This window comes from Myotis daubentonii, chromosome 6 (assembly GCF_963259705.1).
Source record: "Myotis daubentonii chromosome 6, mMyoDau2.1, whole genome shotgun sequence".
NCBI lineage: Eukaryota > Metazoa > Chordata > Mammalia > Chiroptera > Vespertilionidae > Myotis > Myotis daubentonii.
The window spans coordinates 66,797,281-66,941,459 of NC_081845.1; the positions used below are offsets into that span (position 1 = coordinate 66,797,281).

A 144,179-nucleotide genomic window follows, 5' to 3' on the forward strand; every position below is an offset into this window, starting at 1 on the left:
TTCGCAAACATATTTTTTCATATGAGCAACAAAGTCAAAAATATTTCAGGAAATCTGTAAGTCCAACACTGAAGGTCGGCTGTCTCTTCAAATGTGTGAGCACAAGTCTGGGAGCAAGGGCTCTGCTACTTGTTTGCTTCGAGGCAGCTGTACAGTGAAAGTCATTTTAAATATAAAGGGGGCTCTGAGTTTTAATTTCTCACTGAAAGAAACGCTTTTTGCCTCTTGCCCTGACCTACTTAGACTTTCCCAAGGAGACATTGCTGGACCAACAAGAAGTTTCCTTGTCTGCTGCTGGGATGCCAGAAATCTATGAGAAGAGCACACCAGGTCCATTTATAAAGTAAAACTGTTTTAAGCCACAAGAGCAGCATTCCTATTCCAATTTGCCACACTGCCTTCTGTAACATTTGAAGAAACATCTTTCTAACGTGTTAAAAATTTCTTTATAAACTCTTACATTTTAGATGTTTTATCATTTGGTACTGTATTTGAGATATAAATAGAGAGGGAGTTATTTTGTGTGTGGGCATTACCAGTTTATTTGAGTATCACATTAAATAATCTTTTGAGATGTGTAAAGTTGTGGCTATAAATATGTTGTTTTGGGAGCTGGGTATGTCATTGATGGGCTCTGCACATCTTGAAATAATTTGAAACAGGATTTCCTGCAGTGATATATTTCTTCTACCTAACTTTCCTGTGCTGCCAGGTACTGAAAATAAGGAAAGAGTAGCACCATCTTAAGAAAGATAAGGTGAATACACAGTCAATTTTTTTGGTTTTGAATTTCAGTGGAATCATTCTGGGTTAAGTTTTGATGATGAACAAATTTGATTTGGCTCAATATTATTGGCTCACCCAGTACAAATCATTATAACCACACCCTGTTTAGTATTTCCTACAAGTTACAAAAATTTCTCTTGTTCAGCAAGAACTTTACTAATACTTTAGTAATAACATCTAACATGTATGTTTTGAGTGCTTCCATATGATGGGCATGTACTCAGCACTTTAATGCATTATTTCATTTAATCCTCAGAACAACTCCATGCTGTGTATTATTAACCCTATTTTGCAGATGAAATTGTTCAGATTCCACGAGGTTAGGTAACTTGACCATGGGGCTGGTAAATTGTGGAACTAGGTTATAATAATAATTTCTGAGATTATATAACATACAGTGTAACACATTTGATCTTCACATTAACCCAACAATGAGGGAAAGAAGAATAACAGAATAAGTTGCAAAGCCAGAGTTTGAACCTTCTCAGTTTGACTCCAACTCTGGAGATTAAGTATTAAAACTATGAATACTAAGTTATAAAGGCCTGCTGTCCATTATGATAGCCACAATTCAAATGTAAATTCACATTTTTAGGAAGTTCAGCTGTTTAGTTGCACTAGCTATATTCAAGCGCTCAATAGCCATATATGGCTAGTGGCTACCATATTGGACAGCAGAGATTACAGCACACTTCCATCCTATCTAATAAAAGAGAAACATGGTAATTGGCATACGACCGCTACCCTTCCCATTGGCTAATCAGGGCGATATGCAAATTAACTGCCAGCCAAGATGGCGGCTGGCAGCCAGGCAGCTTAAACTGAACATGAGGCTTGCTTGCTTCAGTGACGGAGGACTGCAACATTCCCCTGCCTGCCTTGCCGGCCTCTGAGCTTGCAGTTTAAAAAACATTGTAACAAATATAGAAGCTAAACAAAACCCCAGAAACCAGCTTTCAGAGAGCTGGGATCTCAGAGCTGGAGTTGATAAAGAGTTTCGATTATAGAACCGAAACAAACCAGATACCTGTTTTCAGCAGCTGAGGCCTCAGAGTTGGAGCCAAACCTCAGAGCTAAAGCTGGCCCAGAATAAAAAAGAAAAAAAAGAAAAAAAGGAGCAGTTGGGAGCTTCAGTCCCAGCCTGAAAACAGCCCTCAGCCCCTCACCCAGACTGGCCAGGCACCCCAGTGGGGACCCCCACCCTGAAGGGTGTGTGACCAGCTGCAAACAGCCATCATCCCCTCATCCAGGCTGGCCAGGCACCCCAGTGGGGACCCCCACCCTGATCCAGGACACCCTTCAGAGCAAACCAGCTGGCCTCCACCCATGCACCAGGCCTCTATTCTATATAGTAAAAGGGTAATATGCCTCCTGGCACCGGGATCAGCGTGACAGGGGGCAGCGCCCAAACCCCCTGATCACCCTGAGGCTCTGTGTGTGACAGGGGGCGGGGCCACAACCTCCCTATCAGCCCTGCTCTGTTCGTGACAGGGGAAGGCGCCCCAACCCCCTGATCAGCCCTGCTCTGTGCCTGATAGGGGGAGCTCCCCAACCCCCTGATCACCCTGCGGCTCTTGTGTGACAGGGTGCGGCGCCCCAACCCCCCCACCCCACGGGCCCTGCTCTGTGTGTGACGGGGTAGAGCCATAACCTCCCCATCGGCCCTGCCCTGAGTGTGACAGTGGCGGCGCCCCAACTCCCTGATCCGCCCTGCTCTGTGTGTGACAGGGGGCGGTGCTCCAACTCCCCTATCGGCCCTACTCTGTGAGTGACAGGGGGGAGCTCCCCAACCCCCTGATGGGCCCTGCTCTGTGCGTGACAGGGGGGAGCTCCCCAACCCCCTGATGGGCCCTGCTCTGTGCGTGACAGGGGTTGGCGCCACAACCTCCCCATCGACCCTGCCTTGAGTGTGACAGGGGGCGGTGCCCCAACCCCCAATCGGCCCTACCCTGAGCATGTCTGAGTGTGGCATTGCAACCTCCCGATCCGCCCTGCTCTGTGCATGACAGGGGCGGCGCCCCAACTCCCCAATCGGCCCTGCTCTGAGCCCGACCAGGGGCTGCACCTAGGGATTGGGCCTGCCCTCTGCCACCTGGGAGCAGGCCTAAGCCAGCAGGTCGTTATCTCCTGAGGGGTCCCAGACTGCGAGAGGGCACAGGCCGGGCTGAGGTACTCCCCCCCCCACCCCCCCCCTCCCCCGTGCACAACTTTTTGTGCAGCACTGGTTTATAACGTTTTCCCGATGAAATTTTAGTGAAATAGTGTGGACTCGAGGAAGAGATTTGGGAAACACTTTAAGTTTTATTGCCAACACATGAACTAATCATCATTTGGAGTGGACTAATTTTACTAATAACTCATCAAATTTTATTTTTATTATTTTCATCATAAAATCCATGGGAGAAAAATTTCTAATCTTGCCCCTAAATTCTAGAAATTTTGTATCTGTGACTCCCTTTTCATGGGCTACATAACTCCTAATAACTCCATTTGGGAATATTTTCAAGGAGACAAGAGGTGCAGGGAGTATTGAAAATACACTCCAAAATTGGAATTCTTCCAATACATAAATTTACAGATTTATTTGCTAAGAGAAATAATGATATTTAAAATAACCATTCCTCCCCCCCTCCCACACACACACACATTCTCTGTTTAGTCATTTCCTCCACATTGTATTCTGCTTAGACATATGAAACATACCTTATCTTTTCTGAATGGTGTACTTTACTCTATTTTAATGCTGTTTCAAAAGTAAAATAACTGAGAAGTAATTTTCTTACTTTGAATATCTTTGTATTTATATATATCTAAGTTGGGTTCTTCTCTTTTTGTTTATTTTAAAATAATTAAATAAAATAAGAAAATGCAGCTTACTGCCTAAATGCTGACATTCTGGGTACCTGCTGGATTCATTCCAATTTATAAAGTTATTCTGAATGATAATTTCAGAATTGATTGGATGCATTTCTGATGGAGACCTGTTTCTATGGCAACACATTGGGTTTACATACTAAAAGACTATTCCAAACATCATAAGTAAATTGCATATGCATAGGATGAGTCCCCTCATTCCCTAGAAAAATGTATTAAAAGAAAAAATTCCAGACCCAATTATCCAGTCACCTATACGTTGTCTACCCAGCCCTAGAAATAGTTAATTTTATAGCCAATATCCTCTGAGGGGAGAGGGTTCCTTATCAGGGCAGTAGTAGAGTGCCAGTACTGGCAGGTGAGGAAATTGTTACTGATAGGTTATGTGTGGGGGTATCTTGCCAGGCACATAGGTCAAAGGTGAAGCTAAGAGTGAGCAGTTCAGGTACCAAAGCAAAAACAAAACTGAAGTGAAGTACAAGACTCACTATGGAGAAACCCCTGGAGAGCAAAAAGGAGAAAATAGGGCAATTTGAGACCGGGGTAGTGAATGTAAAGTTTCTGAGGAGCATAGTGCTGTGCTGCCCTAAATAGCAACTAGAGGTCCTTAAAGAAAGAACTGTGAGCTATATTTCAGCATGAAGTTTTAGTACCTACTTCAGTGCTGAGAGATAATTCTCCATGGGTCTCTGTATATCTCATAAGCAGAGGCCATCACTATGTTTATTCCAGATTTTCTTTTCAAAGACTTTTGTATAGTGAACAGCCTTGGAAGATATAGTGTCTCTGGAACAAAGTCAAGTTTGTTTACTCACCAATATAGTAAATATGTCTCCCTAAACGGCAAGGCCTGACAGGCTTACTGCCCGTTATAAAAGATTAGGGTTTCCTACGCGCTTCTGCAAGGGGTCCCACTATGTGCACAGGGACCACCTGGCCTTCTTCACACCACCCTGTGGGCACTGGGGTTCAGGGAGCATGCACACATGCTGACTGTTCACAACTGTGAATAGTAACCTGTCCTTTGTCTCTGACCCAGAAATCTCATGTCTTTTGCCAGCATCTGTGAATCTCTGCTAGCTTATCTTGTTAGCTTGCAATTAGGGTAAATTTTTAGACCCTTCCCAGTTCTCAACAATCAGTATGGTTTGGAAATGATCTTCATCTTCCTCAGCTTGAGCCCTGAAGCAATGTAAAACATACTATTATCACCTAAGGCACCAACCAATATTGGGCTTCTGCTTCCTCATGCTCTCTTCACTGAAGGGCTGGGGTGAGTAGAGCCCTTGACCCTTTGACTAGGTTTCTGGCATTTCTTGCTGCCTGTTTCCAAAGGTCCTGAGTGTAAAGGGTAGAGAAATATACTCTGTCATCACACACATGTGTTGGCTGGCCCTGGATTTTGTATTTAGCAATAGTGCCTAGTTTTAACCTTACTTATCACATTTGAACATTTATGCAAAATCATTAAATAATCATTTTGTCCTTTTGTTTAGATTGCTTTTTTTTTTTTTTTATCATCAGTGGTCTCTACTATCTCACATGGATACTGACACCTACTTTGAATTGGGTTTTCACTCTTCCTTAGATTTGGCTGCTGGGAACCGCTGTTCAATACATATTATACGGCTTGCCTGGGTGTGGCAATGGTTTGATGAGTCCCTCCTAGGAGATTGCTATGACACAACTAATATTCAGGATATGGCAAAAATAGTTACATGATAAATGAGAAACATTAGAATTTTAACCATAAAGTCAAAACTCTCTTAGTAACAGGGAAGAAACATTATTAGATTCAAAAATTATTTCCTGTTTTGTACTCTTGCAGAGGATAAAAAAAATAAATGTAACTCACAGTTTGCTACTGGTGGATATAAGATGCTTTTGAGAAGCTTTCAACCTGGTTTTGATTTGGTGAAAATTCCAAAAACACTTGATCGAGGATTCTTCCAGATCATCCCCTCCCCTACTTCACGCCATTACAGCTTCACACAAAGTCTAAGTTTCTGGAGAGAGAGAGAAAAAAAAAGATTTGTGTAAAAGTTTCTACAAAATGGAGACTGTAAAAGCCAACTTCCCCACTCAACAACCAGTTTGAGAGTTATTTCTGTTCTCTTCACATTCAATTTCCTGTGTAACAAGGTGACCTTTTAAAAAATGCACAAATTAGTTGTTTTAATTTCATTCACACTACAGAAATTTGGGAATTCTAATGGCACTGGCAATTAACTTGTCCATTTGTGCCCAATCTTGTCACGCTAATGTATAATGATTGGTGCAGAAAAGAGCAGAGCATAGGTAAATAGGAAACATGACCTATGATTTATAATTACACATGGCTTACACTGACTTGGTATTTAGAAACAGTGCTGAGCTTTTAACACTTTGAACTGAGTTTTTGTGCAAAAGCATTAATTATTTTAGAGACTTTTATGACTCAATTTGTATTGCTATTCAGAGTGTCCATCTGGTCTTTATGAGTTCTGGGAATTAGTGAAGCTTACGTGTTTATTTTCCCCCCAGTGGTAAAGAAGCAGAATATAACCATAGAAGGAATACATCTGCATATTTATTAGCCAAATAAAAAATACAGTACAACCATTAAGATTTTCAAGAGCTTAAAGGTATTACAATGATAAAATTTGGTTTGCTTTTATTGCAGGTAATTTTTCCCCATTTTTTCCTGGTAGTACAGATGAAGCAGTTATGAGAATTAAAAAAAAAATTCTGGCAATACTATTACTGTAGATTTATACTAAATCCAGATAGTACTTAAAGTAAAAAGAACTAAACTGTTCTCTCTCACTCTTGATTCTTTTGTGTTCCTCATCAGCTGGTTGGAGAGTTCCCAGCCCTGTCTCCTCCTGCTCATGAATATGAGCTTCAGATGCTGTGAGAACCTGTTTTAGTTTGGGCTACTATTACAAATTACCATAGACAGGATGGCTTACAAACAACAGAAATTTGTTATAATCTGGATGCTGGGAAGTGCAAGATCAAGGCTCCAGCAGATTTGGTGTGCAATGAGGACCCGATTTCTGGTTCATAGGTGATCATCTCCATGTGTCCTCACATGGTGGAAGAGGAAAGAGAGCTCTCTGTGTCTATTTTATAATCCCATCCATAAAGACTCCACACTCATGACTTAGTCACCTCCCAAAGGCCCCACCTCCTAATATTATCCCATCCAATATAAGAATTTGGGGTGGAGGCACAAAAAATTCAGTCCATAGCAGAGTTCATTTAACTTAAACATAAAGTTCAAAGGAAGTCATCCTTGCTATCAGGGACTACTGCACATCTCTTAGAGAACATCTAATCCAGAGAGAGACTACATTACATCTATTACAACGTACCAAGGCCAGTTAGTAAAAGCTGCCAGAAGGTACTTGAGTCTCTAAGACATTTTATGAAACGTTTCCAGATGTCAGCAGTGTTTAGTAAATCACAACATTAGATACTTTGGAAATAATTGAGACCGTGACAACTTTAGTGCTTGCTGCTGATTCTGCCACTTGTAAATCTGTCTGATCACATTTAAGAGATTTGAACCTTTTTAAATTTGCTGAACAACGTTAGGTGGTGTGATATAAGAGCACACATTCTAAAAAATTAGTTTAAGGTCAGCACCAAAACGGCTACCCCTCTGTCATGCTATTGAGAGATTCATATTGGAGCCTGATCTCAGTTGTCACACATTGTCAAGACTCACCCTCATTAACACTGACAGATGTCAATTCTTTTTCTCCAAATGTAGCTAATAGAAGGAAATCTCCTTTGGTATGCACTTTCCCAAAGAACCAGTGCCAGGGGGCAGATGATAGGATTGACATGTAGGAAAAAATTAGAAGTATACAAGAATGTCAAGTAAAAAAACAGCAGACAAGAATTGCTTTAGGAGTATCCTTGCAATTATGTTGGTTCAAAACTATGTGCCAATTTAACTCAGATTTGTATATATGCTGAGAACAAATCCTCATAATTAATATTTAAATATAAATCAATAGTTTCTTGTCCTTTTAAGACAGTTCTTAAATAGCAGCTTTATGATTCTGTTTTTCTTTATAAGAGTGTAGGGTATGTCAAAATACAAAAATTTAAGCAAATCATATTACAGTAAACATGATTATTCACTGCAGGGAGAAATAATTAGGAACAAAATATTTACACACATGAATAGATTTTTTTTTAACCTAAGGCCATAGTATTTTATTTGAACACTTGAAAGGATGTTATAAAAAATCTTATGCATTTGACTTTGAGCAATTTGTAATTCATCAATTAGCTGCTGGTTGTCTTATTTATGTCCTAAATTTGATTGAATTTACACAGATTGTGATATTTTGTTTATTTCCACTCTTTCTCTATTTTATTACTTGATTTTACTTTGGCTTTTATAAAATCTCCTCTATGTAGGTCTTCTTAAAATGTATTATGGTTGATGGACTTCAGAATGCAAGAGGCAGAGAGTGAAAGAGACTGAGCCTGAGCTTTGAAGTCAGAAGAATGAGGCCGGAATCTCAGCTCTACCATGTATTTCTAGTGTGGTCCTGGGCAAGACACTTAATTTATCAGAGCCTAATTTCTTTACCTTATAATATTGGAACAATGACGGTCATCTTCCACAATTGTGGGGAGGATTCCAGGTAATACGTATAGTGCACCATAGTGGTTCTCACGTGGCGGCTGGTAGTATCAATCCAGCCCTCTTTGTTACTATTATCAGGAAAGATGATCTGGCCTGAAAGATGGGTCCAATAGCTCAAAGTGTACTCCTGACTGGATTCTGATTCTGGTTGTTTATGGGGTAACCAACCATCTCAATTTGCCTGGGTCTGAGGTGGAAGGGTGGCTCTCAGGACACCAGACTTCCAGCGCTAAAACTGGGACAGTCCTGGGCAAACTGGGATGAGTTGGTCATCCCAGATCTTTGGTTTATGTATTATTGAGACTAAAACATGAATTCTTTGCAAAGACAATGTGTGTGTGTGTGTGTGTGTGTGTGTGTGTGAGTGTGTGTGTGACATGAACCTAAGCCTAGAGGTTTTATACTACACTTGATCTTAGCCAAAAGGCCGAGAAGCGATCTAGAGGTTTTATAAAACAAAGAACCACTCATACTGAGTGTCATGAGAATTAGGTCTCACTGCATATTGTATATGGCAGGGAAAAAATTCTTGCACTTTGAGAAAAGGGTCTCAATCTAGTTGCCTAACCTGAAAATAAAACCAACCAGGAATGAAAGGTAACTGCAAACAAGGCCAAGCAATTGAGTAGAGACCATTGCTGCTGTTAGCCCATTATTAAAACTTTGAAGCCTGATTTATCTTAGTTGATGCCCTCTAAACTGGGGCATGATTCTTCAACTTTCACTAGTAATTGAAGGGTGAAAGGTTTTTGTTGTTCTACATGTAAACATACTGCATTTGGACCACCTGAACATTGATTTATTTTCATACTTGGAGACTAGGAATTGAAGCAAGGAATGGCTTTTCATATTCCAAAGTTCCCCCTATATCCTGGACTTCAAAGCCAGAGTTATACAATCTCTTTGATTAGATGATTGTTTTTTACAGTTCTATGTCTTGTCCTAATTACTATCAATAGTCTATGCTTCTTTGTTTTCTTGGCTCAGAGTCTTATTAGCATGTAAATATAATTTCCCCTCCCAAACAACTTTGCTGCCTCATTAGCAAGTTCAGTGAGGTCACAAACAGCTGGTATAAAGATAACGAAGTTAGATTGCTTGGTTAGTCCCTTGAGCAGTACTGGGAGTATTTTAATTTAATATTTGTATCCATGTTTGTAGGAAAAGAGGAGATAATTTGGTGAATAGATTTGATTCTATTTTAACCTTTGATACAATCTTTTTTTTGTTTTTGTTTTTTGTTAATCCTCACCCAAGGGAAAGAGAGAGAGAGATATCGATGTGGGAGAAACACATTGATTGGTTGCCTCCTGCATGAGCCCCAATGAGGACTGGGGATCATCAAACCTGCAACCCTGGCACACTCTCTTGACTGGCAATAGAACCTGCGACCCTTCAGTGCGTGGGCCAATGCTCTAACCATTGAGAACACTGGTCAGGGCACATCTTTATCGTAATTAAAAAGAAACTAGCTCTAGAATGTATTCCAAGATCCAGTGAGGATACATATACATTTAACAGTCCCTAAAGTTTTCAGGTTTCGGATTGGCTCTATATCAGTGGTTCTTAACTTGGCTACACTTTAGAATAACTGGGGATGAGGGCAGAGGTTGGGATGTTGGAGTGGGGAAAAGGTATTTAAGAAATACAGAAGTTTCCTAACTTATGATAGTTTGACTTAGGATTTTTTGACTTTAAAATGGTGCAAAATTTCTACATATTCAGTAGAAACTGTACTTTGATTTTGAATTTTGATCTTTCCCCAGGCTAGTGATATATGGAAAAACAATTAAAAGCAGGCCCTTAAAGTACTTAAGGACTGTAATGTAGAGTAGTTAGAATACAGAAAGCTAAACTTGGGGCAAAATTATCAAGATTCTGGGTTTGGTTTGGTTTAATTTTGTTTCCTGTAAACGCGCGCGCGCACGCGCGCGCGTGCACACACACACACACACACACACACACACACACACACACACACACACACACCAGATGCTAGATGATAGAGGGGACAGAGAAATATGGCACCATTCCTACTTTCTGGGAGCTAACTCTCTTGGAAAGCGTATTTTTATATAGCAGAGATAAAGAAAGATTTAAAGACAGAATATAGATCACTAAAGTGACTGCCTGCTTTTATATTTAGTTTTCTGACTCTATAGGTGATAACGCCTATTGTAAAGAAGCTAGGAGTTAAAGAAAACTGTAGAAAGAAAAATGATGATCACCCCCAATCCCTGAGCACTTCCTCTTTTGAATCCCAATAGCATCTTCCTTCAGTTTCTCTCTCTGCTCTGGCTCCCTTTTCTCAGCCCACACCCTTGGTCAGCTCTCTCAGTTCCTCCTCACCACAGTGGATCATTGTACCTACCACTTAGGGCTGCTGTGTGATGAAATGAGATAATAGAGGTAAAATTCTTAAAACAGCAGTATCTAGTAAACACCATTCAATTGTTTTAAAACTTATTTTAAAACAAACAAAGAAAAAAACCTTTTGCTAAATCCTGTCCTCCTCTAACTGCTGGCTTAGCCTTTCCCGTTCTTTGGTTCCCTGACCTCTGTCGACATATCCTCTCCCCGCTGTGATTCGGATTCTGCGTAGGCTTGCAGAATTGCTAACCTTACCATCATCAGCTCTTACTAGGGTGTTTTCCCAGCTCTGCTGAATCTCCACGGTCACCCCGCTTCTTCTCTTATCCATCTGCCTTATAGCACTGGTCAATCCAAAGCCAGATTTGGTCTTTTTTACCTTTTTCTGGAAAGAAAAACCCAGTCTTTGAAAACAGATTCTAAGCTCTGATATCTTCCGTCAAACTTATCCTTGAGAATCTAGTCCTAAGCCTTCCCACGTGTCCATCTCTGCAGACCTAACTCATTCCCAGGAAGCACTTTCTTTACTGTGTTTATCATCATCTGCTTTGTGCTGACATTGTTGTCACGGGTCTGTCCTTCGTGCTGGGTAGGTGACAGTGACCCACCATGTTTCCCTTTGTGTCTCAAAAGCCTGTCTTGCCAAAACCGGTTTGGCTCAGTGGATAGAGCGTCGGCCTGAGGACTGAGGGGTCCCGGGTTCGATTCCGGTCAAGGGCATGTACCTGGGTTGCGGGCACATCCCCAGTGGGAGATGTGCAGGAGGCAGCTGATCGATGTTTCTCTCTCATCGATGTTTCTAACTCTCTTTCTCTCTCCTTTCCTCTCTGTAAAAAATCAATAAAATATATTTAAAAAAAAAAAAAAAAGCCTGTCTTATGGATACTTGTTAAATTGAGTTGAAGTCCTGGGGGTATTGCTTAAGGAACTTACTATTTACTACCCTGTATTTTATGTACTAAGGTTTATGTCTTTCGTTTTTTACTATATTTTAGAAAGTCCTTGAGAATTGAGACTTTGCTTTCTTCAGTGTTCAAAACTGTGCCCTGCATGAAATAGGTACTTTCTAAATATTGCTGAAACGACAATTACCTTTGCAGAGGACTTTATACTTTACAAATGTTTCCCACCTATGAGTCTCTCCGTGAGCTCTCAGGAAGTCCCCGTCTGGCGGAAAAGGAAACAGGCTCAGTGCTGTTACAAGACTAGTGAATGGAAGGGCACACACGGATGGAACAAGGAAGGTCTCAAGGCCACACCTTCTGACTTAAGGTGCCCCTGCTTTCTCGACTATACTCTCCTGCCTGTGACACTTAAATGTGGCATCATTCCGTGTAAGTAGCTTTTCCTGTGAGTGACCAGAATGGAGACCATCTGGCTGGAGGCACTGGAGAGCTTTGTGGAAGAGATGGGCCTGCTTGAGAAGGGCTGGGAAGTCTGCCTGGAAAGGGCATGCAGTATGGCCAACAGAGAGAAGAGGAATGATGTTTCAGAAGATACAGTACATGAAGACAAAGGTCCTGTATTTGAATGACTTTCACTATTCCTCACTTGAGAAAATAGCAGTACTTAGTTTTTGGCAGAAAAGCATGTTTTTAAAGGAAACACATGAGTTACAACTATACAAATTACAGTTGAATTTGTCACGAGTGTAACTGGACACAGAGCAGTAGGAATGAATACGGTGGGCTCTGTAGGCAACACAGCAAAACCCTGAGGCTTTTTATAAGCTTTCAATTTCTTAAATAAGCCTTTTTATGGTTATTTATAATCCAATGAGGGTCAACTAACTTGGTGTGTGTGTTATTTTTTTTTCTTTTTAAATAACTGCTCACAATAATGCACCGAGGGTCTGTCATTTAGCCTTGGGATATAACATCAACGTTATTTATTTCTTGCCTTCTGTGTTTATAGTGCATATTTATGGACAGCTTTATTATGGTACAAATCTGTAGCCAAATGACATTTCCTGAAGAGACAGATTTCTACTGGTTACTCCTGTGATTCTTGTAATAACATTTTATACATTCTCTGGCTTTCTAACAGTGTCCTGCCAGATAGCAAAGCTTAAAAGAACATACAGCGACGAGAGCCTTGGGAGGCCACAATTTCCCTACATCTACTTCTGAAAGCAACCCTACGTAGCAAGTTATGCTTGGTGAGGCCCATAATTCTAGGTCCTTTATTCTTTGATTGCTTCTTTACTATGTTGTTCTACTTGACTGAATAGGTCTTAGGAAACACGCCACGGGCATGCTGATTTCCGTTTGAGTTGCTCCAGCGACACTCTGCATTTTCCCCTGTCTCCCTTTTGAGCTCCACGCGAGAGCTCATTTCACTGTTCAGAGCAACTTCCATTTCAAATCTTTTTTCCTGCACATAACACAGCTCCCATTCTTGGCTCTGTGCCTTCCTTCTTGCGGTCTGAAACGATTGCTTAGTATGTAAGCAGAATTCTCTTGGGCCTTTCTTTTTGGAAGTAGTGTTATCTTTGTTTATGGATCAGCTTTCCCCCAAGGACATGAAAGCATTGCTAGCTGCTTATGCCCTTGACCCTTCCTAGCACCCGACTTTAGCCAAGCATAGTAGCCTATTACTAGTATTGGTGGAAAAAATGAATTGTAGCTTAAGTGGTAGCAAATAACTTGTTTTGTCCTAGAGAAGACATCTGGTCTCTTTTACCCCTGCGGCCGCTAACAGGGCCACCTGATGTTTCCTAAGTCTTGATGGAATCCCCAAACTGAGAGTCCTTTGCAGACCACAGAAAGGTTCTGCTAGAACCTGCCCCTCTGTAGCTGAAGCTCTTATTTACATTTTCCACTCTGGCAAATGGATTGCTGATTTATTGTCCAGTGACAAAATACTAATGTGATAGGCAGCCCAATCAATGTAAGGTAGTCATAAACATCGTGGGACTATTTATTTACTAAATGTACCTTAATGATACTATTTTTCTCCATCCCTGAGTTCACAGTGACATACAAATAATATTTTCAAAAAGTTAAATCATGCCTTTAACATAATTAAGTACATTCCACACATTATCATACCTCTGAGGTTTTGTTCTCATTATCTCAACCGCCTTGTAACCCTTTCTGCCCTTTTCTGCCTGTCAAATAGGATTTATTCCTCAAGGTCAAGTTAAAATGTCACTTTCTCTGTGAAATGCTTTTGAATCCTTCTGGACAGTATCAATTACTTTTGGTTTTCCTGTCTCTAGGAAAATTTGTTTATGATTTTAAACAACTTGTTTTCTTTGGGGGTTCCTTTTAGGCCAAAGTGTGCTTCATAGTTTTAGTGCGCGTGTGTCCTTTTTCCTTGAGGGCAAATAAGGCATTATTTGGCTCTGAAAATTTTCTTAGTACCCAGTGCTGTGCTTTAAATATAGTGTTGGTTGAGCATTTGACTCCCAAAGAATATACAAAATAATGTCTGCAGTAGGTAATAAAAGGAAGTATGGGAGAGGTAATGAATAATTGATGTCCTTAACCGGTGAGAATTTAGAACCTGAGACAAATTTTGATATACACAGAACCACAGGAAAATATAGAAATGACCTTTCTTACTGCCTTTACTTACAAAAAGCACCACTAAGGTAAATCTCTGGCCACAGCTTGCTCATTGAGGGCACCAAGTTGGTGACCAGTACAACGGGCAAAACTAATCAGCTCTTGCAGGACAGCTTGGTGGTTTATGAAAAAGAGAAAATAATAGTGGAGGATTAGGTGCACAGTGAAATGGAAAATATACTTAAGCAAACTGCATTTTGGTGTGTGTGTGTGCGCGCGCATGAGTGTGTGCGCGCATGTGTGTATGTATGTGTGTACTCAGAAACAACACATTAGCAGCGGTTCTCAACCTGTGGGTCGCGACCCCTTTGGGGGTCGAACGACCCTTTCACAGGGGTCGCCTAAGACCATCGGAAAACACATACATAATTACATATTGTTTTTGTGATTCATCACTATGCTTTAATTATGTTCAATTTGTAACAATGAAATTGGGGGTCACCACAACATGAGGAACTGTGTTAAAGGGTCGCGGCATTAGGAAGGTTGAGAACCACTGCATTAGAGGAAGAACATTGGCTTTGATGTCAGATAAACTCAAGTTTAGCTTTGGCCTGTCATCTGAGGTTCCCCTAGCAAGTTATCAAACATCTTTAAACCTCACTTACCTCACCTCTAAAATGACAATGACTGTGCTAATGGTAGGGCCCTTTCAGCTTGTAAGGGCTCTAAGTTCAACCTTTAAGGACAAAGGCTCTTTATCACCTGCCCATGTGCCAGGCGCTATTGCTATTTCTGGCATTAATCATGGTTTAGGGGATATGTGAAATGCAGGAATGGCAGGAGACGGCACGCCTCTGTGGCTGCCCTGCCTCTGGAATGTCTGCTCAGACCTCTGCTGCTTTGTGGTTAGTCAGTTAGTTGGGAGTTTACAGTCCCACATGATTTTGGGTGAGAAAAAGAGAAGAATCTCCCCCAGTTACTCAAATATTTCTCTGAAGTTGTTTCTTTTTCAAGGTTACAGTAATTATAGTTAAAATCCATCATCTTAACTTCAAGACAAAGTTCTTACACCTGGCTTTGTTATTTGTGCTATTTGATTGCATTTAATTTTTGTGAAAGAAAATGTGTAAGTACTTTAAGTGATGAGCATTTATGCAAGTTGTAAAACTATGAAGAGTATGGCCACAACTTGTGCATAGAAAAAGGACTAGGAGAAAACATTCTAAAATGTTAATGGTGCGTTGTCTCGCTGAATGATCTTTTTCTTTTTTCTATGTTTACATTTTCTATAATTTCACATATTACTTCTCAAATGACGAAAAAAATTACATATATATATACATATTTATAAACAGCTGTTTCACTGTTGCTACAAAGGTTAGTAGGGTTGCCTTTTTTTTTGTATCAGTTCAAGATTCAGTCAATAGACTGGAGTACCTTCTTTGTCACCAAGTAACTATGGATTTATACTTTTCCCCCCCTCTTTCACCTAAGTTTCTTCACCAGGAAAACAGAATGGTCACAGCTATATTGTTGGATTGTTGTGAGGTACAAAGGAGATTATAATGATAAACATTCTTGAAAAACCATAGCATGTTATGAAAGAGAAAGTCTCATTGATGCTGAGGTAAACTTTAAGGATTTATGAATCACAGTTTTGCAGGAGGAAAAATCAAAAGTGAAGCAAATCACTAAAGATCTGAGTATTAAAGGGAGGAGGGGGCTTTGAATTGATTGACTTTGATATCTATAGGTGAATTTTTTCAGTAGTTTTATATTTTCTAAGAGTTTTGAGCTTCTAGCACCACCACATTCTTTCTTACTAAGAACAAACAAATTCAGCACCATTTACTGCAGCAGAGTGGGGTTGAGTGGGAGAATTAAGGAGAGAGCGTTACAGTAACAAGAACATTTGTAGCTAAAATTTATTGAGTTCCAGGCACCATTTTAAGCTCTAGTTTAATTCTTATAATATACCTATCACATGGGTACTTTTACTATTCACATTTACAGGTGCGGAAACTGGGTCACAGTGAGTTTTATTATCTCTCCAGGGTCTCCCAGCTACAAAGTGTTGGTGCTGAGATTTGAACCGAAGCAGTCTGGCTCCAGAGCCCACAACATTAACCTTGGAGATAGATGCCCTAAGGCTCAAAATTGGTGGTGGTGAGGGAGGTCAGAGAGCATGGCTCATATATATCTATGGAAAACAACCAAGAGTGGAATATTTGCATAAAAATCAAAGTTATCTACCTAAAGACTGGAAATCAAATTCTAGTCGGATTTCTTTGCCTACGTTTTAAATATCAGGATTACACTGCCACCTAGTGTAGACAAAACAGTTCGCAGAGTAGGAAAGCTAGTGAATGCATATAGAATTTCATAGGATGCAACATAAAACAACATTTATTTAAGGGTTCTTTCATAAGAGAAGGAACAATTTCAGAATCAAGGTTCTCTTTTACTGATAAAGGGTAGCATAGAATTCAGGAGCACACATATTCTTTGGTTGATAAATGATAATAGTGCAGAAGGGAATCCTTGGGTTTCTGCAGTTAATTCTGCCAAGTAAATTTCTTAAAAATATATTTTTATTTACTTTAGAGAGAGAGAGGAAGGGAGAGGAAGAGAGATATAAAACATCAATTAGCTTCCTCCTGCACATCCCCAGCCGGGATCCAGTCTGCAATGCAGACATGTACCCTAATCGGGAATGGAACCGTGACCTCCTGGTTCATAGGTCCATGCTCAACCACTGAGCCTTATGGGACGGGCTCCCAAGTAAATTTCTTAATACACATCCAATAATAAAATTAGTACAAGTTTTTTCATGAGCTCAAAAGTTACCAGCGGTTCTTATGAGTTCAATGGATAATTTTTTTAAAAATTAAACAAAAAGCAACAGATGAACAACAAAAATAAACAAACTCAGAGATACAGACCAGAGAATGAAGGTTATCAGAAGAGGAGGGTGGGGGGAGGATAAAGAAGATAAAGGGGGATACATGGTGAAGGAAGGGGGCTAGACTTTGGGTGGTGAGCTCATAATAGCGTATACAAGTGTCATATATTTAAGTTGTACACCTGAAATTTATATGTTATTAACCTATGTTACTCCAATAAATATAATAAAAAATTATCCAGCAAATACTTATTAAACACTCACAGTCAGCAAGTCAGTATCAGTTGTAACAAAGGAGAGGCAGCTTAACGGAGTTGAAAAGGTGACCATACGAGCAGCATTTCTCACTGGACCGCAGCACCAGGGAACTTGTTGGAAATGTAAATTCTCAGACCCACTTTAAATCTCCTGAATCAGAAACTCCTGGGTGGAGCCAGTGCTATGTTTTTAACAAGCCATTCAGGTGATTCTGGTGAAGCTTTGGGGAGCCCTGTTAGAAAGGAAGACTGCCTGGCCGGCGTGGCTCAGTGGCTGAGTGTTGACCTATGAACCATGCCTGGGTTGCGGGCTTGAGCCCCAGTGAGGGGTGTGCAGGAGGCAGCCAATCAATGCTTCTCTCTCATCGTTGATGTTTCTATCTCGATCTCTACCTCTCCCTTTCCTTCTGAAATCAATAAAAAAAATATTATAAAAGAAAGAAAGGCTTTCCACTGTGCAGAGAAACATTCAGATGGGCCAGCATGTGAAGTTTATTGGAAGAAACCAAAGAGGCTTAGGACATACATCAGTTGCTACAAATGGAAGATTCACAAAGCAGCAAATATATAGCAACAGCTCCTAGACGCACATGTGCCATGAAGGGAATTGATTTCTCTCTTCCTTGGGGAAAATGGAAAAGCTCATATTTTAGAGAAAGCACAAGTAATATGGGGGGTAGGGGGTGGTTTGTGTTAAATAACACATTCTAGTTTTAATGGTCCATGGCGAGAACACATTTATGTGTGAGTGATTTCAGAGAGAAATGGCTATCATCATGGGGCTCTATTTGCTCGCTATGTGTGATTAGGCTACAATTACAAGGATAGAACCAAAATAAGCAGATTAAAAATAGAGCTTTGATTGTGGTGAAATTTCTTTACAGTAAGACTGAACCCAATGCAGAACTGTGGGAGTCCTAGTTTGAGCAACTCTCTGATTGTTAATCAGCTTTGCAGCCGGAGATTTCCATGATACATTTCAGGCTCTAGCTGTGGCTGATTTGCAGCATCCTCACACAACTGATGTGTTCCACCAGGCACTTCGGGCCTTTTATTTTTAAAACCAAGCTAGACAGAAGAAAGCTTAAAACTAGGTACTCTTAGGAAGCTAGTTTTTAGTGCCTGTTTGTTTTAAGCTATAAAGTAAGTCAAAATAGTACTCATGCATCTTTAATTAATGTTATTTGTTTTTAGTAACTTCCCTTCAAGAGAATACTTGCAAAATAAAATAGTCATATTAAAGCTAAGGAACTGGTCCTCCTATTTTGTGAATTCTTTGAGGCATTTCAATGGTTGTGCACTGCAAATAAAGAACTTCAGTGGAGAGGGTCCCTTTGCAAAATGCCTTTTTTCCTGTGGATCAAGGGCTGGCTTATCTTGTGTAATTTTAGGATGTCAGGGAGGACCCTGCTGCACAATTTCTCCTCTAAAGTCCTACCCTTAGAGGTTCAGTTCTTTGGGTTAATAAACTGCTCCATTTAAATAGGCCCCAGTCAACTTACAAGAGTGAGCAAGACTATGACCACTTGTGACTTGGCCAAAAGGCTGCCCTAGGGAATTGGAATTCTGACAGGTGGAAGGAGAATTGAAGCATAGTGGTCCCTTCTTTGGAAAAACTGCTGATTGAAATTACTGTTCGAACGACTCTGTTATTCTTAGTCTCTTATTCTGTAGGTCAACTCTGTTATTTTTAGACTGTAAAATAACTTTGTTTTTAGCTTGAATAATAGAAAAGATAAACTTAACTGTCTGACCTTGCAAGCTAGCCATCTAAAGGGGCTGATACACTGATACTGATAATAATTCCCATATTCTCATGCCAAGTGTTTGTTCATCCAAGGTTACAGGTGTCCATGTAGATATGTACTCAAGGTCACAAAATTGTCTGTATAGATATGACAGGTGTTTGTTAGATATGATATGTACTCAAGGTTACAAATTGTCTGTAAAAATAACTTACACAAGGCCCTAAAAAAGATATAAAAAGAGAATGCTTCCTCCTTTGGGTGTTCAGAATTTGACAGAGGTAATCTGCTCTGAACCTGCGTGCAATAAAGATGACTCCTAACTAATTGGCTCATTAGGCGTCTTGTCCAGCTCACTGATTAGCGATATAACAGAATGACAGGGCCTCGTGGAAAGCTCCAAATGATGTGAGGAACTGGATGTCCCTATGCCATGGAGACAGGGCCCCAACAGGTAGTTCACGACTAGTAAAAGGATGCCGAACAAATGGCACAGATGGTTCCAAGCTAATCAGCGCAAATCCCCATCGAGCTGAGGGAGGCAGAGGAGGAAATAACATTTATGAAAATAAAAAAATAAAAAATAAGAAACAATGCTATTTACTCTTCAATTAATTTAAAAATAAAAATAATGTTCAAGGAAGCGAAACTACCTTATGCTAGATACCACAATTTATTAAGATAACTGGACCTTCTGAACCTAAATGTCCCTGTTATAGGACAGGACTGTCATATCCCCTAACATGGAGCCAGAAGCAGGTTATCCTGAGGGGGTGGGGTGGGGTCTCTCTCTCTCTCTCTCTCTCTCTCCTTGGTTCTGGACAGAGAATGTGTATGCGTGACATGGTCCTGACAAAATCTCTCCCTACAGGTCTGTGCTCCCTGTAACCTGCTCTCAACTTCGTGATAGAGGATAATGTACTGCTTCCGCTCGGCTCTGGTAATTACCGAGTTTAAGAAGAAATAAGAACTAGGGGCCTCATGTGACATTTATCAAGCACTAAGAAGAAGGAGCTAAAGTTACAAGTTACTTCATTTTCTGTGCCCCAGTTTTCTCATCGATAGATTAGGAAACATTTTAGTCTCACCTTATAGGGTGAGAATTAAACTCATTAAGCTTCAGGCATTTTCCACCGAGTGAAGTGTTAGCTATAATGACAGTAATATGAGGAGTAATGATTGTCCTCCTGAGGCAAGCATTCGATTCTCTGAGTTGCTATCTTGCTTAATTCTCAAAACAATTGTTTTAGGAACTACTTTCAACCTGTTTTTCAATGAAGGCAACGGGTGTGACAGGCAGATTAACTAATTTGCCGAAGGATATGTAACTAGCAAACTTCCGAACAAACGAGGATTCAAACCTAGGTTGGATGGGCGCCAAGGCTCCCAAGAGTTCCCACATCATCCTGTGAGCTCCCCATACCCCAGTCCTCTAAAAGGCTCACTGTGCTTGTATAGCAGTTCTAAAAGCGTCCACTGTGTTCCTGTAGCAGTTTGCCTGGGTTTTTCTAGTGAATTTCTTCACATCCTGATTTTTTTTTTTTTTTACTTTTCAGCAAATTTTCCCTTGCAAATCCCTCCTTCAATGTAACCTTGTTAGCTTTGGGGCCACACCCCACACCTTTCCCCACCCCTTCCTTCTCCTTTGGTTTAAAGTGTCACCAGATGGCTCTGGTTCACTCTTTTGCTTGTAGCCCTGACAGGGGCAGGAGGAACCAAGGCTGGGTCCAGAACGCCTCAGTCCTGGGGTGACAGTGAAGGGGTCTTTGGGGAGTACTGTCTCCCCTACAATCCCTTCTTCATTGGGACGATTGGCAACAACAAATTGGGAAAATGAAGACCTTCTGGTAAGACCTTGACACTGGAAAGAGTGGTGGGGAGATGGCCAGGGGTGACAAGATGAGAGGAGGTAAGGGGAGAGACGAGAGGAGAGAGACAGGAACAGAGACAGAATTAGAGGGAGGCAGATGAGAAAGTGAGACATAAAAAATTAGCAAGCATGGGAGACAGAAGAGAGAGACAGAGAAAGAGGGAAAGGCAGCCACCAAAATGGAGAGGCAGAAAAACTAAGATGAAAGAAAACAGAGTCAAGGAAATAATCAGGGAGATAGGTAGAAATGGAGACAGTGAGGTAGAAAAAACAATAAGTTAATGATTGTTTTAGAGTAGGAGCTGAAAATGTGAGAATTCATTAAATTTCTCAATAAGACTCCAAAGTCAAAATAAAAAAAATAAACTATACTGAGATTTGATCACCTACATTAATCAGGTTTTTACCATGTTTAAAAATACTAAAGTAGTCCCCAGCTGGAGGGACTTCTGTATGAATCATTTTCTTTTCTCCTTTTCAGGAAAATTTCAGTTTTCTTCTTTGTATGCGGTTTCCTGGAACCCTGTGCATCTGCAACTGCCGTCAAGCGTCGCCCAAGTAAGGGCCACAGTGTCTAGATTTTGAAATACCATTTGTTCCCAGAAGGGATCAGGCAGGGTGGTGGCTAAGTAAGGACTGAGTGAGGCACCCATGGTCCCTCATACCCTCTCTCCAATTCTGCTTTGGCCATGGATACTCTATGGTTTTCTGTGGTAAATGCTAGTTATAAAGCAGAATCGTGCTGTGATCAAAGTTGGCAGGAAAGCCAGTTTGTCCAGATGGCTAGGTGGATGGATGGATGGATGGATGGATGGATGGATGGATGTACAGAAGCCATTAAACGGAGGTCACCGGGGGATTTGTTTGATGTACTGGGGTGCCTGGGCCAAAGCTTTGCAGCTGGTAAGATGCTTTTTCGAAGTGTAGGAAGTTTCTACCATCAGGTGAGTCTCAGGGCGCAAGGGTTGTATGGTTACAAAAGGCCTTCTGTGGCGGCAAAAAACACTCCTTCGCCACAACCCCCCACTTGTGTAAGGAGCACCCCGTTTCATTCTAGGGTTCCCCATCAAATTAAGTATTTAACCCTTTTAATTTTCTTCTTATTACTCTTCCTCATTTTAGGATCCTAGCAACAGTCTAGTTGGGACCCTTATTAGATCTCTCAGAATGAGCTTCTGAAATTAAATTAAATGGAGCTGTTCTCTATATTTTATTTAGGATCAGTGAACCAGAGACTCCACCAAATCCCTCCTCTATTTGACAAAGATTCCTAAGAACTCCCCTATTCAGAACTCTCATTGAACTGGCTCAGGCCGGCTCTGGATTCTCTTGGGAATTCTAAAATTTATGGTTTTTTAAGGAATATTTTCTAGCCCAAACCACCAAAAGTTTTCCAAACAGGCCTCTGACACTGTGCCATTCAGAACGCTGTGCAGCTCCACGTCCAAAAGGAACAAATTCCTAACTTCCCCCAAAGGAGCGTTTTCCCAGCACAAATTATTAAAGCACCTTTGTGCCTTGCTTCTCTTCCAGGATGAATGAGTTATAATCGGTCATAGCGTTAAAGCCAAACACACTACTTACAAGCAAGCTGCTTGGTATACTATACTGTAGTGCTTTAAATAATTGCTCAGTTCTTATTATTATTGACACATTCTCCATGATCCCAGTAAGAGGTGAGGTAGGATGACATGTGATCTCTTTTGCAGGATTTCCTATCAATGCAGTTCCTAATGGTGAAAATGAGCTCTGTCCAAAAGTGAGAATTGGTCAAGATGATTTACCAGGTGAGTAGCAATGTTTATATTGAAAATGCATGCTTTCTGTAAACCTATATAAAATATTATTTTATTTGGGTAGGCTGTGGAAAAGAACAAAACCAATCTCAATGTGGACTTTTAATTTTTTGTTCCCTTTTTATAGGGTTTGACTTGATTTCTCAGTTCCAGGTAGATAAAGCAGCATCTAGAAGAGCTATACAAAGGATAGTGGGATCAACTGCATTACAAGTGGCTTACAAATTGGGAACTAATGTAGACTTCAGGATTCCAACCAGGTAATATTAAAAAAAAATTAATCTAATCTGCCTCAAATGCATTTTTTAAAAAATATATTTTTATTGATTTCAGAGAGGAAGGGAGAGGGAGAGAGAGATAGAAACATCAACAATGAGAGAGAATGATTGATTCTCTAATGGGGATCGAGCCTGCAACCCAGGCATGTGTCCTTGACTGGAATCGAACCCGGGACCTTTCAGTCTGCAGGCTCTATCCACCGAGCCAAACCAGCTAGGGCCCTCCAATGCATTTTTTAAAATAAAAAGCTAGCCAATGTTAGAGAACTTTCTTGCTCAATGTTTCTTGAATTATGATTTTATTTAAATATGAAGGAATTATTTACTTATCTACCTTCAGTGCCTAAATATATGAATGCCTTTCATGTTTTCAGTATGTAATTTCCCATCCCAGGGGCGAGCGTTGGGGGTGGAGGTGGATCACTGAGACTATTATTGACTCAGGACAAGTTCTTATTACTCAATGCACTGCTTTTCTATAATTTGTCTGGTTTTGACTGAAAGAAGCCTCTGTGAAAAGTGCCAGAGGTTAAGCATAAATTTAACTAGGAGCCCCTGAGTGGTTAGAGAACTCACAATGGAGCTGTTCAAACGTCCTGGTGCTGAAATGGAAACACACAGGCAGTGCAGGAACCAAAGTAGATCTAAGGCCCTGAAGGAGTAGCTCAGTTGGTTAGACGTAATTCTGATATACCAACGTTGTGGCTTCAATCCCTGGCCAGGGGAAATACAAGAATATACCAATGAATGCATAAATAAGTAGAACAACAAATCAGTGTTTTTCTCTCTCTCTGAAAATCAATTTAAAAAAAATCAAAACAAAAGCAATGATACCCAGAACAATGGTAGGGATAATAATAATAAAAAAATCCCCCACTTCATTTATCTCTTTCTCTGGAACTCTTTTATCCTTCACATCACTCATTACTGAGATGCTTTTGTGTATGTGTAAGTGTTGAGTCATCCCATTGTTATAAATGAGCTTCAGGGCTTTCAGTTTGATGTCACCTAGTACCTTATAGATGACTATTATGATTATGTCTCAGTGCACTGAAAAAAAAATAAAGATTCCTTTGGTAGATGAACAAGCAATTTAGGGCTTTGATAGAAATTATGGTGTAAAGGTAAATAATGATTAATTAGAACAGTAAAGAATATTATAGAAACTCTAAATGTTTATAATAATGAAAAATTTGGTCAAATTAGAATACTGATATAGTGCCAGATGCAGATAGAAATTTATGTTTTGAACATACTATATTTTATAAAATAACTAGAGGCCCAGTGCATGAAAATTCATGTACTGGAGGGGGGGTCCCTCAGCCCGACCTGCCCCCTCTCACAGTCCAGGAGCCCTCAGGGGCAGGAAGTGACCTCGTGATCAGGGGAAGGTGATGCCCCCATCACACCTCTGCTGCTGCCACTGCCGGCAGCTCAAGCCTCGGCTGGCCCTGGTTACCTGAGCCTTGGGCTGGCCCTGGGCAACTGGGCAGCAGTCATCTGAGGCTTGCCTGCACCTCAGGCCAGCCCTGGGGGGCTGAGGGTGGGTCCAGCTGCACCGCGTGCCTGCCACCCTTCCCCCCCCGCCCCCCCCCCCCCCCCCTTATGGGGCTGAAAGGACTGGGGGACTCTGGTGGGGCTGAGGGGACTGGGTGCTGCCGTCTTGTGGCTATGGGTGCTGCCATCTTTGTGATGGCATGACAGTCAATTTGCATATTCCCTCTTTATTAGACAGGATAACAGTGTGCTGTATACTTACTTTGATAAATTTCCCAATTAACATTAAACCTCATCCTCATCACAAACCTATGGGGAGGACATTATTATCCATATTTTATGGAGGAGGAAACTGAAGTTAGAGAGTTTAAGTTACTTGCATAAGGTCACAGGGTTGGGAGGTGCTGGGAAGACTGAAACCGCAGGCAGAATGGCTCCAGAGGCTCTGCTTCTAGCCACGATTTGATACTGACCCTGGAAAACCATTCCCATTTGGAAAGGTTAAAGGCATAATAACAGCAATTAAGCTTTTTATCTTATATTTTCTTTTTTAAAAAATATATTTTATTGATTTTTTACAGAGAGGAAGGGAGAGAGATACAGTTAGAAACATCGATGAGAGAGAAACATCGATCAGCTGCTTCCTGCATATCTCCCACTGGGGATGTGCCTGCAACCCAGGTACATGCCCTTGACCGGAATCGAACCTGGGACCTTTCAGTCCGCAGGCCGACGCTCTATCCACTGAGCCAAACCGGTTTTGGCTATCTTATATTTTCTTTTCATGCACAGACATGTTAGTTGTCTTCCTAAATAATTTTTTTAAATGTTCATATATTTTAATTTCTTTAATAAAATAGTAAAACATGACAAAACCCCAATGCTGACTTAATTTTCTCTTCTACAATTTAAGGTACAATCACTGACTTTAAATACAGAGATTGAAGGGCACACAGACCCCCTACCCCCATGTACCTTTTTTATTGTTCTTCTCTAAGTGCCTAGAATTACTCCAAATACTTTTTAACAGGTCGTAGTCAACGTCCCATATTCTCTATCTCCGTGGCTCTCTGTATCCCCACAAATACTAAAAACTCCCGCTTTACTGGCAAGGCTTACTAAGTTGAAAAAAAGAAAGGACATAGAAAAAAAAGAAAGGATGAAGAAGGAAGTAGGAGAAAGAAATACAAAGAGAAGGAGGAGAGCCAAAGGCCTAAGATAGATGGAGTCCCAAATAGGTAATAAAGTCCATTCTTGGGCAAGTTACTCAGATAAACTTAGCTTCAGTGCCCTCAGACTGAAACTAGGAATAATAATAACTGTGTCAAGAGCTCCAATGAGGAGCACATGTAAATCAATGGAGAGAGCTTGAATAGAGCCCGGTACACAGTGGTAGTTGCCATAAGTGGTGGAGAGCACCAGAAGGGGAGAGTGTCTGCAGGTGCAAGTCTTTTCTCCTTAGTGAATGCTTTCTTTGCAAGCTGCCCTCCATGTCCTAATCATTAAAAAACCAGGTGGCAAGACAGCGGCTGGAATTGCTCTCAGATCATGCAGCGGGTAGACTGCCTTGGTGTAAAGGGAATTTCTATGCTGGAGAATATAGGCTCTCAGTGAGCAAAATAGAAACTTTAGTAGTGGGAGGGAGAGGTGAATATGGCATTTGGGATGAATGAGATAGGGTCACAGATTATTCTTACTTTTCTTTTTCAATTTTTTTGAAAGAGCATGAGACAATATTTTGCTGTTTGCATTCTTTATTTTGGGCACTATAGTTTCTCATTCTCAACTCATACTTACAAACATGCCTTAACAAATACAATCTGTACCTTTTCCTTGGGTTAAGGTCATAAACAAATGTTTCAAGGCCAAAAGACTTCTTATCTTTTATTCAAACCCTTATGGTTCTCCTTTTAAGATACTCTGTGCAGATTGTAACATAATGAAATAAATGATTTATAGACCCAGTTTCTTTTAAATTATGTATGCTGTCAAGTTTACTTATCCATGTGCATAGCGTATTTGCAAGAACCGAATCTGAGGTGTTCAAAAAAAGACAGTGGGACTGACTCTTCTATAAATTAGTGAGGACTTCTAAAATGCTCTTAGGTCTATACAAATACATATATATATTAATTTGAAACAAAGAAATTTTCTTTTATCATATTGACATACTATTTTAGCCTACTTTAAAATATTTAATAACATTATAATCTTGATTATGTTTGTATATATAAGCATGCACAAATTATATATGTGTATATATGTATGTATGTAATCTTAATGGACATAAAGAAAGATAGATAAATATTTTCGGTTTAACAATATGTCTATAAATGAATTATTCTTTTAGCAAACTCACCATGACTCCATTTTTAAAAAGTTCTTGGCATTACATAACCAAGTGAGAAGTAAATGGGGACATCATGCCCTATGCTACTTTCAACATAATCCCTTTGCTCATGTAGCAGGAAAGATTGGGTGAAGCACAAATTGGGAGGATTCTTCCCTTAACCTCATGTCTTTGCAAAAGAGTTGCTCAAGCAAGTTACCATGACTTCTAAATTCAAATCAAATACATTTGTATTTTTTTTTCTGGGACTGACGAAATTCTACATCCTCGCTCAGTACATGTGTAAACACATAAATAGGTAACGTAGATTTTTTAAAAGCCTATAACAGTGGTTCTCAACCTTCCTAATGCCGCGACCCTTTAATACAGTTCCTCATGTTGTGGTGACCCCCAATTTCATTGTGACAAATTGAACATAATTAAAGCATAGTGATTCATCACAAAAACAATATGTAATTATATATGTGTTTCCCGATGGTCTTAGGCGACCCCTGTGAAAGGGTCGTTCGACCCCCAAAGGGGTCGCGACCCACAGGTTGAGAACCGCTGGCCTATAAGAAGAGTGCTTTAAGGAAGAGAAGAGGACAAAGCATTAGGATTTATCTTCCTTCTATAAAAACCTCAGACCTCAACAGTAACTGTCTTGGGCAAAAAAGAAAAACAAATTCTTTAAGCATCTAGTCTAGTTAAATCCAGATTATTAAGTGAAAATAATATTAAATAACCTATTTGTAATTTAAATGGATACTAGTCAAATTTCACCATTGAATGAATCTTTATTTATTTATTTATTTATTTTGTTAATCCTCATCCCAGGATATTTTCCCATTGATTTTAAAAGAGAGTGAAAGGGTGGGGGAGAGACATAGAAGAGACACATCAATTGATTGCCTACTGCAGGGCCCGGGGCTCCAAACTGAATCTTTTAAAAATGTACTTGTTAAAACCTCCTGCACACTTCACAGACATAAAAGATATTTAGTGAGCAGAATCGAACCTGAGACCCTTCAGTCTGTGGGCTGAGGCTTTATCCACTGAGTCAAACTGGTTAGGGCTGAATAAAACTTTTAAAACTTATCTTCCAGCTCCAAATTGAGGTCAGTTAAATGAAATGTAAAAACTTCTATGAGGTTTTATAATTATACAACAGGCAATATAGTATGCTTTCATTAATGAGTCTTAGTTTCTTTCTGAGAATTTATTCTGGAATATATATATTCTGAAAAATATAAAGTTCAAGGGAAATATGACAATATTAAAAAAATATCAAAATAGATGTGGTAGACCTTTTCATTCTGGGGGAATGTTTCTTATATACATGGTTTTTTCTTTAGATCCAAATTGAATCTTTTAAAAATATACTTGTTAAAACCTCCTGCATACTTCACAGACATAAAAGATATTTAGTGGGTTGAAAGGTTTGAAATAAGTAGAGTATACATCACCAGAAATCATTTAAGAATGTGTACTGACAAAAAAATTCACCCAATATTATAAATAAAAGCCAGTTATTTTAGAAAAGAATATCTAAAAGAAGTACTTGGATGATAAAAGAGTATTCAGATGAAAAGTTTCACATTTTTATAAAACTAACAAAGCAATGAAATTTGTTGACATAGTTGACCCATTTTATTGAAGGCTTGCAAAAATGTTTGCAATTAAGAGTTATATATTTGTTTATTGCTATTATTATAAGGGATGACAAAGTTTTATAATTAGAGTAAAAGTAAAAGTAAAGGCAGAAAATCTTAGCAAGTTGAGTTATTTTATGTATGGCTAAACATGCTTAGAACAGAGGAATTTTTTGGTTTAGAAATCCTTGACCCCAACAATATGTTTTAATGTAACTGGCAACAACACATATGCCAATACAATAAATTTATGTTATGAATTTTAGTTCACAACACATTAAATCAGCATCCATTTAGATATTTATTTTTGCCTTTCTTTTTTTACTCCTCACAAGAAGGGGGCTACTATATATACCAGGAGTTTGACTTGGAGAGAGGTTATGTGGGACTTTGGGTCTTGGTCCATAACTGTTATCAGAAATGTCAAATTTCATTGTTTAGTTAGAAAAATTAATTGGCATCTATTTTTTTTTTTTTCTTTCTTTTTTTTTTTAATTAAATCTTTATTGTTCAGATTATTACATTTGTTCCTTTTTTTTTCCCCCCCATAACTCCCCTCCTCCCAGTTCCCGCCCCACCCTCCGCCCTCACTCCCCACCCACTGTCCTCATCCATAGGTGCACGATTTTTGTCCAGTCTCTTCCCACATCTCCCACACCCCTTTCCCCCCCAAGAATAGTCAGTCCATTCCCTTTCTATGTCCCTGATTCTATTATAATCAACAGTTCATTCTGTTCATCAGATTATTTATTCACTTGATTCTTAGATTCACTTGTTGATAGATGCATATTTGTTGTTCATAATTTGTATCTTTACCTTTTTCTTCCTCTTCCTCTTCTTAAAGGATACCTTTCAGCATTTCATATAATCCTGGTTTGGTGGTGATGAACTCCTTTAGCTTTTCCTTATCTGTGAAGCTCTTTATCTGACCTTCAATTCTGAATGATAGCTTTGCTGGATAAAGTAATCTTGGTTGTAGGTTCTTGGTATTCATCACTTTGAATATTTCTTGCCACTCCCTTCTGGCCTGCAAAGTTTCTGTTGAGAAATCAGCTGACAGTCGTATGGGTATTCCCTTGTAGGTAACTGAGTTTCTTTCTCTTACTGTTTTTAAGATTCTCTCTTTATCTTTTGCTCTTGGCATTTTAATTATGATGTGTCTTGGTGTGGTCCTCTTTGGAATCCTTTTGTTTGGGGTTCTCCGCGCTTCTTGGACCTGTAAGTCCATTTCTTTCACCAGGTGGGGGAAGTTTTCTGTCATTATTTCTTCAAATAGGTTTTCAATATCTTGCTCTCTCTCATCTTCTGGCACCCCTATAATTCTGATGTTGGTACGCTTGAAGCTGTCCCAGAGGCTCCTTACACTATCCTCGCATTTTTGGATTCTTTTTTCATTTTGCTTTTCCGGTTGGATGTTTTTTGCTTCCTCGCATTTCAAATCATTGACTTGATTCTTGCGCTCCTCTGGTCTGCTGTCGGGAGTCTGTATAATATTCGTTATTTCAGTCTGTGTGTGCTTAATTTCTAGTTGGTTCCCCAATATAAGATCGAGGGTCTTATTAGTTTTCGTGTAGATCTCATTAAGTTTATCGGCAGCTTCTAAACAGTTCTTGAGAGACCTTAAAAGTGTGGTTCTGAACTCTATTTCTTCCATTGACAATTTTGTCCTGTTTCTTTGTCTCCGCATTTTGTTATGCTTCCTTGGTGCACCCCCTAGTGGTCTTTGTTCGCAGTCTTATAGATAAATCTTGATTGTTGTAGCTAATTCCAGGGAGGGTTTGACCTCCAGGCCAAGTGGCTATGAGAATCAGCTGTGTCAGCAGTGAGAGAACTTCTGCCCTCTAGGGAGGTGCTAATCTAGCCTTTGCCTGAGGCTATCCGGCAAATGCCTCTGTGTAGGGCTTGGGCGGGGCGGGTCGCACAGGATCAACAGGGTGGGCCGGAGAGAGCAGTTATGGCGGCTCTCAGTCCTGTCCCAAGGGGCTCTGCCTCTCTGAGTCCCAGCACCCACTGCAAAGCTCGGAGAGAAAGCTGCACTCGCTCTGACCGAAGCCAGACAGTCCCGCTTCTCCCGTTTGAGTCTGGGTCCCTAAAGACTCGCCCTGATCTGGTGCTCAGAGTCTGCGACTCCCTCCCGATTGAAAACAACAACCACGCCCTCCGCCGCCAGCCCGCTCCTCGCACTCCGCACCTCAGAATTTGACTTCAGCACTGCGCCTCCTCTGAGTGTCCGTATGCGTTTCTCTTTCCTCCTAGTTGTAGGATTTCCACTCAGCCAGCGTTCCTGTGGTTCTGGGTGATGTCCCTTCCGTTTTTTGGTTTCACTTTTGAAGTAGTTGTTCAAAGCAGCAAACTCCGGCGTTAACCTATGCCGCCATCTTGGTTCTCCGGCATCTATTTTTATTAGCATTTCTTCCTTACTTAGGAATATTTCTATACTTAGAAGGAAGAAGGTAGAAGGATAAAACCTTCAAGCCCTTGAAGGTGACGTTTACATTTAATATGTCTTGATTTTTTACAAATTTGGTCCTCAGGTTCTAGCAGTTTGGTTCAACCGAAGATGATCCAGGTAGTTGTTGCAGCTACAGATCACAGTTCCCACACAGACTGGAGATGCCTTAGGGCCACTGATAGTCTTAGGCTGCCATTTAAAGCAATAAAGTAGCAATGATATAGATTCAGTTGTCAGATGGAGGAACAACTAGGTTGGAGCAGAGAATCAAGAGCTGGTCATCTTTCCCTTGTCTCACATCTAGTGACAAACAACAGCTGCTAATTTTAACATCACACGTCGAACTCCCTGAAAATGAAAATCAGGCTCAGGGTGAAAGAATTATTCAAGTCTGCACAATTACTGATTTTCAAAATGCTTCTATGGGTGTAGGATATAATCATGGAGGGAAATACCCAAGCAATTATGAAAATAGCAAATAATCCTAACATGTTATATTAAAATAAAAAAATTAAAAGCTGCTTTAATTAAGTGGTCTCATAAACTAGCAGAGCTGATTTGGATTCCAAATGATCTCTTCTTTCATATGTAGGAGAAATGGTGCCAAGAACTTTGTAAGAATGTGTTTCTTGGCTGAGATGAAATTGCTGAACAGTAGCTCTTTAGGCAGCATAAATAGGAATATTGTTGGGATTGTGTGGCATTGGGAACTCTCTTTAGCTTTGAGGGAGGGTTTTTTTTTTAACGTGTGTTTTAGGATGGAGCATAAATGTACATGAATAATTGAACTTCTGTGAAGGCCTTTATGGACAGTCATGAAAGAACAAATAGCGCATCGTTTTCCACACTGTAGCTTTTCTGTAGAGCTAGAACCCAAAATAGCATAAGAGAAGATGGTAATATGCATGGGCACAGAAAACAAGATTTTTGTTTACTGTTTTAAAATTTACGCAGGCATTTATATCCCGGCGGACTGCCTGAAGAATACTCCTTTTTAACTACTTTTCGGATGACTGGAAGCACACTTGAAAAGCACTGGAGCATTTGGCAGATTCAGGACTCCTCGGGGAAGGAGCAAGTTGGCGTGAAGATTAATGGCCAAACAAAATCTGTTGCATTTTCATACAAGGGACTGGATGGAAGTCTCCAGTCTGCAGCCTTTTCAAATTTGCCCTCCTTGTTTGACTCCCAGTGGCATAAGATTATGATTGGTGTGGAAAGAAGCAGTGCTACTCTTTTTGTTGACTGCAACAGGATTGAATCCTTGCCTATAAAGCCGAGAGGCCAAATCAATGTCGATGGCTTTGCCGTGCTGGGAAAACTTGTAGATAATCCTCAAGTTTCTGTTCCGGTAAGTATAAAATCATACACTATGGTAGATTAAATCAAAGCCAGATTGCTAAAAATGAATACCTCAGAGATCTTTAGTGATCATCTGCATGTCTTAAACAATGAACAGTTACTCATCTTTTTCTATTCACTCAAGCACTTATTAGAAAAGCCCTCGGAACTATTTTGAGTATAGCATGTACCAGATAGAATGGGGATTCAGAGGAATTTAAGTAGATGGCTCCTGGTCTTAGGAGCTTAAAGTCTACTTGGAAGTTGCTACATGTCCACCTGGAGTACCCAGAATCCTTTGGAGGGGACTTAAAAGAAACCAATACTCATGTGGTATATATTGTGTATAAATAATTAATGCGAAGATTCAAAGTAAGGTTAAGATGAATGATGGATTCAGTTAGTCAAGAATTCCATGCTTCTTGAAAGCAATGAACCTTGAAATGGAAGGATTTCAATTGGCAAAAGAAGAGGAGAAAATGCATTCTAGCTTAGGGAAGAGCATTAAAGAAAAAAGAAGCAGAGAATAAGTAGACCACATTCAAAAATCTGAAGTGTAGTTGGTTTGAATGAAATGCATTTGAGAAAATGTGTGTGTGTGTGTGTGTGTGTGTGTGTGTGTGTGTGTGTGTGTACACACGGGCGCGCACGCTGTGGGGGGTGGGAGGGTGAGGGATACTAACAGCAGAATGTAGAAGATGTGGTTAGGCAGCCATATGGTGTCTGCTAAGCAAGAATAAAAATTGTATAGAGGACAAAATAATTGTTTATTCAGAAGTAGGTCTTGCATGGAGTATTCTAAAAGTAAAGAATTTTAGAGCTCTCTTCATAATTTTATTATAGAGATCCATGGACATAAAGGTAAGAAATTATATAATGACACAATTGTTCCAACAAGTACCATATAATTCTGTCATTTTGAATTGTTAAACTCTCACTGAATAATTATTTAAAAAGATATTTTATAGCATTATGACACGAATTTAAACATATATATATACACTAGGGGACAAGTGCTCTTTGGGGGAAACTAAAGAATTTATGGCTCAATAAAGAAATTATTGATGCCAATCTCTCTCTCTCTCTCTCCTATTAAATTCTAGTTACCTAACTCATGTCATGGAATGTAGCAGCGGTGATACAATGATTTTGAATTGTTTCTCTGCCCTTCTCCAAAGGGAGGAAAAAGGTTATCAGACATCTCAGTAATGGAATAGTTCAAATAACTTATTTCCAGGGGAAGAATTGTGATTAGTGTGAAGGGTAGTGTGAAATTTCTATATTCTGTGATGGACAGGAAACAATTTGTAACTGCCACATTGCTGGCCTGGCTTGTAGACACTTGAGAAAGTATTTCTTCAATGAATGAGTTATCACACCTCAAGTGTGCTGGGTCAGAAAGCCCATGGGACCACTGTTGTGCCATTTTGAAAGTTAGGCAGTCTAATCTTTGCAGAGGCACTGGAGTGCTTTTCAGACAACACTGAACTTCTGCAATACCAGGGATGAGGGGGGAAAAAAGACCTAAGGGGACTCCCTCACTGTGATGTCTATTGATCAAGTACTTGTAAAATTAATTTATTGATTCATTAGCCTTGAAAACAGTACAAGTAATTATAATTCTGAATCCTGTTGCTAGCATGCTATTAAATTACCTGATTGCCAGAACAGTAAAGTCACAATGTTATTTCATCATAGTATCGTACAGCCAATAATGTTATCGCTGTTTGTAAGTTTTCTGACAAGTCTGGTTTTACATCACCATGGAGACCAGTTAGGACCAGTTATCTTCTACTTTATTCTTTCAAGTTCAGGAAGGCAGCAAAGAACCTGGAGGCTGCTGTTACATTTTGCTGCTGGTTCACCAAGGAGTTTGTCAGTCAGTACAGTGCCAGTCGTGGGCAAACTACGGCCCGCGGGGCCTGATCTGGCCCGTTTGAAATGAATAAAACTAAAAAAAAAAAAAGACCGTACCCTTTTATGTAATGATGTTAACTTTGAATTTATATTAGTTCACACAAACACTCCATCCATGCTTTTGTTCCGGCCCTCCGGTCCAGTTTAAGAACCCATTGTGGCCCTCGAGTCAAAAAGTTTGCCCACCCCTGGTAGCCAATGGTAAAGGTATTTGAAACAGACCTGAACAATTGTTTCTTTTGTACTCACTCTGACTATCCAACAAGGAAACACAAGAGACTTAGTATATTAAGGATATAAAAATTTTCATATTTGATGATAAGGTGGTGGTGATGGTAGTGGCAAAAACTAAAATAGAACAGGGATATAGGCCAAAAAACTTTTACTTATATCTAAGGACTGACAGTGACAATGTCAAATTCAAACTCATCACCAAAATGTATTCCTCAACTATCACTCTGTTTAAGAAAAAGTAGAAATCTCTATGTAAGAAAAGCCCACTATGCTTTAAAAAAACATTTTATTACCCTTAATATACCCATGTAGTGTTTTCAAAATTCTTTCATTCCCATTAACTTATTTGATCCTTGCAATACTTTTATAAGTTAACAAGCACAGATTGGATTATCTCCATTTCTCAGTCGAAGAAGTAATCTCAAGCAGGTTTCTGAGCTTGCAAGAAACAGGGTTAGGTATAAGATTTCTAATCTACCTCATTTTCTGCTATGGCAACTAACTTTCCTCTGATAAAAAACAAAAATATGTGCAACAATATATACTTCCTTATAAAACTCATCATTTTTATTTTGGAAGACATTTGTGATTTGCATAGATTTTTTCGAATTTACTTTGCAGGACAAAATTTTTTTTTTTTAAAGAAGGAACATGTCCTCAGACATTAAACCTACTTGTTTATTTACTTAGTGAATGCGAATGTCATCATGTGCTTATATACTGGGTGTACAAAGTTAATCTCAGCCTTTATAGTCTTCAGTCTATAGAGGGTGAGGAGTTGAGATGGTAAACAATGACAATATAACACAATAAGGACCATGATAGTCAATGGAAGCACATGGGAAAAACTCCTCACAGATTAGGGCAGGGAGGCTGAGAGTGGAATTCAAGGATGTTTCCTAAAGGAGATGATGTCTAAGAGGAACCCTGGGGATGAATAAGAGTTATCCAGAAGAAGATAAGGTCTGATATTCTAGGCAAAGAGACTCTCATTTGTGAATTCTCATGTTTACCAATTCTTCCCTTTTCAAACTTTATTAGTTTTCTACACCTCTCCTCACTTTTCCAGACTAATAATCTGGGGTCCGTGAGCCACATGCAAATACAAATATTGTATTTGTTCCCATTTTGTTTTTTTTACGTCAAAATAAGATATGTGCAGTGTGCATAGGAATTTGTTCATAGTTTTTTTTTTTTTTTAAACTATAGTCTGGCCCTCCAACGGTCTGAGGGACAGTGAACTGGCCCCCTGTTTAAAAAGTTTGAGGACCCCTGCTAAGAATGGTCAAATACCCATACAAGTTCCCAGACAAAGCCCAGATGCCCACAAGTTGTCCCTTTGCCCTCTTTTATGTCCTATGATATCACCAAATTTGGCTGAAACTGAAGTTGCTGACAATTACTGAAGATTAAGTGACTACATGTCCCTTAGAAGACTTAGAGAGTGATGAGTATTGGTATCCATCTATTCTGGGAGGTAGAAGTACATTGATAGGGCACCCATTTCTCAATTTGCAGACAGCAAATAGTATCACTATGTGAGAAATTTTAAATTAAAATGAAATGTGCCAATAGCATGAAAACAACAAGGAACAGTGTATTTTTCAATTTTCTTTCATGAAATTGGATTCATTCTAATCTTTGACACTGCATTAATTGAACACTTTTTTTGGGATCAAAAAAAAGCAAATATCCCTTCTATAGGCAATTACAGATGTCAAGAGGTAGCCCTAGGAACTACTTAATAAAAAAGGCAATTGAAAACAACATTTGATGGAGCATCAATGCTAAACGACTCATTTATATTGTACTTGTTTGTGACTTTCCCCTATCTATTGTATCTTTTGTCTCTTTCCCAGTTTGAAATTGGAAAAAGAAACAATTTCAGGAGGTTTTCCTAAGGCTTGCAATGCAGCTGCTCACGTGGTCTACAACTCAAACACCTTCTCATCCTTCATGGTTATTTAGTGGCCTCAGAGCATTTTATATTTTTTCCCAATGTACTGCTGTAAGATGTTGTTAGTTTTATTTTAAAGCAATAAATCCCGTATTTCCTATTCTCCGTTGTGCCCATATTTTAGGATGGTGCCATTTATCCCACTGCAAAGCTCAGTTTCCTGGCAGCATATCATAAAAAACATGTTACTTTATGACAGGTTCTTTATTGTTCGTTGTCAGCATGATTGCCTGGGAGAGTTATTTGGTACAGCTCTATTAGAAAACAAAGTTAGCCTTTTTCCCTTTTCAGGGATGTACACTGGGGGTTTGGGCTTGTTTGAGGGAGGATAAAAGTTTATGTGACATTACAAATCCTGTGCATATTCCAAATAAAACAATGCGGAACAGGATTAATCAGACAGATAAGTGCTTTTAAAAGTATATTTCAAGTGTGTCACTCTATGTTATTTTTGTTAAATTAAGAGAAAATATGAAAGTAACTAGAAAGAATAAAATAAAAAACCCCACCCAAAAAAGTTGATGGAGGAGCTATCTGCCCTTTTCTCTACTCCATAGAATTAAATCATACTAACCTCCAAATGTAAAAACAGGGTAAGTATCATAGATGATAATATGGAAAAATCAATTATGAAGTTGTGATTAATATTGTTTCTGGTATTTAAGAAACATTGCAGGAAAGTTATTAGTGATTTAGGAAATGCATAATACCTACTATGCATAGAATCTAAACTATTAAGTTTGCTTATGAAATTGTTTTTGACAAGTACACCTTTTACAAATATGCTTTCACTCGCAAGTAATAAATAAATACAAAGAAATGGCAATGTTATTTGAACCATATTCATAGAAAATACTTTTTAAAACACTTTGATGAGACTTGATTGGAATACTTTTGAATGCTGACTGTCAGAACAATTTTTTTGGAGATAAAACCTAGCCTGCTGCATTGTAGACCATCTCAACAACATCAGCTGGGTTTTCCACCAGGTGGCAATGAAAGGGGAAGAACACACAGTAAAAGAGATGCCAACATAGGAGACGCCTGACTGGGGGAAAAGACTACAGATAACTAGAATAAAAAGAAAATAATGGTCAAACTTGTTTTTAATGGAAAATTGAAAACAGTAAATATTTTTATTGGCCGTACCTGTGCCATACTGTTGCAATTTTTAAAAAGTCAGTGCTATTAGTTTTTCTATTAAAATGTGTGTGGACTCAGGGCATAAAGAAATCTTTGTTATGTAGATTGGGTGGCTAGAAGGCAAGAAGTTAAATCAGTGGTGGTTTTCCTTCTCTTCATGTTGATTTCTGCATGGTTAGTGGTTTTGGTTACAATGTGTTGGTGTCAATAGAATCATGGGCTCTCACAGCTGGAGGAAACTGAGTGCATCTAATCCAAACCTCTCATTTTACAGGTGAGAAATTGAAACCCAGGCAGGGGAGGGGGCTTGCCCCAACTCTTCATTAAACCAGAGGAAAAATACGATTAATTCTTTTTTCACTATATTTCTTACCCACTGCTATGCATTCACTTATTAACACTAAACAACTATTTATTAAATATCTGCTAAGTTATAGGCAGAAATTAAAGCTCAGATGGAGCTTACATTCATTCTGGGGAGAAGAGATGGATACAAATGAATAAATGAGTAAATGTATAGTATGCCAGGTGGTCACAAATGCTATGGAGAAAAATGAAGCAGGAAATTGTGCCTGGAGAGAGGTCCTTATTGAGAAAAATTTTTTTAGGAGAAACCTGAAAGAGTTAAGGGAATTAGCATGTGGATATCTCAGAAAGGAGAATTCAAGGAGTAGGGAACATAGAGTGAAGAGAGACTGGTGTTCGAGCTGTCTGTTATGTTTGAGGACAGCATGGAGACCAGTGTGGCTAGAATGAGACTGAGAGAAGTAGGCAATGAGGTAACAAGATAGAGTGAGGATGGAAATATTGTGTTAGTATTTTGGATCTCCTTCTGTGTAAGATGGGAAGCTATCAGATGGTTTTGGATAGGTAATCAGAATGCTCTCATTTATAAAAAAGCATTTTTTTTTTGGTTGCTGTTTGACAATATACTGTAGAGGGAGAGAAGTACAGAACATTTAAGGGATCCTTAAGAGAAGAGGGTGGTAGTGGTGGATGTGGTGCACAGTGGGCAGATGCTGGTATATTTTGAGGGTATAGAAAACAGGATTTGAAGTAAATGAGAGAAAGCAGAATCAAGGATGACATCAATATTTTTGGCATGACTCGTTACGAATACAGAGTTGTCATTTACTGAGATGGGAAAGGCTGTGGTGACAGCAGGCATCAATGAGAATATTAGGAGTTAGTTTGGAACATCTAAGTTGATCACAATTTTAGACATCTAAGTGAGGATACTGAGCAGGCAGTTTGCTATGTTCTTCTGGAGTTCAAGAGACAGGTCCTGCTGGGACTAGAACTCTGGGACTTGTCAGCATGCATATGGTATCAAGAGCTATGGAACAAGATTAAATTACTGAGAGATGAGTGTGTAGAGAAGTCCTAGCATTGAACCCTGAAACAAACAGCCAACATTTAGAAGTTGCTGAGATGAGGAAGATTCATCTAGAGACTGAGGAAAGCAGCCTATGATATAGGAGAGAACTAGCAGATTATGGTTCTCTGAAAGTCAAGGGAAAATAGTATTTCAAGGAAGATGGAATGGCCAACCCACTCCAGTGTTGTTCATGGATAAATTAAGACGAGGACTAAGAGTGGACCATTGGATTTAGCAACCAATGAGGGTAAATTTGAGAAAAGACCGATTGGAGTAATGGGAGAAAAAGCTGAGTTGGAAAGAATTCAAGAGAGAATGGAAGGGAAAGGAATTGGAGTCAATGGATATAGACAACTCTTTTGAATTTTATATGAAGAGGAGCAGAAAACAGATGGCAGCTGAAGAGGGATGTGGCATGAGGAAGGGTGTTTTTGTTGTTGTTGTTTTAAGTGGGCAAATAACTCAGGATGCTTCAGCATAGTTCAGAGGATAACACTTCTTGATGCTATACTAGAGCAGCCTTCTTCTGCCTCAAAAGATCAGGCCCTTATTACCACATGAATCTCCTTGAAATGCCCTTTTCAATTAGGCTGCCTTTCCCCATTCCTATCTCTGTTGCAGACACATTTTAATAGACATCCAATAATCAGCTACCCAACAATGTTAAAATTCCTTAGCTTAGAATTCAAGGGGCAAAAATCTGTTTACTCTTTGCAACAGCAAATTTGATCTTTTTTTCTACATCACTTTCCACCCTGGTGCCTTGTCAGTGTCACCTCTCTTCAGAACTGTGTTACCCTCCTCTTCTTTGCTTATGAAAATCTCAATTGTTTCTGGACCCTACTCACATATGACATGTTATATGATGCCCTTGTTGATATCACATGTCAACTGCAATAGTATTTATTGTCAAAAACACTTTTTTGGCTTAGATACTGGCTTATATACTAAATATTTTTGTGTCTTCCATAGTATTGATATCAAAGTACATGAATGTATTACATAAAGATATGTTGACAAAAATGAATAAATTACTACACTCCAGGTCTGCTACCTTCAAGTCATCTGTTCTTTTTCCTTTCATCATTCTGCCTCTGCCTTCGATATGATTCAGATGATTGTCACCTATTCATATTTAACTACAATACCTAGCACTGTGTGTGAAACCACATGGCCTAGTCTACCTAGAGTTGGGGAAATTTCTCATTTCAAGGCAGCTGAGAGCTTCCAGGAAGCTTCACTTGAAGGAGGTCCCTTATGATGGTAGAAACCAACATTTTGACATAAACTGAAAAGAAGGATGAGATCTAAGAATTCAAGTATTTCTTCAAATATATGTTGCCACTGAGTAGACAGAGGCTTAATGAAACAGCTCTCTGGTTAAAAAAATATTTGAAGAGCTAGTTGTTAGGTATTTTATACTTGCAAAATTTAATCATAGTTCAGTTTGCAAACACACACACACACACACACACACACACACACACACACAAACACAAACACCCAAGCTTTGTGTCATTCTCATTAATATTGAGTGAAGTTCCATAGTCTGTCAATAGAACTCTCTCAGAAAGAAAAGATAGTTGTCTGCTATTAGTTTTTGTTTAGTTTTTATGAAGGAATTAAATACCTTATCAATTTTTCTCAACAACCTAGCAAAATAAGTAGAAATCACTCATCCTATTAAAAGAGTAGAGAGTTGGGGCCAAAATTACTTGCTTTAATGAGTTGTCAGCTGGACACTACTTTGTCTTAGGGGCTGGGATTATATCTTAGTTTCTTAAAGAAAATAATTGGATAATGCCAAACTGGGCATATATAAGGCACCTTACACTCACACAAGTCCTTGAGACATGGCAAAGTATTTTATGTTGAGAAGGATGGACTGTTTTAGGGCATTTTATGTTCTATTGAACACATTTAAAAAAATCTTTTAAAATTTCTTTGCTTGGATTTTTCAAATCTTACAAACTGTAAACTCCTTGTGGGGGTAGGGGAGAATATGTCTGGTTTCCCTGGAATGTTTCCTTTGTGCCTGGCTTATATTGGGGCTTAAAAGATGTTGTCTGAAGGACTAAATTAAAATATTTGTCAGATATATTTTGTCAGTGTGCATGCAAAGAGAAGAATGATTCCAGGTATGAAAATGAGAAACGTGTGGAAATCAGCATTTTAGATGTATAATGAAAGTGACTTTTACCAAGGAACTCTGCCAATCTTCCTTCAAAATAATTAACATGCAAATTGGAATTCATATTGCATGCCAAAAAATGGTTGTTGTAGAGATGATTATTAGTTCGTAGGTGGTGTTTATGTGGATGCACAGATGTGTTCAGAAACTTCTGATCTATGTCACACTCTGAACAACCCAGCCTGTATTCACAGATGAATTACATTTCATTCCCCCATTATCCTGTGCCACAATTGCATCTCACATATTTAAACAGGTGTGCCAATTTATCCAGAGAGAATTACATTTTTTTGAGAAAACAGCTTAATGAATCATTTTGCATTTGCAATAACTATAATTAAAGCTTCTCAAGGTGATTAAGGTATAAATTATTTTTGAGAATTAAAATGTTACACATACACTCTCCATTCCAAGTCTGAGTTACCAGTTCACAAAGGATTTAGTGAATAAAATTATGTGTGGTATCTCTTATTTTGAGAGGTAGGGAATGGAAATATATCTTTTCTTATTCTGGTAATATTTTTAAAACTGCATATAGAAATAGCTGTCAGTTTTTGGAAGAACAGTAGACATTTTGCTTCTGGATATATTTCTGTTACAAGCATGCAAATAGGAAAAGGTTTGAATTCTTATGAAAGTGTCTTAGTCTAGTTCTGAAGTTTTCTAGCAGATGTTGGAAACTAGCTTACATAGTTTTAATTTCTAGATAATTCTTTTCTATTCATCTTTAATAAATACAAATATTCAACTACCACATGCCTTGGTTACCTCCTTACAAAATTATAATAACTCATTCTGTATTATTTGGGGAGGCTGAGTAGAGAAAACTCTTATTTTAGAGTCAGGCACATTTGGAATGCTAGCTCTGCTTTTTACTAGCCATGTGACCTGTGGCAAATGATTTAACCTCTCTGCTCCACTTCACCCCAGGTGTGATCTGCTTCAAAGAGTTGTTTGAGGCACTGCCAGGTAATTAGTATTCATTAATTAAGGAAAAGGTTTGTTCCATTCTTTCTTTTATCTTCCTTTTAAAATTCCCACTGCAATTTAGAACAAAACAAAATCTCTCCCAAACAAACAAAACTATTCCAATAAAAAGAGTGTTTGATGAAAGTAATTTTCTTACCTGCAAGACATTGTGTCTTTGGAAAGCCGTTCTTTTGAAGGATGTTAGTATATTATTAAATAATTCAAACCATGAAGAAACAGATAATTATCATACAATACACAGACAAATTTCCATCTTAAGATATGTCTTGATTTAGCAGCTCACTTTCTTTTCATCCTACTTAACTCATTTTTCCAGATGTCCACATTTTCTGGAGAAAAGGCATGGTAAGGTTGAGAGAAACAAGAATAATGGGGAAAGAGGACTCTAGGACATTAGAATCATGTAAGAAGAGGGATCAATGCAAAAATGTGAAAGTTTAATGTCTTATTTTGACCTTTTATAAGGGAAAACTTCATTTTGTTGAACTTTCCATTCATTGTGGGTAGAAGGGAAAGACTTTATCCTTCATCCTCTCCAATTCTGGTCCCCCATCCAGTAACTTCAACTCTGGAAGATCCGTAACAGTGAAAAAATGTATCCAAGTTAATTCTAGACCCAGCAGCTCTAGAGTCAACTTGGCAGGTGGGGTGGAGTACAATTCATGATTGAATTAAAAAAGAGATAATGTTTAGATTTGGAACGTGGACACTTAACTAGACATCAACATAACGCCAGAGGAATCAATTGACCAAGAAATATGGGTCTGACTTGAAATGCCTAGCAAGGAACTGTCTCAGTTTAAGAGAAGCCAGCAAGGCACAGATTGGCATGCTTCTTGTGGAATACACCTGTGTGTGTGTGTGTGTGTGTGTGTGTGTGTGTGTATGTGTGTGTTTCCCTCTTGTCTCCCAAGGCTCTCAGATTCAGATCTGGCCACTCTTCCTTTGGCCTGTATCTTTTTTGTTCCACTCTGTTTTCTCCCTTAGCACCTGCTAAAATGTAAGAAGTTGGATTTCAAGTGCTTAGAATTTTATATCTCTGCAACCAATGACTAAAATTATACCAAATCTGAATGTTTTTTTTATTATGTTGCTTTCCCCCTGAGTCCTAGATTTCCCTCTCATTCCCACCATTTCTGATCCTTCCTATTTCTATTTCAACCTGTGACCACTCCATGGAGGATGTCTTCTCTAGTGTGCATATTTCTTCGAGGATCCGATTTTCTTTCCTCGGCTTTATTCCTGGGTGCCACCTCATTGGCTGCCTGTCCTTAATCTTCTCCCATATTAACTCTTAGCACATATGTTCTCTGTGGAGTTCAGTAGGCCTGGGTTCCAATTCAGCCTCTAAGTCTTACTGGCTTGTGACTAGGACATTTCTTTGTTCTCTCCAGTCTCATTTTAATAGAATGGACTTCTTGGGGGGGGGGGGAGGAGGGGTTGTGGTGAGAACAGAAATAGAAAATCAGTGCCCAGCAATCGGTTTCCTGCCTAGGCTATGCTGGAGTAATGCAGAGCTGAAGACATCTGCATCCAATGATCAGAGATATTTGGGATTCCAGCCCATTTCCAGTGGAAATTTATATTCAAGGGACAATGAAAGTCCTGGTGCACCGAGATCAACCAGTTCAAGTTGGTCCCCAGTCACTTAGCAATTGGACCACACTTACCAACTCACCTTTCTCTTAAATGACCTGTTTCTGTTCTCCAAAAGAACCTGCACTGACTGTCTGCTGTCTTTGTTCAGTTTGAACTTCAATGGATGCTGATCCATTGTGACCCACTTCGACCCAGCAGAGAAACTTGCCATGAGCTCCCAGTCAGGATAACGGTGAGTCCCTTTGACCATCTGCCCCTTCCACCCCGCTGATGCCTCTCCATCCTGCCTTCCATACTCTTTCTCCAAAAAGTCTGGGCTTAGCTGTACCCATCGGATAGATATTAAGGAAGCACAGCCTGGAGGGGAGAAACCACCCAGGGGTATCTGATTCTGCCTTTGGTCGCTTACTCCCTCCCAAAACGCTCCTGCAAGAAAGCTGAGAGTCTACTCGCCGCCCACCAAGGCGCACAGGCCACCCGAGGAGGCTCTGAGGACAGCCAGTGGCAGCAATGGGCCCGGTGGGCGGGGGCAGAGCCTGTGTGGTTGGGGAAAGGGTTAAGGGGACTGTTGTCATTTTATCCGTCCCCCGGGCCGGGCCGAAAGCTCTCCTCCAATCCCCAGGACCCTCTCCAGGGCCATTCATAAACCGGAGGAACGTACGCCTCCCCCGCCCAGGCACCTTTGCAAACGCTAATCCCGGGGGCGCTTTTTGCGGGGAAGAAGTACCACTCTGTGCGGTGGGTCCCGAACCCGAGCCGGGTGGCGGAGGCACAATCGGTCCCGGGGATTAGTAGAGGGTGGTGGGCATGGCATGGACGACGCGGGACCACGGTGCCCTAGGGCTGCGACTGCTGCTGTCAGGGCTCTGCTTGTGCGCGGCTCAAGTAAGTTGTGTGAGAGTTTGGGGCGGGGGCGGGGCGCCTTCTCACTTTCTCCCCATCTTTTTCTCCACCAGCCCAGCCAGGCTCCGGATCAGGTAAGCTGGGGGCGAAAAGTGTTTGCATTTTCCCAGCGCACACGGGGGAAGGTGGGGGCGCAGCTGTTGAGGGAGCGGTAGGGAGGGCTCGGAGCATCCCCAGGGCTGAAGGCGGCGTATTAACTCCAGCCCGGAGCACCTGCAGCAAGTACCATGGGAATCGGGGACCCCAGGTGACCCATCGGTCCGGGAAAGGACACCTTCTCCCACTTGGGACCTAACGCTGCGGGCTCAGACCCTAAAGGCCCTCGGTGTCTCCAGACTCGGCTTTAATTTTTAGCTTGGTTTCCTCTTACCTGCCCTTCTCTCCCCTCCCCTCTCCTGGACACAGCCAAAAGGGAGCCGGGGAAGATGGGGATTCAGGCCAGCGCCCCTAAACCTCCCTCTCCCGCTCCTGCATCCCGCGGGTGCAGCTCTAAGCCGTGCGTCCTGCGAGTGGTGCCCGTGGCCCGGGGTTTGGCACTGGGCAGCCTTGGCGCCCATAAACATTTCAGCAACTTCCCAAAGGCACCAGCGTGGCCTCCCTCCCGCGCCGGGGGCGGAGGAGTCCAGCCGAGGTTTGAGGTTTCACTTACAAAGACCCCATTGTAACCTGTCTGCTCATTGGAGTTTAGAAAAACAAAGTTTTCCTTGATGAAAGAAGCTCTTTTTTTTCTTTTTTTAAATTTGAAAGGGTGGAAAAGTCCCCCACATTCCCTAAGCAACATGCTCACACTATTTCAAAGGCCACCCTTCCCTCGTCCCTCCAGCGCCCTCAAAGCTTAGCTGCTTGCAAGCGATAAGCCGGGACACTCCGTAGGGTCAGTCTGAAATTTGGTGTCGTTTTGAAGCAAGGTGCAAAGACCTCATGCAAAAGGGTGTCCCTGCAGGTGAATCTGAAATGAGGCCGGGCGCTCGCTGGGTTTCAGGGACCTTCTGCCCACTCCTCCCCAATCTTTTCCTCAAGAGTATTGCCCTCAGATTTCTACGGGGCTAGAGAGATTTACAAAAACGATATTGTAATCCATCTGATATAGAGTACCTCCAGTCTTAGCTGTTCCATTTTAGTCCAAACACTGACTTGCAATTACTGATTCAATCAAGGTATCCAGTGACCACCATTTTCATGATTGAATCCTTTAAAGAAAAAAAAAAATAGACATCAGGCCCTGCCTTCCTCCAGACCCCCTTTTGGTTTAGTGCACTTTTTAGGGGTGAGGCCCTAGGACCCCTCCCCCACTTTGGCGCTTCCATGCTGCTCGGACCCCACTGTTCAGCCTCGTTCAGAAAGTGGCAGAGCCCAAGCAACCTGCGCAGCTTGAAGTCTGATACATTTTGTTATATTGGGTTTCAAAACCCGGCCTCCATGGGGGGGGGGGGGGGGGAGTTGTCCTTGCCCTGCGGAGGTGGGGGCCTCAGGACATGGCCCGGTTTCTCCTTGTTGCCTAATGTGTTCCCTGACCCGTGGTGTGTGCTGTTTTTGTCAGAGAGGTCCCCCCGGCGAGCAGGGTCCCCCGGGGCCTCCGGGCCCCCCTGGAGTTCCTGGCATCGATGGCATCGACGTAAGTTTCTATCTCCAGCCCCTCTGTCTTCCAGTCCTGCCCTTTCCTACCCTTTCTCCAGCGGCTCCCAGGTTGTGTTTTGAGGGGCAAGTTGCTCCCCAGCCAAAGGCGGGATCGGACAGTTGGGGGTTGGATCCTAGAAGATTCGGGATTTTCGGAGGGAGGAGGCAGTTGTCCCCAGTGGTCACGAGCTTCCATTGTTTACCTTGTTTCTGTCCCCATCTGTGTGGTGAACGTGGGTGGGATTCTCTCAGAGGGTCCCAGCATCTCAGTGACGGCTCTTTCCTTCTCTCCTACGCCTCCAGGGTGACCGAGGTCCAAAGGGTCCCCCAGGCCCCCCGGTAAGTTGATCAGCACGTTTGCACTCCACCTGGTCCCTTTAGATGTGGTCCAAAGGGTCTCAACGTTGCACTTTTTTCTCTCCCTGCCTCCCCCGCCCCCCGCTCCCCCTTCCCCCTACGCAGGGTCCTCCTGGAGAACCTGGAAAACCGGGAGCTTCTGGCAAGCCTGGCACGCCTGGCGCTGACGTGAGTAGGCGTGTGTGTGTGTGTGTGTGTGTGTGTGTGTGTGTGTGTGTGTGTGTGGTGTGTAGGGGAGGAAGGAGGAGGGAAGGAGGAAGGGGGAGACTTAGTGCTGGGAGGCGGTAGGCCTAGTTGGAACAGGACTGTGGCTGTGAATTTGCCTGGCCGACTTGGAGGCAGCAGCTTTCTGCAAAGAGGCCTGCGAGGGTGAAGCTCCCGCATACCTCGAGGCTCTCTGGGGACTGCACGCAGCGCTGGCATTTCCAACTTTCAGAAAACAGCAGTGGTACCGGGTTCCTGGCTCAGACAGTCCATTCTCGGCTCACCTTCTGCACTCTCGGCCCCACTTGAGGGCACAAGGGGTGCTGGGGGAGATGGACGCCTCCTGGTCTCTGCTGGGGCTTCGCAGCACGCTGTAATTGCTCTTGTCCTTTTACTGCCACTCCCTAGATTAATTCAGAAAAACAACCGCAGGCAGGGAAAGGGGCAGAGAGAAAAAAGAAACTGGGGTTGAGGGGAGGGCCGGAAGTGCGTGGGGGGTGCCTGGGGGTGGGGCAGGGGCAGGGGAATGGCCAGCACACATGGAATAGGAAATTCAAAACTAGTTATCTCTCTTTCCATGGGGTTTTCTTTGATAAAAATAAGCTGGCTAGGGTCGCTTGAAGAGAAACCAGCAACCCTTCCCCAATATACCCATCTCCATACTCCCTTCCCCCATCTGCAGGAAGCTCAGATACTGAGTTGTATGGTGAACCTAACCCTGAATAATATCTCTTCAGAGAAAGATTACTTCAGGACTGTCAGCTTCTCCCGTCTTTGGGCACTTGGCTCATGCTGACTGAGTTCCCAGTGCAGGCCAGTCCTGGGCTTTGTGATTGAGACACCAAATGGAGAAGGAGATGTCATCTCTTCTCAGAGGACAGACAGTGGTGCATCCAAGTTATCCTTCAAGTTATCACTTTAGGTCGTTTCCCCAAACTAAAGACTTTCCTGACTCACAGAAAGCACCTGAAAACCTATGATTGCAATTTCCAAGAATGTTTGATTTGATTTTAAGACAAATCCTTCATTTTGAGAAAAGCAAAATAGGAAGATTTCAAGTTAGTAAGATGTGCTTTCTTTATCCAGATTATTACAATGAGGACATTTGTCTATGGTGTTTATGCTTTAGGAGATAGACTTTGTTTTACATTTCAAAGCCTCTAGTTTGAACTTTCTATGTATGTAGGCAAAGTGATAGTGTGTGAGGCCCCCAAGGATGAATATTTGGAGAATGCAAACTGAATATCAAATTAATATTTGCATAATATACTAACACTCTGAATGACTTGAAATAGTCTCATAATAAAAAAGTCCAATACATATAAGACCACTAAAAAACTAGCAGCCCAATATAGGTTGGATTTATTTCTGCATTTCTTTGAAACTTTGATTTGACTTTTGTGTGAAAAGAAATTTTATGATTGAATTATTATTATTATTGCTGTTAGTATTATCATTATTAATTTTTTGGTAGTTGAAGCACCTGAAATCTTCTCTTGCTATTGAGTTGCAATAATCTCAGACAGAGGGCTAGACTTCTCTGTACCTTAGTTTTATGGTCTTATGTCGCATGCTCAACAAATTCTTCATTTTTTACCATAATGTCAGGAAGACAATACCTAGTTTTGCTTTATAATTTCCCTACATAAATAGACATTTTGGATAAACAAATGGAAGTGCTTTAAAATCTTCAAAAGTAAATGTAAATAGCAATTACACGTATATTTTTTCTGTGTCTATAATTGCAGTACTATAGTACAGAACAAACCGGATTTCCAGAGTTAAAAAATGTAAGAGTAAGGCTTCTTAGTACCTTTCTTCGTTCCTGGGAGGCCTTTAGGGAGAGTCTGATGAGGGCATTGAGTCAGTCTTCTGGGAGTGAGAAGGAAAGCAAGAGAAAAAGAGAAAGGAAGAAGAAAAAAAGTAAGAAATCCATCTATGCGCCAGTATTTTAGGCATTTCCTAGAACTAAGCAAAATATTAACTATACTAATTCGCATTTTTCTCAAGCACCCTTGCAAACTTTATTTCCTTTAACGTTACAACAATCTGGAAAGCAGGTTTGGCTAATATTATTCTCCATAGATAAGGACATTGAATAATTATGAGGACACTAGGTTCCTTAGAGACCTAGAGTTCTTTGGTGGCTAAGAAAGAAACCAGATTTCTTGAGTTTTAGACTTACTCTCTTTCTAGATAGTTTTGCTTTATTCAGATACAAATGAGGTTCTTAAATAGATGAATAATCAGAGAAAAAGAGTAACAGTGAATTTTTAGAATCTGAATTACTAATGAAAAGTGATATGGATAATTCAATGGATAATAAAAATAATTTATAATTGATATTTTGTAATTATTTATAAATATTTCTATGGTTCTTATTTACCACTTTTTGAAATGGAGCCACATGAGACTTATAAGATTCTTAGCCAAAAAATTTTCTTACTCCACCCTTTGTCTCATTTGACATTTTAAACAGGTCTTTTACTCTAAATTTTTTCTTTACATTGAGAATAAAGAAATATCAATAACTAGATCAGAGTTTGCTGTTTGTTTGTCCCTGGACATAGGGAAGTAGGAAAGCGTCAATAATGTTTTCGTGATAGGTGAACCTGAGTGTAGTTGTAGGACCGTAAACTTCCAATCTCTGTCTTCTGCTGTTTGGTTCATTGCAAAGTTGTATTTTTTTTTTTTTTGCATTTAGTTAACATTACCACATGTTAACATTACCAGATGATGTTTAGAAGAATTTGAAAGGAACATGGTTAAAGGTAATTATCCTAAATTAAGTGGATTTTTAAAAATATATTTTACTGATTTTTTACAGAGAGGAAGAGAGAGGGATAGAGGGTTAGAAACATTGATGAGAGGGAAACATCGATCAGCTGCCCCCTGAACACCCCCTACTGGGGATGTGCCTGCAACCAAGGAACATGCCCTGACTGGAATCGAACCTAGGACCCTTCAGTCCGCAGGCTGACGCTCTATCCACTGAGCCAAACTGGTTAGGGCTTAAGTGGATTTTTGACAGAAAAAAATAAAAAGTCATGGAAACTATTATGTCTGGAGTCTCCAGACCTGAGTCATTGGAATTCTGGAGGAAATATAATCAAGGGCTGATATTCCTTGTGCTTCCTGCCAAACAGCAGCGTGGAAGTTCAGAACATAGTCATCTTCACTGTGATCCTATATAGAACTTTATCTTTATAAACATTCATATAAAAGCAATTCTTTCTGCCACTGGTAATATTGTTTTCTCTTATTTCTTTAATAAGTAAGAATTATTGCAAATTAAAATTGTGTGTGTGTGCATGTATGTGTGTAAATGTAAATGTGGGGAAAATATATATCTAACCGTTTTTAAAAAATATATTTTTATTGATTTCAGAGAGGAAGGGAGAAAGAGAGAGAGATAGAAACATCAATGATGAGAGAGAATCATTGATCATCTGCCTCCTGCATGCCCCCCGGGATTGAGCTGGCAACATGGGCACATGCCTCTAACCAGAATCAAACCTGGGACCCTTCAGTCCATGGGCTGATACTTTCTCCACTGAGCCAAACCTGCTAGGCTTATATATAAAATTTTTTCCTTCCTGCTATGACTTTAAGTTATTTGCCCTTATAGACATGTAAAATTAGAGAAGTTGGAGCTTGGTTATAAGCTTGCACCCAAAGGACAACTTTGTTATTATCTATCTTCTATATATATAAAAGGCTAAGTGACCAGCCGACTGGCCGGTAGGTATGATGCGCACTGACCACCAGGGGGCAGACACTCAACGCAGGAACTGCCGAGCGACAGCAACTTTGCAGAGTGCAGAGTGCCCTCTCGCACTCTGGGACCCCTCTGGGGATGTCCGAGAGCTGGTTTTGGCCGATCCCTGCAGGCCAGGCCGAGGGAGCCCACCTGCCAGAGGGACCCCGCTCACTCCACAGACACCCTTCAAGCCCCAGACCACCCCAGGTGCAGCCAGTCGGGGAGGGACTGCAGGAGGTTGGCTCCAGGGCATGTCTGGCCCATCTTGCCCAGTCCCACCCCGCCTGCCACCTTCTAATTAATTTCCTTTCAATGTGCATGGATCCATGCACCAGGCCTCTAGTCATTAATAATATTGCTAGGGACATTCTTATAGGCACTATTTGCTGTGACATGCTCAGTGAACTCTGTAAAGCAGTATTTTATTTATTCTTCTAGCATACATCTATGATAGGAAGAATAATAATTAGAATTAATTATAGGAATTATAGTTAAACCATGCCCTTTCTACAGGGAAGAGGTTAGAACACACTCTGAGTGTATACAACTATTGTCCCTGGGAGATGTTATATGTTTAGCACAGTGAGTTATTAAGAAATTATTCTTAAAGGTCAGTATAAGTAGAACTAGTAAGGCATCGAAGAAATGTGAGAGGTCTGTGAAGTACAGTGCCTGTGGTTAGTATCTGTATTTGTTTGCAGAACCCTTTCCCAGAGAGCAGGAGACATGTCTTATGATTCATGTGAACCCTTCCCAGCATCTAGAACAGGGCCGATGATATAATAATGATGACAATAAGAGTAGCTAACATTTATTCAGAGCCCACTCTGCCAGGCACTGGTGTAAGCACTTTGTGTGTTATATCCCATTTAATCTTCAAAATTGCCACATGAGGTAGACATTATTATTACATCTATTTTACAGATTAGGACACCGAGGCACTATATAGTTAAGTAACTTGTGAATGGTTGCATAGCTAATAAGTGGCAGAGCTGGGATTTCAACAAAAATAAAGATGATGTGGAAGGGACAGGTGTAATATCCTCCCACCTACCAGGCTGACCTAAATTAATTGTACTCCATCGTCAGGTATTGGGTATGTATTAGATGCTCAAGGCAATGTTCTAGGATTGAATGGACACACAGCCCTTGTCCTCATGGAGTCTTTCTTTTTGCATTTCTAAAAATTTCAGTTACAGCTCATGGAGTTTTGTGCCTTTCTACATGGCTATTTCATAACAGAGTACACTGTAACATCTGACACCAGAATATATTTTCAGTTTAATTCAGAGAACTTCCTAGGGATAGACATCTTTATCAGGTCCTGTAGAGGATCCTAAGGAAGAAGTGACCAGGAGGCAACCTCCAGGTTATCCAACCCTTTACTTGGTTCTGCTTTATTATTGTGCAGCTGGAAAACTACCATAAATAGAAGCCAATGTCTTCTAATCTTATCAGTTACTCAAGTCACAGATTGAAGACGGTTAGTGGGCCGTGTGTGTGAAAATTGACCAGGATTGGACATATACACAAAGTGGGAATTAGAGGTTCCGTTAGTTAAACATGCCCTGAGGTTTAGAAAACCTATGTGCCATCTATGCTTCCAGAGAGGGTTCTGGAGGTATGGTTTATTTGCTGAAGTACAAAAGCCAACGTTCCGTTACCATAGGTGCTCAGCAACTAAGATATTGGGGCTTGTTCCCAGGTTAGAGTGTTGTAATTAGAGGAGGGCAATTGAAAATAAAAGACAGTCTGTCAAAAATTCTTTTGTGTGGGTTTAATATATAGTTTTCTTCATTGGCACACTTCCAGTAATTAATATTTTCAACTCATTTTTTTCTACTTCCTTTTATTCACTCTATGGAGTTATGAGGGAAATTAATTAATGTAGAGAAATATAAAAATGGTGACCAGTGAACAAACTTTCTCTATAAATTACATGAAAGCATTTTATTGATAATTATGTAGACTATGACAGATTAAAAATGGGATTTTGGTGATCCATTTTTAAGTAAGGTTTTTATAATTTCAAGAAATCCTGAAAAAAAAGAACAAAAAACCAAGATGCGGCATAGGTTAACGCCGGAGATTGCTGCCTCGAACAACCACTTCAAAAAACAACTAGAGACGGAACAGACATCATCCAGAACCACAGGAAGGCTGGCTGAGTGGAAATTCTACAACTAGGAGGAAAGAGAATATCATACCCAGACTCAGAGGAGGCGCAGTGCTGAAGTGAAATACTGAGGTGCGGAGTGTGCGCGGAGCGGGCTGGCGGCGGAGGGCGCAGTTGTTGTTTTCAATCGGGAGGGAGTTTCAGACTCTGAGCTCCAGATCCGGGTGAGTCTCTAGGGACCCAGACTAAAACAGGAGAAGCGGGACTGTCTGGCTTTGGTCGGAAATCGAAGGCAGCTTTCTCTCTGAGGTTTGCAGCAGTTGCTGGGACTCTGTGAGGCAGAGCCCCTAGGGACGGAACTGAGAGCAGCCATAACTGCTTGCTCCACCCGCCCTGTAGATCCCCAGGGACCCGCCCCGCCCAAGCCCTGCTCAGAGCCATTTGCCGAATAGCCTCAGGCAAAGGCTAGATTAGCACTGCCCTAGAGATCCAGCACAGAAGCTCTCCCACTGCAGACACAGCAGACTCTCATAGCCAATTAGCCTGGAGGTCAAATCACCCCCGGTATTGCTGACAACAATCAAGGCTTAACTACAACAAGACTGCGCACAAAGACCACTAGGGGGTGCACCAAGAAAGCATAAAAAATGCGGAGACAAAGAAACAGGACAAAATTGTCCATGGAGGATATTGAGTTCAGAACCACACTTTTTTTTTTAAAAAATATATTTTATTGATTTTTACAGAGAGGAAGGGAGAGGGATAGTGAGTTAGAAACATCGATGAGAGAGAAACATGGATCAGCTGCCTCCTGCACACCCCACACTGGGGATGTGCCCGCAACCAAGGTACATGCCCTTGGCTGGAATCGAACCTGGGACCTTTCAGTCCGCAGGCCGATGCTCTATCCACTGAGCCAAACCAGTCAGGGCCAGAACCACACTTTTAAGGTCTCTCAAGAACTGTTTAGAAGCTGCGGATAAACTTAATGAGATCTACACGAAAACTAATAAGACCCTTGATGTTGTGATAAAGGACCAACTAGAAATTAAGCATACACTGACTGAAATAAAGAATATTATACAGACACCCAACAGCAGACCAGAGGAGCGCAAGAATCAAGTCAAAGATTCGAAATGCGAAGAAGCAAAAAACACCCAACCGGAAAAGCAAAATGAAAAAAGAATCCGAAAATACGAAGATAGTGTAAGGAGCCTCTGGGACACCTTCAAGCCTACCAACATCAGAATTATAGGGGTGCCAGAAGATGAGAGACAGCAAGATATTGAAAACCTATTTGAAGAAATAATGACAGAAAACTTCCCCCACCTGGTGAAAGAAATAGACTTACAGGTCCAGGAAGTTCAGAGAACCCCAAACAAAAGGAATCCAAAGAGGACCACACCAAGACACATCATAATTAAAATGCCAAGAGCAAAAGACAAAGAGAGAATCTTAAAAGCAGCAAGAGAAAGAAACTCAGTTACCTACAAGGCAGTACCCATACGACTGTCAGCTGATTTCTCAACAGAAACTTTGCAGGCCAGAAGGGAATGGCAAGAAATATTCAAAGTGATGAATACCAAGAACCTACAGCCAAGATTACTTTATCCAGCAAAGCTATCATTCAGAACTGAAGGTCAGATAAAGAGCTTCACAGATAAGGAAAAGCTAAAGGAGTTCATCACCACCAAACCAGTATTATATGAAATGCTGAAAGGTATCCTTTAAGAAGAGGAAGAAGAAGAAAAAGATACAAATTATGAACAACAAACATGCATCTATCAATAAGTGAATCTAAGAATCAAGTGAATAAATAATCTGGTGATCATAATAGAATCAGGGACATAGAAAGGGAATGGACTGACTATTCTTGGGGGGGAAAGGGGTGTGGGAGATGCGGGAAGAGACTGGACAAAAATCGTGCACCTATGGATGAGGACAGTGGGTGGGGAGTGAGGGCGGAGGGTGGGGCGGGAACTGGGAGGAGGGGAGTTATGGGTGGAAAAAAGAAAAACAAATGTAATAATCTGAACAATAAAGATTTAATTAAAAAAAAGAGAAATCCTTCCCTCAATTAATATCACTTGAATATTTTTCAAAATCTTAATAATAGATAGGTTTTATAAGATATTTATGTAATCATGCATATATATATGTACAAATCTGTGCACATATGAGGATACACATACATAAAATTATCTTTAGCAAGGTATAATTTCCAGATTACATTATAAATGACATCTAAAAAAGTCAGAGTAAATAAAAAATTAAAAATATAAAAATGTATCTTCACCAAATATGGAAATTCAAATAACACATAGTGTTGTCTTGCTTTAATATCTATTTTATGTTGAGAATGACAATAAAATAAGTACTGGTAAAAAATGAGCATGCTTTGGAGACATGCTTTAATAACTGCTTTAGTATTAAATATGAGAGTTATAAAGTGTTTTATAGTAAGTGGCTTAAATTTTATATACATAGTTGCACACATGAAAATATATACTTAATTATAGCTATTTTATTAAGGAAGATAATATAGAAACATTCATGCTCTCAAATGTTTCAACTTTAAAAGTTGATGTTCTTAAATAAGCAGTTATTGCTAGAAGATGGCTAGAGGGCTTTAGTTTTTAATCCTCACTCGAGGATATTTTTTTTTCCCCATTGATTTTCAGAGAGAGGGAAAGAGAGAAACACCAATGTGAGAGAAAGACATCAATTGGTTGCCTCCTACATGAGCCCAGGCCCTGGTCAAGCCAGGGTCTGGGTCAGGGAGGAGCCTGCAACTTAGGTACATGCCCTTAGCCGAATCGAACCTTGGATCCTCCATCCACTGAGCCAAATTGTCCAGGGCTAGAGGGCTTTATTTAGGTGGCTGCAAGGCAATAAGGAGATTGATTATTTTAAATTCCTATTGAAGAAACATTTTATTAATTCTCAAGACATTATTAGAGAGTTATAAAGACACATAGTGCTTTTATTTTATAAACAAAGTAAAGGAGGTATTAAAACATGGATAAGTCACAGAACCAAGACATGTTGTTCCATCAGATTTAGCTATTAGAATACTGTAGGTGCTATGTTGCATTTTTTCAAAGCAATGGCAAAAAACATTAAGTTATTGAACTCTGTGATAAACAATGTAGTTAGCAGGAAGTTAGAATATAATAACATTTATCAATATGAAGTAACTAACAGATGGCATGTTAAACATTACCTTTGAGTAAGAATATAGAAATATATTTTTATGAATATTTGCATTATACGTAGGTAACCATTCTGTACATAATTAATAAATAAAATGAAATTATCAGCTTGATGGTTTGACTAAGGATGCTATAACAGTTCGAATATCATCTTGCTTTGTTAGGGATTAACAGGACCTGATGGATCTCCTGGCTCTGTGGGACCAAGAGGACAAAAAGTAAGTTTGCCATCTGGTATTTCTTGTTGGTTTTAATTAAATGCTGAAGTATAATTTGATTGTAGAGACTGCAAATCAACTAACAGATAAGTTGTGAAGCAGCTGAAATACATGGTTCAACTAAAATTGTGTTTTAGTTGAATTAAATTAAATTAAAAACACCCAGGTGAAGTGTTTTAATGATTTTGATATTTATGCAGTTTGCATATTTACATATTTATGCTATAAAAAGCTAAGTACAATGAAGCTATTCTTATTTTTAGGGGGAACCTGGTGTGCCGGGATCCCGTGGATTTCCAGTAAGTGCATGTAAAGCAATACAATTGCAAATCTATCTTTAGGTAAAATTTTGCCATTGTGGAAATTTTAAATGCAGTTTTCTACATAATATACATTACAAAAAACATGATGACTTACCTGGCATGGTAAGTATTCTGAATATGAGTGGAAACACCTTAGAGAAATGTGAATGTGCAGTAAAATACATACGTTTGTTTGCAGGTGGTATTTCCCAATGGAAAACTACCCCTCTGTCCTCATTGATAGAAACCATTTCTTGCTTAACATCGAAGTATTAAGTGTTTAGCCCATGGCATCACACTACTTTCTTCATAGCTGGTTTTTATCTCTTACTAGAGGCCCAGTGCACGAAATTTTTGCAAGAGTAGGCCTTCCTTCCCCTGGCTGCCGGCACTGGCTTCCTCCCGGCTGCTGGTACCCAGGACCCAGGCTTCCCTCGCAGAGGGCAGCCTGCCGGCCAGTGGTCTGGGTCTCCCTCTGCAGGGAAATCATGGGGCAATGGCTGGGCCCCTGACCAATCACATTGCACCGCCTTGGCTGGCCTGGCACCAGTGGGTGTCATAGTGTGGTCCTGAATGGTCATCTGGATGGTCGTCCAGATGGTCATCCGGATGGTCATCTGGATGGTTGTTCTGCTGTTCGGCTGTTTGGTCGATTTGCATATCATGCTTTTATTATATAGGGTGAAATACCAGCCATCAGATATTCTCACCTGCCTGATTCCCTGTCTATCTTTTCCTACACTGCACAATCTGGCAGATTTGCATTATTTCTATTTATAAGAGGAATAAGTTCTCAGGCTGCTTTTCCTTTATATTTTGCTCTTCATTCCTCTTTTGTTTTTGCCATTAATCTGTATTTTTCCTCCTTGTTTTTTATTTGCACTGTTTTCTTTGCCATATTTCAGCAAGTGTCAGCTCTTCCAGTAAAACCTGTTTTCAGAAGTGAATAGCTCACTGGTCTTCCTCCCGTATTTTTCAACCAAGAGTGCAACATCTGTTAGTGATGCCTTTAAAAAATTTAGTGAAATTTATCAATCACCTAGGTCTCCGATAATGAAATAACTTATTGATCACTTTGGCATTTTAAAGCATAACACATTCCCCAAAATTGATCCACATATTAAAATGTTCAAGTAGGAGCAATTTTTCAAAGAATGCCTTGAAAAAGTTCCACTTATCATTAAACATACTGCTCGTGTGAAATTATTTTTTATTTTGGCTGCCTAAATAATTAGAAATAATAGTATCACTATCAGAGGGTATATATTGATACCATTGGATGCTTCATATATGGATTTTTTAGAAAAGAAAGTCTAGGATGAAAAGCTAACATGAATATGGTATCAGACAGAGATAGCTGTGAATAAAAGCGATTCAAGCCCGTGTAGGCGAGAAAAGAATTATGAGGAACCCCAAGAGAGGAAAGGTGAACCTGGAAAGCAAAGAGAGAAAATAAGGGATTTTAGGCAGCTGATGTGCAGTTTATTAATAAAGTTCAACGAGCATATAGTTAGGGTTTATTATATAGTGAGCCTTGTGCTAGGAATTGAGGCTTGGAGGATGAATATGATGTGGCTTCAACCCCTAATTTTACACAGTTTGGTGTTGCTAAAGAGATATAAAGTGTAAAGGAGAGGGGGATGGAATGCTAGTTTTAAAATCAAATGCAGCCTATTAAATTAGGATCCCATCATAGGTCATTTCAGGAGTGGCACCATTTTACTTTTAATATCTACTGGATTTGGTGTCTGGGAATGGAGTCCTGCCTGTCAAAGAGCGTGTGTTTGGACCCTTTTTCCTCCCTTGTCTCCCTGTGCTGAATATTTGCCTGGGGGAGCATCCAAATGTCACATTATAAATTATAAAACATTACACTGTGTTGCTTTTAATGTAGGTTTCGTATAAAACACGACAAATGAAAAGCTCTTTAAACTGTCAGGTTGTGATGTGTCTCTTTGTGAGTGATGGTAAGTTCTCTTGAGGGCAAGCATGGGTGACTTCTTTACTCTGATTTTCTTTAAAAAATTTGGAAAGAAATATTACTGGTTAGCTTAGACATCAGAGAAGCTGGCATAAGCTTCCACTTCCTTTAGAAGCAGAGCCATGTTTGTTTTTCTTTATCCAGTGCTTTCTTTCGAATGAGCATCATATATTTATTTAGTGATAGAGTTTATAATTTATTTTTGAACTGGGTTAGGCCTGTGTCTGTCTTTATACTAAATATAAATCACACATCATCGTAATTTTTATTTTGATCTTTTAGGGCCGTGGTATTCCTGGGCCCCCTGTGAGTATCATCTTTTGCTTTATTTTTACATAGTCTATAAAAATGGCCTAGTTCCCAGATCTCAACCTTACTCTCCAACTAACATTCTACCTACTGGTGTTCATAGTGGCCCACCCACATGATCTTAGGTGGCTACGATGACAGCATCTCTATTATGCTAAACAAAACATTTTATTAACTTGAGAAATTTCTGTTCTACTTTAAGTAATTGAAATTTGGTAGGATGGCTTACTGTTTCACTGGAAACCAAAGCTAGCACAGGCACATAATTCGAAGTCAGTTGTTTATCATACTGGATATCAATTGTGCTGGATTGTTAAAATATGCACCAATGACCATGTCCCTTTAATTTGTTGTCTTCAGGGTCCTCCTGGGGGAGCAGGTCTCCCTGGAGAGCTTGGCCGTGTTGGACCAATTGTGAGTACTACAACATCTTTTGATAGACATTTGCTGATTTAAAAGATGATGTTACTAGGGAAGGCAAATTACCCAAACTGTATATTATTCTCTGGCACATCCAAAAAATGACAGATGAATTTCATTCAGTTCATAATATTGATGGGGACCAAAGATAATAATGCTACCTTGTTTTTGTACAATGATTTAAAATTTTCCCCAAAGTTTTTTTAAAAAAAATATATTTATTGATTTTTTACAGAGAGAAAGGGAGAGGGATAGAGAGTTAGAAACATCGATGAGAGAGAAACATCGATCAGCTGCCTCCTGCACACCCCCCACTGGGGATGTGCCCGCAACCAAGGTACATGCCCTTGGTCGGAATTGAACCTGGGACCCTTCAGTCTACAGGCTGACGCTCTATCCACAGAGCCAAATCAGTCAGGGCTTCCCCAAAGTTTTCAGCTAAAATTTTCTTCCCAACTTTCAGAATAAGTGATCAAGTCAGGAAGTTGTCACCTCTATTTTACAGACTCAGCTAGGATTGGGGCCCAATGTTTTTTCATGAAATGATAAGTGAATAGGCTACAATCATTACCGCGGGTATTTATGTTAGGGCCGTTACAGTTTAATCAAATTAACAGAACAGCTTTAGGCAATAAAGGGCTGAACTTCATAGAAGAAATTACTGGTCATAAGTGTTTGATGTTAATATTCAATACATATTTTAAACATGAAATACTGATGTTATGTAAACTCCTTGAGAGTAGGAAATCACCGTCAAAGTGTGATTATATACCTTTCTTGTTTACTGTTTGACAAATTTACTTACTGAACAACTGAATGAATATGAAATGATTATACTAGCAAAGTTAAATTAAATCTAAGATGCTTTTGACTTCTTATAGTAGAAGATTATGAAGGAAAACAGATGCCAGGAGTAAACTCTGGATATTAAGTAAACTCTGGATATAATTGGAATCCATTTTCCCTGAGTGGCTTGTTTGAATTTAGCCACATTTGATCTTCTGTCTCAATTGCAAGAGAGTGCAGTGACAGAGCAAGTGATGGCTGTGGGTGACCAGCACCAGGGAGAGTCTGGCTCTGCAGAGATTAACCTTCCATTTCACACTAAGGCTGGGTGCAGGCCTTCTTTTGCTGCCATTAGGTGGATGGAACTAGCAGTACTGTCTGTTCAGTTCCTCTGCAAATCCGCTAGAAAAATACGTAGTGTTTCCAGTTTGTTTCCAGAATAGAGAAAGTGATCATTCTATAGAAAATTGTCTTTGCTTTTCCCCCAAGTCTTCCTCTGCCCTGTTTTATTATGTTGGTGAGATTGGAACCCCTTTATTCTTCTGGTTTTGTGGAGCTGATTGGATTATGGGCAACCCATTGATTTTGGTGACAGGTCTGTGCATGGCTGAGCTCTGTAGGGGTTTTAGTAATATCATTCTCTCATGCCTCACCAGGTTTCTGCACTGTGTTTTGACATGTATGTAACCACTGTGTCACAATTTTCAAATAACTTAGGGTGACCCTGGGAAAAGAGGACCACCTGGCCCCCCTGGACCCCCAGGACCCAGTGTAAGTTATCTGCAGCTTAAATTTCTCTGTGACTGAAATTCGGGATTAAAGAAACCTAAGAACCAAAAATGGAAGTACCTGTTAATTATTCATTGTCCTAGAATTCCAAAATAGCTGCCAATTTTTTGCACCCATTCAGAACACCGTTCTTTTTAGGCAAGAAAAGTAGAGGAATCACAATAAGTTTAAACGTGGTTTTCACAGGGAATGGCTAACTCATTATATTTGAAGTCCTTTGATGTTTGTGATTCTCAAGTGTTCAGAATTTGGACATATGAAAGAACATTTTCAAATGAAATAGTTTTTGCAAAGGATTTACACAGTAAGCAATTAAAAAATGGAAGCTCAAGTAGGAGATAATCCATATTTTAAGTTTATGATTCCAAGTTCCCCATATTCCCTATTCCTCTCATTTCATCTCCTTTCAATCCCCTGAAAGAAATAATCTATGCAATTTAGGGTTCTCCAAAAGATATACACCCATGAGGCAAGTTTTTAGAATTGTATATGCTCTTTGTTCCTTATATATTTAATGAACAACTATATTTTGTCTAGTGAACTTTCCATTAGTAGGTTTAAGTATATTTAAGTATATTCTTAACTCTAACATTTTGTTACTTTAGGGAACAATTGGCTTTCATGATGGAGATCCGTTGGTAAGATGTTTTCCTCTGAACAAAATAGTTTGAAGTCAAAGACCACGTAATCTTCAGATGAATTCTCTTTAAACTTATCTCACTGGAACATTTTGTATTTCTGTGCTTGACTCCGATGACAGAGCAAGCTGTAGCATTAGTGGACTGGTAGCTTGTATACACTCAGACTGTAACTGTTCTTCATTATAGAAATATCTTTGTTTTACTATAATCTTTTTACTTTATGTCTAAGGCATTTTTTCCCCACCAGATCACCCCCATTTTATTTTATTTTATTTTAAATATATTTTTATTGATTTTTCACAGAGAGGAAAGGAGAGAGATAGAGAGTTAGAAACATCGATGAGAGAGAAACATCGATCAGCTGCCTCTTGCACATCTCCTACTGGGGATGTGCCTGCAACCCTGGTACATGCCCTTGACCGGAATCGAACCTGGGACCTTTCAGTCCACAGGCCGACGCTCTATCCACTGAGCCAAACCGGTTTCGGCATCACCCCCATTTTAAAAAGATAGAAGTCAAAGACTTGTGTTACTTATAGACTAATTTGCAAATGTGCTGGTAAACTGCACTAAATGCAATTTTGGCACATTTGATGAGGGGATGTGACCCTCAGGCTAGAGCTAGTCCAGTGGAAGGGGGAGGGGAAAAGGATCCAGTCATGGTATTATGGGTTATCTGAAAACATTTTTTTAAAATAAATTAAATCTTAAATAAGCTTGGCAAAATATTAGCATTTATTAAATCTGGGTGGTGGATACATGGGGGACAGGGTTTGCTACATTCTCTGTACTTTTCTGATTAAATATGAAATAATAAAAAAGGAACGGGATATTCCAAGTTATTTAATGAATTGCACTGGGGTTCTGTGGCTGGAATTCCTAAAAAAATACCATTTTGCCACAAAGCGGGAACTCTAGTTTATGCATTGTCTGTCTCTGTCTCTCCGGCAGTGTCCCAATGCCTGCCCACCAGGTCGCTCAGGATACCCCGGCATTCCCGGCATGAGGGTGAGAGTAATTTCAATGTTTTACTTTCAAGAGTGTTATCCATAGAAAAAAATAGAGCCTTTCCATTAAGCACTGGCCTTTCTGGTGCACAGACCCCACTTGATGGGTCAGGCAAGGCTGTGTTTGCTCATTCTGTGGCTCAGTCTGTGTCCTTATTCATCCTAGAAATTCCTGCTGGTGCCCCTGCCGGTCTTCCTACCGAGACACAGATGTGTGATTATTCAGTGCTTTTGTTGTTCAGGGAAGAAACACTAAGATTGTATTCCTTTGACTGAGACACTTTAGACACCAAATTAAAATTTAGAAGTTTGCCTTCTATGGATGGTGAGGGGAATTGTGCACATCATGTAGTTGAAACTATTTTAGTTTGAAAAAAGAAAAAAAAAAAGAAAAACAGAAAAATAGGCAAGAAAAGGGACATTCCAAAAGCATTTTTCTCTCACTCTGCCATTATAATTCAAATTTTCCATTAAAAAATAAAAAGACAAAACCAAATACTACGGTCATTTGGTTTTCTATCTCTGGTCTATGAGTCTGAAGTGATTTTGAAAAATGTCAGACCAATGGAGTTCTGCTATGATCTGAAATGCCCCCAGGCACTGGTTTTCCAATTATGGTTTTCTATAAGTTTACTTTTGGTGGATTCCTACAGCTGCCTGGATCGGTGTCTTACAAAGGCCTGCACTCTTGGAACAAGAAAGGCTCTGAGAGTGAAAGCTCTGATACACTTACTGTTGGAATGTTCATTTCATACTTGCCTCATGTAACTGCCCAAAGCACACGCATGCATAGAACAGCTGTCCTAACAAGAAAAGATGGGGATCTTTCCTCATGCTATGCAGCCCTCACTGACTGCTTTTTAGAGATTTCCTTTTGCATTTAAACTTGTGTATTAGAAGAGGCGGAGAGTTGTGCATCTAGGGAAGTCCACACTTTTTTTTTTTTAATTTCAGAGAGAGGAAGGGGGGAGGGGGGAGAGAGAGAGAGAGAGAGAGAGAGAGAGAGAGAGAGAGAGAGAGAGAGAGAGAGAGAGGAAATATCAATGATGAGAGAGAATCTTTGATCGGCTGCCTACTCCACAACCTCACTTGGGATTGAGTCTGAAACGTGGGCCTGTGCCCTGACTAGGAATCGAACTGTGACCTCCTGGTTCATAGGTCGATGCTCCACCACTGAGCTACACTGGATGGAAGTCCACTTCTTATACCAGCCCTTCTTCACCTCCAGGAAGGAGATGGGTATGGAAGAGGCAGAAGGGTTTTCAGAGTAGCCTCCAGAGAGCATAGGACCCCAGTTGAATTGGATCAGAGCTGTCACATTGGAAAGTAACTTACTGGGAAAGACAATACTCGTAACCCAACAGTGAGAGAAAGTTTGGGATGGAGGGATCTAGGGGTCTATAGTCATTGAACCATGTTGCTGAACCAGGTTATGGAGCTTTTGTTACTCTAGAACAGTGTTTTTCTATTAACTAAGACTGATACTTACCATATGTAGCAGCCATGTAATACATGTGGCATTACTGAGGTCATTTAAGGTAATTACACAACCTTTTTCTTAGCAGCACATTGACACAGAATTAGGGAAGCAAGATCACTTAATGAGCTTTCTGACCACTTTCTGTACCAATTCCAGTACAAGTAGTCTTTTTATTTGTTTGTTTGTTTATTTTATTTATGTGTTTGTTTATTTATTTTTGCATTTGTTAGGGACATAAGGGGGCTAAAGGAGAAATTGGTGAACCTGGAAGACAAGGCCACAAGGTAAGGAAAATGAGTATTTAGTGGGTAAGTTGTAATTTGGAGGTAGTGACCATTTTATTATAAGGAATGTTAAAGTGTGATATTTTACCTCTTCTTTTCAAGTGATAATTGACAAGTTCTCAGTAGATGTATCAATAGTCTGGCTAAGCATAATATTCTAATGTTGTTCAATTATAAAAAACAAATAAAGCCAGATAGTTTTCATTCCTTCCTGTATTGCTACCTCTTGGTTTTTCTTTTCAAATCAATCACACTCAGCTTTTTTTCTTGATGTTTTTAATAGTCAAACATTATTCAGCTAGTTTTTGCACTCCACTACACAAAATTTTAGTACAAGTATTGTTGAGACTATCAAACAGAGAAGTTGGTTTGATACTTCTCATCTTAAGTTCTGCAATAATTTATCTATCTATTTTTTACCTTATTTTTTATTTCATATATATATATTTTATTGATTTCAGAGAGGATGGGAGAGAGATAGAGAGATAGAAACAACAATAATGAGAGAGAATCATTGATTGGCTGCCTCCCACACGCCCCCCTACTGGGGGGAATCTAGCCTGAAATCCGGGACCCTTTAGTCTGCAGGCTGACTCTCTATCCACTGAGCAAACCGGCTAGGGCTATTTTTTACCTTATTTTACTATAATTCAGATTTTAACTCATCCGAAAGTTAGCAATAGCAGTTATGTTATTATCTGGATAAAAACATGGAATCCACAGCACAACTTGCATTGGGGCTGGCATGCTCTGCCTAAAAAATTAGGCTAAAATTTAAAGCAAAGGGGCTTATTTGCCCTTTTATTATCCACTAGGGTAAATCTCCTTTAAGAGTCTAAGTATTTGACTTTCTGTATAGTAGAATTTTTGTCTCTGTTAGTTCTATAGTATTTTCTAAAGTCAAACTGTTATTATTAATGCAGGTTCTCTAGACTTTGTTGACTATGTCCTTCTATATTTTTATTGGGTAATGGCAAAAGATTAGTCCTTTGTTTGGATGTTAAGAGCTAGAGAGACAATTTATTAGTATCCTCAGGAATTAATATCCTTGAACTCCTTGAAAATAAGAGTCTGTTGAACAACCTCAGGTAATCAGGATAAATAAGCCAATTTTCTGTACCTTATTACAGTTTGGACACTTATTTTAAAAATATTTTATTACTTAGGCTTTGACTAATTAAGGTATTTTATTTATATGGACTATCACAGCTGGGTTCTTAATGTCTAATTGTGGAAAATATAAAAAAATGAGTACTCTGCATGCCCATTTCTCTATGGGATGTTAAAATCATAATTTCAACAAATATTTATTAAGTACTTGCTATGTGCCAGGGTTTATTCTGTCTGCTAGGGTCATAGAAGTAAAAAAAAATATGTCCAGTCACAAAGGACTGGCTAAATTAAGTATGACATAGCCATATAATAGAATATTATCTAAGCACAAAAAAATAGTGTGTATGAACATTAAATTGCTCCAAAAGATATTCATAAGGTAATACTCATAATGAAGCAGATGTAGACCTCTGGTGTTTTTGTTGCCATGCATCCCTTCGCTCTTCTTTTGGTGACTCCATTTCTCTGGGAAAATTCTAACCCCCAATCCCATGGGACTTGGGACTGGAGTTGTCAATCAGAATATCTCTCTACTCTCCCTATGAAACCAGTAATTTTGATACCTATGCAAGTTAGTTATTTGAACCCTCAAGTTTGGTTTGGCCTTCAGTGAGGAAACTTCAGATTGTTTTGGTGCGTGAGGGTCAAAATTGGCCAAAATTTTCATTGGAATTGTTGAAAACTCCTAATTTATACATGTTTGTGTTACTTAAAACTTTCAGTGGTGTTTTTGAAAATTGACATATGAAAATAGGATGACAATTGCTCATTGAAGAATGAGCCTCAAAAGGGCTAATCGAATCATGTAACTGTAAACAGAGAGCAGAATGAAGAAGAATTGAGAGTAGGGGCCTGGAGCTTGAATTCAGATTCACGATGCTGCCTTGAATTTACTCAACAAATTAGTTAAAGATTTTAAAAATTGTTTAAGAATATCGGACTGAATAGTCAAAATTTTTTCAGTGAAATGATATTAAATTTCTACTTCTAAATTTGCCATTAACTTTGTGGTTATTGATTAGTTGTGTGCTATTCTTCTGCTGGTAAATATTTAAATCAACCACATTACTCCGAGGTTTATCAAAAATCCATGGGAAATACCCCAAACCCTGTTAATGAAAACTTGCTATGAACATATCAATCACTGTTGTTTTTGTAGTTAGTTAGGGAAAGACAAGCAGCATTGAAATATACCCATCTGTTGATTATCCACTCCATGAACCAGCTAATTCACTAGCTTTCCTATTGGGACTTCCTTTTCCTGCTGTCAATCATATATTCTTATGGAATATAATCCTATCTAATAAAGAGGGAATATGCTAATTGACCCTCACACCATTGCAGGCGGCACCCACAGCCAATAAGGAGGGAATATGCTAACTGAATGCCCTACCCTCAAAGATGGCAGCACCCACAGCCAATAAGGAGGGAATATGCTCATTGACTGCCACGCCCTCAAAGATGGCAGTGCCCACAGCCACAAGATGGTGGTGCCCAGTCCCCTTATCCTCAGATGGTGGCTGCCCAGCCGCCCAGGGCAGGCCGAGACTTGCACTGCTGCCAGTGGCAGCAGCAGAGGTGTGATGGGGAATTGCCTTCCCTGATTGCCAGGTCACCTCCCACTCCTGAGGGCTCCCAGACTGTGAGAGGGGGCAGGCCAAGCTGAGGGACGCCCCCTCCTCCAGTGCATGAATTTTCATGCACTGGGTCTCTAGTCTAAATATAATAATGATACTAAAATTACTATGTAAGAGTCTCTTAACTCATTAAAAAATCAAGTATAAGTGATTTAGGTATATACTAATTCTTTGCATAATATGTCCAAGTTTTCTGTTAATATTTCTGTTAAATTTTTTTGTATTTTCTTTTGTGTGTGTGTGTGTGTCTAAATATAAGGTACAGTATGTGGAGCAAGAACATTGTGAATAGAAACATGAAATAAAGAACAATAGAAATGGATTTTTATCTAATATTATTTACATAATATTAAAAATGAAGAATTTTTCTCATCATTAATTTAATAATTTATGATATCCATTACCAAAGTAATGTAGGGCAGTATACTTATTGTATAAAATAAAACTTTTCCCCCTGGAGTCAATAAAGTAATCTTTCTGTAAGAAACAGCAGTTGGATTTTCTTTTAGAATATATTAACATTTAAAAGTGCACAAGAGGTTATAAAATTAATATTTAAAATTCAAAACAATAATTAGTTAGAAAACATAATGGAAGAAGATTCCATTGATAATAGCTACCAAGACTAATATGAAGAAAAGAGCAAACCTTTATAGATGGAAAGAAAGAGAACTGGCTAAATAGGAAGATAAACTGAGTTCCAATATAGAAAGAGTCAAGATTGTAAAGATTTCAATTTCCTACATATTAATCTATTAATTTAATGCAATCCTAATATGAAGCAAGTAGTATTTTTGTGAAGATTTGCCCAACAATTTCTAAAGTTCATCTGGAAGAGTACACATTTAGGAAAACTGAAAAATAAGAGTAACTATAAGCGAAAATAAAGGTAAATGAATTCTCTCTACCTGAGATTGAAGTGTATTATAAAATTTCAATAATTAAAATGCTGTGGTATTGACAACATCATACAACAGATCAGCATAGCAGAATGGGAAGCCTACAAAAAGTATATTTAACAATTTAGCATATATTGAAGATGAATTATCCAACGTGTGTGGAGAGAATGTACTAGTCAATAAGCGGTATTAGAGCAAGTGGCCCATTACCAGGAAAAAGATAGGTAGATTTATACCTTATATTTTACATCAAAATAAATTACTGATAAAGATTTCTATTATAAAATTACTAGGTGAAATATATGGATGAAATACTTATATTTTGGGGGTGGAGAAAGTTTTTTTTACCACTGACATCAAAGGTATAAGCCATGAAAAGAAAGACTGACTTAAATACATTAAAAATTTGTATATGGTATCAAAATGATAATAAGAAAAGTTAAAAATAAAAATCATAATTAAATAATATTGTAGTTTATGGAAAAGTTTGCACAGTGTGATCTTATTTTTCTAGTAATACCCCCCCAACACATGCACATTTGAAGTATATATGCATACATGTTCTCGCTCTGTCTCTCTGTCTCCCTCCCCTCTCCCTCTCTTTTCCTACTGCCCTCCTTTCTTTATAAAAGCATCTAAAAAGTTACTGGTATTTATAGTTGAAAGGTGAAATTTGGGTGGCTTTATTTGTATACTTCTTTGTATTTTCTTAATGTTTTATAATTAATGTGGATTACTCATGTAAAATAATGTTTTAAGGCATAGTAGAGTAAGTCAGAGGATGCCTAGTAAATTAAAAGTATGCCGATTTACAGGGGCATAGAAAGGGAATGGATTGACTATTCTTGGGGGCGGGGAAAGGGGTGTGGGAGATGCGGGAAGAGACTGGACAAAAATCGCGCACCTATGAATGAGGACAGTGGGTGGGGAGTAAGGGCAGAGGGTGGGGTGGGAACTGGGTGGAGGGGAGTTGTGGGGGAAAAAAAGAGGAACAAATGTAATAATCTGAACAATAAAGATTTAATTAAAAAAATAAAGTATGCGGATTTAGATCAAGCCTATTTCTACGCTCATTTGCTAGAATAACACCAGGTGTGTTTTTCGGTTGCTTTTTAGGGTGAAGAAGGTGACCAGGGAGAACCAGGAGAAGTCGGAGCTCAAGGACCTCCAGTAAAGTATTTTTAAAAAATTTAACTAGGACATGCGAATATTCTTTTTAGGATATTTAGAATATTTTCTATTTGGCATTTGGATTAATAGTATTACATTAACATCATATTCTCTATTTTTTTTGCCAAGCCAGTCTTAGGAAATTATTATTTTTTTTCAAAATAGGAAAGATCCCCATTGTATATTCAAGCACCATTTTAACAAGAAAATTCTACATATAGCTACATATGTTCATTTACTAAATTTCAGGGCTAGGCAATCTGAAAAAAATATTGAACACAGAGGATGATATATATTTTCTGTTTTCCATGGTACTATTTATTACATAATATAGTGAGAAAATTTTGTGTATCCTGAATATTCAGCAGGTATATCATCTGGATTTAATGTATCTTATGCCAGCATGCACTCATTTTAATTAGAACATTCTCCTCGCGCCCCTCCCCAATCCTCACCTGAGGACATGCTTAGAGAGAAAAGAGAGAGAGAGCGAGAGCGAGAGCGAGAGAGAGAGAGAGAGAGAGAGAGAGAGAGAGAGAGATTGCCTTCCCTATGCTCCCTAACTAGGGATCAAACCTGAAACCTGGGTATGTGCTCAACCAGGAATGGAACTGGCAACCTTTTGGTGCACAGGATGATACTCAACCAACTGAGCCACACTCTGACTGGGCTAATTAGAACATCCTTAATTGCTTGTATTCATAACTTTTAATAAAAAGTTGATCCCTTGTGCTTTGGCAAATTGCTGCAATAATATGCACAGTGAGGAAATTGGGGCTATCAGCATACTTCATTTAAAAATGTTTGTTAAATCGGAATTTACATTACTTTCATATATGAAAATGGAATTGTGCCACTTTTTGGTCACAGTGAGTAATAACAATTATGGAAATAATAATTTCAAGATATACACTGAACATTGTAGCTAGCTAGAAAAGGCTGGGTCTTGTTCTCAGAAACTAAAGAGTTAAGACAAACAAACACGGGGCCACCCTTCATGCCCTTGCTCTGTTCTCCCTGCACAGCTGGCTTTTATAAAGGGTGCAGGGAGCGTGCAGATTAATGCTTACCAGAGCTGACGGGAAACCAAGCTAAAGGAAACGAGTCAGAGAATCTGTAAGAAATAGACTCTGCTTTTAAGCCCTGTGAAAACTTTAAGAAAATCTGAGGAGTCCAAGGGTGTTTGTTCCAGAAGCTTGCCTTCCTCTAGCTTTGATATGAAACACTATTTTGTGAGTGGAAAATAGAGATAAATAGTATGAGAGACTTATGCTTTATTTTTTACCTGATGAAAATTTGATAGGTCTTAAAAAGTTATTTAAAAAAACATTCCCAAAGATGCTATGAACAGGATTTTGCAAGGAGCATTTTAAAAAGTGCTCATGGATTAAGGATCTCTGTTGGGTGCTTCATGGCTCAAGTGGTCCATTGGGGATATCATTAGTGCTTGCTGACCTTCTGAGGTTTAGGAGTGGATATGTAAAGATGTTTTTGTAAAAGTACAGATTTTCACTTTTTAAACATGTCTCTATAAAGTTATGTACAGATTTTTTAAAAAAATACATTTTGGAACATTTATAAACAAGCTCTGCCCTTCAAAGTAGTCACCCTGAGGGATGATACATGGCATTGTCATGACATCGCTATGACTCAAAATTACCTTTGAAAAGAGCAATTTTAATCTGTTATGGCCACATCTTACATTATATCCTAAGTGGATATCCTAAGCTGGATCAGCCTGCATATTTGTATTTCAGGTCAATCCTAACTGATCTACATAGACTTTGTGACTGACCTGGATGCAGGGTTGGCCATGGAATTGCCCCATTTTCTCCATATGAGAGCACAAGGGGAATAACTGGCCTTGAGCTGCTTTATCTTAAGCCAGTTACAGTGGACACTCAGCAAGTTGTTCATAAGTAGCTACCCTACTTCTTGCTGAAGCATCTACCCACTGTTGCTCCCTGGGGATTATGCTCACTCTTTACAGGATTCATTTTTGGGGCCCTCCTGCTGTGGGATCAGAGAGCCAAGAGGTAACATTTAGTAGTGAAAGGGATACCAGAAATCACACTCCACACCCTCATTTTTAGGATTACCCACTCTGGTGCCTGAGATTGGGTGAGATGGGTTTCTACTGGACCAAACTGGAATTCAGAACGCACTTATCATGGAAATGGGTTAATGAATAGTGACTATAGGTGGCTAATGGAGATTTGAGCAGCTGCATTTATAGGTCATAAGCTTTAGTGGGTTAGCTTGGGAACCTACTTGCCTTTGATGGCATATAATGGGGAGAATAAATTATCCCAAGGTCTAAAATCAGAACCATGTTACACGTAACCAATTTACAAACCATGAAGGAGGTGAGATTGGCAGTGTATTCTGTATATATTAAAAGCTAAGCCATATGCATTACCACAATTCTCTTGTGTCAGTGATAGTTACTTTTTTGTCATCAGTAATTGTTCAAACTCCAGGGTGTGTAAATCTTCAACATTTTAAACAAGGATTTACCATCAGAAGAATTCTCCTTGGATTTTTATTTCTAAACTAGAAAAGTTCATCTATATGTTGTCACTATTTGTTAATGTTACCTTATGTTGTGATAACATTCTTCTTCTGGATCAGTTTTTATGATGAGATAAATGAGTGTGTGCTTCAACTACAATAATTCACTTTTCTTTTTTACATTTCTAGGGCTCTCAAGGACTGAGAGGCATCACCGGCATAGTTGGGGAAAAGGGAGAAAAAGTAAGAATATGGTGATTATCTATATATATAAAAGCCTAATAAGCAAATTGCCCCCTTGGGAGTTTAGCCAGGAGACCAGGAGTTCGATTGCTCACTATGATGTGTGCTGAACACCAGGGGGCAGCGCGGAATGAAGGAAGGCCTGGGCCAGCAGCTGGGAAAGGGAGGCCCTGGCCAGCAGCCAGAAGGAAGGCCCCACCTGGAAGCCGAAAGGCCCCAATCGACCCTGATTGCCAGCCAGGTCTAGGGACCATACCTGTGCACGAATTTATAATATAAAAATGTATAAATGTTTAAATTTTTGGCCATTTAAAAATATCTTATCTTCAACATCACGTTTTAAATTATTATTTTTAAAATATATTTTTATTGATTTCAGGGTGGAAGGGAGAGGGAGAGATAGAAACATGAATGATGAGAGAGAATCATTGATTAGCTGCCTCCTGCACGTACCCTACTAGGGATCGAGCCCGCAACCTGGGGATGTGCCCTGATTGGGAATTTAACCGGGACTTCTTGGTTCCTATGTTGATGTTCAACCAATGAGGCACACCAGCTGGCCACTTTTTCTTTTTTGTTTGGTGCTTTGTAGATGTTTGGTTAGAGTTTCACATTTCTGTTTATCACTTAGCTGATAAAAATGAGTAGTATGCATAATACTTGTCATATATTTTATATTTTAAATAGGCAAATAGCAATAAAGAGGGCCATTATATTTTACCTCTTAATCATTAACTAGAGGCCTGGTGCACAAAAATTTGTGCACTGGAGGGGGGGTCCCTCAGCCCAGCTTGCCCCCTATCACATACTGGAAGCCCTCAGGGATGTCCTACTCCCTGCTCCCTGCTCCCTGCTCCCCTTGGGGAGTGGGCCTAAGCCACAGTCTGGCCTCCCTCTGTGGGAGGCGACCCAGGTGATCAGGGGAAGGCGCCAGCCCCATCACCCCGCTGCTGCAGCCACTGCCAGTCACCGCAGCCGCCAAGGTGTTTTCATCAACACGGACTCCAGTCCCTCCAACATGAAAAAATGACAACTTTCTTTAGGCATTTTCAAGATGTGTCTTTCAAAGGCTATGACATTTCTTTCTTTCTTTCTTTTTTTATCCTCACCTGAGGATATGTTTCCATTGATTTTTAGAGAATGTGGAAGAGAAAGGGAAAGACAGAGAGAAACATCAAAGTGAGAGGAACACTTTGATTGGTTGCCTCCTGCATGGGCCCTGACCTGGGCCCCAGCCAGGGAGGAGCCTGCAACCTAGGTACATGCCCTTGGTCAGAATTGAACCCAGACCCTGCCATCGGCAGGCCGAGGCATTATCTACTGAGCCAAAACGGCTAGGGCAGGATATGACATTTCTTAGCCTTCCAGCAGCAGACCTCCCTTTTTATCTCCAGGAGTGGAGATAAAATAGATCACCTATTTGGACTCTTATTACCTAAGTTACTAAGAATATTACCAGTGGCATACAGGGAGCTAAGCCAATGAGCAGTCAGAAAAGGTGTTTCCTCTGTAGTTCACACCAATTGCCGGCTTGGCCCCTGCCCAGTCCTAATGCCTCTGGCCGAGTCATTAGCCCTGGGCAGGGGACCCCCAGCTCCCACCATGGCCAGCTCTGCCCCTGCTATCCATGATTGCTGGCACCGCCCCTTGTGCAGGCCCACCCCCAGCTCCCCGCCACCCCTGTGCAGGCCCAAGGCCTCTGGCCGAGGCCTTGGGCCTGGGCAGCGCACCTTCAGCTCCCCGCCACCATCAACATCGCTGGGCCTAATGCCTCAGTCCGTGGCTTGGCGCCTACGTATGCACATTAATCGCCATCTTTGTTGGTGGTTAACCACCATCTTTGTTGGCAGTTAATTTGCATATCTCCCTGATTAGCCAATGGGAAGCGTAGTGGAGGTACGGTTAATTACCCTTTTTGTCTTTTATTAGATAGGATAGTAGTTAACACTGGTAACACTGATGCAGTACTTGGAGAGGAAGGCTAGGACAGGGGAAGACGGAAAGGGAGAGTGAGAGAAGGCAAGATGCACTCAAGGACACTGAGGCCCTCAGTGGCTGTGCTGCCACGTTGATCACTAAGCTCTGCTCTTAGCAGGGATCATATCCTTGTGACCGGAGTTCACCGACTTGTTCTTATCCTGGTCTCAGAGCCCAGGTTCTCCTAGCATTTCCATAGTAAGGTGCTCTGCGAGATGCTGGGGACATTCAAAGAGGAATAAGGACTTCTGCAAGTTGGTTATTTATTGGGAGAAAATAGCTAATTATAATGCAAACAAGAGATATATCAACTTGAGGACAAGTGTTATGAGGGAGTGAAGACGGAATAGCTAACCTTGATGGGGGAACTGGGAGGCTCCTGAAGGCGTTGGGTCAGAAGGATGTCAGGCCTAGAAGGATGAGATGCTGCTGCTGGCGGAGGATAGAGGTCAAGGGATGCCTGGCTGAGTGACTATCTTAAGCAAAGACAATGGAAACCTGAGAGTTCATGATGTGCTCAGAAGTGTCTGTCTTGCTCTGTGTGTGTGCATGCGTGTGTGTCTAGCTCAGCCGTGGGCAAACTACGGCCCGCGGGCGGATCCGGCCCGTTCGGCTGTTCTATCCGGCCCGCGGAGCCGAAAGAGCGGAGGGTTCTCTTGCTCTCCCCTCCGCTCCTTCACCAGCAGCAGTGTTAACATGTATTAGTTCACACAAACACTCCATCCATGCTTTTGTTCCGGCCCTCCGGTCCAGTTTAAGAACCCACTGTGGCCCTCGAGTCAAAAAGTTTGCCCACCCCTGGTCTAGCTTCTTTACCAGACTTTAAGAAAAACAGTTACTCCTTCTTAGAAAGTATGTTAGGAAATGCAATTTGTAGGATCCAGAAAAAGAAAAAAAGCACTCTTGCCCCATTTTCTTTAGAACGTCTATGGCTAATGGCTAATTTATGTCATTCTACACAGAAGCATATAGCCTTCCATTAACAACTAAACAAGAATAATTTGCACACTGTCAGTTCTCAATAAATGAAATTAAATATATTTTTAAAGAGATGCACATTTTTGTGTATTGGAAGAAATGATTTTGTGCATATTTTCTTCAACTTCATTTTTTTAGCCTCTTTTAGGTATTCTCGGTCTGGCTGATTACCTCTTTCATTTCTTTAAAAAAACAACAACACACTGCACTTTAAAAAATATTTTACATTTCTATATTCATGTTACCTTAAGTAATATTTTGTGCATATCTTTTCTGTTATTAAATAATAAATTCCATTTATTTCACAGTTGCTGATACCAGGCCTTTGCTTTTTCTGGATTTAAATCATTTCTAGTATATGTGATCCCTTACTTTGAAACCAATTACCGATCTTGATATGCTTTTTATTTGAGGCATTTTTTCTAGTTTCTATTTTTCAAAATTTCTCATTTCCTCTGGTTTCTGTCAAATTCCTACCAATTAAAAAAAAGCCCTTCTTGTGAACTCAGGCCCATGGAGTGGTTACCTAGTAACAGCAGTTTGGGTCTGAGCTCTCCCTGAACAGCATGAAAGAGAAAGTGCATCAAAGTCATTTCTATAATGCAAGGCTGGGCGTCGCTCTCACAACACAGGCTGGATGATGAATGCAAGTCTTTCTCAGGTCTTCCAAGCCCCTTCTTCCCTGGTGAATGTAGAATGCCAACTGCTTTGTTCTGGTTTTTAGGGATCAAAGAATTTCAAGGCTCTCTGGTGTTTTCTCTGTGGTGTTCTTTCTCCGATTCTACCTGTGTCTGAACCTTCTATCACAGGTTTTCTAATTTTTAATTCTTACTATGGGCACTGTCCACCTGGTTTTCTTGGCCTGACATCTGTTCAATACTCTTTTGACTGCTTTCCATTTATTTTATCGTCTCCCCATCTCAACCCTGTTCATTAGAAGACGGCCTGTTCACTTCAATTGCCTTCTCATTCATTTAATAGAAGAAAAAAAGACTTAAAGAAGGGGATTGTATTTTGTCATGCAGTGTATGTAGACAGCATTAAAAAGCACCATATTTTTGTTTTAAAATCACATTTTGATTTTTATAATGAAAAAGAGATTATATATATAAAATATAACAAAGTGAGAGATAATTCAAGATATTAAATTTATAAAGCTTCGTAGTTTTTACGCCACATCGCTTGGCAGGGTGAATCTGTTGTTGAGAGAATAGATCAATTGCTTTATGCAAACAGAACCTAACATCTACCCAGGATGGGAGAGGGACTGCTCAAATCCGTATTACAATTCATTCTTCCAAATCACATGGCTGGACTTCTGATTCTAAATCTATTTCTTTCTTGGTGGAAATCCAGAATCCCAGACACCCTCCCACAGAGTTCCTGGCAGCTATTTTTTGGGTGGCTCTTTGGTCTTCGCCATTAATGAGTTCCCATAGGGATTCTGAGTGTCCTGGAGGGGGACTACCAAATCTCTTCCAATACACCTGCCAAGTTCTCTAAGTAGGTGCCAGGCTATTTATTCATGTCATCAATCAAGAATGGGTGCAGTGTTAACTTCAAATATCCAGAGTGCTATCAAAATTTTGCTGTAAGTACTTTGGTGGGATGAGAAGATGTAGACTAGAGTTTTCATATTTCAGGTGTCATATCTACTTTTTGGGGTTCACTAATGAATAGGATATATATTACACACATAAAACCTCCTTTTTTTTAGTATCTATTAAAGTTGTTTAGAAAGACTGATCTGCCCTTTAACATATATGACTGAACTCATTTTCATTTCTTTGTCTTGTTTTGTGCAGGGTGCTCGGGGCTTTGATGGAGAACCTGGGCCGCGAGGAATTCCTGGTTCATTTGTAAGTAGTTTTCCTTAACAAGACCCCATGATTTATTTTATTTTATTTTATTTTTTTAGCAATGATCAATGATAGATTTTTTTCTATATGTATGTGTATCTGCAAGTATCCCCTACATGTGAATAATTAAAGTGGAAAAATGGGCAATAGTTTTTATATTTATTTAAAATATTTTAATTAAGATAAACATCTCATTCTTGGGTTGAGATAGGTTTTTTTTTTAATATATTTTTATTGATTTTTTTATAGAGAGGAAGGGAGAGGGATAGAGAGTTAGAAACATCGATGAGAGAGAAACATCGATCAGCTGCCTCCTGCACATCTCCCACTGGGGATGTGCCTGCAACCCAGGTACATGCCCTTGACCGGAATCGAACCCGGGACCCTTCAGTCCGCAGGCCGACACTCCATCCACTGAGCCAAACCGGTTTTGGCGAGATAGGTTTTTTTTTTTTAATAGGTGAAGTAAAATTGTTATGTGTTTATCTTTACTATGTTTTCCTTTTGTTTTGGTTGTCAGCATGCTTAGAATTATAGTGACTATCTCATGTCAAGTTCTTGGGTAGTTCTATCCTTTTCTTTCTCTATGACTTCTGATCTCATTATTCTATATTTTGACTGCCATAGATGTAGGTAACAATATTGTAGGCTGCCTCACACCTTTTCCCCTTTCTGGAAGCAAATAAAAAAGGCATTTATTAATGATAACCTATACACATAGAAAGTAGAAAAGGTATAAGTAAAATAGAATTTCCAACTATCAAGGTCCTCTGGTACAGTGTGAAAGACAGAATGTAACTAAACCATTCATTATAAGATCAAACACTAGAGCATGTGGTAAAGGTAATCCAAGCAAGAGGGCCTTAGAGGAGGTGTGGCCGGGAGAGCAGCAGATACAGCTGAGAGGAAGCACCTTTAATGGGTGGTGTTGCTGTTGCAGACGCTGCCACTGTCTGGGGTTGAGAAGATGACATTGCATAGATAAGGCAGAACCACATTGTGGAGAGTGTTTAATGCCAATCTTAGCAATAGGAACGGATCCAGTAGCAATAGGAAGCCCTTTGAGGTTTTAGAGGAGGTAAACAATCCCACAAAAGCTGTATTTTAGGAAGACACATCCTCCATCTGTTGCCACCTATACCCTACATCAACAGGAGCTTGGTAATTTCTACATAAACCATTATTATTAACTGGGGAATTAAATAATAGGGAGAAAGGTTGGCAACTAATCCAAACCTTAACCCACCAGGATAATCAATGGGAGTAGCTGATATGTACACATAGTTACAAATGTCAAAGTTACTTGCAGTATGGACCTTAATTTTATTTTACCTGTACATGCAAAGAGCAAAGAAGCATATGCATTTAAAATAAAAGTAAAAGATAAGTAAGTCTCGATGCTCCCAATGGAAAATCATTTTTTAAAGACAATTTTTATAAAAAGATTTCTCGAGCTACGCATCCATAATAGAGCAAAGCCATTGGGATGAAAGAGGTAAGGTGGATGGTATCTTATAATTTCAGAAGTCTATCGGTAAGTAACTTTTGCTTAGAGTAACAATATTTTATTTTCTTACAGGGTGATCAAGGACAGCGAGGGCCTCCAGGAGAAGCAGGTCCCAAGGGAGACAGAGTGAGTTCAAATGAGTGTTCATCACGACAGGCAGCGTGATTTCCAGTGTCATCTGCTGACCATGCTCCCCTCTTTGACATGTCCTAAGTATTGTGATAATTGAGCATGACTTGTCTGCCCTTTCCCTTTTGCCCTGCAGGGGCCTCAAGGTTCTAGAGGAATTCCTGGCCTCCCTGGGTCCAAAGGAGACACGGTATGTCTTAAGCAGTAGTCATCGAGCACATTTTTCAAAGTGATTATTAACTCAGAATAAAACTTTAGAAAATAATGAAGGGAAGGAGAATGTGTTTCTAAGAGACAGTGTGTTTCTTTGTGTGTCGTTAGGGCTTGCCAGGTGTGGATGGCCGTGACGGGATCCCTGGAATGCCCGGAACAAAGGTAGCTGTGTGATTTAGTCCAAGAGTGAATAGGGCCATCTCTGCCCTGGCCAACCAAGCATAGCATTTCCATTACTCCATTACTGGGAGGTTATTTAGGTGGTTTTGACTTCTTTCCTCCTTTTAATTTTATAATCAAGTGTCAATTCAAAATGGTTATTAGAATAGGATGCTTATTTGCTTGGTTTCAGAAACTCAGTAAAATTGTCCCATTGAGGAAAGTAGGCTGAAGGAAATTGTATATTTTGATTGAATTTGTATCCTAAGTCTTATCCCACAACAACCTCTGCCCCTTATTGGGTAACATTATAAAAATGCATGTAAGGTCAGCTGTTGGAATAATCCTTTTACTCTGAGTCCTTCCTTTTCTTAAAAGTAATACAGCAGTTCGGACACTTCAAAGATGCAATGAAAACTTTTTTTCCCTCCCCAGGGTGAACCGGGGAAACCTGGGCCTCCTGGTGATGCAGGACTGCAGGGGTTACCTGTGAGTATTTAGTTCTTTAAATGCTTATTGGTTTACATACATATATTGAGTCGCATGTATAGATATGAATTTTGGGGAGAAACATATTAAGTAAATTGCTAAGTCCTGGGGAAGATACGATGCTTTAATTTACCTTTTTTATATTTACATTTTTGTACTTTTTCTCTGAGTAGCTAGTTCTTTTTCTAATAATATACTAAGCTTTAATTTTACATTTTATATTCCTCTTTAGTTCAATCTTCCCTGTATCTTTTTCCTAACCCTGAGCTGTGGGCCAGGATCATATACTTTCTCCTACTTTTTTCTTTTCTTTCCTGTATTGATTAAGGTATTACAACTGTGTCCTTATCCCTCCATTGTCCCCCCCAGCCCCCCCACTCATGCCCCCCCCGCCCCCGGTGTCTGTACCATTGGTTAGGCTTATATGCATGCATACAAGTCCTTTGGTGGATCTCTCCCCCTTGGCCCCACCCTCCCCTGCCTTCCCTCTGAGGTTTGAGCATCTGATCGATGCTTTTCTGTCTCTAGATCTATTACTTTTTCCTACTTTTAACCAGTTCTGAAGTTTTTGTTAGTAGTGTTGAGCTATAAGACAGTTGAGGGTAAGCTCAAGAACAATGTGAGACATAAGATATCATTTCTGAGTATGTGCTATTTTGAATGATTCAAATTGTTTCCCTGCATTAATGTGGCTAGAATTTCATGTGGATTATACCAGGTGTATTCTTGGCTCTTTGGAAACAAATGTTTCAAGTTAATAAGGGATAGTTGGTAATATCGAGGACTGGCCTCGAACTTATTTTCTGACACTTTAAAAATAATCAGAGAATAAATATTAGGACTCCCAATAGTATCAAATCTTAATTAGACCCAGCATTCTCCTGCCATTCTTTTTTTAACTTAAGCTTAACTTTTTTTCGATCAGTCTTTGTCTTGTTATTCTGTACATGAAATCATGCTGATAAGAGTTCCCCTTGACAAAATGGAAGTTAAAAATAACTAGTGTAGAGGTAGGCTTTGCTTTATGGGTGTTCAGACTTAACAAGCCAGATACAGTAAAGTCATACCTTCTAAATTGTTCAGAGTTGGAGAACTAGGAGAATCTTCCTCGTGCGAAATCTTCGAGGTTGTCATGATTCCCTCGGTCCCTGGGCAGTGTGCAGTAGGCTTGGCACGCCACCGATTCTCAGATAAGGTGATTAAAACTATGTTCTGCCTGCATTCTTTTAGGGTGTGCCTGGAATTCCTGGTGCAAAGGGTACTGCGGGTGAAAAGGTAAAAGAGCGAGCCTTTTAAATTAATGCTTTTTTATTTTATTTTTTAAAAAAACTTCTTTATTTTAGTAATACATTTAGTTATAATTTTTAATATTTACAACCTGCCTTTTATTTTATATTTGACTGTAAGGAGAAATTTAAAAAGCTTTCAGTCTTCAAATGCTAATCTCTTTGCCAGCTGCAGAGAGAATACTTTGACAAAGTGTTGCTGAACAGATTGCCTTCTTGACAGTGTCATCTTTTGCTACAGAAAGTTTTACACTAGTGAAAGTTTTACACAAGTAACAAAAGGAATACATTATTAAGCCATACAAATTATACCAGAGAATATTATTATGATGGTTAAGCTTACACTGAAAAGGTGTTAGGCGTCTTGTTCACATACTGATCAACTAGTGCTTATATTCACGTATTATTTTTTAATAGGTGAAAGAAAAAATAGATAAAATGTGAATAATGTAGAAATTGGATACTATTAGATCACATAGCTACAGCCCTCCAATCATATTGGTCCACAGTGTGCTGACCAGAGATGTGCCTTGAAAACGGATGGTGAGAGATGGATGGGGAGATGGCGTCCCCAGAACTGTGCCTTCCTTAGAGCTTGCTGGGAGAGTTCTCAACAGCACATTCTCTCATATTTCCTCATGTTGACATAAGTGTTTATAATTATTCAAATGTCATTGTCAGGTAAAGGGCTCAAAAAGGAATACTGGAGGTGAAAATGGTAGAGGAAAGACATATAGTTAATACAGTAAATAAAGAAAAATGCTCTCATATTCTTGTCAGGCTAAAGACATCTGACACTTGAACTTCATTTTTTTGGGACATTTTTGACACCTTTCCTATACTTCTGGGAATAACAAAACACTATCCTGCATCTAAAGAGCTGTGATGTATCCACCAAGAAGGAGACTGTACACCTCCCACGTTCTCAATGTAAAACCGAGAAATTAATGCTGTTGAAGTGTAAGACATACCCGGACTGGGTGAGACAGATGGGTGATTATGCTTACTTACTGTCTGAATTATGCTGCATTTTACCTTTAGGGCAACACAGGTGCTCCAGGGAAACCTGGCCAATTGGGGAATTCAGGCAAACCGGTAAGATGCCATAAGTTCTTCCCACACATTATAACCTGTTGTAATCACTAAACAAAGGATTGAGGAATGTTAACTTTTTCTCTACCTGCTTTCCTCATAACAGGGCCAACAGGGGCCGCCAGGAGAGGTGGGACCCCGAGGACCCCGGGGGCTCCCTGTGAGTATTCCTTCCTTAAGACCCTCCCAAAGTGCCTTCTCAGGGCTTTGCTGGGCCCTCATTCATTCACTCATTCATTCATTCATTCATTCATCCATCCATCCATCCATCCATCCATCCATCCATCCATCCATCCACCCACCAATGCCTCCTGATGTTTGAGCATGTACTAGTTTATATGGACAATGAAATGGGAAAGCTATTCAGAATTACAATGTGCTTGTGTTTTGAGAAAGTGGAAACAAAAAGGAACTATTTATAAAAAGCATGACAACCTTTTCTGCTCTCATCTCATGTTAAGGAAATATTTTAGGGTGATAAAAAACTAAATCAAGAGAGAATTCATATACTATATAATTCACCCAGTTAAAGCGTATACTTTATTTTTAGTATACTTATAGAATTGTGCAGCCATTGTCACAGTAAATTTCAAGACATTTTTATCACCCCCCAAAAAAGAAACTGTATTCACTTGTAGTCATTCAATTTTCCCCCTAATCCTCTCAGCCCTAGGCAATTGCTAATCTAGTTTCTACCTCTAAAGATTTGCCTGTTCTGGAAATTTCATATAAATAGAATTATGCAATATGTGGGTTTTTAAATGATTGGCTTCTCTCATTTTGCATGTTTTTAAGCTCATCTATGTTGCACAATGTATCAATACTTCATTTTTATTGTTAAGTATTATTCAATTGTATGGCTATACCAAATTTTATTCATCCATTCATTCATTGATGGACATTTGGGTTAGTTCCACTTTTTGGCCATTACGAATAATGCTGCTATGAATATTTTTCTACAAGTTTTTGTTTAGATATTTTTTTCATTTCTCTTGAGTACATAACTAGGATTAGAATTGCTGGGTCATGTGGTCACTCTGTTTAATCTTTTGAGAAACTGGCAGACTTCTTTCAGTGTGAGTTTGCAAATACCTATGTTGCAGCAAATATAGCAATGTATATATTCTCAATAGACACAATTTAACCCTCAGAGAGAAACTGATTAGGAAATTAAACATTATGCACTTCAATTTAACTTTAAAAAATTCTCTCTGACCTTCTAAGTCGGGGTGGGCAAACTTTTTGTGAGTGCATGCCAAAACCAGCAAAATCTCTGACTCAAAATTCTTCTGTGTGCCAACCCTAATTTTTTGAGAACATGTTACGCCTACTTGATATCTCTTAAGGTGTATGTATGTGAAGAACCTTGAAGAAATAATAAAATTCATTTGAGCGACAAAAACACAGTATATGATGATAAAAAATACATTTATATTTAATGTATACATGTACACTGATAAGTCTGACAGAAAACTTTATGACTCCGTTTGATATTATCAGTGGGACTTTTGCTTCTGCATCACTGATGATAGAGATTTTATATCAAGTTTATATTTCGTGACCTTCAGAGATATGCACGAGCTACTACTTTCAACCATCAGGCTACTCCTATTACGAGACTTAACAAAATTCATCACTGAGAACAAAGATTCACAAGCGTATGTGGATGAAATAAAAACACTGGTCGGATCTAGGAAGGCAGGGAGAGTTAAGGCAGAGGCATAGAAATTGCTCTTCCCCTCTCTAGTCAATCCATGTCTATGGTCTTTAAGATAACTTGTTACGTAAAATTATTTATTTATCTAAGATGCACCTACACTGAATTTATCTGAAAAATAAAAAAGCCGATATTAAGAAAAAAATTGTAAACGGAAGATTATAAGAGAGGGTTTTGCGTGCCAGCAAAAGTTACTGGCGTGCCATGTTTGGCACACATGCCAGGGGTTGCCCACCCGTGTTCTAAGTTCTTTTTTTTGAAAGCCTGATGGGCAAGAAAAAGAACCCTAATTGGGAAAACAGAAACATTTTCAATCATTGTTACTTATTTCTGTTAAAGCATTTCTTGAGCATGATGAATTAGGATTTTCATGCTTTAGGAAAGTGAAATATTCCGGGAGTCTTGTGACATGGGAGTGCTCTCCCTTCTCACAGATACCTGTCAACTGACCTCTACCAGGTGGTTTCCATAAGTTCCTCTGCAGCCGCAGAAACCAGCTCCTGCTCCTCACTGTGCTCCTTGCTCTCTCTGTCTCACTCCTTGCTTATCCTTTCCTTCTCTCTTGCTCGGAGCCTGTGAATTTCTAGTTAAAATACTTCTATTAGACTGTCAAAGCAATGAAGTTACAGCGAGGTCACACTTCCACAGCGATGAATATGCTATGTGACTGGTTTGGAAAGACTTAACAGTGTGGGAGAGGGCACTAGAACTTTGAGAATATTGACTATTATGTCTAGTTTTCACTTGGTAGAACGGAAAACTGTATCGAGGAGCATCTGCTGTGTGCCAGCACCATGCACTGACACAAAAACTGATACAGGGAGAGAGGGCCTGGCCCATCACCATTAAAGTGCCACGGGATGTATAAAGCAAGGAATGAGAGGCAGAACTGCAGGAGGCGGCAAGGTGGTGTGTGTGTTTAATATTCTCGTGTGAGGAGCGGCAGATCCCCAGAGGAAATTATGCCTGTGCAAGGTTTAAGGTTTGATTTTTGAGTTTCTGTGAGTCCAAATTGTTCCTGTCACTGAGGCTCAAAGCTTTGGTATTCGTCTTCACATTTCCTATGTCAGTAGGACCTTTTGCTTCTACTGCCTCCTTTTCCGAGCTCTCTTATATTCCACTCTTCCTTTCTTAGCCCTCCTTTTCCACCCTGGCTCAGATCATTCCCTGCTGGTGGGATTATTTCCGTCGTCTCCTGGTTGGCCTTCTCAACTCCAGTCTTCGTCTCCCAGTGTCTCCCAACAGGGTACTTGGTATTATGGCTGGGATGGGTCTTGGTTCTCCAGGACTCTTGCACATTGCAGGGTGTCTGCATCTCTGAACTCCACCGTACAATTCCAGTAGTGTCCCCACAGTCATGGAATAAACAAAAATGCCAAACACAATTCTGAAGGCCCGGGGAATGGCAGCACTCCAAGTCTGCACGCACCACACAGCTGATGGTCTTCCCAAAGCGCAGTTTCCATCATCCCTTAACTTAAAAGTCATTAATTCATCTCCCCTGAAAGTAACAGAAAGTACAACAGCCTAAACCATCTGCTTATGCCTGGGTTTTACTTGCATTTCTGCCTTGCTCAGAGCCTGTGCTCAAGTCCATGCTAATTGCCCTGTACTCTCTGCACTTCACCACCCTGCCTGCTTTCTTCTGTTACACCTTTCTTCTCCATTTCTCTGGCTCAACTTCCCATGTGCCTCCTGAGGTGTAACTGAAATGTGAATTCCACAATGAGATGATCTCTGATTGTTTCCTGTCCCCCAGAGAGAAGTGACCTCTCCTTATCCTGAACCCCGTCACCCTTGGCCATTTCCACCCCACGCTGTGGAAACTGCCGGAAGGCAGGGACACATCTGACCCACCTTCTGTATCTTACATCTCTGTACTCAGAGTCTGCCATAAAGTAGTAAATATTTTTGAAAAGAGCCAAATTGGAGGTATCATAAATCTTGCTATGCTGCTTATGCAATAATTGACTTCTCACCTGCTATAAATTTTTCAGGAGTGTCATGAGAGGTTATAAATATTCCAGTTCTGGAGCAGAGCTTCTACACCGAATCTTCTTGCTGAAAGATACATTTGTTCTTTCATTTTACATCATTAAATTCAGTTTCATAGACAAGTTCACACATTTTCAACTAGTCCTCACAAGTCGGGTCAGTCTTTCTTGCAAATCTCACACCGAGAAGCTCAGTAGAAGGAATGAAAACCCATTTCTAATGTGCTCTGCTAATGGATCAGAGCTCATTGGAACCTGTCTTTGAAATTAAGTGGTATTCCCCCGTTTCCCCATCATTGTTCCATTAGCTTTTGCCAATACAACAGCAAAAGATATTGAGGTTTTTTGGCATCTCCTGTGGTTATATGTGAGCATATATCTTTACCACTTGGACCAAGCTTCTGGCTCTCACCATGGCACGTCACTTGGTTTATAACTGGGTCTGGGTGGCTCCTGGTTTGGAGCAGGCAAATGGTTGGGGCCTCTGGTTTGGTCCTACCATGATGCGGTTCCTGGTCCCTTTCCCGCTTCCAGGCCTCTCGGAACGAGCCAGGGCCAGTTCTGATCTCATGATTCTCAGGGTTCTTAATGGGAGGAGTGCCATGCTGGTCTCCTTCCAGTTTTCTGAAGATTATATACTCCTGGGGAAGCCTGAATCATGTTTCTTTTTTTTCTTTATTGATTAAGGTATTACATAAGTGTCCTTATCCCCCCATTTCCCCCCTCTGCTCATGCCCTCACCACCCTGGTGTCTGTGTCCATTGGTTAGGCCTATATGCATGCATACAAGTCCTTTGGTTGACCTCTCCCCTTTACCCCCACCCTCCCCTGCCTTCCCTCTGAGGTCTGATTGATGCTTCTCTGTCTCAGGATCTGTTTTTGTTCATCAGTTTATGTTTTTCATTATATTCCACAAATGAGTGAGATCATGTAATATTTATCTTTCTCTGATTAACTTATATCACTTAGCATAATGCTCTCCAGTTCCATCCACGCTGTTGCTAATGGTAAGAATTCCTTCTTTTTTACCGCAGCATAGTATTCCATTGTGTAGATGTACCACCATTTTTTTAATCCACTCATCTGCTGATGGGCACTTAGGCTGTTTCCAAATCTTAGCTATGGTGAATTATGCTGCTATGAACATAGGGGTGCATATATCCTTTCTGATTGGTGTTTCTAGTTTCTTGGGATATATTCCTAGAAGTGGGATCACTGGGTTAAATGGGAGTTCCATTTTTAGTTTTTTGAGGAAACTCCATACTGTTCTCCACAGTGGCTGCACCAGTCTGCATTCCCACCAGCAGTGCACTATGGTTCCTTTTTCTCCACATTCTTGCCAGCACTTGTCATTTGTAGATTTGTTGATGATAGCCAGTCTGACAGGTGTGAGATGGTACCGCATTGTCGTTTTGATTTGCATCTCTTGGATGATTAGTGACTTTGAGCAAGTTTTCATATGTCTCTTGGCTTTCTGTATGTCCTCTTTTGAAAAGTATCTATTTAGGTCTTTGAGCAAGTTTTCATATGTCTCTTGGCTTTCTGTATGTCCTCTTTTGAAAAGTATCTATTTAGGTCTGTTGCCCATTTTTTGATTGGGTTGTTTATCTTCCTTTTGTTAAGTTGTATGAGTTACCCTTAATGGTGGTAACATTGGCAAATATGTTCTCCCATGCAGTGGGCTTTCTTGTTGTTTAGTTGATGGTTTCTTTTGCCGTGCAGAAGCTTTTTATTTTGATACTAAAGGCCTGATTCATGAAATTTGTGCAAAAGTAGGCCTTCCTCCAACCCCCCCAACTCCCCCCCCCCAACCGGCTTCCCTCCGGCATCGGCTTCATCCGAAAGGTCATTCAGAAGGATGTCCAGTCTAATTAGCATATTACACTTTTATTATTATAGATAGTCCCATTTTTTTTATTTTCTCTTTAGTTTCTATTGCCCTAGGACAGTGATGGCGAACCTTTTGAGCTCGGCGTGTCAGCATTTTGAAAAACCCTAACTTAACTTTGGTGCTGTGTCACATATAGAAATTTTTTGATATTTGCAACCATAGTAAAACAAAGACATTTTTGATATTTATTTTTTATATTTAAATGCCATTTAACAAAGAAAAATAAACCAAAAAAATGAGTTTGCGTGTCATCTCTGACACGTGTGTTATAGGTTCGCCATCACTGCCCTAGGAGCTGTATCAGTGAAGATATTGCTTTGGCATATGTCTGAAATTTTGCTGCCTGTGGATTCCTCTAAGATTCTTATGGTTTCCCATCTTATGTTTAAGTCCGTTATCCATTTTGAGTTTATTTTTGTGTATGGTGTAAGTTAGTGGTCTAGTTTCATTTTTTTGCATGTATCTGTCCAATTTTCCCAACACCATTTATTGAAGAGACTGTTTTGATCCCATTGTATGTTCATGCCTCCTTTGCCAAATATTAACAGAGCATAGTGGTTTGGGTTGATTTCTGGGTTCTCTATTGTATTCCATTGGTCTATATGTCTGTTTTTGTGCAAGTACCAGGCAGTTTTGAGAACAGTGGCTTTGTAATACATCTTGATATCTGGTATTGAGATTCCTCCTACTTTGTTCTTCTTTCTTAGGTGAATTATGTTTCTTAAAGTGCCACCCTACCCTATTATCAACAGTCTCAAGCACAGAGGTCCCCATAGGGTATGTTGTTGAGTGATTTCAGCTGTCTTCCTATCCTACCCAGGCCCCGGAAGGTTACCCCTGTCAATAATTTATGAAACAACGGTGACAGTTATAGTTTAGACAGATTTTTATCTACCTCTGTGCATGAGGGGATATTTAAACCTATACCAGAGAAAAACAGAAACTATATAATTTTGTGAAATTGAATAGATTTAAAAATATCATAGTGGCAAACCTAAAAATTATTATTGTGGTAGGACTAATGGGAAATGAGATTTTTTTGAAGTTAATATGTAAATGGTATGTAAAAGAAACAATTGATGGAAATTATAATTGGTCTTCTGGCTTAATCAGCATTCTTTTTGCCAAAGAGAAGCACTTAGTATAGTAATTTATATATTCCATTTCTAAAATTGGCAAGGTACTAAGGATAATGTTTATCCTTCAGCTAGTTAGCATTTTGGGTAATCAGGCAAATACAATCACCATCACAGTCTAGAGTACAATGAAATTAAAATCCATTTTTTTTGGGGGGGGGGGTAAAATAATTATGACAATGCAAGTATTTTTCTGCATTATTTTAAAAGTCTAGTAGTTGCATTTTTTTAAAAGGGAGACTTCCAAATAGAATTATTTTTCTGTATTTATTGAAACGAGTATTTCTGAGTAGCTTCCACTATAGCGAGTCTTCAAATAACATCAGTTTATTCAACATCATTTCCTCATAACATTGATGAGATGCCGTAGGAACTTAACTCTTGTTCATATCAATTAGCCTATTGTAAATATCCTTTTATTATACATTGCTTCACCTAAAATTGCAGAACCTATTGATGATGTTAAGTGAGGATCTTCTGTGCTTGCTTCTAAAGAAAGTGCCCTCCTACTAATCCATGATCTTAACAGAAACTCGAGAAATGAGGACCAGAGACTCGTTTTGTCCAAGCACAACTTGTGCTTTTAAAGAAACATGGGAGAGTTGAAAGGCAAAATACATGTAATCAAACACGCAATTAAAAAACAATTTGACTTTTTTTTAAAAAAATATATTTTATTGATTTTTTACAGAGAGGAAAGGAGAGGGATAGAGAGTTAGAAACATTGATGAGAGAGAAACATCGATCAGCTGTCTCCTGCACACTCCCTACTGGGGATGTGCCCACAACCAAAGTACATGCCCTTGACTGGAATTGAACTTGGGACCCTTCAGTCCACAGGCCGACGCTCTATCCACTGAGCCAAACTGGTTAGGGCTTGACTGTTTTTTTAGTCTTTGGATAAAAACATGGATAAAAATAGTAACACTTCTGTAAACTTCCTATGAGCCAGACACTGTTCTAAGTGCTTCATGCATCTACTCAATCCTCGCAGATAGGTACTGCTTTTAATCCCCACTTTCTAGATGAGGAAACCCAGGCACAAAGAGATTGCGCTGTGTGCCGGGCGTTAGCTGATGCCGGGGAGCCCGACTTCAGGCCTGGCAATGTCCACACCTCACTTCTACCCTCAAATGCCTCCCTGCTCAATCAAGGCTCCACAGGATGGTTGTTATTGGAAGTTAGCTTGCCAGATTCCAGTGGTGCAAGACATATTTAACAAATTCTAGTATTTATAGAACTTTTGTAAGTGATCATTTATCAAAAGTCTAAGTAAAGCCTTGTAAAGGCAGACAAACACAATGTAAGCCCAAACAGATTCTTAAGTCTTACCCCAAGCCTACAGGATCAGAATCTGGGGGAGAAGGGTGGAATATGAGGGGGAATGGGGAGAGGAGCTGGTGGAAGATATCCAGTGAAATACATTTCTAAAAAGCCCTCCGGATTCTGATGCAGAGCCAAAATCAGGAATCACTGATTGAGGGTCTGAGTCTTTTCTTTTACAGCCTTGCTTGGCTTCTTAAGGAGGGATGAACTGGCTGATGTGTCTGAACATGTCAGAGATATACTAGGATGTGGTGGCACAGAACATTCAAGAGTAAATTATAGCCTTTTATTATGGTGCTTACATTTTTAATGGTAGGATTTTGCTTTTTCCCTCCTGATTTCTTCAATTTTCTTATAAAAAAGGTTATAACTCTTACTGTCATGGGGTGTGTAGAAATTAGCTGCTGGGCAGAATAACCATTTCCCTACCAGCCTCCCTCAGCCTCATCTGAGAATGTGTTTATCATCACAGCTGTTGAAATGTAGGAGATTTAGCATTTATTTAGCACACTTGTGGTTGCCAGGTCAAGGTTAATTGCTCTCTGCAGAATGTGTTTAGTTTACTCTATCTTTTTAGAGATTACTGTGTATATCTTGATTATTCATGTTCATCTTAGTTACAGGTTAAATTCCAGAACTTGGAGAAAGATCATGCATGTTTTTGGAATACCTAGAAATGTTAAGAATGGCCATTAGAAAATCTTGCCCTAACACTTTGTTTGTAGCTGTTTGGTCATTGTTGTAAAAACAATCACTACTTTTTTCCCCACAGTGAGATGATTTGCATAGAAATAAGTATGTTTAGAATGGCCAAAGATTTTTAGGATGGAAGTGAAATACAAAAGAGGAACCATATGCTATATATGTGCAGTAACAGAGGAGTAAATGCCCATAATCTCACTGATCCTTACCCTGGTCCTAAGTGTGTTGGGCTTTCATGTGTACACAAGTTCAGCAGAGCAGGCTGTCTACACTAGGGTTCTGAGCCACTCATATGTATTACTAAGGGCCTGCCAGTGGTTGAAAATATTTATGAACTGACTAATAAGAGCTCACCAAAGATAGAGAAAGTAAGATTCCAGCAGAGAAAATCCTTGTCTTTGATTGGAAAGATAATTAATCTCTCCAAAAATAAATGAAAGGTTATACAATCCTTTATTTTGATTTAGCCCTTTCATTGTGAAAGAGAAAAAAGGTATTATATTCATCATCTTTATTTTGGGTAAGATGGCATAATGGCTCATTTATTTAGAAGTGAATGCTTGAGGTTGTGTCAAGACCTGAGTTCTCCCCTTCTGATATGATTAATTATTTCCCCACCAATGACTACTAATTGTCCTGTGAATTAAAGTCATGTTAGCCCAATGACATTTAGGATATCATGATGCAGTTCAGAAATTATTTGAAAATGCCAAAAGAGCAGATATACTGAAGAAAATCTGTCTTAAACTTTGAAGTGCAGGGCCAAATTAATGGCTGGAACCTAATTTTCTATTTATAGATGAATAGAAGAATCTATCACAGTGACTGGTTTTCGTTTAGACTTATATCATAGGCACTGTTTCTGGCTTCCAAGCTTCTTACATGGCTAAGGACCAATGTGTTATCCAAACTCATACACTAGTCAGGTTGCTTATATAAAAGGTTTGGAAAGTATTTGCCCTGGCAGGATGGCTAAATTGGTTGGAGTGTCATCCTGTACACCAAAAGGTGCTGGGTTCAATTCCTGGTCAGGGCACATATCTAGGTTGTGGGTTTGATCCATGGTAGGGGCGCATACAGAGGCAACTAATTGATGTCTGTCTGTCTGTCTGTCTGTCTGTCTCTCTCTCTCTCTCTCTCTCTCTCTCTATATATATATATATATCTCCCCCCCCCCAAATCAATAAAAAGATTGATTTTATCCTTGGGTAAGGATTAAAGAAAAGAAAAAATTTTGGAAAGTATTTAAGAGGATTTCATTTAAATCACCTATAAGTCATATGAAATTGCTGCCACAAAATAATACCTCATAGCTAGAAACCTGTAATTTGGCAAATATTTCTTAACTCCTTTATAGAAATTGAAAATTCAGTAGGTTTATGGATCCTGACACCTTGTTCAACTTATAGATGAATGAATAGCATATGGGTCAGATCGGGATAATCTTATCAGAAGCATTTACAAATATTAAACATTAATATGAAATTGTCATGCCATTTTAAAGGAAAACAAACTTTCATTTTTAAAACACTGTCCATTGATTATTTATCTAATAACCTCAGTGTTCAGCTTAGTTGAACATGCTTAGAAATAAAACAAGCTTTTACCAGACTGCATAAAACTGTATGAAGTTCTCAGGGAAAGAAATGGAAGCGTTCCTGTGTCTCCTCAAAGTTCTTAATGTTTCAAATAAAAATCTAAATTGGCTCAGAAAATGAAATTAGTGTGCTGCTTTTGGTGTATCTTCATTATAAATTGTACTTTTCAAAGTGTTTAATCTTTTAAGACACATTTCAGACATGAGTAGAGCAAAGAATTTTCAATTCCAGAAACTATAAATTTCTACGATCTATGTCTTTTCAAAGTTGCAATAGTAATTTAAAGGCAAACTTTTCTGTCTTTGTCTCTTTTTCACTCTTTTTAGGTTCAAGGTCATTTGCCAGATATTGCTTTAAAATGGACTGTTTACTCTGAGTTTTAGGCATTGTGTGGAATTCAAAAGTAAAGTACCTACATCTCAGGAACACATCATCTAAATGAGGGGATAAAATATGAATATCAAGAACCGTAGTGTAAGTTAGGTGGTGATTTAGATGCTGAAAATGACTGAGTGCATTTCACGTAGATGTATCAGTTATTTCTAATGGTCTGTACGCACAATGAACAGCATTGATGACATTCGAGAGGGATGAACACTGAGGAGGCGGAGGCATTTTATACAAAGGTGTCTGCCTTCAGTCGAAGATGTGAATACTTTAATGACATATTTAAACAGAACCCTTGGTAGGATATTGTCTTATCGGCGTGGTAATTAAGCATTTGAATGTTGGCGAGCGATCCAGCAGACAATCTCCTTGTGCTTTTCCAGGGCAGCCGAGGAGAGGTAGGACCCATGGGACCCCCAGGCCTGCCAGGTAAACTGGTAAGTCATGTTTTCAGCCTCCAGCAGTTCATTTGCTTCGTACAAAACACGATGCATTTCAAAAACTAAGCAAGGAGAGAAAAACGATTTACAAAGGGCAATTTAACCATCCTTTCTTGATTTTCATTGTTATGTGAAGATGTGAAAAAAGTAAATGGGTAATTTCAAACTAGATTTGAAATACCCTCCGAGGGCATTTTAATCAGTGTGGTTGGAAGCATACATTTTAAAACCGGGAGAGACATCAGTTGCTACGTTTGGCCCCTGGTTGTTCTTGGAATGGAAGAGAACTGTGCTGAATGCGGCCTTTTCCTCCTCCAGCTGTGCTTGTTTACACAGCAAGAGGAGCAGTGCCCTGGCAGGGCTAGACTCAAAGAGCCCACTGTTGGAAAGGAGTGCAAACTGGGGAATGAGGAGCTCAGAGGTGGGACAGAGGGGGTGGGGGAGCTGGTCTCTCTTCTCCCGCGAATGTGGGAGAGGGGCAAATGTGAGGAAGAGAATGAAACCACACAGCTCATTAATTTTAGACAGGCGTCAACACACTCAGGGCCTGTGTGCTTTCCGTGTTGCAGTAACAGTGATCTGGGGACATGGTGTTTGCTTTTCAGGGTTCTCCTGGCAGCCCTGGCCTCCCTGGCTTGCCTGGCCCCCCCGGACTTCCTGGAATGAAAGGTGACAGGGTAAGCTTTCTAGTCGTCCAAAAGGTCCCTTATTTGGAAGGGATTCCTACTATGCCGAGAAACCAGTCTTGCTTTTGGCTTTGCTTTTAGAAAGTTCTAAATTTTCTAGAATTTATCACAGAGAGCTATCAAGAAAGGTATTTGAAAGGTAGTTGAGATTAAGAAGCCAAAAAAACCTATTAATATGATAATTTATCAGGAGGGGGGAAAAAAGGAGGAAAGTAAAAATTTCTGTTGTAATCATGCTCTCTATTTAGTTCTGAATTTACATTCTTACTAGTCAAGTTGTACATAAATGGGATCAAAGAATGCCCCACGTTGCCCCAATGCCCTGGGTAGGACAGTTGTGTGTTTCTCTAGGTCTTACATGACTCTTGTTAAGTGGTGAGAGAGGGAGATGTTTTCTTTCACAATATTTGTTTTTGTGCTTATCCACTAGCCCAATAAAGGGGGGTTGATTCATTTCAAATTATATAGATAAAAATCTTAAAATACTGAAAAAGTATTATATTTTATGCATTACAGGGTGTAGTTGGTGAACCTGGTCCAAAGGGTGAACAGGTAGGTCCTATTTGAATGATATAAAATGCAGGGTTGAATGTGCATGACTATGCTCGACCAGCAGGGGGCACCCGCTGGTTTATGGGTGTAATTAAAACGTTGGAGGCCAGTAGTTTTTCTCAATGTGTTTCACCGTGAGTGAAACCCAGAGTTTAGTTTGGCCTGTAGCCTTATTCACTGTTTTAATAAGCTGGAGCTAATGATGGTTCTGCCTCCAGGGCTACACAATCTCCTTCCTTTGAAAAAAGTGGCCCTGCCTCTCTCCTTCACCGAATTGGTTTATTCTGATGGTTTATTCATAGCCACGTCATAATGTTTTAAGTTTCTCTGTGTCAAGGAATTAGCAAATAAACTATGCATATGAATTAGAACCAGTCCTTTCTCTGGAGATCTTTTCGTACTGTAAGAGCCCTTTGTCAAAGATTACCTAATTATAAGATTGCTGAATACACTCAGTAACCCTTAATTTTAGCAGAAACTTGGCCTCACCTTCTGTCTTTTCTCTAGGCCACTTTCTTTTTGTTTTATTCTCACATATGGATTCTTATAAATTTTATTTTTCAATTACAGTTTACATTCAATATTATTTTGTGTTAGTTTTAGGTGTACAGCATAGTGGGTAGACAATCATATACTTTACAAAATGCTCCCCTCAATATTTTCAGTGCCCACCTGTCTAGGCCATTAAATTAAATTAATTCATTAACTAATTAACTAATTTTTAATCTTTACCCAAGGACATGCTTAGAGAGAGGAAGGGGGAGGCAGGGAGGGAGACAGAAAGAGAGAGAGAGGGAGGGGGAGAGAGAGAGAGAGAGAATCGATCAGTGTGAGAGAGCAAGATCAATCAGTTGTCTTCCGTACATGCCCTATCAGGGTATTAAACCCCCAACCTAGGTATGTGCCCTGACTGGGAATCCAACTAGCAACCTTTTGGTGCATAGGATGACACTCAAACAACTGAGCCACTCTGGCCAGGCTAGGCCATTTTCTGATCTGGCTTGGCCACTGACAGCTAGACTGGAAAGCCACTGAGAGCATTTTGTATTTCTGCATGACCCTGGAAGCAGTGTGGCCATTTATGAATGCTCATCAATGTTCACTGAGCCGGGGGGCTAAGAATTTTCAAATGTGACTTTTAAATTTCAAATGTGACTTAATTTTTAGGGTGCCTCTGGTGAAGAAGGTGAAGCAGGAGAAAGGGGTGAACTTGTAAGACATTTTTTTTTTCTGGTTAATGATGGAGACTTACTGATTTCAAACTGTATTACAACATACATTTTTCCTTTTCTCTGCCCATCTTATCTTTTTTGTCTTCTTGAAAAGTGAAGATGTTTCTTATACGTTGTAACAAATGACTTTCTAAGATTACAGCCAAGATCAAGTAAGGCAGAGGGGAAACACCTAGATGGTGATAGACCGAACCTTAAACCTTTGGAGAACAAAGTGTTCCCGTTCCCTTAGACATGCTGAACTCTCCTGTGGGTTTACATAGAGATTCAGGAGATATCTATATCTATATCTATCTATATCTATATCTATATCTATATCTATCTATATCTAATTGATTTCAGAGAAGAAGGGAGAGGGAGAGAGATAGAAGCATCAATGATGAGAGAGAATAATTGATTGGCTGCCTCCTGCACGCTCCACACTCGGGATCAAGCCCATAACCTGGGCACATGCCCTGACCGGGAATCGAACCGTGACTTCCTGGTTCTTAGGTTGACCCTCAAGTGCTGAGCCACGCTGGCCGGGATTCTTATGTGGCTATAGAAAGTCTGTGAATATTGCCTTTCATGAAAAAAACAACAACATTAAAGTTTTAGTATAGTTAGAAAGCTGTGGCTCACAAGTGTGACCATGGGCATTCTCTGCACTCTAAAACCCTCCAAAGAGGTGACCTCCATCTTCACCTGCGGCTAAATCCACAGGAAGACAAGCACAAGTAATTGTTTTTGCCAGGACAGCTAGATCCCTTGGCTCATCCTTACAGTTTTGACGATGTCTAGCATGATCTAGTGTGGAAGCTAAAATGTTTGGTCCTTGGGGTGGGGGTGATGGATTCCTCATCAATTAGTTTTGGAGAGCTTTTAATGCAGGAAAAAATTCTGGTAATGTTTTTATTCAGATTTTAAGGATTCAGAGTTAGTATAAATGTAACATCTGAATTAGGCAAAGCTTCCTAACAAACAAGTTCCACAAATAATTGTTTCTGTTTTAGTTTTCTGTTAAAATTGTTCATTTTATGTACTAAGAGGATGTTTTAAATCATCTGTTTGGTAGTGGAGATGAACTGATGTGCTAAAACTTGAGTTGCATTCATATCTAGACTTGGTGGTGGGAGATGATTTTTAAGGTTTTTTTTTTTTTGCCTAAAATATGCATTTTTGGCTTGATAGACTTTTGGGATACATTTTAAAATATTGTTAGAGTTTGAAAAACAAAGTAATCAGGTTTAAATGACTATTAGGTTTTATAACAGAATGCTAGTTTAATATCTTTTAACTTTTTAATTCTCACCGCCTTGCATTTTAGATCTGGACGGAGCCTTGGATAGCTCTGATTCAACCCTGTTACTTAACAGATAAGTGAGCCAAGTTTGGGAGATTATCTGGCTCACACAGGGTTGCAAAGTTAAGTAGCAAAACTGGGAGTAGAATCCAACTTTTGAGTCTAATGGCTTTCTGTGGTGTCAGGATTCATCTCTGTTCACGGTTTTCTGTAGATTTCGGCAGCATAATATCTTTGCGAATACATTGTTCTAATATAATTTTGTTTTATTGATTTAGGGAGATATAGGATTACCTGGCCCAAAGGGAACTGTAAGTATAATGAACAGTAATGGTATAAAATATAAAAATATCAATAATGCTGAAGAAAATGCCATGTTTTGCTTTATGAAATCATTCTGTAAATTCAATTCTTAATGGACTTATCTTCAAGGAAATGAATGTCTAAATGTATTCGTTAAGTAGTGGATTAATTCAAAGAACAAAACAACAGAGCAAATAGATCTGCCTATTGAACTAACTATTCTAAAGGACTTTTTTTTTTCATATTGCAAGTGGCTCAATGAATATATTACATGGTAATTTCTTCCCCAAATGGGCCATGTTTAAAGAACTGACTTGTGCTTCACGGTGATGAGAGTATAATTGAGTTTTGTTGGCAGTTGTACAATTTGTTGGCAAATATTTCAGTAATTTTCTTAATCTCCAGTGTATTCTATTTGGGGAAGTAAGATAGAGGCATAATGCATAAGAAAATGTAATAGAGAATTATTAGAGCTGGAAAATGATTATCTTGTTTAATTCATCATTTTATAGAAACTAAACTAATGTCCTTAGAGATTAGATGAATTCAGAATTATAGAACCGATTAGTGGCAACCCTGGGATGATGTGTAATTTGAAAGGAATACACTAGGGCAGTGGTCGGCAAACTGCGGCTCGGCAAACCGTGGCTCGCGAGCCACATGCTGCTCTTTGGCCCTTGAGTGTGGCTCTTCCACAAAATACTGACTTATGCGCATGGGCCACGAAGTTTCAATCGCACTGTGTGCTGCACGCGGTATTTTGTGGAAGAGCCACACTCAAAGGGCCAAAGAGCCGCTTGTGGCTTGCGAGCCGCGGTTTGCCGACCACAGCACCAGGGCAATAAAAATTCAGTGTAAGGACAGGGCAGCCAATGGTCTGCACTCAGGCCTGAGAAATCTTTTCAGGGTGATGTAAATGGTCCAAATTAGATTATGGTAACCGTTTCACAACTCCTTAAATTTACTAAAAGTCGTCAAATTGTGCACATAAAATGAGCGAATGTGAATTATACCTCAATAAAGCCATTTAAAAATGTTTTTTTACTAGAGGCCAGATGCATGAAATTCTTGCAAGGCTCTTGGCCCTTGCAGCTTGCCTGAGGGCTCACAGCCCTGGCTTCGTCCTGAAGGTTGTCCAGAAGGACGTCCGGAAGATTGTTTGGCTATCCGGCCTAATTAGCATATTGCGCTTTTATTTTTATAGATTGATTTCAGAGAGGAAGGGAGAGGGAAAAAAAAAATTCAGTGTAAGGAGAAAAGATGAAGCTCAGATCTCAATCTCAGATGTCACTAACCACCAGTTGCCAGCTAGTCGCCAAGTCCTTCCTGTTTCAAGAATCTCCCCCACTCCTCTTCGTCCCTGTCCAACATATGATCCTGTGGCAGCCATGGACATCTAGACAGAGAAGATAGAACACACTATCCCTGCTCTGCTTAAAATCCTTCAGGAATAACATTTCATGGAGTAAAATCAGATTCTTAGCAAGGTGTGCACAGCTTCTGACAGTGTCTGCCTTGCCTGTCTCCTCTCCTCTCCTCCATGTCTGGAACTGCATCTGCTTGCAGTTCTTACACGGCGCGCTGTCTGATGCCTTGTGCTGTTCGCCTAGCCTGCTGCCTTCTGTTTCTTTCCTTAAAACAGCTGCCTCCGCCTATGCATTCAGCCCCACTTTCTCTGGGAAGACTCCCCCAGACCTGGTCACAAAGCCCAGCCCTGGGCTCTTTACACACCACCGAGGGGGAAATTATGACTAAGTTGTATTGACTTAGCTGTTTACATACTGCCTCTAAACACCATGGGACAGTCTCAAGCTTCAAGTAACATCTTTCTGCCTAAGACTCTTAGACGGAAATGGTTTGGGATTGAGAACATGTAAACGAGAAACCATCTTAGAATTTGGTAATAAAGATGCTATTTCATAGTGTAGCAATAATTGCTAATGTTCAAGCCATAAAAGAAAAATGAACAATGCAGTGATCATTTCATTTAAATTTGGATGTAATACTAGGAATTAGCTCTTGATTCCTCACCTCCCTTCCCACTCTCGTCTTCTCCAACGTGACCCAGGTGATACTGATGAAATTAAAGTGCACTGTTCCCGAATCAGGGGAAATAGTTACTAACAGGAAGACTGTTGCTGTCCTCAGTGATTTCAGCGTAGACAAACTTGATAGCAGGTGAAGGCTGTTTCTACTTTAGAATACCTCTCCTCACCCAAGGAATTTCCCCCCAGAGATCCAGGGTCCTTATCATGTCTTGGCGCCTCATCAAAAATTTCTTGTCTCTTATTCCAGCAATATTTTAGCATTGTCGGCAGAAACTGCACTGATTCGGTCTCCTTTGTTTTCTGCCAGTTCGCTAATGCATTTCTGCATTCACTTTGTCTTCTCCTCGGGGTTCCTTCAGAAGCTGTTACAGTTCTGCACGCCAGTCACCTGACAACCCCCCAGCCTCCCATTGCACATCCTTCGCTCTCCCTGTTGACACTGCCTTTCGGGAAGTCTTTTAAGCCGTAATTTCTTCCTGGGAGCAATTTTGACAGGTTGACTTAGATGAATATAATTTTTTTTTTTTTTTTGCATAAAGAGAGATTGGAAAAAGCACACTTGCTGAGCTTTCTTTAGATGTGTCTGGTGAAAGCATTGCTTCATGGCCCCCTCAATTCGGTTTGAGACATTTGAGTGTTTCAAAGAGCTTTTTCTAGAGAAATGTTTCATATGAAAAGGAAGCAGGATTAAGTTGCTTTATGAACATTCGTATCTTGAACTTTAGCATCCCTTGCTGCCTCCTGTTCTTTTATCTTCTCATTCTTATTCTATAAACAACAGCACATTGTAACTACTGCACCACACATTCTACCCGAGGTAGTTTAACAAAAAGTGAATTTATTCAGTCTCTTTCTAAAGCAGTTATTGCACTCGAGGACTCCATTAAATGCTTTCAGTGGTCTGCTTCCAGAAAACAAAAATCTAATGTGATTATGCTTTTGTGCTAAGGAAACAGTTTATTTCTAACTTTGTCAATATTTAGATTTTTAACTTTTCAATACTTAAATTATTTTAAATGCAATGTTGTAAATGTGATGTTTTACATGTATTGATTTAGTTCATGTTAGTATTTTATAATTGCTGGATATATCTGGCATCTTCAAATTCTCCAAAGAATCTTATAAAAGCTGAATGCCTTCTGTTCTTAGAGATATCTTTGTTTTATGCTTTCTGTATTGGTGATATACAAAGTAACATGTAAGAACTCGGTGGCCTTTTTGTGGAAAGAAAAAGTTAACAAGCCTTATTAACAGCTAACTTGCTCTTCGGAAGTGGCTTAAAGTATTAAGAATGTGGTTTTAAAGATGCATTATTTCAATTACCAATTTGAAATGATAACTATGCAAAAAGGAAAGATTCTTTAAAAGTTCGCTTGAACTGGAATTCAAAGAGATTGGTGAGTAGTGTGGCACTATGTGTCTATGTTGAGAAATTTTCACCTCGGAATGAACAGAATGTAGTAAACCTCCAAGTTTGAATATTAATATTGTATGAACCCTAAGCAGACTTGTATTTAGTCCTGGTGTCACCCTGTGTCTTTGTTCTAGGTGGGTAACCCCGGGGAGCCTGGCCTGAGGGGGCCTGAAGGCGGTCGGGGGCTTCCCGGAGTGGAGGGACCAAAAGGACCACCGGGACCCCGAGGCGTGCAGGGAGAACAGGGCGCCACCGGCCTGCCTGGCATCGAGGGCCCTCCGGTGAGTGGCCGGCAGTGTCCACCCTTTCTCTGTGGGGACTCCATCCCACAGCACGAGGGGTCGGGGCCGCCTGGCTAGCCCGGACACCCGCTCCTGGGCAGTGTGGGCAGTTGTCCTGTTGTTAGTCCCGGACCTGTTCCTGCCACGTCTGTCCGTTTACCCGGTGACAGAGCCCAGTCTATGGTTCCGTGTGTAACTGCCTTTTCCTTCCCTGCCGCAGGGGAGAGCACCGACAGATCAGCACATTAAGCAGGTGTGCATGAGGGTCATGCAAGGTAAATAAATCATAATGCTTGATTTTCATATGCTCTAAAGGAGGGAGTTTTTAAATAATACTCATGTCAGTTCTGTTTTATCCAATCGGTCGTTATCACAATAGCTTATAGCTTCAAAGAAAAAAAATATTGCCTTTCTGGATTAGCCTGGGACTTTTTTTGGCCAAAGGTATTAATTTACAAGAAAACACACACACACACACACACACACACACACACACACACACACACACACACTTTTCCCTGTTGAAACTACAATTCTCAGGTATCTTTCCCTTCTTCAACACCCTACCACTCAGTGAGTGCCCAGCTCTGACCCAGGCTCTCTCTGTAGATCACGTGAGGAGTAATTGACAGACTCCAGCCATAAGAAGTATGAGGACAGTATGGCTACTCATGCACCACCTTTACTGAAAATCAAGAACTGGTATTTTACCAAAATGGTGACATATGTTCACATTAGTTAACCTTTACCTTAACTGCCCTGTAGCTATGGCAATTGCTGTTTGCCACAGCTGTTTCAGAATCTGCCAAGTTCTGAAATCACACTGAAAACGGAGGTGTGCAAATCCTCCTGTAGCAGGAGACCTGGTCACCCTGGGGCTTTCTGGCAAGTAATTGTCTTATTCTGTTTGGAACTACTCCTGGCAGAAAGGAATACTCTTCTTTGTATGCTCATGAGATGGTCTAATTTGTCTCATAGACTTGTAGAATTTTCCAGAACAAAACCGTCACCTCTGTATTTGAAAACCATATAATCTCTTCACTGCAGACATCTTGAAAGGATACTTCCATTTTAAACATCATGTATCCTGAAAATTGTGACTTTATACTAGCTCTTTCTTATGTAAGGCACACTTAGCATACTCACATTGAAACAGTTTTAAAATATTGGTTAGAAATGTGTTTCCAAATCCTATTCTCCTTTACACCCTAAAGCATGAAAACATATTACATTAGAATTTGTTCCTTAGAGTATTATACTGGGAACATTGCCTTGTTCTCTATGGTTTTAGTGGATGATTCTTAATCTATTTAATGGTTCCTGAAAAAGCCCACAAAGTTATTAATGTTTAAGACAGACTGTGACCATTCCCAGGAAGCGGGCTATTTTTAATGTTCATTGTCTACTCCAAGCATGAAAAAAACTTTTGAGAAGGATTCTTAAGAAGTCATGAATTCGCAAAGTATTTACTTAGTATCTTCAAGCTAAACCTGTGAGGCGAGGCCTCAAAGGGTGTCTCAATACTCATTCTGGATGCTGTCCTTGGCTTTTAAAAAGCTCTGGACATCATTCTACCTCTGCGAAGAAACTCATTTTGTCCCCATCCTGGGATTTCCGATAACAAGTCAGGATGCAGGTGACACCCTCATTCTTTTAGAACACCACTCACCCCAGGGCCCTGCAGTTTAGTTTAGGGTGTTTTTTTTGTTTTGTTTTGTTTTTTTTTATCCCCATCCCTTTGTCCCTGGTCTCACACCAGCAGGACCAAATATATCCAGGCAGAGCTGAATAGAACAGCCCCACGAAGCTTCCTGGCAGGGAGCCCCTGGGAAAATGATCCAACTTGATTCACTTCTCCCCACCAATTTTGAAGTTCTGGTGACACATTTCTTTTTTTTTTTATTTAAAGGCACTTGAAATACCTCTCTTTTCATTTGTATTCCTGTCATGTCTCTGACTTCTCTGGGCTGTTTTGTTTATTATCTTTTAGAGCATCTTGCTGAGATGGCTGCTAGTCTCAAGCGTCCAGACTCGGGAGCTTCCGGCCTCCCTGGGAGGCCTGGACTCCCTGGTCCCCCGGGGCCCCCTGGAGAGAATGGCTTCCCGGGCCAGATGGGACTTCGTGGCCTCCCAGGCATGAAAGGGCCCCCTGGTGCTCTTGGTTTGAGGGGGCCTAAAGGTAAGCCTTTTTGCCCAGGTGGAACCAAGGAACACACACAGTCCCTTTTCAGGTGTATTCACATGTCCTACCAGTATTCTGTGAGCTATGATATGTTATTCTCTGATGGTGAGGATTAGAAAATTGTTACCTGGTATTCCCTTGACCTTGCTCTACGACAACAGCAGAGTAAACACCAGCATTAAGGTCCCTTGACTTCCAGCACTGACCTTTTCCAATTATACGCTGCCTCAACATTCAAACTAAACAGAACCTAGAACAGGATCACCCAGCTGTTTATTATTTTTTTCAGACTCTAAAATTAGTGTAGAGGTCTCTTAAGAGGACAACCAGTCTTAGGATGTTTGTATCGGTTACTTAAACGAACAAACTTGGTTGGCAGGACATAAGAAAAATTACATTATGAGTTGCAGCTGCCTCTCCCTTCTTCTAAAATGTGACATTGGATGTTTGGTTTTGATGAACTTTTTTTTTCCCAGCTCTGAAGTACAATCTAACTTCATTCCTCCTTTAAGGTGTGAGGGAGCATGAGAGAGTCTGTTTCTTCCCCTTCTACTTAAGGCACGTTAAGCTCTGGTATCCAGTATTTTTTTTTCCAGAAAAATAGGGTTGTGTGTTAGGTATTAAATAGGACTTGCAGAAGGACTGGTTGCCTCAAATGGCATTTGCTAGTTGAGGTGAGTATGTCATCTTGGGGTGTGTGTGTGCCCTGGATCATTTACAGAGACGACTAGATAAAATGAGGAGTTTCTATATCAGCGGTTCTCAACCTGTGGGTCGAGACCCCTTTGGTGGTCAAACGGCCCTTTCACAGGGGTCGCCTAAGACCATCCTGCATCTCAGATATTTACATTACGATTCATAACAGTAGCAACATTACAGTGATGAAGTAGCAACGAAAATAATTTTATGGTTGGGTCACAACATGAGGAACTATATTTAAAGGGCCAGGAGGTTGAGAACCACTGCTCTATATCATGATGAGTGACTGACAGCTCTCCGGGGAACTTCAGGAAGGGGTGGCATAAAATAAACGAGAGAAAGACTTATTTTTAAAATGGTGGTGCTCCAATGAGGATTAAATATTATGGTGTTTTAATTGGTCAGAGGGCAAGCAAGCTGCCTTTTTAGATCTATAAATGAATTGCTGATGCATTTGGCTAACTATACCCTCAGCTGGAATAATTTCCTTAATTACATTTTTTTGGCGTGTTCATGTTAATAGATGAGCCCTGACTGGGGCCTCTTGTAAGCCTGGCACCATTTCAGAGTTTTCAGAGGCTAAACCAGATGTGGAGAGAGCTCAGAGTTTATCTTAAAGAGAAGTGGAGAAGAAATTTATCTGAGAAAATCGCATCGGCAGTCATTGCTGTCCTGCTCTTAGCTGTTAGTTTAGAAACTCATGCCGCAGGTGCTTTACGGTTAGTTCCCCTTCATTCTGTAAACCATTTTAAGAAACTCCATTACCTTTGGCGATGGCTGACTTAGTGGGCTCCGTTGTGTCGGCGCGCCTAGGATGTCTTCTTAGCTCTCGGGGGTTCACTTGGGAGCTGTGGTTGTGAAAGAGTGGCCCCAGGAGCATCGCAGCACCAGGGAGAGACCTTGTTAAGAGTGCAGGCTCTCCAGGCAACAGACCCACTGATCAGAACTGGAGGTGGGGCCCAGCACTCTGCGTTCTAACAAGAGGCTGGATTCCCATGCAGCTAAGTGCACGAGGCCCATTTTCCTGCTGAAAAGGGACACCTGTAGGGCCGATAGAAGCCACAGCCCTATGGTCCTTGGCTAAAAGGAAGTCTCCCTATTTGGGTAGAGCCTAACTTTGAGTTAGTAACAGAACTCTCCTCAAGTCCCATCTGATTCCTTTAAAATCGCAAACTGTTGACTTGCTCCGTTAGGAGAGGCGGCCCAGAGCTGCCCTCCACAGGCCGGGCTGCGTGCTGGGACCACCTGAGGAGCTTTAGGAATGACTCGCGTCTGGGTCCCATTCCCAGAGATTCTGATTTAATTGGTCTGGGCGTTGGAATTTAAAAATACACCCCAGGTGATTTCAATGTGCAACTAGGGCTGAGGACCACAGAAACAAAGATGAAATGTTTGAAAACTGTCCAGAAAGCCCTTTAAAAAATATTTTTATTGATTTCAGAGAGGAAGTAAGAGAGAGAGAGTTAGAAACATCAATGATGAGAGAGAGAATCATTGATTGGCTGCCTCTTGCACACCCCACACTGGGGACTGAGCTCACAATGTAGGCATTGCCCTGACTGGGAATCAAATGAACCGTGACCTCCTGGTTCATAGGTCGACTCTCAACCACTAAGCCACATTGGCCAGGCTGGAAATCTCTTAACAGCACTGACTTGTGGCTGGGCTGGGCTGGGCTGGGCTGATTTGGCCCTAGGAGGTAAACCTAATTTTGAGGGGGAGAAAGATACATTTCTATATTTGGAACGTGGGCAATGTCTTTCCACCACTAAGTCCGTTCGTCAAGCACAGCTTGATCATATAAGGGATTTCCTCCTAATTTTCCTTCAGTATTCATGATATAGTCTATAGTCTAGAAGTGATGCAGTCCTTTTCTTTTTTTCTAAAAGACTTTCTCTCCCCAGCGCCCTCCATCTCTTTCTTGCCATTGGATTCCTTTAAAGCAGCACCTTTTCACATTTCATTTCTTAAAACTTGGGGTGTATGCAGAAAAAGTAATCAGATTTTCTTTATCAGTCAATGCTGTCACACACTTGGGAATGTATGATTCTAGGTCACAGGCCTTGACCTCTCTTGCCCCCCCACATTCATTAACAATGGCATGTAATAGAAAACATAGTGTTTCACCATCCAAAGGTTACAGAGCACCTTTTCCGTGAGAAGAAGCACTCCCCATTTGGGACATCAATGTTCAGCCGATTAGAGAAGAGAGATGCATTTCATTGTCCGCTGTTGCCTTTCCCCATCCCTCAAAAAGGTATGGAGCCTTGCTCTGCCATGTTGTCACTTTGAGATGGTTTTCCTAGAGATAAGTTTTACTAAAGCTCTTAGTAGTTCAGGCTATGTCTTAAGTAAATCACTATTTTCCTCCTAAAAATTACTCTGAAAAACACAGTAGCACACTTTCAATAGGAGCCAGTAGATATAGGCCTCAAGTGATTCTCAGAGCTTAAGTCTTTTATACATATGTTATATGTTTTTGTTTTTTATCAACATGTTTCATATAATATTATGCAAAAATCTTAGGGCCAAAGCCCATGCAAGGCGCACATTTTATGTGTGTACTCAAGCAGGAGCAAGAGAGACATCTAACGGCCTATGTTCACTTTCCTTAGTATTAAGTCAGTCTTTGGTGACATAAATACCATTTTTGAATGTTCACAGTGTGGATTCATTTTAATTTCTTATGAGTAAAGCTGCATATTTTTTTCAGATATTCCAGTGTGAGTCAGACAGGCATGTCAGTATGTGAGTGAAGGTTTGAGAAAGTACAGTCATACTGTGACCAACACTTTTAAAAATATTAAGCTGTCACATGACGATGGACCTTCAATAATAACTTTCAAACAAATTAAATAAAGAGCAACGATGGAATGATGAAAATTTATTTAGTTTTAGCCACTCTGTTCACAATAAGCTGTTTTTCTCTTCAAACTGTGTTCTTTGCTTCATACCTTATGTAAAGCTGACTGTATAAGCTTTTTATATGTATTTTATGACACAATAGGCTAACAAAGGTGGACCGTTAGTTCTTTAAGCCGCTCTCTGAACATCTCAGAAGAAGGCGGGCGCAGGCCTTGAAGAAGTAGATTAACCCTGGTGACAAACAGAACCAGGCTGTGGAACAGCAGTCTGCAGCATGGCTGTCTGGGAGCCCATCTGAAATTTGTTTCCTTATGACCAGTACCAGAATACAGCATCACAACTAAGACAGCAGTCTTCCTCCTTGCAAGCAACATTTTCAAGTTGTCATGGCTTCATGCTGAATGTGTTTAGCTTTCACTATCTGCATTTTAATTTATAATTTCATCTCATGTATGAAAAAATACGGCACCTTTAAAGATTCTCTTCTCATTGCCAGTCTCCAGAAATGCAGTGATATGACATTTAAATTGCTAAGTTAACAAGAGTGCTCCAGCTGTTAGTTTTAAAAATGCCAATTGTCATATTTTCCTAATACAGGAAGACTAGATTAATGATGAGTGTGAAAAAAGTAGCTTATGTGAATATGAGTCCGTCCTGAGCTCTGTTCCTTACACAGTATTTACATAAATTTAAATTGCTTTGAAAATATAGTTGTTTCAGCATAAAAATATCCACACAAGGACATTCACAGTTAAAATCAAAGTATGATAACTAAACATTCCTTCATAATGAGAGATGGTTGACTATTTACTAATGTATCAATGGTTGTACATATATGCTTCCCATTTTTGTTTTATACATGCCTTTGTTTTTAAGTCATTACAAAGACTCAGTATTAAATGAGGTTGGGCTGATACAGATGTTTGGGGAAAATGATTTTGTATAGAATTCATTACAAAATACCATTGCATTTTCTAGTAGAAAATAATATACAATACTAATGAGAGAGTAGGATAATGCCTGCTTGTACTGGGAGCACTAGAAGTCATTCAGGACCAGTTGAGTAAGGTATCAGAACACTTTGTTAATGAGGCCGAGTTTCTGGGTTTAGTCTCTGCAGGCACCAGGATATTAAAGCAGCTTTGTTCTGTGACTGCCGATTCCCTGAATGTAATCAACTGTCATACAAATATACATGGTTGGTACCAATCCAAACCACATTCTCTGTAAATAATGAGTCCATAGTAAAATGTAGGAACTTTTGATAGCACACTTTAACATTTGGAAATTCATTAATTTATTTTTTGGTAATACTAAACTTACATTATTTAAGATTTTAAAATATATAGAAAATATTTAGCAAATAGTTTTTCTATCACTCCTGTCTCCCATTTGCTGAGGTTTCTTTATTCTTCACCTGAGGTCATCACTATTGTTAATTTCTTCTACATCCTTACTAACTATGATATGCAAGGATATATGAATATAGTGTATTTGCCCTAGATTCTTTAAAAAACAAGCCATATTGTCTTGTAGTAAGTGATCTGGACCGTGTGTTTTTCATTTAACAACATCTTGAAGATCATTTCAAAGAGCTTCCTGATTCTTCTTCACAGCTGCGTAGTATTCCATTCTGTGGAATTACCAAAATGTATATAACTCTTTCATGGACATTCAGAGTGTTTTCAATCTTCTGCTATTATAGTAAGGCTTCAGTGAGCACCACTGCCTATGTTTCCTTTTTGTACAAATATCAACATAAGCTCTATATCTCTAGAATAAATTCATGGAAGTGGACTTGCTGGGTAAAATGGTAGTTCTATTTATAATTTTGATAGATATTGTTAAGTTACCCTCCAAGAGACTGTACCAATTCACACTCTTATCAGCAATGCGTGATAGAGTATTTTTCAACAGCTAGCATATATTTAATTAAACTTTGGAATTTTTGCTGATCATGTAGGTTAAAATAGCATCCTTATTTATCCTAAGTTTACATTAATTCTGTTATGAGAGTGAAGTCAGGGAATGTTTTTATATAGGTGAGAGCCTTTTATTTCATTTTACAGACTTTTTTTTACTCATGTATTTTGCTTATTATTTATTGTGTTGTTGGCCTTTTTGTATTGATTTTAGGAACTCCTCATATTAGAGTTAGAACTCTTCATATCATACACGAAAGGCCAACTCGAATCTGAGGTGGTAAAATAATTCTCCCTTGTTTTCTTTTGGTTCTTAAATTGCATTTAGAATATTTGGCACATTAGCCATTTATTCCGGCTTGTGGTGTGAGAAATAGATCCAACATGTTTTATTTCAAGTAGGCTACTCACTTTTGCAAGACTACTTATCAAATTATTCAACTTTTTCCCACTCTGAGATGACACCTTTAAAACAACCAAATTCCTATGTGTATTTGGGCCTGTTTTTAGATTTTCTATTCTGTTTCACTGGTCTGTCTACTCATGTACCAGTCCCATAATATTTTAACAGTTTAATATTTGGTAGGATTAATTCCCTTCAAGTTGCTTTTCTTTTGGGAATTCTTATGGCTATTCTGTTTTATGTGTTTTTTCTATACAAACTTCAGAATCACCTCTCTGGTTTAAAAAATCTGTATTTTTATTGGGCTCATGATGAAAATTCAGTGTAGGGCGAACTGACGACTGTTATGATGATGTCATTCCAGATGAGAACATTCCTCAGTCTTTTCACATCCTTCAGAAATATCAAGTGTTTTCATGTTGTATTTGCATATTTCTGATTAAACTTATTCCTAGTATTTACTACTTTAATTGCTATTACAGATGGTATCATTTTTCACTACCAATTGCTGATTTTTTATATATGAAAATTATTGATTTATATATTAACTTTGTATCATGTCATTTTACTGAATTATCTTATTATTTGTAGTATATTTGGAGTTGATTTTCTAGGGTTATATATATATATAGATATATCTATATGTATCTATATATATATATACACACACACACACATACACATACATGTACACACACACATACACATAGCACCTGGAAACAGATAGTCTTAACTTGGCAAACCAAATGATAAGTAATAGTGATACAGGAGGAATCTTTATAATGTTCTGATTGTAGTGGGGCTGCTTACCATGTTTCCCACTAAGCATCAGGCTAGCTTTTGGGTTGAGAGAAGAGAGTAGGTTTTTTTCATGTTAAGGAGGTAGACATTATTATTTTATTGACTGTTGCATCAGGAATGTGTGTTCAGTTTTTTCAAATGTCTTTTCAGCATCTATGACTATGGTTATTTGATTTCCCCCCTTAGATCCATTATTATAATTAACTTGATTTTTGCCTTGCTACAATCTAGTTGTGGCAGTTTTATGACCTTTTGGTTTTAGAATTTGGGCTTTGATTAAAGTTTAAAATTACAGAGCTTTATTTTTTGTAGATATATAGGAATATAACATTTCTCTAACACTGTGCAGGTGACTTGGGAGAAAAGGGAGAACGTGGCCCTCCAGGAAGAGGTCCCAAGGGTTTGCCCGGAGCTACAGGCCTACCAGGTAAGTGTGATGTATGGCAGGATGAGGTCGAGAAGTTGGTAGCAAATGGGATAATATTTTAAAGAATTGTTCTTTAATTACTTAAGCATATCATGTGATACTTGAGAATGGCTGGCATCAATTTTTTCCAGACCAACTTTAATAAAGAGTTAAATGATCTCTAAATCACATTTGTATTCTTTGTGAGAAAATACATGTCAGAACTTGAATTATTAACTTTTTAATGGATATTTTAAAAATTGTTGGTCCAGCCACATGCACTTAGTATGAAATTCTGAAGAAATGGGGTCCTCTCCATTTCAATCCCAGTGGATAGTTTCCTGTTTTGTTTTTTTCAATTTTAACTAAAAAGTCAGAGCAATAGGAAAATTCATCCAAGTCTTCAAACTATTGCACAGAGAATAACTAAAACTTTATTTTAAAAGCTTCTATTTCAAACATCCTGACCTTCTAGCAACTCATATCCCCAAAATAAATAAATATATAAACCTGAATATCCCTACTCATAGCCACAAAGAGCCACACACCAGCCACATATCACTGCTGTGTCAACTGAGGCCACAGAGCAGCCTGTGTGCGAGCCTGGATTCTCTCACTGGGCGTCTGTTCTCTCCTTACACACTGGTGACTCTGTCCCCCGGAGTTCAGGCTGCAGCACACTCGTCCACTGGGAAATGACTTACAGGCCCAGCCACAGAAGCCGCATAGCAGGATCAAAAGCCAGCCAGTTTAAGAGCAAGAGTGAGGTGCTGTTGTACAACACACTCTCTTATCGCTGCTCAGTAAGGCTCACCAACCCTGGAGCTGAGGAGAGGTGAGGTCAGAGGAGCTGTGCAGATAAAAGGGTGGCTCATATTTCCACAGTAGATTTGTAAAACTTGTTTAAAGGAAATTTAGAAAAAGAAATAATCACGTTCTAATTCTGCCACAGGCTTACATATTCAATCATGGCTATAATTGCGGCCCCAAACACCATTGCTTTCTAATTATACATTTCATTGCTCCTGGGGATTGCTTTCTCATTAAAATACCTTTAAAAAATATGAACACATTTGGAGATAGCTCCAACACCACTTCTCTAAAACTGTGGGCCCGTCAAGATATTTTCATAAATTGTTTTTTTTTGTGTGTGTGATTGGAAAAGGAAAGAATCTGCTTGGAGCTAAATGGGACCAAGAGAAGGGTATTTTAGATGAGCCCGGATTCATTGATAGGTGTTTAGAAGAGAGAAAAAAGAAATGGAATTTACTGAGTGCTTTTCTCCGTTATCAATGGCAGCATAGGAGGCTTTAAAGCTGATAAAACACCGTCATTACAAAGTACCTAATTATCTATATACATAGGGTAACCTTACAATTTCTCCTCCCACTTTGTTGACAGATCACTTAACAGTTCTTGGAACAGCCACTTGCACTATTGGCAAGATTCTCCTCTAACAAAAATATATTATGGCTTCTGGTGACTCTTTCAAAAAGTCTGTTGATAAACAAAATTTTAAGCTTAAAAATGGGAAGACTGAGGAAGACTAGCGCTGTATAGGCAGTATATTAGGCTGCCACCTGGGGCGCATGATCCCCCACATGCAGTAGTCCACTGGGGTGGGGGGTGGGGGGGTGTCCCTGAGTCTGACTGGAAGGGGTTTACAAGTGTTCCCTCCCGTTGTTCTGCCAAAACCGGACTTGGCTGAATTGCTTTTTAGTACATGAGACATCCACGTATGGGCACAATGGTAAGGTAGGACAAGCTCACCATTGGCCGCTGTACCTGGCTGTCATCTTTTCTCCCTTATGAGAAACAAGTAAATTTGTTGAAGCTGGTCTTGGATCTCACACTTAAATTTGATTTGTTAAAAAATTTTATGAGCTCCCTTTTTCAGGACTCCTGAGGCCCGCCCTTCTCCTTTCTGCCTTTGCCAGTCCTTCCCCTGCCTTCCTGATACCACTGAAATTCCGGTCTTTCATTTTCTGAGCTTCTCTTATATTTTCATTGAGAGGATATTTGACATTGTTTTTAAAAACTAAGGCTAACTTTCAAAAGCACACAGGCACCAGGGGCCTTTGTTTTTGCACTCTTTGAGGCGCAGGCCCTGGGCTTAGGGTTTTAGGTCATTCTCGGGTCTGCACATAATTGCACAGCTGACAGTTTCCCAAATCCATCAAGTTCCTGAACGAGAGCATTTTGGGGTATCCCTACTCTAAAGCTAGTTCCTTTTTTCTTTTTTCTTTATTGATTAAGGTATCACACATGTGTCCTTACCCTCCCTTTACCACTACCCCTCTCATGCCCTCACCCCCCTAGTGTCTGTGTCCATTGGTTAGGCTTATATGCATACAAGTCCTTTGGTTGATCTCTCCCCTTTACCCTCACCCTCCCCTACCTTCCGTCTGAGGTTTGACAATCTGATCAATGCTTCTCTGTCTGGATCTGTTTTTGTGCATCAGTTTATGTTGTTCATTATATTCCACAAATGAGTGAGATCATGTGATATTTATCTTTCTCTGACTGACTTAATTCGCTTATCGTAATGCTCTCCAGGTCCATCCATGCTGTTGCAAATGGTAGGAGTTCCTTCCTTTTTACAGCAGCATAGTATTCCATTGTGTAGATGTACCACAGGTTTTTAATCCACTCGTCTGCTGATGGTCACTAGGCTAGTTCCCTGAAAGTGGGCTGTTGGGAATGTGGGCCCCATGGTTCAGACATGCTAGATTCAAGAACTGACTCGGTCACACACTAGCTTTATGACACTGGGCAAGTTACTTAATTGCTCTGTGGCTCCATTTCTCCATTTATAAGATAGTGATAATAATATATTTGAGAAATCCCTCCATATAAAGGGATTAGGAATGTTTCTGGCCATCATAGGTGCTCAGGAAATGTTGGTTATTGTTACTCCCATGACATAACAAATCCACTTCTGTTTTCTGAGATGAAAGAGAGCTGGGCACAGCTGGGCCCAACTCGGCCCCTGCAGCCTTTTGCTCCTGCTCTCAATGGGCAGCAATCAGCTAGTCTCCTCTCAGCCAGCACCACCCTTACTCCTCAGCCCTGCCCCCACAAAACCCTCTTCAACTCCATGTCACAAATGCAAAGCACTGGCGGGCAGTAAATTACTTCACTGATGAATTGTCCACTGAGAGGCTGGGCCATTTTAAATTTCCCTGGTGGAGCTTGGAATGTGACTAGAAATGTGATTTCTGGTCTCTCACAAAGATAATGGTAATAGGACTTTAGGGCCCTGGGGAACCTTCACATTACTCTATGCAGGAGCTCTCTGGAACCTTCTAGGTAAATACACATCTTACCTAAAAGAAAGAACCTGCAGAACCAGGTATTCTACAACCTTCTCTGTTGTCCCTTCTGTTAAATTTGGAACACAAATCCTCCTAAATGGAATAAAGGTCATTTTTGTCATTCTTCTTTCTGCTAACCTATCAGATATATTTGAAAAAAATGCAGCCAAGGCCTTTGATACCTATCAATTATCAGAATTCCTTTATTCTCTCTGCACAGTCTTAGCTCCGACTCCCCTTCATATCTGTCATTTTGTTCAGGGTTAAGAATTACACGGCCCTTTGGACTGTAATGCTACATCACATAATATGGACCATAGGTGATTATTACAACATCACATCGACTCTCACTTTGGCTGCAGCGCTTTTTCTGTTCAAGAGTACACAGATACCATGTAGTTTGTTTTTTCTCACAGTCAGTAGTCGGGGCAGATATGTAAGAAGTCTGGGCTCTGGGACCAGGCTGCCAGGTGTATGCACTGCTCTCTTACTTATTTTCAGCTCCTCTACCTCTCAGTGCTTCAGTTTCTCCCCTGCATGATGGCAATAATAACCACACCTACGCTATGGAGTTATTTAGGGGGACCTATGTATGTGTTACCACATGTAAAGCACTGAGCGTAGTGCCTGGCCTATGGAACACATTCTGCTAATTTAGCTGTTATTATGACTATTTCTCTTTTTATATTTGAGGAGATAGGGACTTTCGAAGGCCACGTCTCCTGACAAAGTCCTCTCGGTAATAGGTGATAGAGGCAGATCTTTATGCTTCTGCATTCAGGTGCACTTAGTAGGCAAAATGATGGGCTGGCTGTTTAGTAATAAGATGAGTTTGTTCCCGCCACCCCAGCCACCTGGCTTCGGCATGTCCCCTAACCACTTAGTGCCTTTCTTCCCTTTCTGCCTCGTTCACATGGCTGTGTGGATCACATTAGAGACCCCTGGGACTCTAGAGCCCCCTCAATCCCTGACCCCACCTCCAGTTTCTTACCAGAGGCCTTTAGTGGCATTACTTGATTGGGTCATCTCATTAAGTGGAACTCCCTATGCCTTCTGACATCAAACTTTGCAGTGAGTTCCTTGGCACTCTGAGGAGTTCAAAAACTATTTAATAATGGGTCCTGGCCTCCTTCATGTGCATTCAAACTCATGAGGGAAAGGAGTTGAATGAGGACTCATAGGTATGTGGCCACCAGGCCTGTGACTTGTGAGCTGAGACTCTTTTCCCTTCTTGGATGGGGAGGGTAGAGCTGGCTTTACCCTGGGCCGCACTGGATGAATGGGTATTCAGGATTCTCCCAACATCTGCACATAGATGCGCTCTGCTGGTGACTATTGGGTGGGGAAAACAAAGAGCAAACCAAGGACATACTTAGTTTAGCAGTACGTTTAGCAGTAGTCATTGATCTGATTTCCATTGCTGCAGTGATATTATTTGGTTGTGGGGATCTTACGCAAACAAACCACTATATACCTCCTTCTTAAACATATGTGCATAAAAAAAAGTACGCTTAGCATAAGGTGAGAAATAGAAGAAAGCCCCTGGCACATAAAACATTTTACATAAGCAGTGGATTAATATCGAACACCTTACTTAATACTTTAAATTATTTTCAGGCTTGTGTGTTTTTCCCCTTTTAAAGTCTGCATAAACAGTCCTTTCATTCTGTAGCTTGCATTACAGTCTTCAGACTGTCCTGGCGTGGCTTGGCCTCCATCAATGTGACATGACTGCCCTCTAGTGTTCACACAGAGAATGACAGACATTCAGTTTTAAAAACCATGAATGTTTGGCAACGGCATTTTCATAGGTCCTTGAAATTTCAGAACACTGTGTAGTCGTCAGGCAGTTGGGGGAGCTAACACACATCAGGCAGGCAGAGCAGAATGACAACACTTTAGATCTGTGCTGTCTCTTCTTAAGACTTGAAAAGTAGTTTATACATATTTGTTCATGCAGCTACTGGACTTTTTGAATGACTTGGACTGTGACATTGTTTTATTCCCAAATAAGCTCTTACTCAATAATTTTAGAACACCTTTGAGAGCGAATGCCCAGTATCAGGGCTCACCAGAAGCTGGCAGTCTGTTATGTGAAGGCTGGTTTATTTTTCCTCCAACCATTTCTACAGGGTAAAACCTCAGAAAAATAGCGTTAGTTTCTTATGATAGATGGAGCTCTAGAAAAATTAATACCATCTTTTGGCTATTGTGCCACTTTCTACTTTGTGGGCAATTCAGGCCCAATGAATTAAACAAAATACACTACAGTACACTACACACACACACACACACACACACACACACACACACTCAGCAGAGTTAGAAAATCAATAGGTATGAAAATACAGTTAGGTAAGGCTAGTAGGCCCTTGTTTCTAATTCCAACACTTTCTAGCTATATAATTATGGACAATTGTTTAATCTTCCTAACTCTCAGGTTGCATGCACATGAGGAAAATGGATCAATAATGAGCCCAGTGCATGGGCAGGTAAAGGGAAAGCACTTTGTGATGATGATGATTGATGACGATGATGATAACATCACCCAAAGCTCTGCAGGGTGAATTGCTGTTTTTTGCCAGAGGGAGAATTGGGCTGGATGAGCTTTTTATAAACTAAATCAAGGCTAGACAGGATGGCTTTGTCAACTCCTTCCTCAAAGGACAAGCAGGAATCTGAAATGAACTCAGTGAGTGGAAAGGAAAAGCCTCTCCTAGAACGTGTTGAAATGGGGAGCTAAGCACGAAAATCCATAATGCACTCCTTCTGCTTTTTAATAGTTTGTGTATTAGAGAGTTACTTTCCTTAAATTGAAGGTTTTAGGCAGGAGGCTGGCTCTGCCAATGTTAAATAAAATTTTGAATTAGTTGCTAACATAAGTTCAGAGCTATTTATTAAAAAACCCAGCTTCCTACCTTCTCTTGAAAATCATCAGAGGTCCTGGCAGTCCTGCTCCATGCTCCCTCCTGGCAGCTGAGCGCTGGAGCAGAGCCGCTGCCGACATCCGCTCTGCAGGTCACCACAGGCCTCAGGCTCCCCTCAGTCCTCTCTGCTGCCTCCCAAAGCTGATCTGGAGTATCGTTATCCATTCCAATTTTCATCACTCGTGCCATCAGTTTTCTTCCAGAAAAGACAGTGAGGATGTTCTTAATCCATGGCTCTTTCTTTATGACACTGGGAGTGAGCAAACTCCTTTTGTAAAGGAGCACGTGCTTTGGCTTTAGGGCCATGTGTTTTCTGTTGAAGCTCCTCAGCTCTACCCTTGTCTTGCGAAAGCAGCCATAAGCAAGATATCAATGAATGACCTTGGCTGTGCTCTAATTAGGCCACTTACAAAAATAGGACTTGGCTCATGGGCTGCCATTTGCCCACCATGACCTACATACCGGCCCTGTGGTCATTTGGTTTGCAACCTTTCCCTTGGGCATTTTCTGCTCCTAATTGTGATTGATTTTAGGCTAGACCTGATATTGCTACTGATAAGGTGCATGAAAATCTCCTTTTATATGCACCTTTGTCTGACCTATATCTTAAACCTTAAAAAATCACCTTTAATTGGCCCCAGTGTGAGGAGATGTGAATAGGCTCTGCTAAAGGCATGGTTGGGCTGGAGTCTCATTCATAGGTGCTCTGGAACTGTCTCAGGGGCCTCATCTTTGGAGGAAAACACATAATCACTGGCTTCATCACAACTTAATATAGTCAAATGAAAGCTTATGGGATAAACGAGGGGAAATTATACCGCTGCTTACATACAGCCTTGACATGGACATTGTCAAAGATAATTATTCTCTTGAAACTTACTAATGTTTTGTCCCATAACATTGCTTTATGTGGATCTACTTTGTAAGCTTCTTGGGGAGAATGAGATGCTAAATGTAAAGTAGGATCTCTAACCTACTTGCCTTCTAAAGGTATATGCGTTTATGTAATAAGATCATGTAATAAGACCAAGGAGACACATATAATAGCACCACTAAAATAGAAAAGGAAAACAAAACACCACTGAGAAGGAAGCAAATGTGTAATTGAACATGAAGATTTGGCTTTCACCTTTTGGCCGAATGGACAAATTAAGATGGCTGAGGTAGAAGGAGGGTGTCTGTAGAACTAGATAATCATCACAGATACAAGTTGTTTTACACTGATTTCTTACTGCCACCTTTGCAATAAGAGCACGAAAGCACTGCTGGTGTGATGCGGCAAACATCCGGCAGAAATCTCTCTTTGTTAGGGGCGCCTCACTGGGGGAACCAAACAACTTCCAACACACAAAGGGAAGAGATGCCCCCAGGAAGTGAGACTTGGGTGAAGTGCCCTTGGGGTTGGCTCCTGAGAAGACTGTCAGGGAGCTCTGTAGGGTGCATTGCACAGCTCTCGGAAGATATTAATCAATAATATCCTCATAATTATAGTAATAGGCCCCACTTATCAGATGCTTTCAGGCATAGAATTTAATTATAAGGAAGGCATCATCCTATCAGAAAGTGAGAAATTAGTGACTTGCTAATGACACCCTGTCTGTAAACGGCAGAGCTAGACTTAGAGCCATGTGTCTGTCTGCAGAGCCTGTTCTCCTCACCACTGTGCGATGCTTATCCCTGTCTGCATATTGACCACTTATTAGAAGTAAGGGTGCCGCTACCGGAGTGCTGTGCAAAAGAAATGTGCTGGGAGCCCCCAGTGCCAGTTGCACCTGTGTGTAATTTTAAATCTTTGAAATAACTCAGATGGAAAAAGCATGTGGGTTATAAAACTGAAAGCAACAAATGAACAAATAAGACAAACAAATAAAAACTCATAGGCATGGACAACATTATGGTGGTTACCAGAGGGAAGGGTGATGTGTGTGTGTGTGTGTGTGTGTGTGTGTGTGTGTGTGGGAGGGGGGTAGTAAAGGGTAAAAGGGGTCAAATATATGGCGACAGAAGGAGATCTGACTTGGGTGGTAAACAAACAATGCAACAAACAGATGATGCATTACAGAATTATACATTTGAAACCTGTTTAATTCTATTAACCAATGTCATCCCAATAAATTTTAATAAAATAAACAATAAACAGTTTTGGGATTATGAAAAACAAACTTTAAGTAGCCACATTAAAAAAGTCTAAAGAATCAGGTGTAATTAATTTTAATAATATAGTTTCTTTAACCCGTGGTGTTCAGAATATCATACCATGTAATAAATACAAACATTATTCACAAAATATTTTACATTTTTTTCATAGTCTAAGTGAGCTTATAGTTCATTTAATTTTGACTTAGCCTCATTTCAGTGCTCAATAGACATATGTGGCTAGAGGCTAACAACTCAGACAGCACAGCTCTACAAATGGAAATGTGGGTTCGAGATGCTGAGATCTTACACTTTTAATTTCTAAGAAACCTAAGTCCAGTGAAGGAATTTTATCATTGTCGTCATCATCATCATCATCATCATCATCACCCATCACCCATCATTTCCCAAAGCTCCTATGTACACATGCCAGGCTGCAGGGTCTGGTGCCTATGGCCAGTTTGCAGCCTTGAGTGTTCTCGTGTTCACACTGCAAATTGTTTTGTGTGTGTTTCAGGTGATCCAGGTCCTGCCAGCTTTGGGAGGAATGGCCGGGATGGTGAGCGAGGCCCTCCAGGGGTGGCAGGCATTCCCGGTGTGCCCGGTCCCCCAGGCCCTGCTGGCCCTCCTGGTTTCTGCGAGCCAGCCTCTTGCACCATGCAGGCTGGTCAGCGAGCCTTTAGCAAAGGGCCAGTCCAGTGAGAGGCTTAGTGCTGCCTGGCTGTCTGCATGAACCACCCCTGGCAAAGGAGCTGGGAGGACAAACACCACCCGAAGCTGGGGCAAGGGACGGCCGTGTATTACCTTCAACATTATTGCAGAAGTCCTACTTGACAATCAGATTTAGATCGATGGTGCTATTCAATAAATCCTCTTTCTTTCCCTTGGAGGAGAGACAGCAGAGTCATTGGTTAAAAACGAACAAGCAAAACCTCCCTTTGAATACATTTATAATCCTGTTCCCAGGATCTTGAACTTTAGTGTGCTATACATATGTGACATATTGTGGGCCACAGTGCCAATAAACAGAAACAACTGTTTGGTTTACCTCAGTTGCCGTAGTTATTTTCATTTGTAATGAGATGTTCGCAGATTACTGTGCAGCCATATAGAGGATTTGCAGACTAGTTATGAAGAAACCCTTCTGAAGTCAATAGAATGGGGGCCTAAAATGCCCATCAGTGTGCTCTCTGGGGTGACAAGGAAGTGCTGTGCAATGAGGAATGATTTCTCCACGGCATGTGTTGGTTTCCATGGTCAGCCTGAATTTTTGTGGAATTGTACTGTATCCCAAACCTGTTAACATTTTGAGCTCTTCTATGTGAAAGTAAAGAAGGACTTTCAATATCCTGTCATGCGCAAGACTTATTGATGAGATTATTTATTTTTAAGGTGTGAGGCAACATCTCTGGTTGTACCCAAGAAGAAATAAAAATGGTTTCTTAATCTCTTGCATGTTTTCTTGTAAATAATCATGTTCAATAAAAAGGAGTCACTGAACTTATTTAGGTGCATTAAAAAATGTAAATTACTGCTATTTCTCTAAGTTTATGTTAGTGCTTTTTTTGCACAGAAAAATTAAAAAGCCCTTACTGTTCCCTTGAAGGTGCTACCCAGTGACAGAAATCCATTGTAAATGGGTGTGTGGTGTAGGGCGGGCAGCTTCATAGAGCTTTTGGAAATTCTAATGAAAGCTATGGACCCAAACCCCAGAAAAATGCACAAATGCTTATGCACAAACACGTCTGCAGACTATTTCAGAGACTTGATCGACCCCTTACGTCTAGCCTTGCATAGTCTCTTGCCTTCATTGCAATGGCTTGTTAGCTCCCGCCTAATCAGAATGTCACTGTTGCAAAATGACTATTTCACAATTTTTCTTATACATTTTATAAAGGCAGCTCCACTAAAGCACTGGATTCTTATCAATAAGCTAGGTATTTCCTGACCAACTCAAGCACTTGATTATCATTTACATAATCACATTGGTTTGCTATTTTATCAACATCTACATAAATGATCGATGAGACTTAATGCATTCATTCTGTGTCACAGTGCATACGAATGACTTGTCCATGGGCCCAGCACAGTGCACAAAATAGTCAATGCCTTCAGTTAGTTTATGGGACTCAATTCTCTCAAGTCAAGGGGAATGGGCCCTAGTAGGATTTTTTTCTTTTGTGTACGCTCTCTACATTTAAAAATGTTAGCCCTGTTTATTTGGCCAAATCTACTGTGTAACCTGCCTTTGGGATTCTTTCACCCTGCTTACAGCATCTATTCTGTACCTCCAGCATAGACTGTGCGTACGAAGAGAGACTTCAACTTGGCTCCATAGATCATGCTATTTACACCCACTGAGGAGGACATCATTCCTTCACGTGGAGTAGATATGTTTTGGAAATAGAGATACCTGTTCGAGCTACCTGAAATGATCTTTATATAAGTGGCAAACCTTCTCAGGGTCTGTGACATATAATCAAATAAATGCAAAGAAATTGCCTTGTCTTTTCACCAAGTGGTTTTATTTTAACTGGAGTGACATAATTAAATACAATAAAAGAAAAATTAGATTACCAAATAAATATGTTTCTCAGTTCGGTAATATAATCTTCATAAGAAGAATATACTGCAATGTATTTTTTTATTTCCTTACAAATAAAGGTTTAGGTTGATTAAAAAAAAGATTGGAGGCTATGTTAAATTGAGAACAAAATGGAGAAGAAAATATATTTCTAATTTGTTACAAATTAAATATTCAAACTTCAGTTTAAAAAAAATAATTTCATAAGAAAACAACAAAATTTCATAAGAAAACAACAACAAAAAACCCTCAAAAGAACAGTTCATTCAAAGGTTTTACAAACTCGATATATAAAAGGCTACCCACCAAGCTCCACAGACATCATAAGCAATATTGGAAACAACTACATACAAATAGATTAGGTAAAACTAGCAGATCCCCAGTGGTGGGAACAATCCATGTTAAACTCAGTTAAGTGAAATAGTTTACAGAAGCAGTAAATACTTGACTGAGAAATTGCAAAGAAAACCTTCCAGCAATGCCTCTCTGTGAAAGAGTTGATAAATATTGAATTAGACCAAATATCTTTCTGTAACAAAACAGAAATCTTCAAAACCTCTCAGATATTTTTTAACGGTTGGATGAAGTGTTGCCTGGAGCACTTGCTGAGACAGGAGTGCGTGACTAAGGGTTGGTCAGAAACTGGCATGTTATTCGGGGCAACTGACTTCCGATTTTTTTCTAGCCAGGGCTTCTGTGGCATTTTCATCTCAAATCTCAGTTTGGGTAAGAACTACAGAAATCACTTCCCCATCTGACTGAACACATAACCTCACTGGCATGGTTTGGCATAACTGACCTCTGTCTACCAGAAGAGTATGATGAGTAGTCCTATCAGTTATGTAATTGACTTGGTTATCTACGGACACTTAATATTTCAACCTGCCTAAACACATATTGCTATTCTTAAACATCATTAGTTAAGTCTGATTTATTTATTTGCAATCTGAAATCAGCTTAATGTAAATCCCTACTTCAGAAGATCACCTCTTATTGTATTATTTAATTTTGGGCTATTTTGGTGTCTCTGACTTACAATAATCTTGGAATAAACTAATATAAGGGGAAGGACACTAGAGATATATAAAATCATACCAAGTGTCAAGAGAATTGCTTTTAGACATATCCTAGAAGCTAAAATAAAAGTGAAAAACCAATAAGAACAATAATACTAGTGAACTAGTAGTTTTTCTGTTTACAAATGGGCAATGGATATAAATGATTTTGAATATATATATTTTAAAAAAGAATATTTGTGCTCAATAAATATAGGTCAAGTCCTTTCTTTTCATAGAATAAAATAAATAAATTTCAGTTGCATACTTCATCCTTTTTAGTTAGCTTGTGCTCTAGGACATGGCAGTATTAAGTCCATATGGCTCAGTAAACATTAAGTCAAAAGTGGTGACAATATAAATGTATGACTATGAATACACATGCTCAAATGCTCCTTAAATGATTAAGTAGAGGAAGTGCACCATATTCATTAGATTATCAGAAAGTGGATGCTGACTGCTTTATGTTTAGTCTTAATAATATTACTATTAATAGTCTTAATAAATGACAATCCATGCTAACTTTCCCTTAACATGCCTTCACATTTTGCTCTTGAGACAAGTTTTCTAAGAATAAGTAGAGAGAGAACAAATGAGAGAAATTGGCTCCAAAGAAGTAACTTTCTTTTTGAGATTCATTTGAATTTGTTTTTGCCCTCCAAGTTGAAATTTTGTGTGTGAAAAGGCTTAAGAATATTTCTGAGAGAGCTCCTGGTTGGTTTTCTACATGGAAGGGGATGAGAATAGTGTCAGCAATTTATAGATAAACATGTAAACCTATTGACATGTTTTAATGTAATTAGTTTCTGTTAAGGAAACATGCTGTGTATTAACTTCTTATTGCCTATTATCACTAATGATGATGTTTATGAGTAAGTTACTAGTAATTGTGATATTCCTTATCTTGCACCGGCCCCTCTACACCAAGGAGTCCCGAGTGACTTTAGTGAGATCACTTTGTGGGACAGAAGTTGCAAAGGCCTGCCTGCTCTCTGACTTTTGCTTCTGCTTCTAATTCTCATCTCAATCATTAGACCAGACCTTTTATGAGCTACCATGGAGATGAATTATACATGTAAGTAGCATGAACTAAGCATTGATTCGTGTGACAAACAAAACTATAATGACCAGCACAGTATAAACAAGAACTCTGCAATAGACCAATTGACAGGTATCCTGGCACCTGTGTGGCTCATGCTTGGTATGGGAGTGCTCTCAGGGCATTCCTGTCATTGCGGCCTAACAATGCAACGCAAGTGTGGCTCTTTGGCCACAAGAGGTGGTGACGAGTAGACATGGTATTGATAACTGCACCTGGATTCCTGGATTTAGGGTCAAATTCTTTATTGCTGAGATAAGCGACAAGCTCATTATGCATCATGAGTATATTTAGGAATCAAGGTCTCAAAGCATTATAACCACATGAAACTTAGAATAAAATTAGTGCCATTCCACTTAACATGAGTATATTGAATTCAACCTTAAACAGTTTGATGAGGTAAGAGAGAGAACAAACAAAATGGGAAAATGTTATTTTTGGCACTATTAGTTATAAAATATGCCATAAAACAATCTGAATTTAAATACAATAATACACTGACAAGTATTTAACCCTAAAATATACTTTAAATAATACAGCAAAATAAAAAGTTGTAATCACCATCTTTACACCCACAAGCTTATTATAGTCAAACAATTGGCAACCCTTTTGACAATCTTACTGACCTACCCCCTAAGTTCAGTGAAGTCTCCTATTTTACTGGTAGTACTGACTTTTGACAAATTCATGAAGTTAAGTAGCTAACTCCTTGAGTTGTACCACTCACTATGGGACCTGAACATGATTTTCTTTTTTTCCCAATGAGATTTTTCTTAGACTTGGCTTTGGTTTTATAAGCCTTCCTAATCTTTGAGGTAAATTTTTGCTGTTCTGGGTCTGTTTGTCTGAATGAGTTTTCTCTGTGTTCATCCTGTTCTTTATTCAATTTAACTAAAGTGACCAGATATTCTGGCATGATTTTATTGAGAAAAATGTTGGGGTACACCACATAATGAAAATGAAGACATCCATTTGCCTTGTTTCTTGAGACTCCTACTGGTTAAATGAATTTAATGTAATTAATACTACATATACCAGCCAACTAATAAATAAATATAATTCAAAGGCTAAGTCACTTTGAAGTATCCAGGCATAAAACATACAAATTCAATTCTTTTCTGCATCTCCTCCTCTTAGAAGTCTGTGTAATCTCTGAGAGGAAGTCATATAAAAGGGGGGTACGTTCCTCAACACTAGAGTGTTAAGAAAGAACACTGGGAAACAATAACAATACACACTGTGTCTTAAGAAGGTGAACATGAACAAATATGAAAAATAACTTAGGAACAAGAGCAATGAGCAAATCTACAAAACCTTTATGAGAATTCATTGAAAAACTTAAGCATATAACAATCTAGAAATTCTCAGTCTCAGGATAATATTACCAATGTTAGGAAAAATTAAAATGGCATTTTGAAAAATGGTGTTCCTTATTTTACTTTTGTAAATAGTGGTATAGTTCTAGAAAAAACAAAAATATTATACAAATCTAATTGTAAAATTTTAAGTACCTTGAATAATATGAAGATTTAGACAGTGTGCAATTTTATAAATGGTCAACATCTTATATTAAGCCAAATGCATTTTGCTTGTCTGTCAAAAGCAAGTATATATCCTGTATAAAAGGTAGGATGACTTCTTAGGTGTTTTCATGTTAATCACTAAAATATGAGGGTAGTGTACAAACAAATAGTAAATCTTCAAGTTAACTAAGGTATATAAATCCACTGAAGAAATAAAATTGAAGGAGCTAACAAATCAAAGGTTATTTTGTCTGCTTCAAAGAGATACTTACAATGAGAAAATATATAAATTAACAAAAAAATTAATAAAACACATGTTAACAAGAAATTATTTACAAAAGTAAAAAGAAAAGTGCAAAGGCAAAGGTCTGATTTAGTTGTTGTCCACTAAATGGTTTCTACCCTTGTATTTCTGCAAGTCTGTTCAGTTATGATACAAATTGCTTTAAAACACCATCTTGTGGACAAAAGGAGGTATATCACAGGTTCTCAACAGATGTGAGAGACTGCAGAAAGGCTAAATCTTATTTAACTCCTAAAGCATACTCAAAAAATTATTTTAAAATCTAAACATCAAATGACAATTCTTATAGAGAACATATGTTAAGATAATTATTTAAGCTCCATAATATGTCACTAAAATTCTAAAGTTTTAACAATGTCATGAAATATAGAAATAAGCATATGGATTAGAATAATTGACTAAATTAATCTGACCACAAGATGACAAATTTCAAAGGTTAAGACTGCCTGTGTTTCTGTTATGCTTAGGGAAAAAAGGTTAATGTCTTCAGTAGGAAAGAACAATGAACAAACTCATGAATGATTCTTCCTTTTTTCTTTAAATTACAGAGGCCATAAATATTAATTGATGTCATACCTTGTTTTTTGCATAGAAAGGTTTCTATTTGAAGTGCTAATTTATCTTGTTATAAAATGTTTGACTGGAATTTAAAATATGTATGTATGGCAAACACAAATTTAATTATTAATCGTCCTCATGGCCTATAATTACTTTGTATTTCAACATTTATGTTCTCTGGAGTCCAAACAAGAGATAAATTAGGAAATTTGATAATTCTTCTTCCCTGCTGTGGACATTACTGACATCTATGTGAAAGTAAACAAATATTTTGGAATGGAGTAAAATGATACAAGAGAGTTGGCAACCACCAAGTTATTTAGGAGAGAATTTTCCACCCTACTTTGGTGCCTAAATTATCCATTTTCTTTTTTATTAAAAAAAATTAGGCAAATGCCAAATATTCACTTTATCTGGTGTTTACATTAGCTGGACCCAGCCTTGGGTATCATTTGTCCAGAGATGAGGCAGGAACAGTGTTGGAAGGTAATGCAGTAGGGTGAGAAAGGCTCATCCCACGGGGACACAGCCCCGTTTCTGTGGTTTTGCCAAAGGTATATTTAGTCATATGTGTCAGTTATAAAAAATGAGCTTGACAGCTCTACTTTGTAATACACATCATATACCATTATATACCCCCCATACTTAAATCATCTGAATAAATACAAATTCTTGAGACAGGAATAAACCAGCCCAGTATTAATGGAATTTAGAAAAAAAAGAAGGTTCCTAAATATGCAATTCGTAAGAAAGGATGCATGACATAGTCTGTGGAATTAAAATGAACAGAAGTTATGAAACAAGGAAATGAATCGAGCCTTTTGATGTAGATGAACGGATCAATTCAAAGAAAACAAAGGAAAATACATTGATCACCATCAGCAAAAAAATTCATGAAAACATTAAAATGCTAAAATAAATACTTCTGGATTAGTAAAGAGGTATAAGGATAAACAACCTATTAATATGAAAAAATAATTTCTGAAAACAAAATATTTAGCTTCATGACAAATTCAAATAAATTAATGAAAGGCAGATGAGCTGTAAGCTTTCAGAAAAGTCAACAAATTAAAAGCTCAAGATATACACATAGCACCAGATTTAGATCTTTGTATATATTTTTGGGATAAATTATCATTGTACTAAAAAATGCATATGTATATTCCAATTATATAATTTTAAAACACAGCACCATTGTAAGTATTGCACAAGAAAGAGAATAAAGAACAAAATCAATTTAAAGTTAAAACCACTTGAAATAAATAAAATAACCTTGGAAAAAATAAATAAACTTGGAATTGAAATATACAACATAATTCAATATGAAATAACCAAAAGGTTGTATGTATGCACAACCATGTAGATATCCCTGACCAGCAGTTTATTAATCTACAATAAAAATCAGTTCAACTCATGGGTGCATTTGAACAAGGCCTGTCTTAATCTAGGCACGCTCCAACGCAACTCTGTTCACAGCTTTCCCAATTTCAGTGGGTTTGCCTTTCTAAACTCATTTTTCAATTAACAGCTGAAAGCTATCATCCCAGCCTGATTTGGCTAAGCTGGAATCGGCCCTGTTTCTTGAAGAGGTGAGACCTCCTGGTTTCTGTGTCAGGAGGGCTGTGGGCAGCAAGCTCTCAGCATCGGTGGGACCCAATACTTAGATTTCAGCAACATCCTCCTGCTCAACGTTCTAGAAAATGAGTTGCTTTCAACTCACAGTCTCTCAAAATAATGGATAGTTAGGCAATACAAATATCATTTAGTGATGTGGCGGGCGATCACTGCATTTTCGTTTCCTGCCAGAAGACGTAGTGTTTTGCAGCCCCTGTGGTTCCCCCTGCAGCGAGTGTTAGCTCTTTGGTCTGAGCGCTAGTTGTAGCCCCAGTCCCATGGCTTTTTGTCGCTGCCTGTACCTCTTGCTGCAGCTTTTGGGGAAAACAGCTTTCTGGAGAAACATGATTCTCCCTAAGAGCTTCTGGGCTTCACCTTGCCCATGCGCATCTGTCACACCGCAGGGAAGGGGTTTCTTTTCCAGCCGCTACTCATCTCGTCCTTTGTTCTGATGGCTGGGTCTCCTCCTACAGTCTGAGAGTGATGAGGCCAGAAGGATAATGGATACAGGGGTCCGAAGTTCTTGCCAGTACCAAAGACAGCGTGGTGCCTTCACCACCGAAGACCTCTTAGGGGAAACAACTTTCTGTTTCCCAACGGAGAAACTCAGCAAAGGGACTACGGTGCTAGGCTTTTCTTGTGGAACTCACACACAATTGGACTTCATTTCTTCCTTTTCATGCCATACATATTCATGCCGGCTTTGAATTTGGCTCATTATACAGAATTAAGAAAATAATTTCAATACTTGGCTATGTTGGGTTTTTTGGGCTCCCTGATAAAACAGCCCCCTGGTAACCCCTCAAAAATATGTTATAAAGTGATACTCTTATTGCCTATCTATGTCTCTGCATAAGTAGGATGGATGTAGGATGGTAGAAGAATTCTCAAGCTATAAAAAGTAGTCAAAAAACATTCAGCAGGAGCAATGCACTATATCAAAAAAGATGACATTTTTAGCAATGACAGCAAATTTAACCACCAAGAAAACCTCAATATAACTCTGAAACTTTAAAATTCAGAAGTCAAAGGCCAAATACAAGTTGATGAGACTACAAAATGTACCTCACCATCAGTCTACTAAATCATAAAATGTAATTTTCTCTTGAAGAAGAGCTAATGATAAGATTTGCTTATGTATTTCAAGAAAACCCTGAATAAAAATCAGTAATGCTGAAGCAAAACATATGGAATGAATTTGGGAAAATGTCTAAAAATGCTGATATCGCAATTGCTATAGGAATAGGATTCAAATTGTTGCATTTAATGTCTGCCTACACCAAAAAAAAAGCCACCCACATATCATGAGGGTTTGACCATATTAAGATAGCTCAACAGCAAGGGGCTATCACCCCAAATCAAGTCCTCCTTATGTGTGCTTATTTTCCACCTGTCCGCTGACGGGCATGAGATACAGGATAGAGGCAATCTTCTGGGTTACATCTTCCACTAGGTCCTGGGGGTCCCTGAGGACCTGGGGCACCCGGTGAGCCTGGCAAACCCGGAGCTAGTGAAATAAAAGACCCCATCAGAATGCAGATCACGTATAGCTCTTTCTTCCTCACCCCAACCAACATTATTCAACCTCTCCTGTAGCAACACATAAGGGCATCGGGGAAAAGGCATGGCTCCTTATTTTAGAAGCTTGCTTGTGTTGTGCAGATAAATATCACTATTACCTGAAGTCCCAGGGAGACCTGGACTCCCTGGAAGCCCAATTCCAGGTTCCCCCCTTTCTCCTTTCTGTCCTCGGTAGCCTAAGGGAGAGATATATAAAGAGAGAGACACAGAAGTAAGAGCATTCTATGGTAGCACAGTACAAATAAAAGCCATGTTTCTAGTCTAGAGTATTTCTGTAATTTGTCCACTTAACATAGAGCTAATATACTATTTTAACTGTCTGTTTTGCATTAACCACATATCAAACTTACATACCAAACAGATTAGATGCAATAGGCAATGAGGAGCTTAGAAATATGCAACTACTGGCATAAAAAGTATAACTAGTCAAATGTTTGATAGTGAGACTTTGGGTACTAAAAATGATACCTAAGTAACTGAAATCAATCATTCCAATCTTCCGTCAAATAGTTACGACAAGGTGTGTGAGTGTCTTCAATAGGAATTCTGACTGGAGGGTAGGTTCAGGCTAAATATAAATATACTGAGAGTTCTGCTTACTACAAGGAAAAAATAATATGACAGCAAGACGCTGGACCTTAGTCTAAGAATTAAAGGAAACGAAAGGAACAAAAACTCATCATTTTAATAAATGACAGTAAGAGCGTGACTATATGCGAATTCACCCATCTCGGAGTCAGGAGAGGACAAAATCGCGGGACTTGGTTCAAATGACTGTCTGTAGCAACATGATATCCTTTCTAGTAACGTTAAAACAGCAACCTCCTGTTTAACATGGCAGTTCGTAACTCCAAAGGGGAGGAACTTCAGCAGTCCAGAACGCAAGGGAAGACTGAGGGATCCTTCTAAACTCACTTCATCAATTTAAGATACTTTAACCAAAATAAATTAGGCCTAGGATCTCTGTACATTTTAAGACAAAATCATTCTTGTTACTGAATATGCTTATTGTTACCTCAGGTAGAAAGGTACAGAGCAAACTGTGCCTCTTATCCCTGCTTTAAGAAAGCATAAAACATTTCAATCTGGGTTTTATATAATGTCTTCATCCATGTAAGACATTGAAAAGAAGGGACTGTGGCTATAAGTTTCACAGTGATGGTAAGTAGAGTTTTAATTTCCAACTTTCTCATACTTAAACCATGGCTCTTGGTCCTGATGGAACAGAGTGGTCATGCAGAATCATGTGGACACACAGCAAGGCTAACAGGTAGGACAGTATCTCAGCAGGACACAATAGGTCCTAACTCAGTTGTGCCTGTCCATAAAGGTGTGTTATTACAGCTGAACAGATAGGAGGAGGACATTTAATGTTCTCTATGAACAGTATATAGGACAGATTATTTCACATTATTGCTCAGGATTAGACATCAGTTTGGGAGCAACAGTCTTGACTTGACCATACAGTGTATACATTATTATCCAAATAACATTAGCAATGTAATCAACACATTGTTATTTCTTGGTTTTGGAGGTGTGACCTGACCATAAATGTGAAAATATTCAAAAAAAGGATTACATTCACGATATATTTTGAGGTGCATACTAGAAATATACCCAACGGGAAATCTTCACACATTTATATCTGAAAACTATGTTATAGATACTCAATACAACCCTAGATCCTAGAGAGAGCAGTGGCTTGAACATGTAGCCCAGTACCCCAAATTGATACATATGCAACTTTAAAATATTCCCAGGATTTCCTGTATATAAGTGACTTTCATTTAGTACATGTAAACAATAAGAAACGATGTTTGTACTTGGGGTCATTTTGAAAGCACCCTTTCAAATGCATTATTTAAACTTTCCTGCAGTAAAATAATATTTCATGCCTGAGGTATATTTGATAGTTCAACCTAGGTTTTACTGTTATAGAAAGATTGTAAAGTTGACCCTCAAGCTACGTCAGTAGGTGCTTAAGATCATAGGCTAAAAAAAATGAGGAAGAAAAAAATATGACTAAAGATATATAAACTTTTGATTAACAAAAGGATTAACAAGATTGTAGCACAATTTCAAATGATGAATATTTCTGTTAAAATCTATATATTTAAATTCAGTTTTCAGATTTTAACTAAGGCAAAAATATATTATTCCACATGAATTTGGTGAACATGTTATCACAAAACAAGAGTTAATAATTTGTATATTTGTATAAGAGGGTGACATATACACTTCTCTCAAATGTACTAATTTATTTGTACAAATCTCTCAGTTCTTTGGTTAATAACAACCTACTATTAATAGACAAAGCTGTTGACTTGCACAAGGTCCCAAACTCATCATGGATGAAGGCTGCCATAAACTTATAGGGTCTTATTTTATAATTGCTTCACAACAAAGTTTCAGATTAGAATACTAATAAAGTCAATAACAACTTTCTTACTTTTTAGAATTAAGCTTTCCACCCACTTAAGGTAGGCAGGCCTCCCCTGAAATTTGGAAAAGATTAAAAGGTGGGTCTATTTGCAAATGCACATGTATTTTCATGGCCTGGAAGTATGCAGGGTGACAGTCTGACGTCACTGTAGCTTATGTAAGGAAACAGAAACCCAACAGCAGCAGTGTCCTAACCTAAAGCACCCAGAGGTGTTAAGTGAAGAAATCAGGTGCTGCTGTAGTTTTCCAGGTGATAGACTTCATTTATTTCCAGTAGGGAGAATTCCATCTTCACGCCAGGGATATTCTCCCAAAGTTATAAATCTGTGCATCTATACACCCACTGTGCCAATGAGACCAGTAAGGGAGTGCTACTGGCATTTCTCCATGTGGGGACCTGCCTCAAGCTTTATAAGCTGTTCGGCCTCCCTGGTTTCTTCTACTAATGGACCACAGCGCCCTTCCGTCATTTTGACACGCACATGCCTCCCATTACTTAAGCTCCCTACTGCTGACAAATTTTAAAGGTCAAATCTATATCCGTCACATGAACTACTCTATGGACCACTGGCTTACAAATAACAGCAAGTTTCCTTCCTAAAAACCAATAACAGGTAAACTTTGAAAGTTTAAAAGCAAGAGAAATCATTCCCAACAGTGTCTTTTCAAAACCGATGGAGGTTATGTGAAATGGCTGGACCTGTTTTCTCCTGACCCCACATCCACACAGTGGGGGGCTCGGTGAGGGGGCACAGTGGGGTTGTTTCTCCTGAATGGACAGGGCTTTCAACTGTGGCATCTGTTCGTCCCGGTTTTCACAGAGGTGGAGAAATAACTGTGCTTTGGGAAAAGTTGAAATAAAGTTCTTCCTCTTGAACTCGTTCAAGAGGCTAAGGTCTGTTAGGAAAATGCGCCTCTCTTGCTTACACAGGAGAAGACAGCTGGATGGAGGCTTCTTTGATCCTAACGTGGCACAGTCCTGCTCATCCCAGGCAGGACAAATGAGGAGGCCCCGCGCTGCAGACTGAGGTGGGAACGCACACCAAGGAAGGTGCTCTCAGTGGGCATCGGGAAGGCAACAATCAGAAACCCACGGGCTGGTTAAAATATAAGACCGTTTGGAAATGCTTCTGAATTTTAAAACGATGCCAACAATCACCCACTTTGAGAATTTAGAAAAAACGTAAATGAGGTGACCCAACCTGAATCAGAATGATTCACTATTTTCACTGAGAGATCAGGGGGCTTCAGGAGGGTCCCCAGTTTCCACGATCACAACCTCGACAGGAGCAGTACCTCCCTTTTCCAAGTTGGATCACGTGCTTCTAATACTCTCGTATGGATTTTCTCCTTGCTTTTTACATATTTACTACTTTTCAAAATAAGCACAGGGAACTAACGAGGCAGACCCCTTCAAATTCGTGTCCTTCCCTACACATCTATAATAATAAAAGCATAATATGCTAATTAGAGTAGATGTCCTTGAGGAAGCTAGGACTGCGAGGGAAGCCTGGGTCCCAGGTACCAGAGGGAAGCCGGGGGACAGAAGGCCTACTCTTGCACAAATTTCCTGCATCGGGCCTCTAGTAGTAATATAATAAGGGATTCATTCTATATTGCATATTTCAAACCCAATTACTTTATTTCAAATGAAAATGGATTTATTTTCTGAAAAAACACTGAAAAGCTAATTCTTTCAGAAATTCCAGGAGAGCCACCATCAAACAGAATTCATAACTGGGCACACACACTGCTGCTCAGCACCCACATTTCCCTTCCCTCTCTGGGCTGCGTCCTCACTGCAACCTTGTCTCAAACTCAACCATGCCGTGTGTTACGAGGACAAACTCAGCCAGCAGCACCTGAGGTTTACATGGTCACTAGGGTAGCAGTTTCACATGCATTTTTTCCTTTCCTTTTGAGAAAACTTTTACATTGAGTGGAGCAAAGCTTTGAAGTTACATGTATAACCTCATCTTCTGAGCACTTCATTCTGTTTGTCTACCAGAGAGTAGCACTTCAATTCCTTGTGAACTCCTGGGAAGGCATCAAAAACCAAGCGGTAGCCTCTTGGTTTTCTTTTTCCAGTCAGGGTTCTCTGTGGCTTTATTTTTTAAAATTTATTTATTTATTTATTTATTTATTTATTTTTAGTTAATCCTCACCCGAGGATATTTTTCCATTGATTTTTAGGGAGAGTGGAAGAGAGAGAGAGAAAGACAAGAGAAATATTGATGTGAGAGCAAGACATCGATTGGTTGCCTCCTGCATGGGTTTGGGTTGGGGAGGAACCTGCAAGTAAGGTATGTGCCCTTGACCGGAATGGAACCCAGGATGCTTTGGTCTGCAGGTTGATGCTCTATCCACTGAGCCAAACTGGCTAGGGCTTCTCTGTGACTTCAGAGAGAATTATCAGTAGAGCTTGATGACAGGCAAATGTTCCTTCAGAAATGAATCCCATAGTTTGCAAGTTTTATTTTTCTGCTGCATTTCTGGCATTTAATAAGTACTGCAAATGAGATATCAGGTAAACCCTGGGGTGTCACCAAGCTGAATTATACTCAAGACATGTCTATTGTCAAAAACCATCAGCTGAGACCAAAGTTTTATCAACTTCACCAAACCTCGGTTTTAAAAAAATTGAAAATCATTTGGGCAAGGCTTTCAAATTCAAGAATTGCATCTGAAACATATATCAGGAGTGGAAGCAGGCTGTAAGACCTCCTCAGGAGAACTGCAGGTAGAACCCATAGAAGTCCATCACAAAAGGGAAGGTAAGTCACATGGTGAATGGAAGTCTGGTTTCCAAAAGCTTTGCTGACACTGTGGACTTAGCCTTGCCTTTGAGATCCTTCCAGATGGGCCTCTCCTACACGGGAAGGGAGCCCGGAGACAGGTGCTGTGTGGACAGGTGACTCCAGTTCCAGAACGGTTCTCCTCGATGTCCTGACTTTCCACTGTCCTTGTCCTCTTAGACTGCCACTGTTTGAGGCATCTGCTCAAGGCTTTTCTCCTACAAGTGTTAACAGTCCATACTCTTCAGGTCTTTTGAGGCATCATGCATCTTCAGATGGGCTTTCAAGCTCTTTGTTCCAGTCTCATAAATTCTAACTTCAGAACAGACCCAACTAGTGAAAGATAATAATTAACCACCCTCTAGACAACAGTGTACACACAGAAGGCTGCATCTGATTCTACACCTTTCCTCCGACTACCTGCCAAACCTCTCTATTAACTAAGGGAAAGATAGAATGTACTCCAGGTAACTACAGTGATTTTACTATTGTTGTTTTACACTGGGCTCATGAAGCCAGAAACCTTGTCACTCTGGATTGTAATTTAGGACCCTAACAAAGCCAGCAGTTGGGGACAGTTCTTGCTCTTTTCATTGAGAGAGGGCATGTCAATTTCCTTGGGGCACTTCCTACTGAAAATGAGGCTTGATGTTACAGAGGAGCAGTAGGAAGGAAAGTGAACTAGTGGATGAAAAGTAATTCTCTGCATATATGGTATTGTGGACTATATCCCTAGGTAATTCTGTTGTGAGTTTTCTCTTTTCTCCTAAACAAACTTTTGATTATTTAACAAGGAGAGCACTTGAGCTGGTAACACATGCAATATAGTTTCCCTGGTCTTATCTTTCATGGTTCATACCCATTGGATTTATTGTTTCCTTGTTGGAGTTGTGAATTTTCTAAACCAGGGCCTATGTGGCCCCTTTCCTGATCGCTAACCTAATTCTAGAAAATGGCCTTGCCACATCAATCTGGTTGAGCTACATCCAAGATCTGGTCTGTCAATTTTTTGCCAATTTCAGAAAAGTTGCTTTAAAATTTTTAGAAACCCTAAAAGAAATTCTTTAAAATTCAAAGTTACCATCCACAAGCTCTATTAGAGGGCGAAGGATTCTAAATTTTCTCAAAAAATATTCTGGCCCCAAATCACTACTTATAGTAGTAGCTTTTTTCCCCTCAGTTTAAGATAGTAAGATGATGATTCTTGTTGTCTACATACGTCAACAGGGTGGCAAAAACAACTGAGATTCCCAGATAAAATAATCTATACTAATAAAAGAGTGATATGCTAATTAGACCTGGTCGACTAACATCTTCCGGTTGTCCAGTCCTCCTTCCAGACAAAGCCACAGTGGTGCAGGCCAAGGCAGAGGTGGTTAGGGGCTATCAGGCCAGCAGGGGAGGGCAGTTAGGGGTGATTAGGCTGGCAGGCAGAGGGGTTAGGGGCAATTAGGCAGGCAGGCTGGTGAGTGGTTAGGAGCCAATGGTCCTGGATTGTGAGAGGGATGTCCGACTGCCAGTTTAGGGATCAGGCCTAAATCAGTAGTCAGACATCCCCTGAGGCGTCCCAGATTGAAGAGGGTGCAGGCCAGGCTGAGGGACCTCCCGCCCCCCCACCCCCTGCACAAATTTCGTGCACCGGGCCTCTAGTGATATATAAATACCTGTTATTACTGTTATTAGCACAACAAATATTAATTTGAAAAATAGTTAAAAATCTATTTCTAGAATATCAAATATTAACAAGATATTATATATGAAATCATTTTATATATACATAAATATTGAATATTTATATTGCCTAACTGTGATTAGCATGTTATAAATAGTGAGCATTAAAGAACTGGTAAACAAATATTATACCTGATGACTTACCTTGAGGTCCAGGGTCTCCTGGTGGCCCAGGTAACCCATCCTTTCCTGGTGGCCCAGGCCGCCCATGAGCTTGAGCAGCCAACATTGCCGCTGGTAGCTTGAGTTGGGAGAGGAACACAGCCATCCTCTCTGCATTTGTGAAAGGAAAAATAATATGTCATGCTATAAGAATACTTTTAGGTAAAAAAATGCCAAATATTTTTTACATGAAAGTCAATGAAAAAAAGATTTGGCTTTCAATTTAAGAACATCTAATTTACCAAATGGTCTGATTGCTGAGAGAGGTTTTTGATTGGTCAAATAAAATGGATTGCACAAAGTTGTTTGAATGTAGACGAGGACCAGCTGTGCTGATCACAGGATCTGAGAGTGTTCGGTGCTTCAGAGATACAGCCAATCTAGTGGACAGAACAATAACGTAGAATCTAACTAACCTCTGGCAATGACTTGTGGAGAGAATTTAGGTTCATATTAAAAAATGGTTTTAAATAAATCTAAGCTACTTTCCAACAATCTTGAGAATGTGCAGTGATTTAAAATAGGTTTACAAATTCTTTGACATGCCTTCCAAATAGAATCAGGTGAAGTCTAATTCCTCCATTCTCCAGTGTGGCCTGGAACTTACTTTTCATTTCTAATAAGTGGAAAAAAGCAGAATTGACAGTGGTAACAAGGGAGACTAAGTCACCCACGGCACTGAAGACACTCAAGATGTTCTGTGGAGAGACCCACGTGGGGACGAACGAAGCCGCCTGCCAGCAGCCATTAAGTACACCTGAAAGTGGGTCTTCCAGTCCGTCAGGCTTTTGGACGCCTTCCACTCTGCCTCACATCCTGACTGACTTTGTTGTAGACAGAACCACACAACTAAGCAACCTTTCAAGTCTCTGACCCACAGAAAATGTGAGATAATAAAACTTTTTAAGCCACTGAAGTTTTGAGTTGTTTTTTTTTTTTTTAAATACTCATCAGAGGATACCTTTTATTGATTTTAGAGGGAGAAAAAGAGAGAGACATCGATGTGAGAGAGAAACATCGATTAGCTGCCTCTTGTATGTGCTCCAACCAGGGATCAAACCTGCAACCTAGGTATGTGCCCTGACTGGGATTCGAACCTGCAGCCTTTCAGTGTACTGGACAATGTTCCAACCACTGAGGCAAACCAGCCAGGGCTTGAGTTATTTTCTTATGCAGCAATAGATAACACATGTAGTATTTGAAACTTTATATCCTTGAGTGAAACTACATTATTAATAACAGATAAAACACATTTGTAATTAATATATAGTTATAATTTTGCAAATCTATACATTGAATGTAGTTATATCTTTAGTATATTAAATTATAAACTGGGTATTTTATAAACAAATATGAAATTCAATTATTATAGCTTGAAACTTTGCAAACTATTTGTTGTTTTGAATTTAAAAGATATACATATTAATAAATATATGTGCATTTCAGTATAATTTTTCTTAATTTAAGACATATCTCATTGAATACCTTCAATGTCTAAGTGCAAGTATTCACAGTACTAATTTTTCCTCTCTCATGTATGAATTAAGTTTACAAGTAATTTGCTTGGGGTGGTTTTTAATATTTTCAGTAAAACAGAGAAAATTTTAGAATAATTGCTTCTAGCTGTAAATTATCTAGCGTTAAGCTATGCTCAGAAATAGCCATTTAAGTATAAGGTAATGACTTCTTCAGAACCCTACTCTAATGCTCTATTATGTAAAATAGCATGTTTCTGAGCCTCTAAATAAATTGTAAAGACCTGTATTTTTTATTGCCTTTCCTATGTTTTCAGCGATTTTTCATTAATGAAACTGTTTCTGGCTATACTTTCTAATGAGGCAGGAAATTGAAGACTTCAGACAGGAGCTTGCACAAGCCAAGCTCACATATTCCACCTGCCAAGGCAAACCCCCGGCAATCACTCTAACAAACAAGACCGATGGTTTCCTTTCCTTGGAGAAGGAGTTCAGCAATGCAATGCAGACATTCATATAAAGTAATGAGAAATTACCTATATAAAGAAGGGACACTCAGATGTCATCTAGCCCACGTTTATCTTCTATTTCACAGATAGAATTTGTAAATATTTTCAAAGAGAGAAATTCATCTTTTCCTCCTAACGCTCATTCAAATGTTTAATCGCCCATTTTCTTGGTACAGCTTCAACTTATTTTATTTTGCTGCTCCATAATGGAAACAGAGGGTAGCTAATGAGTATTTCTCTTAGGAAATCAGTCACATACTCAAAAATATTGTTACCTCTTAGCCTTCAGCTTAAACAACTTTTACTCGTAGGCTTGGTAATCTGTTTTGTAAATCACTTTTTGGCTCCCCTACCCCAGGGCTTTTCCATACATCGCTTAAATGTGGAAACCAAAACTAGATGCAGTTCTCTCCCGAGGGGCAAACATATCAACAGAGTAATTTCCTCTCATATTGTAGTAATTATTTTCTGATTTCATTTTAACTGCAAATTCCATAGCATTGTTTAATGAATTCATATTCATTTTGTGGTTCATCATCACCCAAAGGTTGTTCCTGCCGCACTTAACTCTGGCCCAGTCCTTTGCCACCTTTATAAACTTGTTGCTTTGAAATGTTATTGTGGGTAACACATATTTGAAATGTTATGGTGGGTTGAACACATGCCTCTGTTTTAACTCTTTCCTGAATCCCTGAAAAACAAGTAAGATCTTTTTAAAGGCATAAAACCAGAGGAACAGAGAGACTGTGAAAGGAGAGAGTATAACAAAATGTTGGAAACTGAGAACCAGAAAGAGGGGAATTGGCAGTGCATCTGGAAATGGGGGTAATGGATGGAACTAAAATAAGGAGAATTGGTTCAAAGCCTGTTTAAGAAATAGTCAGAAATCTCTGTCTCTGCTCTACACAGCTGGGCTTGTCCCTGCCCACGCCTAGCAAATGACCGAGGTTTATTATCTGAAAAGGCTAAACAGGCTGTCTCTGCACTGGGGGCCACAGACTCCATCCACTGAGACGTGGGCTTTCCCTCTGAATGCAAGGAGAATAAATGAGCATTTACAGGTTCTGTGCTAAAGCCCCAGCTCGGCTCTCGGATGTTGCTCCCCAAATGCTGGCAGCTGGGAGGAAATGGAAGAGTTTTCGTTGGGGGATCTGATCATATTAAGAGGAGAGACTTAAAGACACTGAAATCTGAGGATCCCTTAATGCAAAAGCCCAGCTAGACTGCCTTAAAGTGAATCTCACGCTGCCATGGTGTATCAGTGGTTGAGCGTTGACTTATGAACCAAGAGTTTACCAGGTTCAATTCCAATCAGGGCACATGACTGGTTTGCAGGCTCTATCCCCAGTGGGGGGCCTGCAGGAAAGAGCAGATCGATGTCTCTCTCTCTCTCTCTCTCTCTCTCTCTCTCTCTCTCTCTCTCTTTCGTCCCCTCTCAAATCAATAAAAATATATTTAAAATAACAAAATGAAGCTCGCGATTGGCAAGCCTTTCCATTCACTCACAACTCTCAGTTTGTTAGAACCCAGTTCGTATGCAGGAGCGGACAGCCATGGAAATTCTGAGGAAATCCTATGAACTGAATGACAGATCCAAACAAAAAACAGCAAGAAGTAAATTGGATGAAATAGAGATTGGACTATGGAAAATATTTTTAACTGTAACTGTTTTAACATGTAAAAGTTACTCTTTGCTTTTACAGAGAAAGCTTTCTTGAAAAGGAGAACTGTGACCTTGGAGCTCTATGATTTGTGAAAATGGAGTTTTTCTTTTTTCGTTTTGTAAGTAGTGTTCAGAAGCCATGGGAAAGAGACTTCTAAATGGAAAAGTAAACGGACTGAATTGGATAATCTTGAGATAAGTGAACTAAAGTGCTAAATAACTAAATTCTGGGTTTCAGGAACAATTCTGTTTGGGAGAAGAGAGTTTTGTGGGTCTGGTGCCGACAGAGGTAAAAGGAGAGGGGGTATCACAGTGGAGTCTCCGAGTCAAGATGTCTCAGGAAAGAATTTCCTTATGGGCCATTTGAGAATATTGTCTTGAGGCTGAGACATCTGGGGCTTGTGAGGGAGCTGGGCTCAGGCTGGAGAGGCTGGGAGAGGTGGTGGGAGAGACGTGGTGAAGCCAGAGGAGAGCTGGGGAGACTGCACCCTGCAGATTCCAGTGTGCAGGGGTGACACTGAGAGAGGAAGAAGGGGTGGAAATGCAGAGGGGGAGCTGGAGGACTGAGAGGAGGAGTTGTCAAGCAAGTGCAAGCCAGGCAAGGCTGCCCCAAGACAGCCAAGAGTGATCAACGCCCCCTGGGCTCCTCTGCAGGAGGCAGGCAGCCTCTCATGGGAGTAACCACAGAATGATCTGGGAGTGGGCAACATGGGAGCCCCGCCCAGGAAGAAGGAGCCACGTCTCCACTGCTCAAGGCACAGGGCAGGCCACCGGGGGCCAGGCCTTCCTCCAGCGTCCATGGAACTTGAAAATAAATATCTCACAGATCTCAACACAAAACAGTTTCCTGGTAGTGCTTGGTTATATTTGCTGACATTCTTAACCAGCTTTTAAGAAAATGAGACTAATGAACTGCTGAAGTATTTAATATATATTTTTATCTAAAGTCTTTTACAAAATCGAAGTTCAACCTTAAAGCTGCTTGAGATGAGAAATAAAATAGAGAGGGGCAAAGGCCGGGAGGAGATGGGGGATGTCTGTAACAGTGTCAACAATAAAAAATTTTTTTTTCAGTGATCTCTTTACATTATCTATGCAGTGTGGTTTGTTTGAGTCCACACCTCCAGGCCAAACAATAAAACATTAAAACCCATCATCTCATAAATGGAACCCACTATATTTACCATCATATATAGGTATCCTGCAATGTTGAGACTTTTTTTTTTTACATTGAATCTAGAAAGTATTATCAACCACCACTGCTATTTCAATAAAATACCCGTGGGCCCACCAGCCCTCATAAGAAAAAAAAAAAAGAAGATAATTGACATGAGAACTCATGGAGATTGAGAATTAAAGGAAAATTTTAGATTGCAATCCAAAAGCATGTATTTGCTGGCTCTCCCTCTTCTACTAAAGATGCAATGCTGAGATCCTAGGTGCCCTGCACCCGGGGTGGCTTCATGCACAGGCTACCTGTGAGTCACACAAGGCCCCATGCTCAGAAGGGCCCTATGCTTGCTATAACGTTCTGCCGCTGCTGTCTTGTAGTTATTAATGAAATTTGAACAAGCGCACTTGGAGATTTCATTGTGCACTGCATCCTGCACCTGCCTCTCTGTTCTGCAGTGTCCTCCAGAGAGCTACTGTGTCTTTTCTTTGTCAGGCAGAGATACTTGAGAGATGATTGTTGAGGTGGAATGTCTGAATTGCAAAGTTTGGAGCCTAATCCATAATGCCTGACGCAAGGTCAATAAAGGAAAATAAAAGGGGATTTTCAAATGCGGGGGCAACATTAAAATTAGAAAGAGAAAACTGGTAGCTTAAAAAAGAAAGAATAGACAGCTATATCAATAGACTATCATGTAAAGCACTGTCCAGATACTTAGTAGAGATCAAGGTAAACTGAGATCAACAGCATGAATTCATGAAAACATTTTTTTTCCCTTTTTTGTCACTAAAGTGGCTAAAAGTCCCCATGTTCCTCTGCTCTGTGTCCAGTGTTCATGTGAAATAAGATAATGTGCTCTCAAGCACTGAGATTTTGGTCTCTGATGCTAATTACTGCTTAAAATAACAAGAGCTTCTTGGAGAGTAGCTAACTCCATGTTTGCAGTAGAAATGTTAATAGATGAACTTGGGGCATTTTGTAATCTTATTCCTTGTAAATTCAACAATGTATTTTTAGCTTAGCAAGGGCAGGACACTCTGCAAAAGAAGCAGAAACCATGAGAGCCAATGTGGATTTATGTTCTGACAAATAACTCCCACTTTATTAAGTTCACAGTTGAGGGGAGTGATTTTGATTTTAGCAAATCACCTGGCAAAATCATGTCATATCCTGTGGATAGATAAAAAATGCAGAGTAGATTTTAGGAGAACTACATGGATTCGGCACTCACAAAAACAAAAGACTAACAGGGGTCCTCAAACTTTTTAAACAGGGGGCCAGTTCACTGTCCCTCAGACCGTTGGGTGGCCAGACTATAGTTTTAAAAAAAAACTATGAACAAATTCCTATGCACACTGCACATATCTTATTTTGAAGTAAAAAAACAAAACGGGAACAAATACAATATTTGTATTTGCATGTGGCCCGCGGGCCGTAGTTTGAGGACCCCTGGACTAACAGATGGCATACAAATGAGCAGGAGGAATGCAATGGCATTTGGAAAGGCCTAATCCTTGACTCTTTTTCAAATTTAAAATGTCTATCAATAATTAGAATGATAATACACTGTCCCCCCAGGAAGCATACCCGTGACATTCCTTTCCCCCTCTATTTCCCTCACAGGAACCTATTATCCTAACCTCTAAAAGACCCCACAACACTTGCAACCAGGGGAACAATGGGCAGTGGCAGCTTGTCCCAGGCAACCCCCTGAACCGGTCTGCAAGGTCCTCTTTTCTCTGACTTCCCAGTGAGCCACAGCAGCCAAGCCTAGGCTCTCCTGTTGCTTCTGCTATGACTTTCTTTATTTCACCACCCTAAGTGTCAAAGTTCTGGCTGTGGTCAATGAATTCTTGCTTGCTTTTCTAAAAAACTTAGAATGATGAGATGTTTATAATTTAGAGATAACACAAAGTTATGAAGGTCGGCCAACCTGCCTTATGAGACAACATTCCAAAAGGTATCTTCAGGTTGGAACAATGTGTGAATACGCATCATTTGAAATTTAATAAGAAGCAACATAAAATAGCACACCTATATTTTAAATATGAAAACAGTGCATAATGAGAAACAGATAATTTTAAAAACTTTGTACAAGGAAGATCCAAAGTTGCTAGTTAATTAAAAACTCACTATGAATCAACAATGTGATAAGGATGCTTACCCAAAAAATGCTATCTTAGGCTGTGTCATTGAAGTGTCTCTATCAGGGGTCAGAAAACTTTCTCTGAAAAAGTAAATATTTAAGGCTTTGCAGGCTATGCTATCCCTGTTACAACTACTCAATTCTGCTGCCCTAGCACGAAACCAGCCAGATAAAATACATAAAGAAATGATTGTGACTGTGTTTCAATAAAACTTTACTTATGGACACAAATTTGAATTTTGGGTCATTTTCACTAGTCGTGAAATATTCTTTTGATTAAAAAAAAAACATTAAAAAATGTACTCCCCCTGCATCTCCCCTCCAAAGTAAAACCCATTCTCATTTGGGCCGTACTAAAACAGGTGGTAGGTGGATTTGGCTGGTGGGCCATAGTTTGCTGACCCTGGCCTATGTCAAAAGACACTGCCCTGTTCAAATACTCCTGGGTGAATGAAGGACATTTAAAGATTAAGTATTTCTAAAGGGCAATGATCATGGAGGAGCTGGGCACACTCCACTGAAGAGAAAACAAATGAGGATATTGAAAAATCCATGAGCCCTGGCTGGGTAGTTCAATTTGATTAGAGCATCGTCTGGATATGCCAAGAAAGTGAGTTTGGTCCCTGGTCAGGGCACATACAAGAAGCAACCAATGAATGCATAAATAAGCGCAACAACAATGTTTCTCTCTCTCTCTGAAGTCAATAAATAAAAAAGAGAAAATAAAAATACCCAAAGGGTGGTCACACTTGAATAGAGAAAGATATTTTACCTGTGTTGTTGCAGTAGACCAAGAATGATGATAGGAAGTTATACTGAGGCAACTTTAACTTAGCATAAGGAAAATTTTTCTATCAAATAGAGCTTCCCATCACAAAGTGGATTGCCTCTTAAACTTGTTCAATGACCATCTTTTGAGAATGTTGCTGCAGGGATTTTCCACAGTGGATGAGAATTGGTAAAGGATTCAGAAATGTTTATTAAGCAAATCTAACCTTCAAAAATCCTTTGTACCTCTTGATTAATATACTTCTTTATTTCTTCAAATGAAACGGCATCAGCCTAAAGAAGAAAAAAAAAAAGGTCTGTTAAAATAGAGCACAGGAGAAATGACTAGAGAATAGAAATATTGGGTTGGCATGCATACTTGAAGCTTCTGTAGAGATACATTTATCAGGCAAAACGCTTTTGGCCACTGACTATAGTAAGCAATACATTTCTTTTGTTTTGATCAAATGCTAGAAAGAATTTGAAGTGCCTAATTGCTTTAAAAGCTGTGGGCTGAAATCATAACCAGTGATGTGAACATATTTCCTATTGAATGGAGAGACATGGCTTCATATAGTCAGGAAAGAAATTTCATATTACTTCATTTTCTGAAGTTACAGAATTTGAGCAGTGCTATCATGATGTTAAATATCCCAGGCACAACTAAACTTCTAACTAATCACTGGACACTGGTACAGTTATTACCTCACTGATATTATGTATTTTCAAAGGAAGACAAGTTGGAAAAGAATTCGAAGTATTCCAGATTATTTTTTAAATGTTTTGTGCCTGGGATAAAGCTTACTAAGTTTTCCCATTTCATGGTAAAGTTTATTCTGTAATTTATACTTTGCAGGTCTATTTCTATTAAGTAGTTTTCTTTTTTAAGAGGAAATGCAAGTAGGTAAATGAAGTCAGTTGAGTTTTTAATTTATATGACTTTGACAAAGAATCTACCAGTATAATAGTAATGTTTTACTATAGACCTT

The 144,179-nt window shown here is 39.7% G+C and overlaps 2 protein-coding genes across 2 annotated transcripts in view; one reads left to right on the forward strand and one right to left on the reverse strand.

The window, feature by feature from the left end:
• Window positions 1-20,927: 20,927 nt before the first annotated feature.
• COL9A1 (collagen type IX alpha 1 chain) lies at window positions 20,928-119,456 on the forward strand. The gene is made up of 38 exons (XM_059701271.1): window positions 20,928-20,941; window positions 21,446-21,522; window positions 22,674-22,751; window positions 22,888-23,020; window positions 31,923-32,319; window positions 43,867-43,950; window positions 44,675-44,695; window positions 46,162-46,236; window positions 46,542-46,577; window positions 46,701-46,763; window positions 56,052-56,105; window positions 56,369-56,404; window positions 58,671-58,694; window positions 59,058-59,111; window positions 60,621-60,674; window positions 61,298-61,330; window positions 62,285-62,341; window positions 64,051-64,104; window positions 68,870-68,923; window positions 71,624-71,677; window positions 76,438-76,491; window positions 78,071-78,124; window positions 78,264-78,317; window positions 78,449-78,502; window positions 78,935-78,988; window positions 80,219-80,263; window positions 81,316-81,369; window positions 81,473-81,526; window positions 92,501-92,554; window positions 93,163-93,234; window positions 93,760-93,795; window positions 94,963-95,007; window positions 96,588-96,620; window positions 100,209-100,355; window positions 100,576-100,630; window positions 102,346-102,534; window positions 109,577-109,654; window positions 118,528-119,456. Exons 1-38 carry the CDS (start codon window positions 20,928-20,930, stop codon window positions 118,710-118,712), a joined length of 2,769 nt encoding a protein of 922 aa, XP_059557254.1. The 3' UTR covers window positions 118,713-119,456.
• Window positions 119,457-128,051: 8,595 nt separating this feature from the next.
• The window catches only part of COL19A1 (collagen type XIX alpha 1 chain), a 287,102-nt gene continuing 270,974 nt past the window's right edge, over window positions 128,052-144,179 (reverse strand). The window contains exons 47-50 of the mRNA XM_059699635.1: window positions 143,418-143,484; window positions 135,441-135,569; window positions 128,427-128,504; window positions 128,052-128,254 (exon numbers count right to left, since the gene is read on the reverse strand). Of these exons, the coding sequence (XP_059555618.1) occupies window positions 128,127-128,254; window positions 128,427-128,504; window positions 135,441-135,569; window positions 143,418-143,484 (402 nt within the window). The 3' untranslated portion in view covers window positions 128,052-128,126. The remainder of the gene's footprint in view (window positions 128,255-128,426; window positions 128,505-135,440; window positions 135,570-143,417; window positions 143,485-144,179) is intronic.

Coding starts and splice junctions, on each gene's coding strand:
- COL9A1 (XM_059701271.1), top strand. Junction 62,342..64,050: donor CCGGCATTCCCGGCATGAGG/GTGAGAGTAATT, acceptor TGCATTTGTTAG/GGACATAAGGGGGCTAAAGG. Junction 71,678..76,437: donor TTGGGGAAAAGGGAGAAAAA/GTAAGAATATGG, acceptor TGTTTTGTGCAG/GGTGCTCGGGGCTTTGATGG.